Source organism: Arvicanthis niloticus, chromosome 1, assembly GCF_011762505.2.
Source record: "Arvicanthis niloticus isolate mArvNil1 chromosome 1, mArvNil1.pat.X, whole genome shotgun sequence".
Taxonomy (NCBI): domain Eukaryota; kingdom Metazoa; phylum Chordata; class Mammalia; order Rodentia; family Muridae; genus Arvicanthis; species Arvicanthis niloticus.
The window spans coordinates 7179383-7291291 of NC_047658.1; the positions used below are offsets into that span (position 1 = coordinate 7179383).

The 111909-nt window shown below is 49.8% G+C and overlaps 8 protein-coding genes and 1 long non-coding RNA gene across 18 annotated transcripts; 6 read left to right on the forward strand and 3 right to left on the reverse strand.

The window, feature by feature from the left end:
* The first annotated feature begins 4114 nt into the window (after nucleotides 1-4114).
* Fbxo27 (F-box protein 27) lies at nucleotides 4115-10765 on the forward strand. Of its 3 annotated transcripts, none has more exons than XM_076930761.1 (6): nucleotides 4115-4308; nucleotides 5140-5520; nucleotides 6753-6864; nucleotides 6972-7067; nucleotides 8066-8201; nucleotides 9783-10765. In XM_076930761.1, exons 2-6 carry the CDS (start codon nucleotides 5166-5168, stop codon nucleotides 9924-9926), a joined length of 843 nt encoding a protein of 280 aa, XP_076786876.1. In that variant the 5' UTR covers nucleotides 4115-4308; nucleotides 5140-5165; the 3' UTR covers nucleotides 9927-10765. The 3 variants fall into 3 exon arrangements, with proteins under 3 accessions (XP_076786876.1, XP_076786875.1, XP_034345029.1); XM_076930760.1 differs by lacking the exon at nucleotides 4115-4308 and adding an exon at nucleotides 4677-4825; XM_034489138.2 differs by lacking the exon at nucleotides 4115-4308 and adding an exon at nucleotides 4822-4955.
* Nucleotides 10766-35206: 24441 nt separating this feature from the next.
* Nucleotides 35207-36629, reverse strand: LOC143441695 (uncharacterized). The gene is made up of 2 exons (XR_013109312.1): nucleotides 36490-36629; nucleotides 35207-35412 (listed from the first exon to the last, which is right to left on the reverse strand). It is a non-coding gene; the product is annotated as an uncharacterized LOC143441695 (long non-coding RNA).
* On the forward strand, nucleotides 36512-41986 carry Fbxo17 (F-box protein 17). The gene is made up of 5 exons (XM_034485838.2): nucleotides 36512-36860; nucleotides 37412-37523; nucleotides 38354-38449; nucleotides 39158-39293; nucleotides 40252-41986. The coding sequence occupies exons 1-5, from the start codon at nucleotides 36512-36514 to the stop codon at nucleotides 40393-40395; spliced, it is 837 nt and encodes a 278-aa protein (XP_034341729.1). The 3' UTR covers nucleotides 40396-41986.
* Nucleotides 41987-43466: 1480 nt separating this feature from the next.
* Nucleotides 43467-46087, reverse strand: Mrps12 (mitochondrial ribosomal protein S12). 2 transcript variants are annotated; one of them, XM_034486111.2, is made up of 3 exons: nucleotides 45971-46087; nucleotides 45705-45772; nucleotides 43467-44071 (listed from the first exon to the last, which is right to left on the reverse strand). In XM_034486111.2, exons 2-3 carry the CDS (start codon nucleotides 45751-45753, stop codon nucleotides 43701-43703), a joined length of 420 nt encoding a protein of 139 aa, XP_034342002.1. In that variant the 5' UTR covers nucleotides 45754-45772; nucleotides 45971-46087; the 3' UTR covers nucleotides 43467-43700. The 2 variants fall into 2 exon arrangements, with proteins under 2 accessions (XP_034342002.1, XP_034342008.1); XM_034486117.2 differs by having other exon boundaries at nucleotides 45885-45978.
* Nucleotides 46088-46129: 42 nt separating this feature from the next.
* On the forward strand, nucleotides 46130-57173 carry Sars2 (seryl-tRNA synthetase 2, mitochondrial). Its single transcript, XM_034486099.2, has 16 exons — nucleotides 46130-46488; nucleotides 48207-48305; nucleotides 50585-50614; nucleotides 51224-51364; nucleotides 51442-51496; nucleotides 51957-52020; nucleotides 52296-52401; nucleotides 53421-53468; nucleotides 53658-53766; nucleotides 54025-54070; nucleotides 54149-54236; nucleotides 54322-54431; nucleotides 55782-55875; nucleotides 55966-56058; nucleotides 56147-56212; nucleotides 56748-57173. The coding sequence occupies exons 1-16, from the start codon at nucleotides 46222-46224 to the stop codon at nucleotides 56889-56891; spliced, it is 1560 nt and encodes a 519-aa protein (XP_034341990.1). The 5' UTR covers nucleotides 46130-46221; the 3' UTR covers nucleotides 56892-57173.
* Nucleotides 57174-57287: 114 nt separating this feature from the next.
* On the forward strand, nucleotides 57288-62336 carry Ccer2 (coiled-coil glutamate rich protein 2). 2 transcript variants are annotated; one of them, XM_076930810.1, is made up of 5 exons: nucleotides 57288-59735; nucleotides 59931-59980; nucleotides 60133-60220; nucleotides 60524-61044; nucleotides 62010-62336. In XM_076930810.1, exons 1-5 carry the CDS (start codon nucleotides 59657-59659, stop codon nucleotides 62097-62099), a joined length of 828 nt encoding a protein of 275 aa, XP_076786925.1. In that variant the 5' UTR covers nucleotides 57288-59656; the 3' UTR covers nucleotides 62100-62336. The 2 variants fall into 2 exon arrangements, with proteins under 2 accessions (XP_076786925.1, XP_076786923.1); XM_076930808.1 differs by having other exon boundaries at nucleotides 57288-59406.
* A 55-nt stretch (nucleotides 62337-62391) lies between these two features.
* Nfkbib (NFKB inhibitor beta) lies at nucleotides 62392-69947 on the reverse strand. The gene is made up of 6 exons (XM_034485437.2): nucleotides 69622-69947; nucleotides 65419-65524; nucleotides 64996-65335; nucleotides 63557-63645; nucleotides 63204-63476; nucleotides 62392-62553 (listed from the first exon to the last, which is right to left on the reverse strand). The coding sequence occupies exons 1-6, from the start codon at nucleotides 69798-69800 to the stop codon at nucleotides 62452-62454; spliced, it is 1089 nt and encodes a 362-aa protein (XP_034341328.1). The 5' UTR covers nucleotides 69801-69947; the 3' UTR covers nucleotides 62392-62451.
* A 156-nt stretch (nucleotides 69948-70103) lies between these two features.
* Sirt2 (sirtuin 2) lies at nucleotides 70104-92658 on the forward strand. 2 transcript variants are annotated; one of them, XM_034485161.2, is made up of 16 exons: nucleotides 70107-70242; nucleotides 71013-71059; nucleotides 75123-75171; nucleotides 75411-75524; nucleotides 80144-80185; nucleotides 80284-80390; nucleotides 80479-80535; nucleotides 82027-82095; nucleotides 86899-87028; nucleotides 89455-89514; nucleotides 89759-89814; nucleotides 89900-89976; nucleotides 90059-90110; nucleotides 91636-91706; nucleotides 91808-91874; nucleotides 91966-92658. In XM_034485161.2, the coding sequence occupies exons 1-16, from the start codon at nucleotides 70107-70109 to the stop codon at nucleotides 92119-92121; spliced, it is 1290 nt and encodes a 429-aa protein (XP_034341052.1). In that variant the 3' UTR covers nucleotides 92122-92658. The 2 variants fall into 2 exon arrangements, with proteins under 2 accessions (XP_034341135.1, XP_034341052.1); XM_034485244.2 differs by lacking the exon at nucleotides 71013-71059 and having other exon boundaries at nucleotides 70104-70242.
* Nucleotides 92659-92752: 94 nt separating this feature from the next.
* Rinl (Ras and Rab interactor like) lies at nucleotides 92753-103577 on the forward strand. 5 transcript variants are annotated; one of them, XM_034524579.2, is made up of 12 exons: nucleotides 92753-94260; nucleotides 94351-94436; nucleotides 94599-94758; nucleotides 97322-97424; nucleotides 98921-98993; nucleotides 99079-99143; nucleotides 100082-100228; nucleotides 100314-100790; nucleotides 101109-101396; nucleotides 101553-101684; nucleotides 101824-101987; nucleotides 102070-103577. In XM_034524579.2, exons 2-12 carry the CDS (start codon nucleotides 94384-94386, stop codon nucleotides 102112-102114), a joined length of 1707 nt encoding a protein of 568 aa, XP_034380470.1. In that variant the 5' UTR covers nucleotides 92753-94260; nucleotides 94351-94383; the 3' UTR covers nucleotides 102115-103577. The 5 variants fall into 5 exon arrangements, with proteins under 5 accessions (XP_034380470.1, XP_076786888.1, XP_076786893.1 ...); XM_076930773.1 differs by having other exon boundaries at nucleotides 92754-93024; nucleotides 94002-94436; XM_076930778.1 differs by having other exon boundaries at nucleotides 92754-93024; nucleotides 94314-94436.
* Nucleotides 103578-111909: the final 8332 nt, after the last annotated feature.

Here is a 111909-nt window from a genome sequence, read left to right on the forward strand (position 1 = left end):
CAAGGATATATGAACTCTCCTGCCCTGTGTTGTAACTTAGTTAGGATCTTGGTTGTCTGTCTCTTCCACAAAATATCACACCGGTGCACTATACTGCTGACATTATACTGATTGGACCACGTAAGCAGCAGGTAGCAACCAGTTTGGACTCATTTGTAACACATATGCATATCCAAGGATGGGAAATAAATCCAACCAAAATTCAAGGACCATCTACCTCAACGAAATACTTAGGAGTCCAGTGGTGTAGGGCATGCAGAAATATTCCTTCAAAGGTGAAAGGTAAGTTACTGCACCTGCCCCCTCCCACCACAAAGAAAGAAGCACAAGGTTTAGTGTGTCTATTTGGATTCTACAGACAGCACATTCCTCACTTGGGTGTGTTACTCAGGCCCATTTACCAAGAGACTCGGAAAGCTGCTAGCTTTCTATGGGGCCTGGAACAGGAGAAGGCTCTTCACAGGCCAGGCTGCTTTACCACTAGGACCATATCAAATGAAAGTGGTATAGACGTGATTGACCCGAGCACGTCCTGAAGGCACAAGCAAGTTACACAAAGAAGTTGCCCAAATGCCTATAGCTTCTACTCCTGTTACAATGCCATCTACTGCCAAGCATGCACCTATAGCCCCATGTCTGGAGAAGACTAGGACCTGTTTTCCTGGTGGTTCTGCACGTTATGCAGGCACCACCTGGAAGTAGACAGCTGTGGTAGCATTACAATCCCTGTCTGAGACAACCCTGAAAGATACAGGTGAAGGAAAATCTTCACAACGGGCAGAACATCGGGCAGTACACTTGGTATTGCAGTTTGTTTGGAAGAAGAAATGGTCAGATGCACAATTGTTCACTGACTCCTGGGCTGTAGCCAATGGATTGGCTGGATGGTCGGGGACTTGGAAAGATCATGGTTGGAAAATTGGTGAGAAAGATATCTGGGGAAGAAGTATGTTTGTAGATCTCTACAAATAAGTAAAGGATGTGAGGATTTGGGTCCCATGTAAATGCTCATCAAAAGGTGACTTCAGCTGAGGAGGCGTTCAGTAATCAAGTGGCTAAGATGACCTGTTCTGTGGACAGTCAACTTCTGTCCCCATCCATCCCTGTCATTGCCCAATGGGTACATGAACGAAGTGACATGGTGGCCAAGAAGGGGGTTATGCTTGAGGTCAACAACATGGACTTCCTGGTTACAGCTGCTGGTGAGTGCCAGATCTGCCAACAGCAGAGACCAACACTGAGCCCCAGATATGGCACCATTCCTCAAGGTGACCAGCCAGCAACCTGGTAGCAGGTTGACTACATTGGACCACTTTCTCTGTGGAAATGACAATGTTTTGTTCCTACAGGAATAGATACTTATCTGATTATGGATTTGCCTTTCCTTCACGTAATGCTTCTACCAAACAATTTGTCTTAGGGCTTTACTACTGAGAACAGAAGCCATGACTAAGGTCAACATTTAATTGGAGCTGGCTTACAGGCTCAGAGGTTCAGTCCATTATCATCAAGGTGGGAACATGGCAGCATCCAGGCAGGCATGGTGCAGGAGGAGCTGAGAGTTCTGCATCTTCATGTGAAGGTTGCTAGCAAAATACTGGCTTCCAGGCAGCTAGGATGAGGGTCTTAAAGCCCCATGTCCACAAAGATAAGCCTACTCCAACAAGACCACACCTATTCCAACAAGGCCACACCTCCAAATAGTGCCACTCTCTGGGCCAAGCATATCCAAACCATCGAAACCACCATCTGTGGACTTACAGAATGCCTTATCCATCGTCATGGTGTTCCACACCGTATTGTTTCTGATCAAGGAACTCATTTCACAGCCAGAGAAATTCGACAGTGGGCCCATGATCATAATCTACTGGTCTTTTCACATTCCCCACCATCCTAAAGCAGCTGGTCTGACAGAAAGATGGGATGGCCTTTTGAAGATGCAGTTACAGTGCCAATTACATGGCAGCAGTGTGGAGGGCTGGGGCAGGGTTCTTCGGAGGGCAGTATATGCTTTGAATCAGAAACTGATATATAGTACAGTTTCTCCCATAGCCAGGATCCATAGGTCCAGGAATCAAGGGGTGGGACAGAATAGTTCCACTCACTATCACTCCTAAAGACCCTCTAGGAAGATTTTTGTTTCCTAACCCTAAGTTCTGCTGGCCTAGAAGTTTTGGTTCCATAAGGGGGAGTGCTCCTGCCAGAAAACACAGCAAACATTCCATTGAACTGGAAGCTCAGACTTCCCCCTGGTCATTGTGGGCTTCTAATGCCTTTAAACCGACAGGCTAAGAAATGAATAACAGTGTTAGGAGGGTGATAGATCTAGATTACCATGGGGAAACTGGATTGCCTCTCCACAGTCAAGGTAAGCAGGATTATGTCTGGAGTGCAGGAGATCCCTTAGGGTGTCTCTTAGTACTGCCATGTCCTGTGACTAAAGTCAATGGGAAACTACAACAGCTTGATCCAAACAGGATGACAAAGGTCACAGACCCATAAGGAATGAAGGTATGGGTCACTCCTCCAGGAAAAGAGCCAAGACCTGCTGAGGTGCTTGCAGAGGGTGGAGGAAATACAGAACATGTAGTAGAGAAAGGTAGCTACAAATACCATCTAAGGCCACGTGACAAATTGCAGAAACAAGGATTATAAAGTAATATGAATGTTCTTGTTTTATTTTAAGAACACATTTGTAAGCCGGGCAGTGGTGGCGCACGCCTTTAATCCCAGCACTTGGGAGGCAGAGGCAAGTGGATTTCTGAGTTCGAGGCCAGCCTGGTCTACTGAGTAAGTTCCAGGACAGCTAGGGCTATATAGAGAAACACTGTCTCGAAAACAAAAACAAAACAAAACAAGAAAAAAACAACAAAAAAACCACATTTGTATAGATATTTGTGCTTTCTTCCAATTTCTTTAACATCAATTGAGGGCTATCAATCAATATTTAAGTTGAGATACTAAAAGAATGTTCCCAAGGGGCATTGGCCTATTCTAAATTTACAATGTGTTTTCAATTGTGCGAGGGACAGTTATATCATGTTAGGTGTATTTATGACAGTTATATCATGTTAGGTATAGTTATGACAGTTATATCATGTTAGGTATAGTTATGACAGTTATATCATGTTAGGCATATTTATGACAGTTATATCATGTTAGGCGTATTTATGACCTGGTTATTGTTTCATTTGGACATGAGATATAATTTGTGTCAACTTGACAAGGGGTGGATTGTGATGGCTATTCCTGGTTGTCAACTTGACTACATCCAGAATGAACTACAATCCAGAATTGAAAGCTACACCTGTGATCCAGATCTTAAGGCTAGAAGACAGGTTTCAGACCTGGATCTTGGCATGGAGATCTTAAGGCATAGTGGCCCTGAAAAGCTTAGGCCCAGGCAAGGTAGTACACACCTTTAATCCCAGGAGACTAAGGCAGGAAGATCTGAATTCAAGGTCAGCCTGGGACAAAGCAAGTCCCAGATCCAGTGGTCCACACCTTTAATCTGGACCACACCTTCTGCTAGGGGCCTACACAAGGACATTGGAAGAAGGAAGATTCACTCTTCATCACTGACTTGCATTTGTCAACACATCTGTTAGAACACGCTTCTACAGAAGACCAGCCTCATGACACTGAGCAACTACTAGATTCTTGGAATTCCATGGGTTCAGACTACAGACTCAGTCATTACAGTAACTTTCCTTAATGTATATACAGACATTCCATAAGTTCTTTGACTCTAGAGAACCCTTAGACAGTGTGTAAATGCTCTTTCACTAAATTATCCCACGTCACTCTTTTCCATATTTACAGAGGGTTGGTGGTTACTAGGAGCTCTTTCTCTCTCTCTCTCTCTCTCTCTCTCTCTCTCTCTCTCTCTCTCTCTCCCCCTTCTTCTTCGTTTTCTCTTTGATGGGGGCGGTGTGATTTTGAGACAGGGTTTCTCTGTGTAGCCCTGGCTGCCCTGGAACTTATTCTGTAGACCAGGCTGGCCTCGAACTCAAGAAATCCACCTGCCAAGTGCTGGGTTTAAAGGCGTGTGCTACCACTGCTTCTTTCTTATTAAGACAGTATGATGGTTTGTATGTTTGACCCAGGGAGTGGCACTATTAGAAGGTGTAGTCTTGTTGGAATAGGTGTGCCACTGTAGTGGGGAATACTTTAGTCCTAGCTGTCTGGAAATCAGTCTCCTGTTGCAGCCTTCGGAACAAGAGGTGGAACTCTCAGCTCCTCCAGCCCCATCTGCCTGGATGCTGCCATGCTCCTGCCTTGATGATAATGGACTGAACCCCTGAACTTGTAAGTCAGCCCCAATTAAATGTCCTTATAAGAGTTGCCTTGGTCACAGTTTCTGTTCACAGTAGTAAAACCCAAACTAAGACAGACAAGGTCTCACTATATAGCCCTCTCCTTCTAGCTGTGCAGTCGCTTAGGGAGGTCACGGCCTCCGTTCCTTTTCTGTGTTGTGAAGACAGATGTGCTGACTTGGGGAAGATGGAAACAGTAAGCTTTAGCTGATGTTTTCGCTTAGTGGGGTCATTTTTGTCCTCCAGAGTCTGCTTTTTCCTGTAAACCGCGGATGACTGTGTCTGGGATTAAAGGTGACAGGACTGTTTGAGGCGTTTAGGGGTGGAGCCTTTCACTTGGATTCCTACCCGAAATAATTGTGGTTATCAGATGCCAGGCATCCACTGCAGATTTAGGGTCATTTCACGTGTTGGGTTGTTGCGGAACCGCTAGGACTGCCAGAGCTCTGGCCTAGTCTGTGTCTCCTGGTGGATTCCTAAGCTGTCCACTTGTCCTAAATCGGAAGGAGGTGGGGTCTGGAACCAAAAGGCTGGACATTTAGCGAATCTCAGAGAGGTTTCGCCTGGGAACGAGAGCATTAGACAGAACTAAGACTATGCGGTCCTCCAGGCCGCGGAGGGGAGCTGGCAGGGGTGCCGGTGAGCACCGGCGGGCTGGGAGGAAGGGAGGCTTTGGGGACAGCGAGGGGGCGAGGGACGTGGGAGGCAGCGGATGGCTTCGGGGCTGTTAGTCTCGGGGTGGATGGCTATAAAGCCGGGCAGCAGAGGCTGCGCGTCGCTGAGGCTGCTGACAACTTAACATCTGACTCCTCCTCTCCTGCAGTCCCAGCCAAGCAGAAAGCGAGGACCATGGGTGCCTGGACATCCAGGACGCGGGTCCCCACGCCGGAGCCCGACCCCCAGGAGACCCTGGACCTGAGCCGTCTGCCTCCGGAGCTGCTCCTGCTGGTACTGAGCCACGTGCCCCCGCGCACGCTGTTGGTGCGCTGCCGCCGGGTGTGCCGCGCCTGGCGCGCCCTGGTGGATGGCCAGGCTCTATGGCTGCTGCTGCTCGCTCGAGACCACAGCGCAGAGGGCCGCGCCCTGTTGACACTAGCTCGCCGCTGCCTGCCTCCCACCCGCGACGACGCGCCCTGCCCGCTGGGCCAATTCTGCGTACTAAGACCGGTAGGACGCAACCTCCTTAGCAACCCCTGTGGCCAAGGTGAGGCGCTGTGAGGGCGGGGCCTAGAGGAAGTCGAGGGGCGGGACCTAGAAAGAACCGTAGCCCAAGGGGCGGGACCCCAAGAATGCTAATGATCAGGGCCTGGAAGGAAGCGACCGGAAATGATTCAGGGCGGGATCACGAGATAATTGGTGGGAGGGGTGGTCCGCCAAAAAGAACCTATGGAAGAAGATAGGGGGCGGAGTCACAAGATAATCAATGGTGGAGTAAAGGCGTGGCCATGAAGGAACCAATGAGAAGGGAAGGAGAAGGCACACGAGAACGGATGGAAGGTGCGGTGGGCTGGGAGACCTGAGGAACCAGTGAGCGGGAGGATAGGGCGGAGTCACAAGATGTAATGGGCGGGACCTGGAGGTAAACCGAGAGGCAGAGCTACAGATGAAGCAGAGGGAGGGGCTAGAAGTGGGGTCACACTTGACCCAGTTAGAGTGGCTGGAAGCACCTGACCCACATAAGAGCTTTGGAGCGGACCAAGCTGTAACTGGGAGACAGGATGCACAGAGAGACACCAATGAGCAATTAAAATTTGATTGGCTTTTACATTTTAACAATTTATTTTCATTCATGTATATGTGTGCTTGTTGGAGGTCAAAACAGATTCTCTGGGACTGGAGTTTCAGGAGGCTGAGCCTCGTAGCTTGGAAGCTGGTAACTGACCTCTGGTCCTCTAAAAGAGCAGCTCCAAGCTTTTCCTTTTCTTAGTATCATTTTTGTTGTTTAGTTTTGTTTTTTGTTTTTGCGGGCTGGAAAGATAGCTCAGCGGCTGAGAGCACTGGCTGCTCTTCCAAAGGAACTGAGCTCAGTTCCAAACACTCAGGTGGAGACTCACAACCATCTGTAACTCCAGTCTCGAGGAGACCACCCTTTCTTAGGGCCTCTGAAGGTACCAGGCATAAACAGGGTACACAGACATAAACTTTTAATTTTTAAAATTACTTGTGTGTGTGTTAAGAGGCTCAAGCCTCATGGTGCAGGTGGTGGGTGGTCAGCGGCCAACAACCTTGTATCATCAATTCCTTCCTTGTATTTTTACATGAAGTCTGAAGGTTAGATTATAAAGTTTTCTCACTGAGCTGGCCTGTCTGCTCCGGTTTCTAATTCTTTTCAAACTTGGGGTTTGGGGGGAGGTGCGGTGCGGCTTGACTTCGGCAGCAATGCTAAACCCTGTGCATCCCTGGTACTGCAATTACCGCCAAAGTTTTTCTCTACAGAAGGCCTGCGCAAGTGGATGGTGCGGCACGGTGGCGATGGCTGGGTGGTGGAGAAGAACAGGAAACCTGTACCTGGGGCCCCCTCACAGACCTGCTTCGTGACTTCCTTCAGGTGAAAGCCCTCCCCAACCCCACCCCCCAACTCCCTCCCCAAGGGCCAGAGCCCTTGAAGAAAGACCTGCCGGTTCTCAAGAACCAACCGCTGTCTCATCTTTCTAGCTGGTGTCGCAAGAAGCAGGTCGTGGACCTGGAGGAAAGGGGTCTGTGGCCAGAGCTGCTGGACAGTGGTGGTGTGGAGATTGCTGTCTCTGACTGGTGAGTCTGGGAACAGGAAAAGCCCGTTAGTAAGCACTGAGGCCCATGGCCCACACTGGTAATCCCAGGATGGCATAAGTGAGCTCAAAGCTCCATCGGCTCCACAGAGTCAAGTGTTACCAACCTGATGTCAGGTGTATCCAGATGCCTGTAAGCGTGTCAGCTCTTTGTACAGAGTTTTTATTGGAGCTTCCTGGATTGACTGGCCAATCAGCTGCTTACCTCTGTGGTTAACCGCAGTCTCCAGGCCAACTGACTTTAACTCACAGCCCTAAATTGCACTATGGCTCTTTCTAAAGTGGTCACATTTGGCCTATGCCTATCTGTGGCCATGGCCAGCCCTCGTCCTCAATATGGTAGACTGTTTGGTATGACTCGGATTTCCAAAAAAGACACTCCTGGCAAGCATGGCTTTGCAAGCAGCAGAGATCATTTGAGTGTGTTTTACTGAGGCAGAGGCAGGTACAGGAACTAAGGCTGGAACCCAGGGCCTCATGCATGCTAGGAAAAGCCTCCACCATTAGACCTCATACTCCAGGTCTCTTTTTACTTTTATTTTGAGGCAGAGTCTTACCAAGTTGCCCAGGCTGGCCTTGAACTTGAGATATTAGCTTCTGAAACAATTGGAATTATGTGCCTGGGCACCTGGCTCTGCATGCCCAGTGCTCGGGTTGGAAGCATGAGCATGTATCACTATCTCTGGCTTTCAGATTTTTTTTTTTTTTTTAAACCTGGAACTATCTGCAGGCCAGGTTGGCCTCGAACTCACAGAGATCCACTTGTCTCTGCCACCACACTCAGCAACACACAGCTCCTTCCATGAGTTCTGGGGTTCAAACTCAGGCTATCATTCTCGTGTGGCAAGCCCTTCACTGTCTTAGCCATCTTGCTACCCTCTCAAAACCCTTGTGATGAACTTAATTTGTACCCACAGGGAGGCTAGGTCACTCCCCACCCCCAAGAGGTAGGTGACACATTGAGACCTCCCCTTCCCACAGGTGGGGAGCTCGACACGACAGTGGCTGTAAGTACCGTCTCTTTGTCACACTTCTCGATGCTCACCAGAACGTCATTGATAAGTTCTCAGCTGTGCCAGACCCCATTGAACAATGGAACAACAATATCTACCTTCAGGTAAGCCTCTGACCAAAGGTGAGCTTCTCACTGGGTGGGGATTGGTTGGTGGGGACTTTGATGGTCTTATTACCCTCAACATATGGTCAACAGCAGTCATTTTTTATTATCTCTCTGTCTTTGTGGGGTTTATTTATTTATATGGGTGTTTTGACTGCATGTATGAACACTAGAAGAGGCATCAGATCCCATGGGACTACTGTTACAGATGGTTGTGAGCCACCATGTGGTTGCTGGGAATTGAACTCAGGACCTCTGAAAGAGAAGCCAATGCTTTTAACTGCTGAGCCATCTCTCCAGCCTATCCATCTTTAGATTTGGTTTTTAATGGTGTGTGTGTGTCTGTGTGTGTGTGTTGCATATGTATATGGGGCTGTGCCCGTTCATGTGCATGTGTGTGTGAAAGGCAGAGAGATCAATGTCATGTCTTTCTCCTTCACTCTCTGTTTTTGAGACCGTCTCTCACTGAACAGGCAGCTCATCAGTTGGCTAGACTGACTGGCCAGTGAGTTGTGAGGATCCACCTTGTCTGCCCCAGCACTAGAGTTACAGATATACACATCACCACAGCCAGTTTGTACACAGGTGCTGGGGATCTTAACTTAGGTCCCTTATACTTGTATGCCAGGCACTTTATCAACTGAGCTGTTTCCCTGGCCCCGCCCTCTTCTTCTGAGTCAGTATGTGGAGAAAGCTGGGCTAGGCAGTTCTGGCTGAAGTCTTTACTGTTCAAACAATAACACTCAGACCATGCTGAAGGGCACGATGGTTGTGGTGGGTGAGTATGACAGCTGGCTGAGGTGCCAATCACTGATGATTTGGTTTCAAAGCTCCTGCATGAGCTCTCTGGGCCAGCCTACACTGAGATTCCTCACATGGCCACCAAAGGACAGACAGACTTCCATAGTGGCTAGAGCTAAGGGAGCCAAGAGAAAGAAGCTTCCAGCTACTTGATATGACCTGACCTTGCTGGGGAAGTCATGTGACAAGACCTATACAGGCTCACTCACTTCTGCCACTTTTTTTGAGACAAGGTCTCATGTAGCCCAGGCTGGTCTCAAACAAAGCACTGTGTAGCTGAGGCTAGCCTTGAGCTCCTGGTTTTCACTTCCGTCTCCCAAATGCTGGGGATAATTGCGCATGTGGACAGCCCCACCCAGAATTTTTGCCACATTCTTGGTGATAAAACCTCTTATTCTAATTGGTTTTTTTTTTGGGGGGGGGGTCAAGACAAGGTTTCTCTGTATAGTCCTGGCTGTCCTGTAACTCACACTGTAGACCAGGCTGGCCTCGAATGATGGGGGTTTTTTTGTTGTTGTTGTTTGTCCCTTTCTTTTTGAGACAATTTCTTATTATATAGCCCAACTGTTAAGGACTCTGTAGCCTGAGCCTCTGACTTTCCTTCCTCCCGCCTCAGTCCCCCATCCCTGTGATGGCAGGAGCTTGTCACCACACCTAGACTCAGATTCCACCTGCTAATGAGAGCATGGCAAGATTTCAGAAAGGCCATCGTCTGGGAAATCCCAGACTGGCTGACGGAAGGACTGTGATATAAAACTGACTGGCTCCTTCTACCCCCAGGTCACCCATGTGTTCTCCAACATCAGGAGGGGCGTACGTTTTGTGTCTTTTGAACACTGGGGCCAGGACACACAGTTCTGGGCTGGCCACTATGGGGCCAGAGTGACGAACTCCAGCGTGATCGTACGAGTCTGCCAGTCCTAGTCAAAAGGCCACCATTTTGGCAAGACAATCTCGACTGTGCCTTCCCGGAGCTGTCTGCTGGAATCCCTCATGAGTCAAGCACTGTCCGTCCCTGGCACATGAAACTCTGGGTTCCAGTGAAGGGTCCTGCTTGATCTTGTTTTCAGAGTCTGGAACACTGCAGTTCTCCATCAGATCTATGGCTGCTGCTTTAGAGCATGGGTGCCCGGGTGCCCAGGTGCCTGGGTGCCCGGGTGCATGCTGATCTCAGGTCACAAGCTGCCTCTATTTCAGTACAGTCGCCCTCTTTGCCCTGTCCTCAATATTGATCCCCTCCCCCTTTTTGAGCAGGGTGTCCCAGCTGGCTACAACCCTCCTGCCTTTGACACTCATGTGCTGGGACTACAGGCACACACCAATACCACTTAGTTTTGTGCAGTGCTGGGGATGAGCCCAGAGTTTTGTGCATGCCAGGCAAACCTACTACCTGAGCAGCACCCCCAGCATCCCCTCTGGTTACATCCTGTTTATGCCTCAGGGACTTTCTCTGTCCCCTCACTGAAGCCGTCTACTTATGGCGGAGCATAGGATTTATAGCTCGCAAATTCCAGCTCTCTTGGCTAAGGACCCAAAGCGCTCTTGGCTACAGCCAGGCCTCGTTGAAGGGTGTCTTGGGGTATATCTGCCCACAGATTTTCTCCAAACAATTAGGAAGTGCCTAGAGCCCAGGCCCTGTTCATCAAAGATGTCTATAGTTGTGTAATATTTAAAGTTATTTTTCAGTTTCTCAAGCAATGAGAGAATAATATACTGGCAATATCTGCCAATTGCACTGTAATAAATTGATTATTTTGCCTAAACTGGTTCATATCTTTTTCTTTGTTTTGGTCATTTTTAATACTTGGTAATGATGTGTCAGAGTGAGCTCAGTAACAGCACTAAATGCAGCATCCTGGTGAGGTGCATCGATAATGAGGACAGTTCAGTAACTGGTGTGGTCAGATGGGAGCTCAGCACAGATCTGACCCACTCTAAAACAATGCATTCAGTGATGGACATGGGGTGTGGTCAGTGGCAGAGCCCCTGCCTAGATCCCCCAGTGAGGGGCTGGGGGCATGGTTCAGTGGTAGAGCCCCTGCCTAGAATCCCCCAGTGAGGGGCTGGGGTGTGGCTCAGTAGTTGAGGCTCTGCCTGGAATCTTCCAGTGATGGACTTGGGGTGTGGTCAGTGGTAGAGCCTTGCTTAAGTACCTGCTGAAGTACCTGCTGATAAAGCATGTGGCAGACCCAACATTTTATTTTCAGCATAGAAGGATAAAAGAAAAATGTTGAGCTGGGGAATTCAGACTGTAAACTCTGGCAGCAGATATTGTTAAATGATCTGTCCCATCACCAACCATTCCCATTCCCAAGGGACCCTCTAAGATGTCCATCATGATCTCCACTTTTAGCCTGGGGAGGGGAAAAGCCAGGCAGAGTGCTTTTGAGCCACACCCACACCATCAGGACATTTCTGTGTGTGTGGGAGGTGGGGAGGGAAGGGCTTTGGCCAGGCAGGATCACAGACAGAGCACAGAGAACTGGTTAGTAGTCACACCAACCCGTGCCAATGGGGGCTGCCCAAGCAGCACCCAACAGGAATCACTGGTTGGAAAAATGAGTTAGTATCACTCCAGAACCTGAGATGTAGGCCTGTCTGTCCCATGAGACCAGGTGTTGGGATGACTGCAGATAAAGGCCCAGGAGGGTTTGCTTATAACTGGTGTCAGATCCTCACCCTCAGACGCATAGCCAAGATGGCTAACTCCCATTCAACCCCGTGTGTGAAAGTGTGTGTGTGTGTGTGTGTGTGTGTGTGTGTGTGTGTCCGTGGTCTGTCCTTGAGAGAGTCTTGCCATATAGCCCAGGCTGGCCAGCCTTCGAAATTTTTCTTGTTCCCAAGTGCTGTGCTCACAGATGCTCACCTCATGCCCAGCTGTGACACTCTTTCCTGCGAGTCTTTTATTTTGGGAGGATAAAGGTCTCTTGTTAGCCAAATTGACTTTGAATTGGCTATGCAGTTTAGAATGACCCCGACCTTCTGATCCCCCTGCCTCTACCTTCTGAATGCTCAGATTACAGGCATAGACCACCACTTTGGGGTTTTGCCAGGGCTTCAATTCACGAATGCTGGGAAGGCACTCTGCCAACTGAACTACATTCCAGCCCTTTAACATGTGACTTCATAAGCATCTCTTCACGATAAGGAAAGCTTGTCATGGACATAAGAATGGGGGGGGGCCCTTCTTAGAAGACACTTCTATATAATTATCTAAGAATCACTAGGCAGGACCAGTCAGAGGGTTCCAAGGGTTAAGCCACTTGCCACCAAGACCTGAGATCGACTCCCAGAATCCGTATGATACAAGGAGAGAACAGACTCCTTAAAAATTGTCTTCTGACCACCCACACATCCTATAGCATGCACATGTGTACATGTGCACACATACATACATACACACATAAATAAATAAATAAATAAATAAATAAATAAATTTCAAAATACTTGAAAAAAAAAAAATAACTGGAGCCAGGCAGGGGAGCATGTGCCTTTGACCTTAGGACTCAGAAGATGAAGGCAAGGGGATTTCAAGCATGTAGCCAACCTAATCTACATAAGGAAAGGGAATAAAAGGTCAGAAAAAGCAAAACAAAACAAGAAAACTAAGCACTGTAGTACACATCTTTAATTGCAGAACAGGAAGCAAAGGCAAGAAGATTTCTCTGAGTTCCAGGCCAGCCAGAGCTGAACTGTTACACCCTGTATAAAAAAAAGAAAAGAAAGAAGAGAGACAGAGATAGACAGAAAACCACATCATAGTCAAATCCTCAGATGCATAAAACAACTCATTACATTACGGAGTGTTCAGCCCCAGAAGATACAATTACAACACATCCCACACCTAAGACTGGGGATGCATCCTGAAGAGGAAGCAGAAAGACTAAGAGTGAAAGGACCAGGAAGTCGGCTGTGACACTGTTTCTTCTCGCTGTGACAGAAAAGCTACACCCAGGATACCTGAACAGCATAGCTGCCTAAACAAGACCTGAACCGTTCTACAGTAGATGTGGAAAATCTCACAAACACCCAGATAAAGAGCTACAGGTAATTAAGGATTGGGGAGAAAGAATTAGTTTTCCCTTGGTGGGGGAGGGATCCTCCTGACTGGTTATCCAATTGCAATGGTCAGTCCTGGATGCATATGCATACAGCAGCTTTGATTGGACTCAGCAGGTTGGATTTACATGTTGATTCATTTGTATGGTTATGTAAGGGCAATGGTGAAAGAACAGAGGGACCTTGAACTAGGGCAAGAGAAGGGGAAAGGACTCATGGGAGAAGAGGGGAATTATGTAATTATATTTTAATTGAATTTTGAGGGGTGGAGGAGAATGGAGGGAAGAGGAGAAGGAAATGAACCATGAGGGGATAATTTAGCTGGCATTTAATACTTGTTTATTAAGACTTTTTTTTTTTTTTTTTTTTTTTTTTTTTTGAGGCAGAGTCTCACTCTATAGCCCTAGCTAGCCCAGACAGAACTCATTGTGTAGACCAGGTTGACCTGGAACTCACAGAGATCCACTTGCCTCTGTCTCCTAAGTGCTGAGAGTAAAGTCATGTACCACCACACCCAGCTATTTTCATCAGTGTGTGTGTGTGTGTGTGTGTGTGTGTGTACCATGTGTGGCCCCTTGGGGGCTAGAAGAGGGCGTCTCCCTGAGCTGGGTTACAGGCAGTTGTGAGCCACCAGATGTGGGCGCTGGGAACTGAACTTAGGTCCCCAGCAAGAGCAGCAAATACTGTCAGCTGCTGAGCCATCTCCCCAGCCCTCGTCTGATTTCTTTTAATGTTGAAAGAATGTTGTAGTATTTAAACGGTGTGACAAATGTGTCCAACCTAAATTATGTCACTGAGTAATGTGTTGTTTCAGACCTGAGATTTGTCACTGAACTACAGGGCATGAGGGAGTATTTGCTCCTGAGTCTGTGGTACTGGGTGCTTAAAGAACTCGACGTATTTAATCTATCACAAGTGCTAAGTGCTGCTCCTGCTTCTTCCTTCTATTGAGCTTCTGAAGAAAATCGAATGGTTTAAATTTGTAAAAGCAGAATATTTAGAGGATTTAATTAACTTCCATTCTAAGTGGGCTGTGGAGTTGTTGAAACTGGATTTGGCAGAATATTAATCAAACAAACCTTGAAAGTGGATGTTACAATTTCCTAGGCTTATAGATAGAATTAATACTTGTATGTAGAACTCTGGTAGCTAAGAAAGACACTGTTTCCTTTTCTTTCTTTTCATTCCTTAAACTCTGGGCCTTCTAGCTTCTGGGAAAGAACACCTGCACCCAAATGCACCTGCACATATATGTGGGCCGTGAAAAGTAGCCTGGTTCTTGGTTGAGCTAAGGCTAGAAACCCCGGAAACTCTGAAGGATAGGGTGGGTATTTTGCCTGTTCCTGGGTTCCAGGCCCCTGTCACTAGCCACAGCTCCCCCCCCCCATAGATTTGTGGCCATCAGTCACATATGGGCAATGCCCCAAGATCCTCCACAGGTAGAGGACGTGACCTGTGGTCACCTAGGCTCAAGACAGATCTCCACTTTAATGAGGTACCTAAAGGCCTGGAGGGCTTAGCCAATAAGCTTTCCTTCACAGACATTCCTCCCTGCAAAAGGAATTTAACCTCAGGCCCACTCTGAGAAGTGGGGTACGGTTTTATTCATCCACTTTCCGCCATGACAATAAATGCCTGAAAACCATGGACGGCCTCTTCTCATCGGGGTCCACCATGGGGAGCCATGGAGAAGGCCTTTGCCTACAGAGCCAACATCTAATCTCCCGTAGAAGGCCTCTCTGTGCTCCCGGCCATGGCCACCACCAAGCCAAGCTCAAGCCAACTGCTGACAAGCCAAGGACTCTCCCTGCAGGACCAGCCGGAGCTCCCCTTTTCTTCTCTCAACTCTGGGCTAGATCCAGCCCGCGGGTCCCCACTCCATTCTCAGTTCTTACGAGGCTTCCAGAGGTGCCTGGGTGTCCAAGAGCCTGAGAACCAGACGACCCCAGCCTGTTTTCAGGCCTGGGAACCCCCGAGCCAGCTCTGGCTGTCCTGTGCCTTAGACTGCATTTCCCCACCCCTGGAGTGGTGTCCCCAGGCTTCCCTACAGCCCAACACCCCCAATGATGGTGTGGGGTAGGGCAGATGCAGAACCCCCACTAACCCTACACATGTATACTTATAAATTCTTTCAAAATTATTTTAGATTATTTTATGTGTAATGGGTGTCTTGCCTGTATGTATGTGCACAATGTGCATGCAGTGCCCACAATGGCCAGAAGAGGGTGTAAGATCTCTGAAACTGGAGTGCAGGCAAGGATGTTAGCAGCCTTGTGGATGTTGGTAACCCATCCTCTGGAAAAACAACCAGTGTCATTAACTGCTGAGCTATCTCTCCAGCCCCAGCATGCATATATATTCAAAAGAAAAAGGGACAAGGGGACGGGTGGCAAGGGGTAATCTCCTTTTACTTCCTCAATACAAAGCTATGGGCGGCATCCCCAGCACCCCAAAGTAACAATAGGAGAATGAATGAAATCCAACAGAAAACAAACATTGTGTTTCATAACTTCTTCCTAGTGTATTGTTGGTACAGAGGAAAGGCTGCTTAAAGAGCTGCAAATGGCAGCTTGGGCACCCTCACACTACCGATAGGGGGCACCCTCACACCACAGATGGGGGGCACCTTTATACCACTGATGGGGGAGCCTGTGGGGCCGTGAAAGGGTGTCTTGGTTTTTGGTGTGGCATAGGCCTCAAACCCCGACCCCAATGGGGCAACAACAGGTGTCTGGCCACGCCCCCAGAACCCAGGGTCCTGACACAGGGTCTAAGACCTCCATTTGACCTGCACCTTGCAGTCTAGTAGGACAATCACCCTCCACAGGTAGAGAGCGTTAATGAGTTACCTAAAGGCCAGAGGGCGTAGCTAATTAAGTGACCCTCCTCCCCCTCTCCCTCCCTATTTAAGTCAGGCCCTCCCTGGCTTAAGTGGGGGGGTGCATATCCAGACCATCTATCATCTGCCATGTCAATAAAGCTCTTGGAACCCCGGACTTTCTCGTGTCATTGCGGCCTGCCGTCATGCTGCCATCGTGGAGGACTTCTCTGCGTTCCAGCTGGAACAGCCAAGAGAGTAGAACAAGCAAGCACTTCCCGGGGGCGCCACCAGAGCCCTCTCTTTCCCCCCTCATCTCTCCGTGTGCCTACGTACCCACAGTCTCCGTTCTGCTACGCCCCACCACCACCACCAAGTGGCGTCTGGGGGCCTGAATAGAGACACTGATCTCAAGACCCATTCGAGCCCTACACCTACACCGACCACGGAATCAGGCTGAATTCACTCCCCGCCCGGGGGCGCCTGGTGTCCTCTCTCAGCCCAGGAAGTCCCTTGGTGTGGCATGGAACAGACTCAGTCAAGGTTCCGGGCTCCAGTCTCATCCGAGCAGTGGGAATCACCAACCACCCAACAAGATTCAGAAACCCACACCCGCGACCACTCACGAGCTATCATTTCCCTACAGAGGCACCCCTCACACCACCGATAGAGGGGGGCTCCTCATCACAGGCACTACATCCAAGTTACAAGATCCTTCACCAAGCATTTGAGGAAGTCCTGAAAGTAAATCACGAATGCAACAAGTCTTGGCTCACCCAGAGATACTGGCTAACATCTCCCTGATCCCTAGGAATGAGCCTCAGGGACACTGAGACATGGGTATGCCGGGGAGATCTCTGAGAATTTCACCTTGCTGGGCTCCTTGGGATCTTAAGTGTTCCTGAGTGTTATGGGTCCTGTAACCAGTCTGAGGCACCCTGTTTCAACAGAGAAAGGAAGAGGAGGAAGAGGGGAAGAAAGAAAAGAGCCACTGAGAAAAAAGCAAAGATAACCACAGGCTAACCCATAGGGAAGAAGGTGGAGGAACCAGGGCTTTGTTGACACCATCAAAAGAAGGCCAATTCTGGGCCACCAAGATGGCTCAGTAGGTAAAGATGCTTGCTGACAAGGCTGAAGAACCAAATTTGATCCCCAACATCGACTCAGTGAAAGGAGAGAACCGACCCCAAGTTGTCTTCTGATCTCCCTGCTAGAACTGTGGTGTGTGCCTGCCCCCAGATAAAACTGTTTAAAATAATTTAAGTGGCTCTGATTCCTGACTGTGTCTATTTTTAGACCCCTTTTTATAGTTTTCTTTCTTTAATTCTTTCTGATCGACTCTAAATCTTGATTTCTGACCAAAGGAATGGGCTAGGGGGCTGGAGAGATGTCTCAGCAATCAAGAGCACCTGCTGCTCTTGCAGAGAACAAGAATTTGTTCCCAGTGCCTGCCCGCCTGTAAATGCAGCTCCCGATGGTCTGACTGACTTCCTTTTCCAGCCTCTGTGGACACACACAGAGCGTGTGCATGAACACACACTACAGAGACATAAATAAAAATAAAATAAGTCTTTTTTTAAAAGGAGAATGGGATAGTAATTTTGTCTCTGGAATTATTGTTTACCTGCCTTTGAGAGTTCATCTGGCTATTAGAGGTTCATGGTCCATACTGCCTCCAACTGTTGTGGGCAAGGACGCTTTCTTTTTGTTGTTGTTGGTGGGTTTCTTTGTTTTGTTTTTTCGAGACAGGGTTTCTCTGTGTAGCCCAGGCTGTCCTGGAACTCACTCTGTAGACCAGGCTGGCCTCAAACTCAGAAATCCACCTGCCTCTGCCTCCCAAGTGCTGGGATTAAAGGTGTGTACCACCACCGCCCGGCAGGACGCTTTCTTTACAGTGGTATCCGTGGCAGCAGACTCAAAACTGAGAATGAGAAACACTGAAGCCTACTGTAACAACCTCTCCCTACCTTCCCCCCCACCCCCCAAAGACACAGTCCAGACAAGAAGCTATTGAGAAGAGCTCTTAAAAATCATGATAAAAGATTGAGGGACCCAGAGGGATTAGGGACTCCACAAGAAGACCAACAGAGTCAACTAACTTGGACCCTTGGGGACTCCCAGAGACTAAACCAACAAGCAAAGAGCATGCACGGGCTGGACCCAGGCCCCGCACGTACGTAACAGATGTGCAGCTGCGTCTGCATGTGGGTCCCCCAGCAACTGAAGTGGAGGCACACCCCGACTGTGCTCCCCTAACTGGGCTATCTTGTCTGGTACCAATGGCAGAAGATGTACTTGAGATGCCAGGGTGGATTGATTTCCAGGGAAAGACCACCCCCTTCTCAGAGGTGAAGGGGGAGGGTAAAAAGAAGGGGCCATGAGGGGGGATGAGGGGAGGGGGGGCTGTGATCAGGATGTAAAGTGAATAAATAAATTAATTAATGAAAAATTGTGATAAAGATGCTGAAGAGTAGTTCTTCACAGTTGATGGCTTTTGGTGGGCCAGGCCGGGCTGGGCTGGGCTGGGCTGGGCTGGGCTGGGCTGGGCTGGGCTGGGCTGGGCTGGGCCGGGCTGGTTAGGGTGGGGAAGGATTCAGTTTTCTTAAGGGACTAGCCGTTGGGAGTTTGACCGTGCTCCAATGAATATATGAGCAACATATATTCATTGTTATACACATATGGTGTATGTGGGGGGAGGGGACACAAGGGTGGAAGGGTGAACTGGGAGGAATGGGAAGTGAGTGTGGTCAGGTGTACTGTATGAGATCCCTAAATAATTTATTAAAATATTATTACCTTGGGCATTCATCTAAATGAGAAGGGTGTGGTAGTAAAAACCTTTGATCCAAGTACTAGGGAGGCCGTGGATCTCTGTGAGTTCAAAGCCAGCCTGGTTTACACAGGGAGTTCCAGGCCAGTCAGGGGTACACAGTGAGACCCTGTCTCAAAACAAGTTCATCCAAATGGGGCCAACCCCTGGTGGTGGCAGTAAATAAATAAATAAATAAATAAAGGCCACCTGAGGATGCAGGTTGGCATTTGTCTTTCTGGCCACTCTCAACAACAGGAGTGTCTCCTTTGCAATAGTCTCTGGTCATCGTCTGCCATCACCCTGGAGACAGCTTCTTGTTAGACTGAGGAGGCCAAAAGGTGCAGCCATGGTAACTTTCCCACCCTTCCAAATGTGCCGCATGCCTGCCCTCTCAGTCTTTTTCTTGTCTCCGTTTCAACCCTTTTTTCTCAGAGCCCAGATGTCTTCCCTAAGGCTCACTTCTGCTTCCCCCCACTTCACTCTGCAGATTAGTGTCCATGTAGCTGAGCCCTCTTGCTGGAATCTGTACAAACCACCCTTGGTCAAAAGGGTTTCGCTTCTGCGTTGTTTATGATAACATTACACACTTTGCTCCACAGACAAAAGGCCTGGAGGGGGAAAAGTCCCTGTTTCTCTTCCATTACAGACACCATTCAGCCTGGCCCTCACTAGTGCTTGGGGCTATAGCACTCACAGGCATACTGGGTTAGTGCAGGGCTGGGGACTGAACCCTGTGCCTTGTGCATGCTAGTCAAGCACCAGATTGACAAGACAAGGTTTCACATAACACAGGCTGGCCTGAAACTCAGTGTGTAGCCCCAGCTAGCCTTCAAATTTGCCATCCTTCTGCCTCCACTTTCACAGTGGTGGAATCGCAGGCATTCAGCACCACCCCAGATGCTTTAGCCTATTTATAACTTCCATGCCGTAAGTGTGGAGCACCACCCCCATGATGCTGGGAACACTTCCTAACTTACACTGGGCTATATTCCTCTTCTCCCTCACCCTAGCTACAGCGGGTTTCTAGCGCTTGCAGGCAAATGAATTTTAACCCACTTAATCCGTCAAAAACTCTCCTCTGAATAATAGCTGTGACTTTCTTCCTTAAAGCTTCCCACCCCGACCTCCATGGGCATCCTTAGAAACACACTCACAAACTCAGCATGGCAGCAGAAGCCTGAAATCACAATGCCCTGAAGACAGAGGCAGGAGGATGGTGAGTTCAAGGCTAGCCTGGGCTACGGAGAATGAAAAGTGTTTCAAAATAAAATAAATAAGAGGCTAAGCCGGTAGCTCAGTTGGTAGTAACTGTGCTTGGCTCCCCAGCACCCATGTAGAAAGCTAAGTGTGGCCCATATCAGTAACACAGTCCCAACAGGGTGAAAGACAGAAAAAGGATCCCTGGGGCTTCCAGATTGAGAGACCCTGTCCCAGGAAAATAAAATGTAGGCCTAGCAAGATGGCTCAGTGTATGAGAGCTTGTTGCAAGCCGGCTTGACACCCGAGTTCAACCCTTGGAACCCACCACTAAAGGAAAGAACCAACTTTTGAAAGTTGACCTCTGACTTCCACACGTGCAACAACACTCATGCATGCATGTGTTGCACCCACACACAATAAAAAAACGTAAGAAAGAAAGTGATTGGCAAAGATACCGGAAAAGACTGGAGAGATGGCTCAGTGGTTAAGAGCACTGACTGCTCTTCCAGAGAACCTGGGTATGGTTCCCCCAATCGCTCACAGCCATGTATAATTCCAGGGCTCACAGCACCCCTAACAGCCTCTGTGGATACTACATGCATGTGGTTCACATTCGCACAGGGAGGCAAACACTCAAACACATTGTGTTGGCTAGGGTTTCTACTACTATGATGAAACACCATGACCAAAAAGCAAGGTGGGGAGGAAAGGGTTTATTTGGCTCATGCTTCCATATTACTGTTCATTATTGAAAGAAGTCAGGACTCAGACAGGGCCGGAGCTGATGCAGAGGCCATGGAGGGCTGCTGCTTACTGGCTTGTTCCTCATGGCCTGCTCAGCCTGCTTTCTTATAGAACCCAGGACCACCAGCCCAGGGACCGCACTGCCCACCGTGGGCTGGGCCCTCCCTCTTCAATCACTGATTGAGAAAATGCCCTACAGCTGGACCTTGTGGAGGCATTTTCTCTTTTTTTTTTTTTTTATTGTTTGTTTGTTTGTTTGTTTTGTTGTTGTTTTTTTCGAGACAGGGTTTCTCTGTGTAGTCCTGGCTGTCCTGGAACTCACTCTGTAGACCAGGCTGGCCTCGAACTCAGAAATCCGCCTGCCTCTGCCTCCCAAGTGCAGGGATTAAAGGCGTGCGCCACCACCGCCGGGATTGAAGGCATTTTCTCAACGGAGGATCCCTTCCTCCCCATGACTCTAAGTTGTGTCAAGTTAACACACAAAACCAGACAGTACACACATAAAATGAAAATAAATAATAAATCTAAAATAATAACAATAGCTGAGAGGTACCGGTGTCTGCGTTGGGGCCTTTTACTCAAGAGGCAGAGGCAGGTGGATCTCTGTGAGTTCCAGACCAGCCTGAATATGCGTAAGTAAATAATTAAAGGAAGCACAGTCACGGGGGTCGTCGTAGACTAGAAGGATGCTGATCTTCCCGGAGGAGAGGGGTTCGCTAAAGCTGAACAGCTGAATGGCGATTGCTGCGGAGCCCGGGTGTTCAACGGTTCTGCTAAAGACGGACTCTGCTTCCGATTCTGTCTCTGCTTTCATCCTCCGATTTCAAATCCCGCGAAGGTCAGAGCCACAGCTGAGCTGATGGCTGGAGACTGGAGAACTTTCCCTGGTGACGTTGTTAGGAAAGGCTGCCTGGGGCGGAAGAGTGGCGGGGCGGGTCTCGGGATGAAGGCAGGGGAGGTGCACGGGTGGGGGGGGTGCACCAGGGGGGTGGCAGCCACGTTGGGGACAGGCGGCCTAGCTCCTCGGCCCTGGGCCGGATCCACTCAGGCTGGGACATTGCCCGATGCCCCCGGGGTCCTGAGCATAGGAGAAGGCGGTCCACTAGGATCCCACATCACGGCGCTGCCCAGACCCGGGGTTACTCTTCGACGGCCTCCAGGCGCCGGGGACAGGAATTGGATCTTTCCTGCTGCCTCAGAGCAGGCCGCCCGGTGAGCTCCGGGACAGGTACGGACCCGGGATGGGACTCGAAGGTCGCGTCCATACCAGCAGCTGTAGCAATCCGGAGAATGGCGGCGTCTCTCCGCTGGCCCCGCGCCCCGCCCCCACCCCGCCCCCACCCCCACCCCGCCCCCACCCCCAGTCTCCAGGATTCCCTACATCTTTTCCCAGACTCTTCCGGTATGCAGTGATCTCTTACACTGAGCTAGCTGTACACGCGCAAGTTGCAAAGCTACAAGTCCACTGAAAAGACCTTACTTTTCGTGTGTGTGTGTGTGTGTGTGTGTGTGTGTGTGTGTGTGTGTGTGTAGTTTTTCTTTTCTTTTGTAGCTCTGACTGGCTTTGCTGTGTAAACCGATCTGGCCTTGAACTCAGAGATCTTTCTGTCTCTTCTTCAGGGCTCACCACACTCTACTATTTTTATTAATTAATTTTTAAGATAGCATTGAAAGTAATGGGTATCATTTCCCACGTTCCATAAATACTTCGTTTTTATGGAACCTGGTGGCCAAGCAGGCAAAAGTGCCTGCTGCCAAGCCTCATGGTGATTCTCAGACTCGGAGTTAAAGGCGAGAACGGACTCCCACGTGTTGTCCTCTGACCTCCACACGCTAACACACGCACACATCAAACACATGTGCAATAACATCTAATTTTTATTTAAACTCAAATTAAAAAAAAAAAAAAAGAAACGGTTCTTCCAACACCTACTCTCTCAGCTTTACCCATGCCACCCCAAAATAGCCAACCAAAAAGGAAAAACAAAATAGCCCGCGCAGACCAACATGTGTTCTCACAGTAGGCCCGGAGGCCGCGGCTGGATCACTCCGGCTGGCAGTCCCTTTGCCGAGTGTCAGGCTGCTTCCTGATTTAGCTACATTGATGCCTTTCAGCGGTGTTTACTCCTCTCAGAGTAGCATTCATGCTTACGAGGTTAGGCCTTTCATTGCTTTTATTGCACTCCCTGCCCTGGAAATATAAATAACACAAATCTGATTTTAGTGTTTTGTTTTTCCCCAGTAGCCCTGGCGATCCTGTAACTAGCTCGAACTCAGAGATCCGCCTGCCTCTGCACAAATCTGATGTTAACCAGTGACCGTGTGCTGATTAGTTTTACGTCAAATTGACACAAGCTAAAGTCACCTGGGAAGAGGATCCACATCTGAACAGATGCCCCCATCAGTTTGGCTGGTAGTACATTTTCTTAATTAGTGACATGAGAGAGCCTAGTCCTTTCTTTTGGGTGGGGCCACCCTTGGCAAACAGGGACTTGAATTCAGGTCCCCAGCACCCACAGAAAAAGCTGGAGCAAGATGAAAGTGCTGGTAAACCCAGCACTGGGAAGGCTGAGAGAGGAAGGGGGCTGGATGTCTCTGGAGCTTACTAACTATCTAGGTCAGCCTGATCCGTGAGCTCCAACAGAAAACAGCTGGAGAGCATGAGGAAATGCATGAGTTCCAGGACAGCCAGGGCTACACGGATGTGGCAGGAGAGCAGTGGGGGGGTGGGGGGGTGGGTCCGGAGAGTGGGCTGGGGTGATTTATTTTATTTGTATGTATGTATGTATGTATGTATGCATGCATGTATGTATGTATGTTAGGGGTGCACTCCCATGCAGGTGCTCATGGAAACCTAAAGTGTGTACTGGGTCTCCTGAAGCTGGAGTTGCAGGCAGTTGTGAGCTGCTGAATGTGGGAGCTGGGAACTGAACTCCCGTCCTCAATGGGAGCAGCAAGAGTGCTTAAGCACGGAGCCTACTCCCCAGCTCCACTTCCAGATCTTTTAAACAAATTCTTACATTGTTATCGCTCAACTCTTAGACAGTGTAAGCACAGAACCCTTGGATGGAACAGGAAACAGCTGTCTCAGCCCCACAGTTTCTACCCTTTCCTATAGGCAGAACATCACTCCTAACTTCTTTCTGGCTACTATACTAATTTTTAAAAATTGTATTTCTGAACTGGAGGAGTGGCTCAGTGGTAGAGCCCCTGCCTAGAATCCCCAGTGAGGGGCTGGGGGCGTGGCTCAGTGGTAGAGCCCCTGCCTAGAATCCCCCAGTGAGGGGCTGGGGGCGTGGCTCAGTGGTAGAGCCCCTGCCTAGAATCCCCCAGTGAGGGGCTGGGGGCGTGGCTCAGTGGTAGAGTTAGTCTAGAATTGGGGAGAACCTAGGTTCAAACCTCAACATAGCAAAAATCAATAAAACAGATAGAGGGGGTCACTTTTACTAGAACAGTGTGTCACCACACTCAGCTCAACTTTTCTAAATGAGTATATTTTAAAGCTTTGGAAAAGGGTTGGGTAGTAGGTCAGTGGATACTGATATGTGCATGTACTGGGCACTCGAGCACGCGCTCACACACACACACACCAATGTATTTTTTTAAGTGGAAAAATCAAAGCACAATAAGATAGAAATTAAGCAGTATAGAATGGGTCCAGTGGTCCAAACTCTGGAGACCTGTGCACTAGATTTCATATCCTAGCTATTGAATGACGTAGTGGGAGGCCTCTGCTCAAACCATATCAAAGTGCAGTCACTGGTGCCAGACACCACATAAGCAGTCGGGAAGGCCAGTAAATCACAAATCCCTGAAAGAGGTCCACCTGAGTCAGCGGTATAGAAAATCCTTTCTATTTCCTGCAGAAGGAAACCAGACGCAACCAGATTTTAGCTGGTCAGCTTTTCGCCCCAGTCTGTGTTGACCCCTTACAAAGCCTGCCAAACACATGTTGCCTTGTTTTTTGAATCCTCCATCAAAACCCATCAGATCTGAGACCAGGTATGGTGGTGCACGCCTCTGATCCTAGCATTCTGGAAGTTAGGGCAGGAGGGTCATGAGTTCAAGGTCAGCCTCAGTACACAATAAGATCTTGTCTCAAAATGAAAATGGAACCAGGCTTGACAATACACACCTTTAATCCCAGCACTGGAGAGGCAGAGGCAGGTGCGTCTCTGAGAGTTCAAGACCAGCCTGATTATACACAGTGAGTTCTAGTACAACCAGGGCTTCGCAGAGAAACGCTGTCTCATGCCCACCCATGCCCACAAAATACTACCCATTCAATCTGTGAGTTTCCCATGATTCTGTGCTCTACCCTTGCTTTACAGGTTACTTGCTTGAGGGAGGTGAGCATATCTTCTGTCCTTCCAAACCTCAGTTTCCCTTGATGAAAAACAGCATCTACATCATGGGGTTGTCCGGCTCCGTGAGAATTTCCAAACACTTCCCAGAAACCTGGGGCAAAGTCCATGTGCAGTCAGCACACCTGGTAAAGGACACTCACTGTGTTCTCTGGACATAGTGCCAAAATGTGTGTGTGCGCGCGCGCGCGTGTGCGTGTGTGTGTGTGTGTGTGTGTGTGTGTGTGTGTGTGTGTGTGTGTGTGTTACATGGCTCTTCTATTCTCCTAGTAAAGACATTTTCTTAACTACAGCAGCCTCTTCCACTCTGAAGACTGTTAACTATTCTTGGGTCCTCTCTCATATCTCTCTTTATTTTTTCTTTCTCCCTTCCTTCCTTCTTCCCTCCTCCCTCTCTTCTTCCCTCCCCCTCCTTTCCTGCCTCCCTCCCCTTCCTTCCTTCCTTTCCTCTTTCCTTCCTTCCCTTTTGGCCATATTGCAGGTTACCTAGGGCCTGGGAGGCAAACACTGTCCTGCACTCCAGGCCCAGCACCCACTCCTGGTTTTTGGTGCCGTTGTTATTTAAGACTTGGTTCAGCAGCCCAGGCAGCCTCTCATTTGCTTTGTAGCCAAGGACGTCTTTGAACTTCTGCCCCTTCTAGCTCTGAGTGCTGGGGTCACAGGTGTGCTCTTCCATGGTTTATGCAGTGCTGGGGACCAATCCCAGAGCTCTGTGAGTGCTGGACACGTGTCCATCAACTCCACAGCCCAGCTTTTTTTTTTTTTTTCATAGTTGCTTTCTTCCTATGTATCTTTTTTTTTTTTTCTGCCACAGTCTCACTTGGTCATGTGGTAACCTAGATTTTTTTTTTTTTTTTTTGAACTGAGATTATTCTCCATCTTTTTTTAATTCAGCCAAAGCCCCACTGGGGTTGTAAGATAGGCCCTCTGTGTCAGCTCTGTTCCCCACACAGGTCTCCACCCACACTCCTCCTGTCCTGCATCCAGGCTGCCATATGGAGCCCACATTCTGGCACTCAGCATAATCATAGTAAGGCCTTCACAACTGCAGGGAGCCATTTGCCAAGGGCCCTGAACGCATTTGCCTCCACAGCTGTCACGGTAGCAGTTATTAGACACCACAGACTCCAGCACACCGCCTGGAGCCAGAAGCTTTAGGAGTCCAGACATTTTTTATTTTTAAAGTGTATATATTTATTATGAGACAGGCTGGCTTCTACCTCTAACCAAAAATGGCCTTGAGTGCATGATCCCTCCTGCCTTTACCTTAGATCAGAGGTTCTCAACCTGTACGTTGCCACCCCCTTGGGAGTCACATATCACATAGTTACATTATGATTCATAACAGTAGCAAAATTATACTTATGAATTAGCAATGAAATAATGTTATGGTTGGGGGGCCCCCACAACCTAAGGTACTGGGCTGTGGTAAAGGGTCGCGGCATTTGGAAGGTTAAGAACCACTGCTCTAGAGTGTTGGGATTGCAGGTGTGAGTGAGCTTCCACAGCCAGCTAATAATCACAGCTAACAATCTAAATCCATCATTTTCTTTTGTTTTGTTTTTTTCGAGACAGGGTTTCCCTGTATAGCCCCTGGCTGTCCTGGAACTCACTCTGTAGACCAGGCTGGCCTTGAACTCAGAAATCCACCTGCCTCTGCCTCCCAAGTGCTGGGATTAAAGGCGTGTGCCACCACTGCCCGGCTAAATTCATCTTTTTAAATGGCTTTTTTTTTCTTTTGCATTTATTTACTTATTGTGGAGGTGTATTAGTTGCTTTTCAATTATGATAAGCAACTGAAGGAAGAAAGGGTTCGTTTTAGTGCAGGGCGCCAGAGGGAAGCAGAGAGAACAGGAAGTGAGAAAAAACTATAAAACCTCAAAGCCCACCCACTGTGAGGCACTTCTTCCAGCAAGACTGCACCTTCTAAAGGTTCCTTGGGGCCGGAGAATTAGCCAAGCTGTTTAGAGCACTGGTGGCTCCACAGCTACTACATGCTACTACATGCTACCACATGGTAGCGCACAATTATGATTCCAGTCCTGGGATTACATTGCCCTCTTCTGGCCTCCATGGGTACTGCATATTCATGGTACACAGATATACATGCAGGGACATCCATATACCTAAAGCAAAATTGAAAAATTCATGTCGTTTCCAGCCAGGTGGTGGTGGCGGCTCATGCCTTTAATTCCCAACATGCAGAGGCAGAAGTAGGCGGATCTCTGAAGTGGAGGCCAGCCTGGTCTACACAGTGAGTTCCAGGACAATCAGGGCTACACAGATACACAGAGAAACCCTGTCTTGAAAAAAAAAAAAAAAAAAAAAAGTAAAATAAAGTTATTCCAATGATCTCAGCACTATTTTTTAGAAAATGTAATCTTTGCTCAGTAATGGCCCCTGTGAGAATGCCTAATACTGCCAAGATGGAGGACTCCATGTTTTGTTTTGGCTCTGTTTCTGCGGGAACCAAAACTCGCCTTATTCCTTTCTCTTGTAGTTTATGAAACAAACAAACAAAAAACCCGCTTTTATGGTTTTGATTTTCTTAGTTCAATCAAAATTCCTGTGGCTGTGGGTGTGGCTGTGGCTATGGGTGTGGCTATGGGTGTGACTATGGGTGTGGCTAGAGACCTTGGTCTAGCTTTCCTAGCAGGTAAAGGTCCCAGGCTGGATCTCCAGCACAGCAAAGCACATAGAAACTTCCAAGGTGGAGGGCTGTGGTAATGTACCTGCTTGTTGAGTTGTTGGGGATGTTAGACAGGGCAGGACTGATCCAGCCGGGCACCGGTTTCATAGCTACCAGCTGCAAGGCCAAGCGGAAACACACACACACACACACACACACACACACACACACACACACACACACACACATTTCTATAGTCACCATATGGGGAAGGAAAACCTTCCCTGGATATAAACAGGCAGACAATGGTGAATGGAAAGTTTAGGGTGGGAGAACCATCCTAGGAAGTCCTAGGTTGTTACTGGGTTGGCTGGGGCTCTAAGCAAGATGACGCAGTGCTCAGAGTTTGAAACAAAGTTTCCAGATACATTATAGAGCCCCGAGTGCTGAGTTGCATCTTAAATACCCAGTTCCCAGCCTATGCAGAGCTCCAGGCCAGCCAGGGATATGAAAACATTAAAGAATGCAGAATTGGCCAGGCTTGGTGGCTCATGCCTTTAATCCCAGCACTTGGGAGGCAGAGGCAAGTTCTAGGCCAGCCTGGTCTACAAATCAAATTTAGGACAGCCAGGACTGTTACACAGAGAAACCCTGTCTGGGAAAAAAAATGCAGAATGGAACCAGAGAGAGGGCTTATCAGGTAACGAACCCGTGTGCTGGAGACATCAGACTCCCCCAGTTGTCATGTGACCTCCACACCTGCATACTATGGCATGCACAGTAAATTTTTTTTTTTTTTTTTAATACAGAACGCTTTTCTGTTAGTTTGGCCTGCAACTGTTAACTGATTAAATTCACTTATTTCTCTTCCCCTTCATTTTGTGGCCCTTGTAAATAAACTTACAGCCATCTTAAGCTTCCTTTTATACTAATAGATTTAATTTCTCTTCATTTCCTATGCTGCCGTGCATGAATCACGGTTATGGGCATGCTGGGCTAATGTTCTACCTCTGAGCCATGCCCTAGCCCCTCACTGGTGGGCACACACAATTTATTTTTTTAACTAAGTTTTATGTAAGTGTAATTAATTTTAAGTGTAAATGTGTTTAGCTTGCATGTATATCTGTGCACCACATGAGTACAGTACCTGTATAGGCCAGAAGAAGGCATCAGATCCCCTGGAAATGGAGTTACAGGTGGTTGTGAATTATCATGTGGGTGCTGGGAATTGAACCCAGATCCTCTGGGAGAGCAGCCACTGAGTCATCTCTCAGACCCTCTTGAGTGTTTTGTTGTACAGTGAAACACATACTTACCGTATGACCCAATAATTCCATTCCTAGGTATCTGTTCAAGAGAATGCAACCTATGCTCACATAGACCTTCATACGTGAACACTCACAGCAGCTTCATTCATGACAGCTCCGAATGGGAAACAGCTCAAGTGTCCATCAAGGTGAGTGGATAAAACAGATTGTGGTTTGTCTGGTTACTGGCATACGACTCAGCAATAAAAAAGGGAGTAGAGCTGATGGCTCCGCCCAACAGTGTGGATGAGCTGCTGTCAGCTGTTTGTTTTGAAGGAGGAAGCCAGATGCAGGGACTGTGTGGTATGTGTCAATCAGAGACCAATCAGGAGCCTGGAATCACGTAGTCATTGGAACCACGATTGTTGATGTCTCAGAGCTATGAAGAGTAACAGGAGCCAGGCAATGGTGGAGCACACCTTTGGTCCCAGCACTTGGGAGACAGAGGCTGGTGGATCTCTTAAATTCAAGGCCCATATCTGTGATCTCTGCACTTGGGAGGCTCAGGCCGTAAAACCAATATAGCAAGACTCTGTCTCAGGAAAACCAATACAAAACAAAGAAAACAAACAGGCCGGCAAGATGTTTCAGTGTAGCCAGTCATTGGCTACTTGGTGGGTTTCTTTCTTCCACTCTTCTGGACCTTTCAACCCCCTAATACTGAACAGGAGAGGGAAAGGATAGAAAGGGGATGGCTTAGAGTTAAACTACTTCTGCTGATTAGGGACATTGAGTTCCTGAGGCAAACTTGACCTTCACTGTCAGGATATCTAGTTTCTTCTTGTTTTCTTTGCTCACAACTACTTACCAAACAACAACCATCAGCAAACAACAACAAACAACCTACCCCTCGTCTCAGGACCCTAGCTTTCATACCCTCTGAAAAGTCCCCAGAATTCCAAATGTCACACAGTCACAAAAACTATCTGCTGCTAGCAAAATCACACCCCTACTAGAGCTCGAGGCAAATCACAGTCAGCTGCTGTGGACAGTCAGAAGCAGCCCCACATCCCACACCTGGGAGTAAAAGGAAAACATATTCCCATAATGTTTTTGTGTTTCCCAAAGAAACCAAAACCCTCATTAAATTTCAGCATGTAAAGATACTTACCACCAAGACTGACAGCCTGAGTTTTATCCCCAGAGCCCATGATGCAGGAGAGAACCAGCTCCTGCAAGCTGTCCTCTGACCCCTATATGTGCATGCATATGCTTACACACACACACACACAATTAAAACATCATTTTATATTTACTTTATTTTATATGTATGAGTATGTGCTTAAGTGCTTGTCGTATGCTTTGCTACCTGGGAGACTGAGTCAAAAAGGTAATTTAAGCCCAGTAGTTCAAGGCCAGCCTGAGCAACATAGGGAGATCATTACTAAGAAATGGAAGGAAGGGAGGGAGGGAGGGAGGGAGGGAAGGAGGGAGGGAGGGGAGAGGAAATTAGGGAGGGAGAGAAAAGTTAGCACATACAGAGTTGAATGAGGTGCCATGCAGACAGAAGAATAAGAAGTTCAAGGCCAGCCTTGGCTGCCTAGAACCAGTTTCAAAAACACCAAGAAGGGCCACTGAGATAGCTCAGGGGGACGGCACTTGCCAGCAAACTGGGCAACCTGAGTTCATCCTCAGAAACTACCTGGTAGAAGGAACGAACTGACACCGACAAACTTTCCTGATTGCCACACGTGTGCTGTAGCATAAGTGCATCCACCTGTACACAACACGCAGTATATGAACAAGTGTTATCTAGACAAACAGAAAAACAAATCAAAAGGAAGAACAATTTTAAAAAAGACAACAGCCCCAGGCTGGAATTAGATTTACCGGAAGTGCATATTCAGTAGGATGCCAGACAAAACTGCATACAGGGAAGTGTCTGGAGCGAGCCGGTGTTGTCAGCCACATGTGGCAGGAGCCAGGCGCTGGAGAATCCTGGTGATGCCATAGATGCACCAGGGCCTGCAGGTGCATGCCACAGAGAAGCCCAAAAGCTGCCAATACAGCCCAGCAGCCTGCCACGCTCCTCTAGCGCCCCCTGCTGGAAACACATAACATCGTGGCACCCATCAGAGGGAAAAAAAAGACTTTTAAAAAAAGGGCCCAACTTCAGTTCAGTAAATGGTTTGTTGACACGTTCTACAGTAGTTCGGTGCTGTGATCCTAGAATGCCTAAGGCTAAGGCATATTCTAATCCGACTTGCACTAGACTGAGACCCCACTTAACAACATCAACAAAAATAAAAACTACCTTCGAATTCTAGAATAATTGAGGGCTGGTGACAAGGCTCAGTGGGTAAAGGTGACCTGAGTTGGATCCCCAAGGAAAGAAGAAAATTGAAATTGATGTAATTATAAAAAAAAAAAAAAAAAAAAAAAAAAAAAAAAAAAACCTTTTAAAAAGCCAAGTGTGGTGCCACGAGCCTTTTTAATCCCAGCACTCCCAGGGCAGAAGCAGGTGAATGTCTGTGAGATCAAACACAGCCTTGTTTAGCAAGTTCCATAGCAGCCAGAGCTACATAGTAACACACACACACACACACACCTTAAAAAAGAGAAAACAGTCTTGGATTTGGAGTGGGAGAGCAAAGATAGATGGTTGCATAAATAATGATGTTTTCTTTCAGTGCTCTGGGAATCAGGGCTCAGCTCACTGGCCCACACTCAGGGGTCTCATATGTCATTGCTATAAGATGAAAGATGAGGCTGGGTCACCTGATGATGGCTTCTACATTGGTACGCATGTTGGGAATGCTAAAACAACTGGCCCATCCCTGCTGTCTTCAGCACGCTGCCCTCAAGTGGCCAGCTGAAATGTCAGCCGCTGACACTGGCAGGGATGTGCTGGGGCCTGCTTGCACAGGCTCAAGCTGATAGACTGCTGCATCAATTTCCAACCTCGAAGCTCCGAAGCTCCGGGACCTCAGCTGGGCAGGGTGGTTGTGTGATTCACACCTCAGGCAGCAACCCAGGCTATAAACATTAGTCTTCCCTCCCCAACCCCCACATAGCCAGTTGTTAACTACTTAACAACGCTCTGGGACTCCTGAGAGGGATCGTGACTCTACGGGGAGACAGAGACATTTTTAGACTGCCACCTGGAAAATCCCTTGGCAGTGCCACTTCTCCAATGACAGAGGTCTTGTGACTCACAGTTTATGGAGTTATGTGACAGATAGGAAGCACCGTCATAGTCCTTTTTGGAATGTACAGTCATAAGTCCTTGCAGATGGAATGTTAGCAGCATCCCTGGTTACCATACCAACCAAAGATAACCAACCAACAAACATGCAGGCTCAGACTTTCTTACCAGTGGCTGAGTAACAAGCAGGCAGTATCTGATTTCCCCCACCCAAACTGGTCTCAGCCAGTGATTGACATTTAGCCTCCAGACTGTGGGCTTGAGGTACAATGGGCATCCCCACAGAGAGATCTGGAGTTCCTACATGCAGCAGACAGGTTTCAAGCTTGGCTTACCTCAGCTTTGTGTCACCACCCCCGACCCCTTCTTCTTCCTCTTCCTCCTCCTTCTCTTCCTCCTTTTCTTCTTCTTCTTCTTCTTCTTCTTCTTCTTCTTCTTCTTCTTCTTCTTCTTCTTCTTCTTCTTCCTCCTCCTCCTCCTCCTCCTCCTCCTCCTCCTCCTCCTCCTTTCCATCTCCCTTTCTTAAGGATCCAACGAGGGCATCATGAAAATGAGGAAAAAGCTTTTTCACCTCGGTCCAGTCCCTCAGGGACCCAGCCCAACAGGTGACTTCAACTCTTCATTTTTTTTTTTTACCTACTTGTAAAAAAAAAAAAAAAAAAAAAAAAAAAAAAAAAAAAAAAAAGCTTTATTTATCTTATGTGTGGGGGTGTTGGCTTATGTAACACATGCCTGGTGCCCACAGAAGCTAGGAGGGTGTCAGATTCCCCTGAACTGGGGTCAGAGCACTTGTGACCTACCATGTAGGTCCTGGAGAATTAAACCAGTCCTCTACTGGGAAGCAAGTGCCCTTGACCACTGGTCATTGGTCCAGCCCCATTTGTCTGTCTTTCCTCTTCCTCCTCTCTTCTTGAGACCGGCTCTCACTGTGTGACCCTGGCTGGTCTGGAACCCACTGTGTAGACCAGGATGACGCAAACTCACAGAGATCTTCCTGCCTCTGCCTGAGAAACACCAAGATCAACAGTGTGGGCCACTTGGCAAGTAAAAGATATATATATATTTTTTTTTTTAGAGAAAAGTTTAAGAAAAGGGGGAGTAGTTTGGTGATGAGGCCTAAAAATAAGGAGGCAGTCAGGGAAGGTTTCAGAGACACATGGCCACCTTTAAGCAAATAACCTGAGGGCATACAGAAGTGTGCATCATCCCCGACAGAGGGACAGACAGCCAAACCTAAGGCCCTGAGGTGTGGGAGCCTGTGTGTCTGAGTCTGGGTGAGGGAGAGGAGAATAGAGAGACAGTGGGCAGATAGTGTGGAGCCTTATGACTCCCCAGAGAGGATTCTGCCTTTGGCTTGAGAATGGGGAGTTGTGGAGGGTTCTGAGCTACACAGGACAGCACCTGACCCACGTGTTTCCCCTACCTGATTGCTTACAAGGAAGGAAGCACATAGCCAGGAGCTAGGAGTGGTGCAGGTGAGAGCCAGTGAGAACTAAGGTCCAAAGGTCATCCCTGACAGGCCATCAGAGCAGCCACCAAACGAGGAACCCCGGTAGAAGCCTAGAATGGGGAGACGGTTCCTAGGAGCTAGGTGACAACAGTGAAATGTGGCTGATGGCTGCAGCGGAGTAGAAACTGCTAGCTTTGCATCACGGCAGTCACCTTGACGTTACAGCTTAGAAAAGGTTCACCACCTGGGCATGGTGATGACACCTGTAACAGCAGCACATGGGAGGTGAAGGCTAGTGGAGTTCAAGGTCAGCCTTGGCTATTTAGCAAGTTTGAGAATACCTGGGCTACATGAAATCCTGTCTTGGGAGGAAAAAGGGAAGGAAGGAAATGGAAAGATTCAAGAGATACTGAGGGCAGAAACGCAGATGTAGGTGTTTATGGGCTTTTTGTTCTTGGATCTTGCTTTTAGAGACTTTCACTGGGCTGATCTAGAACTTAGAATGTTCTGGAATCATGGGTACATGTGCTACTGTGCACAGTAAGTGGGATGAGGGGCAAATTTCACTATAAAAAGGTGGAAAGAGCCAGGTGTGGCCTGGCTCAACTGTAGAGCTGCTCCCTAGAATTCAGTAGTGCAGGTCTGAGACGCAGCTCGATGGTAGAATAATTGGCTAGCACACAAGGCCCAGAATTACACCCTCAGCACATGGGATTGGGGGTGTAGAGAAAGATGGAAAGGAGTGGGGAAGAATAGCAAGACATGAAGCAGACTGAGAGTGAGAGGAACCCGGCAGGGCTGTGTCTCTAGTTGCAGCATCTGTGTAAAGGAAGGCTACATTTAAGGAAAGGCCATTGGAGGGGAGTCTCTAATTCAAGAAACCAGGGAGCTCCAAGTCCACTTACAGGCTGGAGTAGCTAAAGGTTAGAAAACAGGAAAGGGGACTAAAAGATTTCCCTTTTGGCCTGCAGTTAACCATTGCTAGGGGTAACCAGTGAGTAGTTGGTTAAAAAGAATCGGGTGATCCAAAGAATCATCTCGTGGCCAGTCATTACGAATGGAGTAGGATGCCAGTGGGGAAGTCAGGAATCTAGAAAAAACGTCTGGGCATGGTGGCTCGCACCTTGAATCCCAAGGCAGAGGCAGGTGGATTCCTGAGTTCAAGGCCAATCTGTTCTACATAGGGTGTTCCAGGTCAGCTAGGGCTATATAATGAGACCCTGTCACAAAAACAAAACAGAAACCACAAGACAAACAAAAATGGTTCTAGGGACCATATTACTTCAGTTTGGGGAATTGTTGTTTAACCAAGATGGAGGAGACTTACAAAAATGATATGGCTGTGGCTAACACTTGGGAGGCAGAAGGGGGCCCTGGGTTTGAGGACAGCAGCCTAGGGAAGAGAAAGGGAGAAGGGGAAGGAGGAGGGAGGGAAGAGCAAGAAAGGGGGGGGGGATGGAGGGAGGAGGAAGCACAGAGGGAAGAGAGAAAGAGGAAAGAGTAAATATAAGAATTTGATTCCCAGGTAGTACTGAAGAGAGTGATGGGGGTGGTTATAGGCTTATATTTTTCAAAACCACTTTGATAAGTGCACTTAAATGTTTTAACCTCCCTTCTTGCCCACCACCCACAGAGGTAGTGGGAAGGAAAGGTTAATAGGGCACAGTAGGATGAGGACCTGTTTAGACATAGTTCTTTGGGGTGATTCCAGTCTTCATTGTCAGGATATCAGCAGTTCAGTTCACAGGAATCAGCAGCAGTAGCTCAACCCATTAGAAAACACCGTCCACAAATCAGCAACAGCAGTTCTATCGGGCTCAAATCCAAGGAATCGACAAGAAGCCGCCAGATCACCACCACAAGTTCTTCAGTGCGTTTCTCTCTGTGAAGTCATGACAAATGGTAACCAGCAGAGTGGCAAGGTGAACCAATGCCACACAGCATCACCCACTGTCTGTTGGGTTATATTTATACCCTTTCCAGACATCATATGTTCTCTCGAGGGTCTGCTCTAGCAAAATATCTCATGCCCTTTTCCCAGGCAGCTTCCAGAAGAACATGTCTGTTCTCAGCCAAACATCCTCCCACATGTCTGCTTCAGCAAACACATTGTCTCATAAGAGTTTCCAGAAAAATATCTCCCACTGAATCTCCAAAGAAACCAGAACTTTCCACTTCAGGGGCTTACTTCACAGAGATGTGAGGCTGCCAAGTAAGACTGGATTGTTCCTGCGGGTATAGGCACAGGGAACTCAGAGTTGGAGTTCAAACAACACTAGGTGTGAGGAGAAGATACAGGGTCGAGAGTGCATGCAAGACTTAATAGTCAGCCATGGGCTTTAAGCTAGGTATGGAAAGGGTGAGGGGCGGCGGAAAGGGTGTAGGAACGTAAGATTGGAGACCAAAGTGAACTGGAAGGGTTGTGGGTGTCCAAGACACTGGAGAAAGTGAAGGAGAAAGAGGAAATGATGGGCCCTGGGTCAGAATATGGTGGGTGGTGGACTCACTGCCCCCGTGACTGAGATCTTCAGATGAGGGCCTGGTGGAGGGTAGACGGAATGGTCTGGATGCAGCTCAGAGGAGCAAGGACACTACTGGTTTGGACGGTGCTTAAGCAGAGACTTGGACTCTAGATAAATTCAGGAAGAAAGCAACAAGATACATAGTAAATTCTAAAGCCCAAGTGGATGGCACAAGTCTGGGCAGAAATGGTTTTCCTCTCATTGACCTTTGTTGTTTGTAAAAGGTTTCACTATGTGGGACAGGCTAGAGTCAAATTCACAGCAATCCTCCTGCCTCTGCCTCCATAGTGCTATCATTACAGGCAGGCATGCGCTCTACCACACCCTGCTGGGATTGGATTAGACTTGGAGAGCGTCTTTGGCGCCAGAGTCTATATCCTTGTCTACTGCCAGGCATCCTGACCCGGTCCATGACCTTGGAAGGCTGACCCACTAACCAGAGGACGCTGGCAGCAGGACATGGGAGCCCAGCCCTCGCGATGGCAGGTGACCGAAGCTCCGCACGTGGCTCTGGCCGAGCTGCCCCCTGAGCTGCTGGTGCAGGTGCTGAGCCACGTGCCTCCTCGCGCGTTAGTGACCCGCTGCCGACTGGTGTGCCGCACCTGGCGCGACCTGGTAGATGGCCCAAGCGTATGGCTGCTGCAACTGGCCCGCGACCGCAGCGCGGAGGGCAGGGCCCTCTACACCTTGGCCCAGCACTGCCCCACCGACGGCGACCGCCACGATGAGTTCCCACTCTGCGCTCTGGCCCGCTTCTGCCTGCGAGCGCCGCTCGGCCGCAACCTCATCTACAATTCCTGCGGAGAACGTGGGTACCGGGGGCAGGGCCTGCCGGCTGGTGGGAGGGGCCTGACACTTGGAGAATGGACTGTGTGGTCCGTGAGCCCAGCCTACCCATAGAGAGCGGAGTCTAATGCCTAGAAGGCGGGACCTAAAGCCTGGGAGACCCAGACAGGGGTTGGGGCTTAGGGACAGTGAGGAAAAGCAAAGCCTGCTCAGAAGGCATGGCCTACGACGGGACTAAAACGTAGGGGATTGGGCAAGAGTGGAAGGCACATATCACTGCATAAAATATCAAGTGCGCCACCTGAGCGGGTGGACGGGGCAAGGCAGAAGGATGAAGGATAGAAAGGTGGGACCAAGGGGGTCTTAGGAGTCTGCGTCTGACAAAGCTGGAAGCAGAAACAATTTGGGTGATAGGGTCGGTGAGGCCAGGAATACAGGTTCTTGGAAGATAGGATCAGTGAGAAGCCACCAGTTTGAAATGTACTGGGGAGGAACTGATGGGCAAACTAGGAGGCCTCTGCCCCTGGAGCTGGTGGGTGAATGCTGTATACTTAGCCCCGTTGTATTCTACAGAGGGCTTCAGAGGTTGGGAAGTAGAGCACGGTGGGAACGGCTGGGCAGTGGAAAAGAATTTGACGCTGGTGCCAGGGGCTCCTTCCCAGACCTGCTTCGTGACTTCTTTTGAGTGAGTGGCCCCTGATGCCTATGGGGTGGGTGGGTCCAAAGATGGGGAGGGTACTACTTCAGGTTGCTAGTCCTACTCTTCTCTCCCTTTCCCTCTCCCTCTATCATTCTTCAATCAACAAATATTTTAAATTATCTTTTTAAATTATATGTATGTGTGCAGAGGTGAGCTTTGCTTGTGAGTGCAGTTGCTGAAAGAGACCAGAAGTCATTAGACCCCCTGGGGCTGGCACTCTGGGCTTTTCATGTGACTATTGGGGATGGAATTCAGGTCTTCTTGCAAGGCAAGCATTTACTTACTGGGCCATCTCCCTAACTCCTGACCTCCAGCATGCTGGGATTCAGGTATGTACTACCACATCACGCCTGACGCTGGTCAGTGTTTATCTGGTGCTGGTGCAGACTGGCCTTGAACTCCTGATCCTCCTGCCTCCACTTCCCAACGTCCGAAAGTACAGGCCCGTGCTGACATGTCCATTTCCTCCAGCATTTATGAAGTTCCCGTGCATACTTAGGTTTGTCCTGACACAGCTCACTTCCACCGACAAACATCTATGTTGTCTTTTGGAACCCCAGAATCTTAAGAGGCCCTAGAATTCCCTGCTCAGCTGCCTAGTGTGGGGGGCCCACCAACGTGGAGACTAGCATGAAGATCAGCCTCCTGCAGACAGAGCAAGGTGAAAATGGGAATGGATGTAAGCGATGCACCGTCCACCATCCACCTTCTTAGCCTGAAAAGCAAGCTGAGCGGTTACTTTAAGCACAGTGATCATGAGAGGCTTCCGGAGGTAGTTTTAGGACTGTGTCTCAGCCCCAGCCTCTCTCTCCCAGGTGGTGCTTCAAGAGGCAGCTTGTAGACCTGGTAAAGGAAGGAATGTGGCAGGAGCTGCTGGATAGTGCCCAGATTGAGATCTGCATAGCTGACTGGTGAGTGAAGACCAACCAGGCCGCCCGTAGCCACAGCGATGGTAGCTAGAGTGGGCTACAAGGACAGCTCAGTCTCGCCCCCATTGGCTCCTTTGGGTTGGGCTCCCCTTTCTCAGGAGGTACTTACAGCAGCAGAACTAGGGGAGGGGAGGAACCCTGTTTCGTCCCGAGAGCCCCTTCCAGTATTCTCCCCCTACCTCTTCCCACGCAGGCAGGCATCATGCACACAAGCCCACTGACGGGCTCCATGCGACCCTTCCACTCAGAGCCAACCCTAAAGTCTTGGATTGTCAAGGCTTCTGACGAGTTGGCAACACTGGCCCAAGAACTGACGCTCACAGAGGGTGATGAAGCTGAAGCCTGGCTAGAGGCACCAGAGCCTCCTGCAAAGCATTCGCTCTCTTCTCTTGGGCTCTGGTTCCTTCTTCAGGTTAACATGTTCCTGCCTAGGCGTGGCTCCTTTCTAGAATACCATATTTCCACTTGCCATAATAACAAAGTCTTCCAGGCCCTTTCCTCAGGCTTGACTCCTTTCCTCAGGCTTGACTCCATCCTCAAGATTTAGCTCCGCCCAGCACTCAGCCTAGATGCTCCCAAGTGGATAGTCCTTGGTTCAGGTGCTGGAAAGCGCAACCCTGGGCCTCCCTCCTCCCAACCCAGACAGCTGGCTGGGTGGCAGGGACCTGAAGACGCACCACCGCCTTACAGGTGGGGCGCCCGTGAGAACTGCGGCTGCATTTACCGGCTTCGGGTCCGCCTACTAGATGAATATCAAAACGAAGTGGTCAAGTTCTCTGCCTCACCCAACCCAGTCCTTCAGTGGACTGAGAGGAGCTGCCGACAAGTGAGTCCTGACTGGCCGGCTACTCAACCCTGGCCCACTCCATGGTGCCTGCACACAACAGTCACCCTGCTGATTTCTGGTTTAACTGACAGGATCTGTGCCCTTACATTACCTCTAGACTCTGCTCCAAGATGGTTAATGATTAACCAATCCATTTTATTAGAGCAACGGCCCAGTCATGCAGTATTTATTAACACCTATGTTCAAGGAACCCTTAAAAGTGCTGTAATGTATGAACTTGGCCTGTTACTATCCTAGAGTTGAGCAGTTGAGGTACAGAAAGCCCAAGTGGCCTTAAATCTCACAAAAGCATGCAGGAGCCAGGCCTAATTGTGCACATTTCAGATCACAGCACTTAGGAGACTGAGGTGGGAGGATCAGGAGTTCAAGGCCAGCCTGAACTACCTGAAACCCTGTTTCAATAAGTCATGGTTCAGGCCTTTAATTCCAGCACTTGAGAGGCAGAGGCAGGTGGATCTTTGTGAGTCTGAGGCCAGCCTGGGCTACATAGAACCTCTCTCAATCAACAGTAACAAATGAATGAAGATAAAATCGGGGAAGGGTGCCAAGGTTTTGGCTCATCGTGTTCCCTAAAGCCCCACGTTGTCTCATTACCTACCGGAGCCACTCCTCCCTCAGGGCCTTTGCACTAACTGTTTATCATCTGCAAGGCTTTCTCCAGAGCCCCACATGGCTCCCAGGCCTTCTGATCCAATATCACCCCCGTGAGGTGTTTTCTTGCTCATTCTCACACTTACCTGCCTCCCTCCTGGAGAATGCCCACTGCCCTCGCACACCCCAGGTCTCCAGCACCAAGCCCCTCCTTTCGCTGCTGACCTCACTGCTGTGCCCCAGCACCTAGAGTACGCCAAGTAGACCATCTGGGTGCTCAGGGAGTTTGCTAGGATGGAGGAAGAGGGGTCAACCAGCCTTGCTCTGTCCCTCTCGTGTCCCACAGGTCTCTCACGTCTTCACTGACTTTGGCAAGGGTATCCGGTATGTGTCTTTTGAGCAGTATGGAAGAGACACTCGTTCCTGGGTGGGACACTATGGTGCCCTTGTGACCCACTCCAGTGTGCGGGTCAGGATCCGTCTGTCCTAGCTGACCAGCCTGATTGGGACTTCCAGGACACATTGCCTTCTCCTGGATGGTGTTAAAAACCACAAGTGGCTTTGCAGTCCCCAGCTGATGGGTATCTGGGGAAAAGAGGAGATCCTGTATGGCCCTCCTGCTGTGACAAACCAGGGACTACCAGCTTGTTCATAGCTTCTGTCTCTCAAGCAGGGACTACCATAATGTGACACAGACATCTCTAGGTGGCTAAGCCGGAGAACCACTTCATGTATGTTTGTTTGTTTGTTTTTGTTGTTGTTTTGTTTTTCGAGACAGGGTTTCTCTGCGTAGCCCTGGCTGTCCTGGACTCTCTGTAGACCAGGCTGGCCTCGAACTCAGAAATCCGCCTGCCTCTGCCTCCCAAGTGCTGGGACTAAAGGCGTGTGCCACCACCGCCCGGCTACCACTTCATGTATGGATCCCAGTGGGTAAACTGTCAAAAAAAAGCAAACCAAGTTGGACCTGAGAGCACTCACTTCTAGTCCCAGCATCTAGGTAAATGCAGGATTGGGAGTTCAAAGTCATCCTCAGCTGTATACTGACTTCAAGGCCAGCCTGAGCTACATGAGACCTTGTCAAAAAAAAATACAATAGACCAAGTTCAGAATTATAACAAAAGGAGAAAGCTACTTATAAGAAGACAGTGAGACCCAGGTAGCCAACGGCCTATGAGCAGCATGCTAAGTTTTACTCTGACTACTGTGATACATATCTTACCCACGATTCTCCATCTGTGAGGAAGACACGCTGCAGTGGTCAGAAACACATAGAGAACGTGAAAGACTATTACCAGAAATGGATGGAAGAGCAGGCCCAGAGCCTGACTGACAAAACAACGGCTGCATTTCAACAAGGAAAGATCCCTCTGGCTCTGTTCTCTGCTCCTCTGTCTGCAGGGGCCATGATCCTACCTCCCCTGTCTCCTGGTTTTTCCTCCAGCTGGCATGATGCCTGCACCCCACATGGGAGCCCCTCCCATGATGCCAATGATGGGCCCTCCTCTTCCTGGGATGATGCCTGTGGAACCAGCTCCTGGGATGAGACCACTCATGGGAGGCCACATGCCCATGATGCCTGGGCCTCCAATGATGAGACCTCCCGCCCGCCCTATGATGGTGTCCACATGGCCCAGGCAGACAGATAAGAGCAGAAACACTCTTTATCGTTTTGTATTTCTTGTTCTGTTTCACCAGGAGGTCTTGGTGCTGAACTACTGGGGGCCGACTTTTAGCAGAAAGCGGCTATCAGCTTTGCAGCCATCTTGAGCCATATACCCTGACATGAGACTTAGATTACAATAGCCTGCAACAGCTGAGCACACTCTGATAATCTTGGTTTAGATACCTTGGGTGCATGAGATTAAAGGTGTGTAACTTAAGAGTATGACTTAGAAGTATAGAGATCAGATTTAGAGACAAGACCTAAAGGCATGATTATAGGTGTGACCAAAAGGCATGGCTTAGAAGTGAGACATATAAAAGGCAGAGGCAGACGGTAGAGAATCAGACACTTATAGGAGACACTTTAAGGAGACACTTAGAGGAAGAGAGACTGAAGAATAAACGGGATTGAAACACTCTGTCTGGTCTCCATTCTTCGACTCCGTCCTCACTCTCTCTTGCTGAACCTCGACCCACGGACCCGAGCGGCAGCTTGGACCGGGATACAGTGGCCACCAAACGCGGGGCAGCCCGGGCCTCAACATTTTTGGCACCCAAACGTGGGGCTAGTTCGGACCTCAACACTGAGCCTGAGTGTTTACTAGATTCATGGCAAGGAACTTTTGGGAGAATACTTTTGGAGGGAGAAGTGATACAAAAGGGGCCGTTTTCACTTATATTGTGAAACGTGAAAATAAAATGGTCAGCTGTTAAAAAAAAAAAAAACCAGTAATTTAAAAAAAATTTTTGTGTGTCTGTGTGTATTTTAGTGCAGGAGTCCGAGGAGAGAGCTGAAATTACAGGTGGCTGTGAGCCATCTGACACGAGTGCTGGGAACTGAACTTGGATCCTCTTTAAGGGCAGCACTCACCATGACTTTTAGTTTGTGTAGACCAGAGGCTCTCAACCTTCCTAACGCTGCGACCCTTTAATACAGGCTCTCATGTTGTGATGACCCCAACCATAAAAGTATTTTCATTGCTACTTCATAACTGTAATTTTGCTAGTTTTGAATTATATTTTAAATATGTTTTCCAATGGTCTTAGGCAACACCTGTGAAAGGGTCCTTCAACTCCCAAAGGGCTTGAGACTCACAGGTTAAGAACCATGGGTGTAGACAAACACGTCCCAGCACTTATGGGTGTCAGAGCACAACTTGCAGGTTTTCTTTTTCGATGTGGAACCAGGGGATCAAATTCAGGTCACCAGGCTTTTCATCAGCCATCCTTACTCAGTGAGCCAGACAAGCCCTGGAGAGTGACTCTCATCTGCATATTTTGGGGATGGCTTGATTGTTAGTAGGGAACAGTGGTCACTGGGACATTTGCATTTCAGATCCAGCTGTGGGTCCCTGTCTACCTGGGGGACAGGACTGTCTGTCTGTCCTCCCTGCAGCACCTCACCTTTGCCTAGCTTGGAGCACGTCTCATCAGTTCCTCGGAGGCCCCTTGCCTCCTGCCAGGTAACATCCTTTCTCCTGCGCTCTCCCCACCTGTAGAGCTGCCTGGCACTGGACATGCTGTGGGGAGGCCGCCCTGATGCCTACTCTAAATCCTCCCGATCTACCCAATAAATCGGTGCTAACGGGGGTGGCAGATGGCTCAGAGATTAGGAACACAAACTGCTCTTCTAGAGGAGCCGAGTTTGGTTTCCAGTAGCCACATCAGGCGGTTCACAACTGAATCCTGGGTCTCCAAGGCCGCCTGCACTCACATGTAGACACCAACCTCCCAAACAGAAGAACCCCCATCACCTCCGCACACACAAATATGCACTGAGGACGTGGAGCACACAGGTAACAACGTCCAGCACCTAGAACAGTTCTATCAGGAAGAGGGAACTGTGGCACACAGATTGGCATTTGCCAACTCACCTGGGGACCAACACCGCACACTGGGTGACATCACAACCTGAAGATATGTTTATTACAACCCCCATCCATGAGGTCAACCTGCAGACACTAAACATGGAAGCCGAGAGCGGGCACAGGAGTACTTCCTTCCAATTCACCTCCAGAACAGGTTACTAGCAGTCAGTCTTGCTGAGTCAGGTAAGATTTGAACCTGACTAGCTGCCTCTGGAGCAAGACATGCCAGTTTCCAAGGATCCAGCACCAGACCGCTGTGAATTAGTCATTTCTTCTTTTGCACGTGGCCACAGTCATACTTGCCCCTCACAACTTTGAGTTTAACCCCAGGCAGGTCCTGTGTGCGACCACCCTCCACGAGGACCACGTGGTGCTCCTGCAGGGTGTGGCCCTCCCCCGGGATGAAGCAGACAGCTTCTTTGCCGGTGCTGAGGCGCACGCGGCAGCACTTGCGGTTGGCGGAGTTGGGCTTCTTGGGCTTCCTGATGAATGTGCGCAACACCACACCCTTCAGCTGGGGCCGGCCCTCTGTGGGGCCCAGACGCTTAGGGGGTTCCTTTGGGCGGCCTAAGCGGTGCATCTGGTTCAGGGTGGCCATGGAACGGGTGGCCCAGAGCTGGGGAGCTAGGGCTAGGCCTGGAGAGACACAAGAGGGTCTACTAGGTTTCCATATTCTAGAGAGCGATCCAAGCCCTTTACAAGGTCATGTCCGCTTATGTCTAAAGGTATTCAGTGGGATGGACAGATGGCTCAGTGGTTAGAAGCACTTGTTGCTCTTGCAAAGGATGACCGTTTGATTCCCATCACCCACAGTGGTGGTTCACAACTCTAGTTCCAGAGGATCTGACACATGCATGAGTTGCACTAACATACCCACTGACATTCATACGGAGGCTGAAAAGATGCCTCAGTGGTTAAGAGTAGTGGTTGCTCTTACAGAGGACCCAGGTTCAATTCTCAGCACCACACGGTGGCTGGCAACAATCTTTAACTACAGTTCTAGGGACCTGATGCCTCTTCTGGCCTCCAAAGGCACTGTAGAAAGTTGGTGCACATATTCATGCAGGCAAGACACTCATGTATTATTTAGGAATAATACAACAGCTAACCTTTATTATTATACCCATAATTATAATGTTCTTACAGATTTTAAACATTTTATATAAACTGAGCATGCAAGGCCGAGCCTTCTTGAAGACCCCACCCCCTACCCAACCTGCCATTGCTCCCCATCCCCCACTGATTCCTTGTTCAGACTGCTGTGGCCTAGGTACCTTCAAAACAAACTAGCAAACAGCAAGGACCCGAGTGGCTGCAGTATAACATAAGGAAAGGCAGGCGCGAACCCTGGAGGGCATGTTTTCAAGGCAGTCCTTAATTTGTGGAGCTGCAGAGGTGGCTCCATGGTTAAGAGCACTGGGTGTTCTTACAGAGGACCCACGTGACAGCTCACAATCATCTGGAGTCCCAGTTCCCAGGGATCAGAAGCCGTACACAAGTGTGATGCACAGACATATACAGGCAAAACACTTATATATGCAAAACTGATTTTTTTTAACAGGGTCTCACTATGTAGCTCTGCCTGTCCTGAAACTCTCAGTGTAGAGCAGGTTGGCTAGTAAAATATCCATGTGAATGAAATCCCCAACACCTCCCTCAGGACACCGTGCACAGACCTGATATCTGGGCAATGTCTAAGAACACAGTAGGTCGGACGGCTTGGAATTAGAAACACAGAACTTGAATGAATGACTAAACTTCCTAGCTTGGATTTCTCACCCGTAGGAGGTCATCAATAAATACTTGCTGAAGGAATAAACACAACTGAGAGACACCTAACCAGGAAGACACGCCGAGAAACGAACACTTGTTGGTATGGTTGTTACAAGAACACAGAGTGTGTACTTACACAAACTAAGACAGACTATCACTAGGCAGTACAATCTCAGGGATTGTCTATTCAGGTGAGCCATGACAATGACTGACAAACTCCGGACACAGGAGCTTTCCACATCTTGCCCCTGGAGGGAGGGAGCGTGGTGGTAGAAAAAGCCTGTAACACCAGAACTTGGGAGACTGAAGCTGTAGTCAGGAGTTCAAGGCCACCCTGTCTAAAAAGTGATTTGGAAGCGAGCCTGAACTACAGTGAAAACCTGTCTCCAAAACAAAACAAAAAAACCGGCACCGTGCTTAAAGCTGACACCATCCGAAATCTGGGAAAAGCAGTGCCAGTGAGTTGTCCTCGTCCCTGTGGCTCATGCTCACTTACCACGACTGAGGGACGTGGTGAGGCCATGGAGAAGGCCGGGCCAGGACATCTCGCCGCCTGCTGCGCCCCTGTATTTGGCGATAAGACATTTCAGAAACCAGGCTGGGACCAGAATCCCACTCTCAGAGCCTCCTAGAATCTCCTCTAAAACAGAAAGTCCCCTCGCAAATGCAGTCTCACTCTGAGTAGGTCCCCAAGAACCCAATCGCCCTCGCCCGGATACTGGAAGGGGAAACTGAAGACAGATCACCGGTAATTGCTCTCACCTCTCCAGCCTAGCGGGGTCGTACACACGCCAACTCCTATCTCCAGCCCCTTCCGGGGTTTCTCTTTAGTGGTTGGCTGCATCTTTCCTACGTCACTGAAGGGGCGGGATAAGGATGACGATTGGACAATGACAGAGCCTAGATGCATTCAATTTTCCTCATTGGAAGGGTTTCTGAAGCCTGGGCGGGAAATCTCCTTGCGCCTCTGATTGGCTGGTCCACAGTGAGTGACTTCTTGTTTCCAGTCCAAGATGGCTGCGTCCATGGCACGGCTCTTGTGGCCTTTCCTGGCTCGCCAGGGGCTCCGGTCCGCAGGACGCTGCGTATGCAACCAGAACCCAAGGAGGAGTTTCGCTACAGAAAAACGAGTTCGAAACCTCCTGTACGAACACGCACGTGAGGGCTACAGCGAGCTTCCTTACTTGGACATGGAGTCGGTGTGCGCATGCCCAGAAAAAGCCGCGCGCTCCCTGGAGCTCCGCAAGGGGGAGCTGCGGCCGGCCGACCTGCCTGCAATTGTGAGTGAGTGCGCTTGCGCCCTGCGGGAGCGGGCTACTTTATAGAACTGGGTTTGCCAGATGCATTCCATTTTGTGGGAAAAACTACTCAACAGGAATTTGCGTTCCTCCCCAAGTTGGCAATGTCTTGTGCATGACACCCACTTATGTGCCAGTGACTAGGGAGAACTAAGGCCCTATTGAACGCTGTGGATGCCTTCTGTGACCTGCATGCCCTTTTGCATGCATTTCATAATTGGACAGTTGGTATCTACTGTACTCCCGAAACTTAAATACCATTGTCTTCTGTACTCGAACTTCATGCCAGGTTCACCCTAAGGCCACAAAGAAAAATGAGGAGGGAGGTGTGAATCAGAAGAACTCTTGGAGATAGAGCTTTGCATCCTGCCATAAACAGCAAGCTGTTTAGATAGAGCTGAATGGAGAAATGCCTGCTAAGCAGATATTTAAAATATATCTGTTTATGTACTTCTGATTCAGATGTTGAGACTATGTGCCATGATTCTACCTTACAGGGAACTAAAATTGGGGGTCGCCATGTCGGTAGTGAGTTCTGAATATAATGGATGGATCTCCCAACTCTGCCTTGAACCCTTCCGTATAGTTATTTTTCTGTTGCTGTGATAAAACACCATGATCAAACCAACTTACAGAAGACTTTCTTTGGGGCTTGTCGGGGACAGAATGGCAGAGCAGTAAGCTGACAGCTCACATCTTTAACCACAAGCATGAAGCACAGAGAGCAAAATAGATGTGGGCCGAGGTTCTGAGCCCTCGAAGCCTACCTCCGGGAACATATTTCCTCCAGCAAGACCACACCTCCTAGGCCTCCCGAACATCCGCCAGCCACTGACCACGTGTTGAAATGTCAGGGTAGGGGGACATTACTTATTCAGATGACTGCAGACTCACACCAGTCCTTGTAAACCACTTCAGCCTCATTTTAAGTTTTTGTCATGTTGAGTTTTTCACCAGCAAGCACTGGTGGCCCAACCAATAGGGGCACTTCTGCCAAACCTGACAACCTGAATTCAATTCCCCAGTGGTAGGAGAAAACCAACTCCTGAGAGAATTGTCTTCTGACCCCTCATTCGAGAGCAAACACAGGAAATTCATGTACGTGCTTAATAATAATAATAATAGAAAAATCTGCCTGGGTGTGGTATTTTAAAGGAGGCAGAGGCAGGCAGATCTGAGGAGACCTTGCATTTAAAGAAGACGAGCCAGGGGAGATGGCACAGCAGGTAAAGGTCCTTACTGCTGAGCCGATGGCCTGAGTTCAATCCCTGGGATCAACATAGTGAAAGAGAACTGACTCCTGTATGCTGTCTTCTGACTTCCATGCTGCAGCCACTCACAAAGAAAGTTTATAATCACCTTTAAAGAGGTGACTTAGCCGGGTGTGTGCTGGGGCCTCTGTGGAGAAGGACAGGATAGTTACAAGTTCAAGGCCACCCTGGGCTATAAATACACAGTCTCACAAAAACAAAGAGTCACACTTCCATGACTGTACATTGGTTGGTCGTGATCATACAGAAGCGGCTGCAGAGTAAACTGGGAAATGCATTAATTCAGGGCACTTGCATGCCCACCTGAGCTTTTGGGCATCTATGCTAATGGAGGAGGGCGTGCCCCTCACCCACTGTCATCAGGTGCCTGGTAGAGAAGACTTCAGAGCAGTGGCCATTTCACTGTGATGCGACACTCTCCCACTGCAGATTTCCACATGGCAGGAGCTGAGGCAGCTGCGGGAGCAGATCCAGAGCCTGGAGGCAGAGAAGGAGGCTGTGGCAGAGGCAGTGCGGACCCTGTTGTTGGTGAGCATGGGGGAATGGGAGTCCTGCGTGGGCCAGGGCAGGCCAAGGCAGCAAGGATGTCCCTCTGTCTGGGAGTAACAGAAAACCCAATTAAAAGGGCTTGAATCATGTAGACAGTTGTTACCTAATGAAACAAGCCACCCAGCCAGGCGGTGATGGCGCACACCTTTAATCCCAGCACTTGGGAGGCAGAGACAGGTGGATTTCTGAGTTCGAGGCCAGCCTGGTCTACAGAGTGAGTCCAGGACAGCCAGGGCTACACAGAGAAACCCTGTCTCGAAAAACCAAAAAAAAAAAAAAAAAAAAAAAAAAAAAAAGAAACAAGCCACCCAGGCCTGATGTTCCAAGGGCTGATGAATTAGCTCTCTTCATCATCCCCAGCCAGATTCTTTTCCTCTGTGTGCCCAACTTCAATGCATAGATTAGACCCCGTCACAGTTCCAAGATGGCTGCCACCAGTCAGAGACAACGTCTACTTCATGGTCTTTTCCAAGAGCAAGGAGGCCATTCCCTAAGTAGAATCCTCTTGCTTCCAGAGCTCAGACACCCATCCTCACAGCAGTCATCCGCAGGATGGTTAAAGTCACAGTTGCTAGTTTAGGGCCAGTGTCCATAGTCCTGAACTGAAGGGACAAACTGAATCAGGTCTGTGGGGAGGAGAGAAGAGAGTGCCTGGCTTAGACCTGAGTTCTTAACCTTTCCCCACCCACCAGCCCCTTTTTACCAGAAACACCTCATCTTTCTTACGTGTTTGGTTTGTAACTAGTTTACATCATTGTACATACAAAACCCCTTAATGTTGCCGATTTTTTTGCAACCCCAACATTTAGTGACAGCGCCCCATATAGAGTCACAATCCAACATTTATAAAGCTCGACGACCTGTAGCATTCACAGAGATGGCTTAGTAGATGTCCTAAGGGTGTTGGTGGCACACAGCTGTAATCCCAGCATCTGCCAGGTAGAGGTCAGAGGATCAAGAATTCAATATCCTCCTTAGCTACTGTCTTAGTCACTGTTCTGTTGCTGTGAGGAGATCCCATAACCAAGGTATGTGTTTAACTGGGGACTTGCTTATAGTTTTGGAGGGCTCATCCATTATCATCGTGGCAGGAAGCTGATAGGCATGGAAGGCTGGAGCAGTAGCTGAGACCTTTATATTCTAATCCTTATCCAGCAGGCAGAGAGCAGACACTAGGTCTTAAAGCCCAAGCCCAGTGACATATCTTTCTGCCAAGTCTGTACCTACTCTAACAAAGCCATGCTTCGTAATTCTTCCAGATAGTCCATCACCTGGGGACTAAACGTGAAAGCATGAGAGCCTGTTGGGTCCATTCTCATTAAAATAGTCACAGCTACATATCAGGTTCCAGGCCAGGCTGCCCTATGTGATTCCCCAAAAAAGTCATTTAAAAAACAGACAGGGCCTGGAGAGATGGCTCAGCAGTTAAGAGCACTGGCTACTTTTCCAGAGGTCGTGAGTTCAATTCCCTGCAACCACATGGTGGCTCACAACCCTCTGTAATGGGATCTGATGTTCCCCTCTTCTGGCACATGCAGATAGAGCACTCACATACATAAATAAATCTTTCAAAATAAAACAAGCTGAAAACCTATTTGGGAAGTGGTGGCGCACACCTTTAATCCCAATGCTCAGGAGGCAGAGGCAGGCAGATCTCTGAATTTGAAGCCAGCCTGATCTACAGAGCAAGCCCCAGGACAGCCAGGGCTACACAGAGAAACCCTGTCTCAAACAGAAAACAAAACCAAAAAAACCCGAAAAAGAGAGATGATCTAGCGGTTCTTACAGACCTGAGTTTGCCAGGTGCTCACACCCACCTGTAACTCCAACTCCAGAAGCTCTGACACCCTCTTCTGGCCTCCAGGTGCATCCACACTCACAGTGCGCACATGTGCGCACACACACCAGTAGGGCCAGGAATGTAGCTGGGTGGCACAATGTTATCTATCATGCACAAAGCCCAAGGTTTAAACCCAAATGCACAAAGTAAGTAACAATATAAAATAAAGAGGTACACTCCCAAGAACCCCCATCTTGCCCTCACAGAGCCCAGGAGGAGGGAGCAGTTCATTCAGAGCACTGGGTGTCATTACTGTTACATCATGTTGCTGTCTCGTGGCTCTATCAGCAGAGAACCTGAGGCAGAGTGGGAGATTCAGATGTCATGCTCCTCTTTGAACTTTGACCTCTTCTGTCTCTACTCTGAACCCCCAAGCTCATTACCTAATCACCTTCTCCCCTTTCCTCTTCTCCACCAGGCAAACCAAGACAGTGACCAAGTGAAGAAGGTACTGGGGCCCTGACATCTACACCCTCAATGGGGAGGGCAGGGAGGGTACCATGTTGGTCACAGTTTTAATTCAGGCAGGGTTAGAAGGTAAGATAAGAAGAGCAGCTTCCGCTGGGGCCAGAGAGATGGCTCAGTGGTCACAAGTGTGTACTGCTCTTGCAGAGGGCCCACATTTGCTCACACACACACACACACACACACACACACACACACACACACACGTATACTTATGTAAAATATATGTATTAAAAATAAAGACAGTCTGTCAATTTGTGAAAATACAGCTGGTGTCAGGTGCACTAGAGCCAGCTCCTGGCTCCGAAACTAGGTTTTTCTGAACCCAGCTTTTTCCCTTTCCGACAGAGGAAGACAGAGTCGAGTGCACCTTGTGGATAGTTCCCTCTTGGGTAGTTCAGCTTGGCTCTTGTCTCCTCACAGCCAAAGCAAGAGAAAGTTCCAGTTAGCTAGACCTGAACATTGTTTGCATGATCTTGCCAAGTTGAGAGGAAACTCGGGTGTCTGCATGGGGTTCTGCCAGCAAAGCTGAGTCATGCTCGTGGAGGTATCCCTGACTCTCCCCAAGAGTAACCCTCTTTGCCCTGTCTAGGACCCCCAATATCAGGGCCTGCGGGCCCGTGGCCGGGAAATCCGGAAGCAACTCACAACCTTGTACCCCAGAGAGACCCAGCTGGAGGAACAGTTCTACCGGCAGGCACTGAGGCTGCCCAACCAGACCCACCCAGACACGGTAAAGGCCATTCAAGCTGCAAGGGAGACAGGGCATCCAGGCTGTCTCCTTCCCTCTGACACACTCCTCTTCTGCAGCCTGTTGGGGATGAGAGCCAGGCCAGAGTGCTCCGTGTGGTGGGCGACAAGCCGGGTAAGTCACACCCCAGTGCTCAGTGTCCCTCAGGTCTCAGGCTGGGACATGGCAGGCCTTGGGTCAGGGTGGGGCTTGAGGGCACAGTTGGAACATCCCAGCAGACTTGAGCTGAGGCTGCGTCTCCGTGCCCTTCCTTCACTGGGCAGCCCACGCTGGCATGGGTACTGCATGTCTGGCTGCCTCTCTCTTTTCTTCCTTGCTTTGCTTTGGTTCCCACTCTCAGGGGCTTCTCTTCCTAGCCCTGTATGTCTCTCCACTCTCTGTGTGATCTCCTTCCCTTTACTCATCCATCTTCTTCTCTTTCTTCTTCTCCATTTCCCTCACTTCCCTCTCCTCCGTCCTTTCTCTCTGTTTCTCTTACCCCTCTTCCCTTCCCCCATGACCCTCTCCCTCTCCCCTCCCTGCTTTCTGATTCATCTTTCTTCCTTTCTTACCATTGCATTCCACCTACAACCAGCTTTCTCCTTCCGACCCCGAGGCCACCTGGAAATTGGCGAGAAACTGGACATCATCCGGCAGAAGTAAACCCCCACCACCCCCATCCTCCTCTGGGTCTCACCCCCCCCAACCCATCATCCCCACACTAACAGCTGGCAGCCCTAACAGCTGGCAGCTAGCTTCTCTCCTGCAGCCTTAGGGTACAGGGTGGACTACCAGGGCTGGGCCCACTTAGCATGAATATTTGATGCCAGGCCCGCCTGTCATCTGGGCCTCTCTGCCCCCTGGGTACACGAGTCCTTTCCCCACCCAGCCTGACCCACAGGCACTGCTGGTTTGTCTGCCTGTCTGTCTCTAGGCGCCTGTCCCACGTGTCTGGCCACCGGTCCTATTATCTGCGCGGGGCTGGAGCCCTCTTACAGCACGGCCTGGTCAGCTTCACCCTCAGCAAGCTTGTCAGCAGGGTATGGCCTGCCTGAGGACCTGCTTGGACAGGGTGACACCAGTACCAAGTTTAGACGGATTGAGGTTGCTCAGGGGGCTGGGAATGTAGCTCAGTTAACTGGTAAAGCACTTGCCTGGCATGCATTAGGCCCTGGTCCCATCCCCTGGAACATACCCCTACACAGAGAGAGAGCAGCAGAGAAGCTGAAGCAGGAGGATCAAAACTTCAAGGCTGACCTGGGCAACATAGTGAAACTCTGTCTCAAAAAAACAAAAAAAAATTAAAAAATTTAAAAACCAAGAGGCCAGTGTGCCGCAGCTGTCAGCATCGGCGTTGATTCCTAGGTCATCTGCGCTCTGTGGATGCTATTATTATGCCCCCTTTTGAGATGGGAAAATGAGGCTTGAATGGAGCTCAGGGCTTGGCCTAGAGCCTGCACTTGTAATCACTACCCCTCACTTCCTGCTGCAGGGTTGGGGCGCCTGGGGAGCAGTGTCCACTGAGGCAAGGGGTTTGTGCCATCAAGGCTGATGAGTTGCTGGCCATGGTGGGGGCGTCACAGGCTTGCAGGTTTTCTTTCTGTTATTCTTTTTTGTTGTTGTTGTTTGTTTGTTTTGTTTTTTTTTTGTTTTTTTTGTTTTGTTTTGTTTTGTTTTCTTGAGACAGGGTCTGACTTTGTAACCTTAGCCCTTAGCTGGTAGTCTGGAGCTCCCTATGTAGACCAGGCTGGCCTCAAACTCAGAGATCTGCCTGCCTCTGCCTCCTAAGTTCTGGGATTAAAGGCATTGGCCAAACAGATTTTCTGAGGGCACTAGGGAGGCTTCAGGTGGGGAGGGGACACGTTAGCGCTGTGCTCAGTGGCGCCTCCAGCTGCCCTCTGCAGAACTGCAGGGAAAGCACGGTGCTCCCAGCAGGAGCACCCCAATGACAGGGTCCCAGGGCTCAGGCCTCCGTAGTGTCCTCAGCTGAGGGTTGGACTGTAGAATGGCAGGACAGCCACTGTCTCCTCCTCAGGCTGATCCCCTCCTCTCTCTGCAGGGCTTCACCCCCATGACGGTTCCAGACCTTCTGAGAGGAGCTGTATTTGTGAGTGAGACCGGAGTGACAGGCCCTCTCTCCCTTAGGAGACCACCCTGGGCTGGGTCATGGAAGTCAGTCACAGTGCGGGAGAGAAAAGCAATTCCAGATGCTTTCTAAAGGAACAGCTGGGGTGGTGACTTCAGAATGAGGGAGGCCAGGTTACCCATACCTGACTCCCCACAACCTTCCCCCCAGGAAGGCTGTGGAATGACACCAAATGCCAACCCATCCCAGATTTACAATATTGACCCCTCCCGCTTCGAAGACCTCAACCTGGCTGGGACAGCAGAGGTGGGGCTGGCAGGTAAGCAGCTGCCTGGGTGATGGGGGAAGAACAGCTCCCCACAGGGAACAGATAACAACCCTAGAGCTAACACATACAGTTGTGTAGGCTGTTAACTGCTCAAAATCACAGGGACTCCACGATCATGTCCTCTGATATAGGCTTCTACTCTAAATCTCATGTGACTTCCTGTGGGCAATGGCACCCCTCCCTAACCCCATCTTGTGACTTCCTGTGGGCAATGGCAACCCTGGCTAACATGCCTCTCTCTCCTCCCAGGGTATTTCATGGACCACTCTGTAGCACTCAGGGACCTTCCAGTCAGGTGATGCTCATTTCCTTTCCTGCTAGACCCATTGGTAACATCTACCCTCCCTGACCCAATCTCCCATCTTCCTACTAGGATGGTCTGTGCCAGTACCTGCTACCGGGCAGAGACAGACACTGGGAAGGAGCCTTGGGGGCTGTACCGAGTCCATCACTTCACTAAGGTGAGTGGCACAGGCCTGGATGGCGTACACAGGTCCCCTCCACCACCCAGGACCTCTTTGACCCAGTGTCCCTGCCCTGCCCCAGGTGGAGATGTTTGGGGTGACAGGCCCTGGGCTGGAGCAGAGCTCACAGCTGCTGGATGAGTTCCTGTCTCTGCAGGTGGAGATCTTGACGGAGCTGGGCTTGCATTTCCGGTGCGGAGATGGTGCTGGGTGGGACTGGTGGGGGTTGAGGGAGGGAGTGGGGTCCACGGGCAGGCCTACCACCTGCTGCTTTCCCCTAGGTGAGGCCTCTGTACTGTATAGTTTCTGTCTGTGCATTATTTTGTTTTATAAGAGCATGGGAATTAAGCTGCTCCCCGCCCCTCAGAGCGCCCCATCTCTAGAGTTTGGTTCAAGAAACCTCATTGTCCTCCAGGGTGAAGTGGGGGAGCAGAAGGGAGGCACCAGCTGTCACAAGACCCACTTGTTCTCTAGGACACACAGATTTACTGAGGGCCGAGGAAGGCTAACTTGTACCCAGGCAACTCTACAACAGACACATAAACAAAAACAAAAAACAAATAAAGAAATGGAGAGTATGCAACCAGGTGACAGGTTTCACACCTGTAGCGTCAACACTTTTAGAGGCCATGGCAGGATTTCCATGAGTTCAAAACCAACCTGAGCTATAGAGGGGAACCCTGTCTCAAAATAAAATAGAAACAAGACAGAAAAGGTTTGATGTCGGCTCACACTTAGAATCCAAGCACTGGGGAGGCTGAGGCAGAAGGATTGCTGTGTGTTTGCGGGCAGCTTGGACTACATGAGTGAGACCTTATTTCAAAGGAAACAAAACAAGCTCAGAAAAGTTCCCACTGTGTAAGCAGGAGGACCTCAGCTCTGACCCAGCACCCACACAGGAGCTGGGGGTGATGGTGAGCATATCTGTCCCCTAGTGCTGGAGAGACAGAAATGGCGCCCTAGCGCTCACTGCACAGCCTGTCTAGTGGAATCAGCGGGCACACAAACACAGGGCCCAGAGATGCACACCTACAACTTGTGATCTACAACCCTAGCACTTGTGATCTGGACCCTGTTCAAAGCCATCCTCAGCTACATAGTGAAGTCTAGGCCAGCCTGGGCTATATGAGACCCTATCCCCACCCCCACCCCACCCTGAAAGAAAAAGGGGGAAAAAGACAGACAGAAAAGGCCAGTTAGAACTCCAAAACTGGAGGTGCTGGTCTAGACCATAAGAACGGTAGGGTGAGTGCCCACAGACAGCCCGAGGCTTTCCTACTCACCTCGGCCTTCTCTTCTGTCTCCTGTGGATACCGCCTCCCCAGCTACTGGTGCTTCGCTTCCACTGTGTTCTTATCCCTTTCCCTCCTTTGTGGTTGCCGCTGCCACTGCCACTGCCGCCGCCGCCTCTGCCGCCTCCTCCCATATCTCTTCCTCCTCCTCTTCCTTCTCTTCTTCCTCTTCTTCCTCTTCTTCCTCCTCCTTCATTCACCTCCTTTACATTCTTCTCCTTTATCCAATGACTTTTGCCCTTGGCCTCAGGGTGCTGGACATGCCCACCCAGGAACTGGGCCTTCCTGCTTATCGCAAGTTCGACATTGAGGCCTGGATGCCTGGCCGAGGCCGCTATGGAGAGGTGAGAGGCCTGGCCTAGTGGGCACGGTTGGTACAGCACTGGAGGATGGGCCTGTTCCCCAAGACAGCCTCTCAATCACTCCTGTTCCAGGTCACCAGCGCCTCCAACTGCACAGACTTCCAGAGCCGCCGTCTGTATATCATGTTTAAGACAGAGACCGGGGAGTTGCAGTTTGCACACACGGTGAGGCCCCCACTGTATTTTCACCTTCCCGTCCCAGGGCCAGGATGAAGTCCGAGCCTGCCCCTGAGCATGCATGCACTTCTTCCAGGTAAATGCCACGGCTTGTGCTGTTCCCCGTGTCCTCATTGCCCTCTTGGAGAGCAATCAGCAAAAGGTGAGCAATCCCCCAAGTCTGGAATCTCAGATTTGAACGGGAGGACTACAGGTTCAAGGCCTGCCTGGGCAACTTAAATAAAAACATATCTCAAGTTAAAAAGTAAAAGAGGGCCAGGGTGTGGCTAAGTGGTAAAAACACCTGCCTAGAACCCCCCAGGGAGGGGCTGGGGGCGTGGCTCAGTGGTAGAGCCCCTGCCTAGAATCCCCCAGTGAGGGGCTGGGGGTGTGGCTCAGTGGTAGAGCCCCTGCCTAGAATCCCCCAGTGAGGGGCTGGGGGTGTGGCTCAGTGGTAGAGCCCCTGCCTAGAATCCCCCAGTGAGGGGCTGGGGGCGTGGCTCAGTGGTAGAGCCCCTGCCTAGAATCCCCCAGTGAAGAGTTGGGGACTTTGCTCCGTGGTTAAGAGTTTGCCTGGCATAGAGAACACTCTGGGCTCAAAAAGAGAAGGGAAACAGTATGAGGGTTTGAGACTTCTACCAGCAGCTGAGGGGAGAGCTGGAGGAAGGGTAGCATCCTAATAACTGCTCTGTCACCAGGATGGTTCAGTCCTGGTGCCCACCGTTCTCCAGCCCTACCTAGGCACTGACCGGATCACGGCCCCCACCCACGTGCCTCTCCAGTACATCGGCCCCAATCAACCTCAGAAGCCCAGGCTCCCCGGCCAGTCTGCCGCCAGATGACAGCTGTCTGCTCCAGAGCCTGGCATTCTAGAGACCCCTGATACTTAGAGCCTTCCCCTGCAGCTGGTCTTGATATCTATGTACTTGTCTTTCCTTCCTGGACCCCTGAGTCTACCTCTTTCCCTTCCCTGGTGGTGAATTATTGTCAGTGACTCCTGCTATCACTGGGGTTGTCAGCCAGAGGCATGTCTCAGCCTGTGACAAGAAGAAGGCCATCCCAGCTTCCTCTTCCTACCTCAGTGCTGAGCAGAATGCCTACAATAAATGGTCATGAGAACAGAATCTTCTGCATCTGTAAGCACAGGAAGTGCTGGTGACTGCTTTCATTGCCAAAGCTTCAGAGTCTGTGACATGCTGGGTGGCTTCAGGCTCCCCTAGGGAGCTGAAAGGATGCCAAGACCTCTCCCTTCCTCTGGGATAAGGCCATCACCCTCTGATGGCTCCCTCAAACTGAGCCAACTTTATTCTTATCCTTGGCCCATGGTCCCCAACTCTGGTGCTGTCCAAAGTGTCCCATTCATGGCAGCTGACCCCAGACCCCATTGCCTACTTCACAGACACTCCAGCCTCTTTGCCTACACTAGCTCCTCTCCTAGTGGGTTGTGCTCAGCACCTCAAGCAGCTCCAGCCACCCTTCACACTATCGGTGGCTTTCCACCTCCAGTGGGTTAGCAAACCTGAGGCTTTACCTTCAGAATGTTCTAGGATCTGCCAGTTGCCCTCTCCTTCCTCAGCCCTGTTCTTTATCTAGTCACTTTTCCCCACCCAAATAGTCAGAAGAGACTCTCCAGAATTCTAAACATCACACAATCACAGAAACTATCTAGAGCTGGCAAAATCACGCCCCTGCTAGAGCATGAGGCAAATCACAGCTGCTGCAGACAATCCGAAGCAGCTCATATCCCACACCTGGGATTAAAACAAACATGTTCCTCTTTCTCTCTCTCTCTTTTTTTAAAATTTATTTGTTTATTTTATGTATATGACTACACTGTCACTGTCTTCAGACACACCAGAAGAGGGCATCAGATCCCATTACAGATGGTTGTGAATCACCATGTGGTTGCTTGGAATTGAACTCAGGACCTCTTGAAGAGCAGTCAGTGCTCTTAACCACTGAGCCATCTCTCCAGCCCCTCTATCTCTGTTTTGTTTGTTTGTTTGTTGTCTTTAAAGAAACCAAAATTGTCACTAGAGTAGAGTGCTTGGCTAGTATGCACAAGACCCTGTTTGGTTTCCTAGTACAGAGTTAACTGGGCATTTCAGTGTCTATAATCCCAGCACTTCAGAGGCAGAGGCAGGTGGATATCTGTGAGACAAACCTGGTATACATCAGGTCCTTTCTCAGAAATATAGGTTCCTGGAGTCTGGTATGCCACACATCTGTGGTCCCAGCATGGGGGAAACAGAGGCAAGAAGATCAAGGGTCAAAGGTTTGCCAAGAGTGCACACCTTTAATGTCAGCACTTGGGAGGAAGACAGGTAGATCTTCTGAATTTGAGGGTAACCTGGTCTCCATAGCAAGTTCCAGGCTAGCCAGGGTTGTACAGAGAGACCCTGTCTAAACATAAGGGGCTGGAGAGATGGCTCAGTAGTTGAGAACACCCACCCTCTGCTCTTTCAAAGGACTTAAGTTCAGTTCCCAATAGCCACGCCTGGTTGCCCACAACAGCCTCTAACTCCAGCTCCAGCTGCTCAGAGGCTCTCTGGACTCCATGTCACCTGCACTCACATGTGTACATAGCCACCACCACACACACAGAATGTTTTTAAAAAGGAGGTTGCAGCTAGCCAAGGCTGTCTCTAGCAAGACCCTGTCTCAAAGAAACAAACACATTACTGGATATTATCTGTGGTGGCTCACAGTTTGTATTCCCAGCATTTAGAAGCTAAGGCAAGAGGATTGCCATAAAATTGGAGGCCAGCCTGGGCTATGTAGCAAGACCTTGTCTTTTAGGGGGGGGGAAAAGAAGAAGCAAAGGCAGGGGAAAAAGTTACTCGGGACTTGGTTGGTGGCTGTGCTAGCATGACCGTAGTTCAGATCCTTGGAATCCGAGTAAAAGCTGTGTGTCTTGTAACCCAAGACTAAGTGAACAGTTGGTTGGATCCCAGGAGCTTCCTAGTTAACTGTTCTATCCCAAAAGTCTAGCTCCAAGTTCAATGAGAGACCCTGTTTCAAAACATAAAGTGGAGAGCAACACAAGAAGACACTTGCCATTGGCTTCTGGTCTCCACACATGCATACACCACACCACACATGTATGTGGTACTGGGGTGCCATGCAGCCCTGTGAAGTTCCCAATGCCCCTCATATTTCATCCTCACCCAAAAACTCTGGAGTGGGTTGTCACCAAAATATAAGAAAGTGTCTTAAGCAACTGTCCCAGCACTGAGCAGCTGGTGATGATGGAGCAGGGACTTGGGCTAGAAGGAACTGTCACCTCTGAGGAAGTAGATTTAGAAGGATCCACTTTCCAGATGAGGAGGGAGCCGAGAAGAGTTGCCCAGTTCCCACGTGAGTCTCTGGGGAAACCCTCCCCAACCCGAGCTTCTGAGCCAGAAGCCCAAAGGGGTGCATGCTTGAGTGTGGGTTCCTATGAATAATTGAGTTTCCTAGAGTGCCCCACAGCTGTCCCCTCTCCCTGAGCCGGGGAGGGGGCGGTGGTGACGTCATTTCCTCCCCTGCGGGCCACTACACCTGGGTTATAAGGCACTGGCACTGGCTGTCTGCCCAGCAGAGAGGTCCCGGGTCTGGACTCCCCACCATGCCGCTCCGTGCACCCACCTCTGCAGCGCTGCTGCTGCTGCCTCTGCCCCCGTTGCTGGCACTGCTGCTGGGGGCTGGTGAGTCCACGGCCCACAGAGGGATTGGGTGACAAGGAAGTACACCTTAGATCGGGTTATAGGTGGGCAGCTGAGCTTGCACAAGGGAACAGCACACCTGGCAGATGCTGGGCTGTCGACCGGGTGCCGGTGGTGGGGGACGACGGGGGAGTTAGGATCAGTACCATGAACAGCACCCGTTTTCTTGCTCCACAGCCTCCTCAGCCTCCTCAGCTCCCCTGATGCCCAGACCCTCCAAGGAGGAGGTGAGCAGAGCCCTTCCTTGCCCTCCACATCCCGTTGGCTCCCTTCTGTCTAACTTCTCCCTGTATCCCCAGCTCTTTTGATCCTGTAGCCACTCTGTTTTCCCAAATCCCTTGCCCTTGACCTCCCTCTAACTGTTCATCCTTGCTCCCAGCTAACCCGGTGTCTAGCAGAGGTGGTCATGGAGGTGCTGACACTGGGCCAGGCCCAGAGAGGCCCCTGCACAGATCTGCTCCACAAAGGTAGGGATGCTCCAGTTCCCCTCAGAATCCCAAGTTTCGTTTCCTACCTCCCCACTAGCCCACAGTGCATGGTGGAAGAGTTCTCTGGTCTGGGTTAGTGTGGTACTGCTTACAGCCCCAACTGAAGGAACCTGGCTACCTTAAAGCTCCCTGCAGGATGGGGACTGGGCAGGGAACATCTGCAGCCCGTGACTCCCCCTTCAGTGCTAAGCAGTTCCCTTCATGATATCCGGAAGGACTCAACTCTTTGGGGACTGTTTCTTAGTTGATTGCCAAAGGAGCATCCTATCTTTTCCCTGCCAGAGATATTCGAGACAGAGCCCCATGGCTGTGTGCACCCTGAGGAGAAGAGGTTGCTGGGTGGGGACTTCAACAAGCAGGAGTCTGGAAAGATGAGGTCCAGCCAGGAGATAAGGGAGGAGGAAGAAGAGGAAGAAGCAGAGAGGACCCACAAGTCTGAGGTTCGGGAACAGGCGGTCCACACAGAGCTCCACAGCCAGCTTCACCAGGAGGAGGAGAAAGAGGAGGAAAAGGAGGAGGAGGAGAAGAGTGAGCCAGGGAAGACCTCTGAGCATATGTGGAAGCCATATCTAGAGGGTGCTGGAAACCTCCGGAAGCGGGTGGCTGAGAAAGCCAGCGATGAGGAGGCAGCCCAGTTTCAGGCAGAGGAGAAAGGCATGCAGCTACTGGGCGGAGGCCGAAATCTGTGGCAGGGGCCCAAGAGGGTCGGAGGAGAGAGGCTCGAAGAGTCCTCGAACCATCATCACCACCTGGAGCAGCCAAGCACCAAGGCCAAGCAGGAGGAAGAGGCTTTAGAGCAGGAGGTGAGTGGAGGGTTGCTCCAAGACTGCAAAGGAGTCTCCTAGGGCTGGGTCACACAGTGTGAAGTCTACCATGATGTGGGTCTGAGTGACCAAGTGTGCACCAGATCTAGGTAGCAATGCCCAAGCAGGGACAGTGACCAGAAGACACCGCTAATTACCCAGAAGCACCAGAGTTAGCCATCATTATCTGTACCAAGTAAGTCAGTTCCCTCTGAAGCTAGCAGCTGTCCTCTGGTTCACAACGCTAGTGACAGAGGCCACTGACTAGGCCATGCCAAGCTGAATGTCCCAGCAAGATGGCTCAGTGGGTACAGACACTTGCTGCCAAGTCTTGCAACCTGAGTTCAATTCCTAGATCCCACATGGTGGATGGAGAGGACTGACTCCCACAGGTGTCCTCTGAGCTCTCCACACACTCTGTGGTGCACATGTGCACACATACACACATAATAAATAAATGTATAAACTTTTTTTGTTTTTGTAATTATGGGCTGGAGAGATGGTTTGACAGTTTAACAGTCTCTTCCAGAAGACCCAGCTTCAATACCCAGGATACATGGTGACTCTGTAACTCCCATTTCCAGGGGATCATATGCCCTCTTCTGGCCTCCCTGGGCATTAGGCAGACATGTGATGTACAGGCATGTGATATAAAGGCAGGCAAACACCAAGTTTTAAAAATTAATTAAGTATCACCTCAGATGGGAGCAGCAATCAAAATGGCCACCACGTTACCTAGGGCTAGAGATAGAGGTTCGTGGTGGCATGCATGACTAGCATGCACAGGCTCTGGATTCACTGCCCAGCAATGCTACATAAGCCAGCTGTGACAACATCTGTAGTCCCAGCACTCACAAAGGATGCAGAGATCGACGGTGGCGGGCTGTGTGGACCGCCATGTGGCTCTGGTGGGCAAGCAGAGCTTTCGGGTTTGTAGGTGGTGACCATACTTCTGATCTCCCCAGGAACACGATGTGGAGCGGCTGGAGCACATGCAGGAGCAGTTAAAGAAGGCGACCGCCATGTTAGGGGAGGCTCTTGGGAGGGAGGGCTGAACCCACTGTCCTCCTTCCCCACGCTCCCTAAGGCTCAGGACTGTTGACCTCAGAGCCCCCCTTCACCAGACATCCTGCTCCACTTCCAACAGGCAGGGACTGGAACGCAAGGATGTGCCTGAGAACCAAGCCCGAGAGAAGTCTGAATGGACAGGGCTGGGTTCAGGCTGATCCCACCCCCAACTCCTCCATCCCCCTGAGTGAATAAAGCACAAAGCAAAGCACCCTGGCTCACACTTGGCTTTGGAGGGATGGGACCTGAGATAAGCAGGAAGGCAGTGTCAGTCTGGGCTCTGGTTGTCAGGTCTGAAATTTTATTAAACTGGAAACTATATTAATATTAGAACTTAAGTCAGGCAGGGTTGGGGTCATCAGGAAGAGGTTTGGACGCCAGGGAAGGAGGTAGCTGGTTTTGGCTCCTGCCACTGTGAACCACGATGTCATCATATTCATCCTGAGAACAAAGAGGGATAGCACAGGGGTCAGGCAGCTGCCACCTTGCCCACTGCCCAGGTCACAGCACCCAAAGAATGGGGTGTCACTGTGAATCCTGTGTTCTCACACTCAGCAAGTGACACTGGAGACCACGGCTCTGGGCCACTTTCTCTACTACGTGGCTCTTCTCCCGGTGCTCCTGCCTCACCCACCTTCAGCCCTTTTCATGCTACACCAACCCCTACCTGGGGTGTGCTGTCGCCTGGGATCTTCAGTAATGCTCCTCTCACCACTGGCTGAGGTCTTTCCCTACCATCAGTGTTCTAGACAGTCTGACCAAGGTCACCACCAACCTATACCACAAGCTCTGCATCTCCTGCTCCCAAAGTCACTCCCTATACAGGGTCTCACCATGCAGCCCCTGCTGGCCTCAAACTCACATCCACCTGCCTCTGCCTCCTGAATACTGGGATCCTAGGCTAAAAGTGTATGCCACATGACAGACAGCCTTAACTGTCCAGCTGCCACTGCCACCATTGCCCAAGTCTATGACCGTTTCCCACATCTCCTCATGTGCCCCTCCTCTGGATTCTCTGACAGTATCCGGCCAGGTTTTCTTGTTGCTGGTTTACCCTGACCCCCAAGCTGGAATTCCCATTCCTGACTCACGCCCTCATCTCTGTTGTCACTGTCACTGTCACTGCCACTGCTGCTGCTGCAAGGGCTAAGCTTATCGTCCTCATCCTCAGGTTCAGGAGCCCCATGTGCACGAAGGAGGCGGGCAAGAATGGGGTTGGGTCGGAGCAGGGCACTGCCAAGTGGGGTGCGGCCCCCATACATTCGGGCAGTGGGGTCAGCACCAGCTTTCAGGAGAAGCTCCAGCACGCTGGCTGCTTGGGCTTCTACTGCCAGATGCAGAGGGGTCCGGCCACATGTGGGCTCCTGTGGGACGTGACAGAGAGGTCAGTGAGACTGAAGAGGGGACAGTGCCTTCCCTACATTGGCCCACCACAGTGTCTTACCGGTTTATTGAGGTCTGCTCCAGCATCCCTGAGCAGCCGGACCATCTCTGCATCTTTTTGGATGACAGCGACATGGAGTGGGGTGTGGCCTGGGGACAGAGCAATTGGTGTCAGATGATGAGGTAAGGAGCCTCAGCTCTGTCTTCATCCTAGGGAAGGGCCATGTGAGCTGAGGATGCCAAGTCCAAGGGCTGGCTTCTGAAGTCCTTCCTAGGTATGCATACAGGCTCCTAAACTCCAGATGCCTAAGTCTAGCAGCCGGCGTGTGCAAGCCTGAGTCTGCCACATCTGGGATCTATGGGGATGAGGCCGGGACTTTGAATGAAAGCACATAATCTGTGGACCAAGATACTAAGTCTTTGATCTTCCTTCACAAAGAACAGAGGCTTGACTAGCATGTACAGTCCTTGATTCTAGCCCTAGCACCATAAATAAAACAAAAGATACAGTGACAATAACAATAAAAGTCTTCCCAAAAATCTGGGGCTCAGGACTCTGGCTACCAGATGACCTCAGTCTATTCATGAGGCCTGGCTGAGAGGGTAACCCCTGTGTCCTCTGTCCGTGGCCCATGGCTGGGAACATGGGATGGATCCTCTCATCATGGGTAAGCTGGGCTGGTGGCTTATACTTGGGGACAATTCTGGAGGGAAGGCACCTTGCAGGTGGGTAGCACAGGTTTAACCACTGTATCCTGGCATCTCTGGATCTGTGGGTGACAGGTCTGGGTCATAAGTGGTTTGATGACTAGATCTGTGGGAGAGGGGCCCTATATGTCCAATTCTTTTTTTTTTTTTTTTTTTGATTTTCGAGACAGGGTTTCTCTGTGTAGCCCTGGCTATCCTGGAACTCACTCTGTAGACCAGGCTGGCCTCGAACTCAGAAATCCTCCTGCCTCTGCCTCCCAAGTGCTGGGATTAAAGGCGTGCGCCACCACCGCCCGGCTATATGTCCAATTCTTAGTACTCCTGAGACTGTGTGGAGGTCCTTAGTCCAGATGCTAGGATTTGTGGAGCCTAGGGATGACTTCCCAAGGAGGTAGCTTTGCTTTGGGGTTTTTTGAGACAGCGGTTCACTAAGTAGCATAGGCTGAATTTGATCTCATGATTTTTCTACCACCCAAGTGCTAGGACTAAGTGTTTGTTTGAGACAGGATCTCCTGTAACCTAGATTGGCCTCAAACTAGCTAGATAGCACCAAGGATGACCTTGACTTCCTGAGCCTCTAGCTTCCAAGAACTGGTGTTATAGGCGTACACCAGCGTGCTGCTTATGCTGGGCATGGAACCTAGGGCTTTAAGTATGCCAGATGAGCACTCCCCCGACTGAGGTATGTCCCAGGCCATCAGCTGTGTCTCAGGTTGGGTGAGGAGAGCCGGGAGCCTGGTGCCCTGGGTCTGGCCAGGAGCTCACATTCTCCCCAGGGCCCAGGGCACTCACCATCATAGTTTTCAGCTTCTAACTGCAGCCTCCAATCTTCATCACGTGACTCCTCCTCCTCTTCATTCTCTGGGTTGGATTGGGGGTCCATGGTAACAGGGGCGTGGCTGGTGTCTGGGGTATGGTTCTGACTCTGAGTGAGGTAGGTATCTGAGGCATCTCTTGGGTGGCTGGGACGGGGCTGGAGCAGTACGCATGCACACGTGTGTGCCCTCATCCGGCAGGCCAAGTGCAATGCCGTGTGGCCCCCTCTCTCAGCCACCAGCACTCCTGCGCCAGCTGCATACAACTTCTCTACTGTAGACGCCTCCCCAAGGATGGCTGCTAGGTGCAGGGCTGTCTACAGGGATGGAGAGAAGGGGTTAGGGCCACACTGACAATCCTGAACCCGGTTCCCTACAGCAACCACCCCCAGTGGCTCACTTGGCCTAGGTCATTCTGCAGGTCCAGGTACTCAGTGCCTGCAGAGAAGCCCAGGAGGAAATCCAGGAAGGGCTCATGCTGATGTATCACGGCCAAGTGCAGGGCTCTGGGGACAAAAGGCAGAGGTCAGTAACAGAATGTCTACTGTGTGCTACAAACTGTGGCCACAGTTGGAAACATTTCAGTGATTGAAATCAGGAGAAAAGTTAATCCAGCCACTTTGTCTGGCTGGCTGGTGTTCTGAGATGAGACAGAGTTTTCATAAGTTGCCCACAGTGACCTTGGGTTCAAGTCCCTCCCGCCTCAGCCTCCTGAGTAGTTCCGCCCCCAAGCCTGTGCCAGTAGGACCAGCCACCAACGTTGTTTCACCTGTGCTTACTAAGTAATATAATCAAGCGTAGTAGCTCTGACTCCAGCACCTGGGAAAGCTGAGGCAGGAAGATCGTTAGTTTGAGGCCAGACTGGGCTACATAGTGAGTTCTAGACCAGCAGGGTTAAATACTAAATAATGAGATTCTATCACATACACACACAAAAAATGCTAGGCATGATGGCACGTGTGAGAGGCAAAAGCTGTGATGTCTGAGAACCTGGTCTGCATGGAGTTCCTGGTCAGCTAGAGCTACATTGTGAGAACTTGCTTCAAATAATAATAAAGTGATGTACAATTGAGGTAGATAGCCAATACGGAGCTCTGGCCTCCACACACAAACATGCATGTACATAGGGACAAGCTGGGTGTGATGGCTCTGCACCACACACACACACACACACACACACACACACACACACCAGTGTAGCTCTAATAACAGACCTTCTAATTATGTGAAGCAAAAGCTAACAAAGAGAAGACACAGCAGACAAATCCATAGATGTGGTGATTTCAACAGGTCTGTCACCAACTGTTCCAACAAATAGAAAGTCAGGAGCACACAGCCTGTCACTTGAACAGCAGGGGTTCCTCGGTGGCTGTTGCCTTGATTTTGCAGTCATGGGGATGGAACCTAAGGCAGTGTGCATGCAGGGAAGCTCTCTGCCACTGACTTACCTCCTACTGGTTCTCTTTATTTTGAAACAGGGCCATCCTATGAATGTCCCCAGGCTGGACTTGAATTCACTGTATTCCTAAGCAGGCCCTGACCTTGAAATCCTCCTGCCTCAGTCTTCTTTGTGGCTGGAATTACACACCCAGCTTTGAGCAACACTGCTAACCAACACTACCTCTAAGTCACACATTATCAAAATGAATTCTGTGGGGACACAGTTCCTGAGAGCACTTGCCTAGCACTCAGAAGGCCCTGGGTCTGATGGCCAACACTGCAAGAGAAAAACCAGAGACTGCAAATCAAACAAAACATGTTCTCTGCCCACAGCGAAATCAAATTTAAAGCTGGTAACAGAAAAAGATCTCAAAATTCCTCCAAGTATGGAAAATGAACATACTTCATAACCTACTGGCCAAAGAAGAAGTCAAAAGAAAAATTAGAAAATATACTCAATTATGTGAAAACAAAACACAATATATCAGAAGTTCTCCAGAGGAGATATTTACAGCATTCCAAGCACATTAAAAAGAAGAAAGCTTGCCAGGCAGTGGTGGCTCAGCCTTTAATCCCAGCACTTGGGAGGCAGAGGCAGGTGGATTTCTGAGTGCAAGGCCAGCCTGGTCTACAGAGTGAGCTCCAGGACAGGCAGGGCTATACAGAGAAACCCTGTTTCGAAAAAACAAAACAAAACAAACAAACAAACAAACAAAAAAACACTTGTTGCTCTCGCAGAAGACCCAGGTTGATTCCAGCACCTACACTGTGGCTCACAGCCATCCCTAACTCCAGTTCCAGGGGATCCAACAAGCACAAACACATTCACACACACAGGTAAAATATTCATACACATAAAGTAAAACTATTCAGAAGGTAGTGGCAGACGTATCTCTGAGTTCGAGGCCAGCCTGGTCTACATAGAGAATTCCAGAACAGCCAAGGCTACACTGAGAAACCCTATCTCAAAAAACCAAAAATAAATAAAATAAACCAAAGAAAAATTTCATAGTGTGTAGACAAAATCTCTTACAAACATCACCTGTCAATAAAATGGCCAATGGCCAATGAGCTGAGGCAGGAAATAGGAGGTGAGACACTGGCAGGAAGAGAGAGGATTCTGGGAAATGGTGAGAGAATAAAAGGAGACACAGGGAGAGACTCTGGAGGAGTCACTGAGGGAGACACTGAGAAAGACCACGCTAAGGAAGAAGCAGGCCTGAGAATGAAGGTAACTAACTACGTGGAAGACATAGAATAATTCAAATGGGTTAAATAAGTTATGAGTTAGCCAGGGAATGAGCCAAAGCCTGTAGCCAAGTCATTTATTAATTAATTAGTCCCAGAGTGCTTATTGTTGGGAACTAAGTGGCCAGAAGAAAAAACAGATTAATTTCTTTTACAGTAGTGTTCAAGGCTATTCTGAGCTACATAGTGAGACACTGACTAAAAAAAAAAAGGGGGGGGAGAGGAGGCAGCTGGGAAAATATTTTGATAAGTAAAGCACAGTGACCTTAGTTTAGAACCCACATAAGAAAAAGCTGGGTGGGGCTGGAGAGATGGGTCAGCAGTTAAGAGCACTCACTGCTCTTCCACAGGTCCTGAGTTCAATTCCCAGCAAGCACATGGTGGCTCACAACCATCCGTAATGGGATCCAATGCCCTCTTCTGGTGTGTCTGAAGACAGTGACAGTGGATTCACATACATAAATTAAAAGAAAAAAAAAGTCTTTAAAAAAGAAAAGAAAAGAAAAAGCTGGGGTGTGGTTGTAAGTATTTATAACCCCAACACCAGGGAGAAGGAGGCACCAAATCCCTGGGGTGGAACACAGAGGTGCACACCTTTGATCCCAGCACTCAGGAGGCAGAAGCAGATGGATCTCTATGAATTTGAGGCCAGTTTGGTCTACAGAGTGAGTTCCAGGCCAGCCAGAGGAGGAGGAGGGTGGGGAGCAAGAGATGATCCCTGAGGCTCTCTGGCTAGCTAGTCTAGCCTATGTGGTCAGTGCTAGGCTAGTAAAAGACTCTGTCTCAAAACATCAGCCCAAGGTTGTCCTACACACAAACACAAAGCCATCCTCAGCTACAAAGTAACCTCAAGGCTAGCTCGGGCTACATGAGACTGTCAGAAACACACAAACAACAAAAACAACAACAAAAAAAGGAGGAGGAGGACAAAGAAATTACAATAGCCAGACCCAAAGTAGCCAGAGGAGAATAATAAAGGAACAAGAACCAATAAAGTAGAAAGTGAAAAATAAGAAAATTAAGGAAACTACTCCTGGCTCTTTAAGATGAGTGTTTGTTGGGTTCCCCTCGTAGGTCAGGCACTGAGTCACTGAACATACGCAATAAGCACAAAGGACAAGAAACTCCCGGGTACAATCCCTTACATACGCCATCACCACAGCCATCCCTTCTCCCCAGCTTATCTGCTAACCAACATCTCCTGCTTTTTAATTTTCCTTTCAGTCTCCCTCTCCTCCTTTTCTTCTTCCCTCCTTTTTGATACCGGGTTCTCCCAGGCTATCCTCAGACTAGTGATCCTTCTGCCTCAGCCCCTTGAGTGTTGGGATGACAAGTGTGTACCATCACACTCAGCCAGGGATTGGAAGGTGGTAGTTTGGGAGAAACATCTGGCTAACAGATGAATCCTATCCTCATAGAATCGAGTTTCTAAAGTGTATGTAGCTCTGGCTGGCCGGGAACTCAATCAGGTGGCCTCAAATTCAGAGAGATCCACCTGCCTTTGCCTCCCAAGCGCTTAAGTGCAGGGTCAATGCTGAACGTGCCAGTGTCGTAGACTCAGGGCCAAGAACTAATTTTGGAAATCAAAATCTGGCTTATACAAGAATAGCCAAAGACCAAAGGCCACATCTGGAAGCAAGAGGTCAAAAGGTGTGGGAACTAGAGTGGTCGGAAAGGTTCAAATCCGATTTGGGGATCAGGAGCTCAAATTCAGAGTTCAAAAAAGGTGAGACACTTGACTGTGAGTGAAAGCCGACTAGTCTCACAATTTTAGTTTGGGGGTTATGGGTCAGGAAGTCCAGCATCGGAAATCAGAGTTAGGAAGGAGAAGATAAGAAGCCACAGGAATGATATGGGCTAATGGGGACTCAGGTAAGATCCTAGGGCTCAGTTTGGTAATTTAAGGTTTACTCACGTGTCCCCATCCTCAGTGACGTAGCCAAAGACTAAGGGCGCCCAAGACAGCTCTGGGCCAAGCTCCGCGCCCAGACCTGGCCCTCCGGGAGCCGCTGCGTCAGGACCTAGAGAGCCCAGGCCGCTGTCACACCATTCATCGGCGTCCGCAGTTTTTCCCAAGCACGCGACCCCGGCCATGGCCCCTGCCACCTCGGGTGGCCCCCTGTGGTCACCTGCTCGTAGCTGGGCTCTGCCGTGAGCTCCAGCGCTTCCGCCCTGTCGGGAATTCCCCAACACGCCCCCTCATATACCCAATCAAAATGTGTTAAATAGCTACACCCCGCCCCTGTACTGCACCAGAACCAATCAGAATAATGAGGTAGACATTCGCTCGCTGAGTTTCCCCACATTTTCCAGACGCCCTTTATCAATATGGCAGCCGGCGCCTGGCCTTTTGGGATTTGTAGTTTGACAACGTGAGAGGAGCACTGTACCAAAGTGGTTATGGGACCGCGTTGCCTGCCGGGAGTTGTAGTTCTCTATCAAATCTTGGCCCCCTTGTTTCCGCTGCCGTCACGGGACAGAGCAGTCGGTGACAGTCCCGACGGCCCCCACCCCGCTCCCATGGCCGAGCCGGACCGTGAGTTAGGGTCCCTGGTGGGAGGGTGGGAGGCTCGGGCCGCGCCGGGGCCTGGCTTTGAGCTGCAGGCCCCGGGGCCCGAGGGCAGCAGGCTCGGTGGGGCGAGGGACAGGATCTGCTTGAAGGGAGTGGGATTCGGAGGGCTATTGCTAAGTGGTCGGTATTGCTAGGTTGGTGGGTTTCTGGATTGTGAAATTTCAGGGTCCGATTGCCAAGTTCTTAATGATCGCATTTCTCGCACTTTTGTTGCTGAGGACCCTTGTTGCTAAGGACCAAAGTTACCACGATCCCGGTTGCTAAGGTTGTCTGTTGTTAAGGGCAACTGTAGGATGTTCAGGGACCCCTGCGGCCCCTTTCTATCTCATTCCTTCAGTTCTTGTGCCTCTCCTAAACCTCCCACCTCCACTGCACCTCCTTTCCCACACTCAACTCTCAGTAGAAGTATCCCTACTTACGTCTCTTGAAAAACTTAGCCCTCCCTCATTCTCCCGCCTTGCACACGCTACCATATCCTGCCTAACTCTGAAACCTTCCTTCAGTCCCGTTTTGCCTGCTTTTTCCTCCTAAACACTCTCCTCCTCAGCCTTTTCACGTCACACGTTCCTCCACTCTAAAATATGCCTTTTCCCATCTCCGATAGTCTTACTACCGTCCCTGACTCCAGGATAATTAGGTTGGTGGGTCCTCTTGTCCCCTCCACCATTGTGAGCCCTTCATCTGTTTAACTATTTCCCCCCACTGTAACCACGTCTGCTCCCCCTCCTCCCCAGCCTCTGACCCTCTGGAGACCCAGGCAGGGAAGGTGCAGGAGGCTCAGGTGAGATGGGGGAAAGGGTGGAGGGAAGGAGAGAGATGGATTTGGTTCCACGTGCACACTGGGGGGAGGTGGCAAGGGAAGGCTTTTACCCAAGGGCCCTGGGCTTATGTCCCTGATTCCTAAGTCCCTCTGGGGATTAGCACAGCCTCCTGGGAGAATGGTGGCTTCTGGGGACTGTCAAGAAAATTGTATAGCCTCAACCCCTGGTTCCCTTCCATATTGTTCTCCTTTCCTACTGTTGCCCATCCCATCCTCAATCCCCTCTGAAACTCATTTTGCTGGACCTGGAAGAGACAGTTTTCCAGTTCAAACCCTAAACTCTGATCCTATGGGGTGGAGGAAAGGACCTATAGGGCTTCTTATGAAAGTATCGAAGCAGGGTGTGGTGCCAGCCACCTGTAATCCCAGCACATCTCGGGGGTGGGGGGAAAGCTGAGGTAGGAGAATGGAGAGACAACTTGGGCTCAACTCTCAAAGTTGAAACCTGGTCTCAAAAAAGGAGGGAGAGAGGGAGAGAGCATCCCCCTGGAATGCAGGGCAAACTTTGTGTGTCAGAGATCATAGAAGATTTTAGCCAAAATTTTCCTTGGTGGAACCCACAAGCTGATCTAGGTACAAGACCAAGATATAGTCACAGTATCGTAAGTGAAGTGATATGGGAGTTCCTTAGATGAGATCGGAGACGGTGTTGCATGCCGGGTATGCAGACCTGAGAGCCAGAAGGAGTAGTAACTGTCTCGGTAGTTGGTTTGCTGGGGTGGTCGTTTACTAATACTCTGCTTATATGTTAATGTACATGGCCTCATTTAATCTTTTCAGCGTCTCAGTGACAGGAAGGCCTTTCGTGGCCACGTTACAGATGAGGAACTTAATTGGTGAAGACTGTTAATTCCTGTGTCCTTTGGGTAGAGAGAAAGGAAAGGGCTTGAAATTTATGGAAAAGTAGGCTCCAAAGATGCTGTAGGTTCAGTGAAGAGGTAGATGAGCCGTCTCAAAGATGTTTGGAGACGTCTACCAATGCCTCCAGTTCTCCCGGAGGCCAAGTCACCCTAATGTACTGGAGGAATGGTCCTCCACTTTCCTAATGCTGCAGCCCTTTAATACAGCTCCTCACGGTGCAGTGACCGCCAACCATAAGGTTATTTTTGTTGCTACTTCATAACTGTGATTTTGCTACCGTTACAGACTATAATGTGAATGTCTGATATGCAGGATATCTGATATGGGACACTGGAAAGGGTCATTTGATCCCCAAAGGGATTGTGTCCCACAGGTTGTAGACCGTGCCTACAACCACTGAATGCCAGCACACTCATCCTATGAGATCACGCTTTGAAGGGAGGCAGGTGCAGAAGCTATGGTCAACAATACCTCCCATAAGTACGCAGCAGAGCTGTGACAGCCTGCTGTGGGTCTCTGCTATCTTACTTGTCTGGCTCCCAAAGGAAGGCTTAATGCCAGACCAAAAAAGGTTTCACAGTCAAAGGGGTTCTCAGTGGCCAAGAAATGTGCGGTGTCAATTGCAGTATTATCTAGATGGGGCAACACGAGCAGCAGCCTCAGTGGCCATCGGGAGAGGGAGTCAATGAACCACGTTCATCATACAATGTGTTACTGTGGAGCTACAATAAAGAATGAGGTGGGGGGCTGGAGAGCTGGCTCAGTGGTTAAGAATGTATACCACTATTCCACAGGACCTGAGTTCCATGTACCAGGCAGCTCACACGTGACTGTAACTCCAGTTCCAGGGAACCTGACTTTATGGGCACTTGCACACACATGCACAGACATACACATATACACATAATTAAAATAAAACTTAAAAAATGACATGCATCTGTAAAACATTGGGTAATATCATACTCTGGCAAGACCCATTTCTAAAACAATGAGCAAATGAACAAAAACTCATGCAGAGAAAACTCATGCGTAGAGTTTTCTCTGTCTAACTGTTGATTGATCTTACTTTGGTGTTTCGTTATCCAGAGGCTCAGGAGGCTGAAAAAGGGTTATGAGTTGGAAGCCAGGTTGGGTGAAACAGACTTGTATAAGCTCTTTTTAAGGTTTTTAATCTTTTTTAAAAATTTCATGTGCATTGGCATTTTGCCTGCGTGTAATTCTTTGTGCAGGTGTCAGATCCCCTAGAACTGGAGTTACAGACAGCTGTGTTCTGCTGTGTGGGTGCTGGGAATTGAAACAGCCAGTGTTCTTAACCAAGGAGCCATCTCTCCAGCCCTTCTTTTTAAATTTTTAAACCTTGTTTGTTTTGTTGTGTGTGGGGGTAGGATGCACACGCCACAGTACATGTGGTGATCTGAGGACAGCTGTTCTCTCCTCCCACCGACAAACTCAGGTTGTCAGCTTAGCCGCAAGCACCTTTCCCTAGTGAACCATCTTGCCAGCTTATGTAATTTTTAATATCAGTGAAGAATCGTTTTAGAGTCAGGCATGGTGGTGACACAACTCTGTAATCCCAACACCTAAAAAAATAAAAACAGATGGATCAGGAATTCAAGGTCACCCTCAGATACTTAGCAAATTGAAACCAGCCTGGGATATGTAGGACCTTGTCTCAAAACAATAAAAACAGAAGAACAACAGAAGAAAGGAGATTTGGAAACAGAGTAGGGAAGGGACGGTCTGGGGACCTTTGAGCCCCAGGGAGTTAACTGTGCTGCTCAGACTATTTGTGGCATCTGCTGCAAGGCCAGCCCTGGGCTGGCCTCAGTCAGCATTTGTTCAGTGGCAGATGGTTCTGGAAGTCCTGTTATCTAGGCTGGACATTAAGTGGTATACACAGGTCAAGTCCCTGCCCTTGTGTGGCTGATATTGTGGCACTCGGTAGATGTTTGTGATTTAGGGGAGACAGAGGGGTTAAAGAAGAGGTAGACTGCCCTAAGCAGGCCATCATCTGATCTAAGACAGAAACCGAGTCAAGGAAGCCATGGCAGGACCCCAGGAGAGAACAGGTTGAACCAGGTGGAGCTCAAGGATTGGGGGAGGGAGTCAGTGAAGGATGTTGGGAGGCTGACATCCTGGTGGGTCCACTGCGAATTGCCATGAGGGTGGTGGGGTAGGAAAGCCAACTAGGGGACAGTAAGACCACTTAGTATGGGGATTGGGAGCAGGAGCTAGTTTCAGAGTGATGCCAAGGCCACTCTGGAACATGGTTGGAGCAGGGTGGGGTCGCCTTGAGAGGCTCCTGTGTGGTGACAGAGAATTGGCATCACCAATGACTAGGGTGTGGCGTAGTAGCTGTGGCAGGTGGCCCAGGGAAGTGGAGTAGGTCAGCCGAAAGGCCCAGGGATTTGCTGCTCAACTTCACAGCAACCTCTGAGCTACATGTACAAGCTGAGACCCATGGGCTTGGAGGTCTAGCTCTAGTGGTGGTAGTCACCTAGCATGCATGAAGCCCTGGCTTCAGTCCCTAGCGTCCTGTCAGGGGGTGATGGTCGACTGGTTAGAGAGTTGGATGTGCTCCCCAACATCATGCCCGTAACCCCAGCTTTGGAGGGGTGGAGACAGGAAGATCAGAAGTTCAAGGTCACAAAGACTTCATAGCAAGTTTGAGGACAACCTGGGCTATATAAAATCCTAACTCGAAAAGCAAGTTAGGCACGTGCCTTTAATCCAACAGTCAGAGAGAGGCACGTAGTAATCTAGTGTACATAGTGAGTTCTAGGCCAACTAGGGATGTATAAAGTGACACTCTGCCAGAAGGAAAAAGGCGGGGCAAGCATGCTGGTGTATGCTTTTAGACCCAGGCCACACCGACAGATGGATCTTCAGGAGTTCCTGGTCAGCCTGGTCTGTATAGTGAGTTCTAGGCCAGCCAGAGAGACCCCATCTCGAAAGATAAGACCTAGAGGAAATCCAGGTCCCTTCTCTACAGGCAACTTTCCCAGAGCCCTCACACTGGCCCTGACTTCTTCAGGCCACCTCTCAGTCAGCGAGAGCCCTTCTCTATTGGAACCAGGTTGCCACCCATCCCTTTCCTTCCCTTCCCTTCCCCTCCCCGCTAACACCACTTCTTGGGCTTGGCCATCCCACCCGCCCCTTCCAGGATTCAGACTCGGACACTGAGGGAGGAGCCACTGGCGGAGAGGCAGAGAGTAAGTGTCCTCCTGGAGGAGGGCAGGGAGGTGATCTGGGGTCTGGGATTATAGGGTGGGGTTCTGTGGAGACTCCCTCAAAGGTACCAGGAGTGATAGCCAAAGCGTGTAACAATGGTTTGGGTCGGAGGCTGCTGGCTGTGGGAGACATTGGGAGCTCAGGTGTGGGGAGATAGTGAATCCCATGCTTGGGCCTGGCTCAATGCCCACCTGGCACTGCCTCTCTTGTTGTTGGTCAGTGGACTTCCTGCGGAATTTATTCACCCAGACCCTGGGCCTGGGTTCCCAGAAGGAGCGTCTGCTGGACGAGCTGACCCTTGAAGGAGTGACACGCTACATGCAGAGCGAGCGCTGTGAGTCCCGGACTGCTTGGCCACTTCTCCCATTCCTGACCCCAAGTGACTCCATATTTTGGGGGGTAGGAGTAGTAAGAAAGCCTGCTGTACACACCTGTAATCCCAAACTCTGAGCAGATCAGAAAAGGATCAGCATTTCAGGTTAGCCTCAGCTATACTGTGTGTTTGAAGCTAATCTGAGCTACATGGGAGTTTTCCTTAAAAAAAAAAAAAAAAAAAAAAAAAAAAAAAAAAAAAAAAAAAAAAAAAAAAAAAAAAAGGGGAGGAAACCCAGCTCTTGGGATGGAGTTTAGTAGTTAAGAGAACTGGCTGTTTTTCCAAAAGACCTGGGTTGGATTCCCAGGACTTACATGATGGCTCACAACTCTCTGTAACTCCAGTTCCAGGGGATCCTACTTATGGTCACCATGGGCATCAAGCATGCATGTAACACACAAACATTCACCAAGGCAAAATACCTATACACTTAAAAAAAACTCAGCTTGCTGGGTGGTGGTCATACATATCTTTAATCCCAGCACTTGGGAAGCAGAGGCAGGCAGATGTCTCTAGTTTGAGTCCAGCCTGGTCTACAGAGTAAATTCCAGGACAGCCAGGGCTACACAGAGAAACATTGTTTAGGGGGGAAAAAAAGGAAAGAAGAAAGAAGCTCAGCTCTAGGAAATTGAAGCCAGAGGGCCATGCCTTTGAGGGTAGCCTGTGCTACATGAGATTGTTGACTCAGAGAGAAAAGAGAGACAGGAAACTGGGACTCTAGTCAAAAGAGGAGGGTTGCAGACTCTAAGCATTGAACGTGATGGAGCTGGGCTCGAGGACGTGGTTCTCAGGCCTCATAAGTCTGTCTGCGAGGGTGAAGGAAAGTCGGGCAGCTCCTGCTCCGGCAGGGTGCCTTTGCACTTAAGAACCAGGCCACACTGGCCCAGACTGGGTCACTTGACTGTCCTGAGCCAGCTCTGAGATCCCTGTCTCTAATTGCCCCAAAACCTGAGTCACTGCTTTCTTTCTTTTTTTTCTTCTTCCTTCCTTTTGGAGTGGACAAGTAGGTGCTCAGGATGGCCCCCAGCCCCTCTGCACTCACACAGCGGGATGAGCCCCCAGCCCCTCTGCGCTCACACAGCGGGATGAGCCCCCAGCCCCTCTGCGCTCACACAGCGGGATGAGCCCCCAGCCCCTCTGCGCTCACACAGCGGGATGAGCACGGTGTCACTGAGCTGTAGCCTTAGCTCTTTCTTACTGGTCGATTGTGAATGGCTGTGAGTTAGTCACTGAAGGTCGAGCTGGGAGTACAGGCTAGCACCACTAGACCTGACTCTGGGTCCTATAAGACTCACCACAGGTATACATGCACTCAGCTTGCTGGGCTCCTGCAGTCCCAGGCTCTGCAAGCTGAGGCTAAACGTCCAGTTCCAAGGCAGCCTAGACTACATAAAAGAGGGAAATGGAATGACTGGTGGTGCACCCCTTAAATCCCAGCTCTCGGGAGGCAGAGGCAGGTGGATCTCTGAGTTCGAGGCCAGCCTGGTCTACAGAGTGTGTTCCAGGACAGCCAGGGCTACCCAGAAAAACCCTGTCTCAAAGAGAGAGAGAGAGAGAGAGAGAGAGAGAGAGAGAGAGAGAGAGAGAGAGAGAGACTGAGAGAGACTGAGAGACTGAGAGAGAGACTTAGGAGTTATCTCAGCTCCCACACAAGAAGCCCAGCGCTTGTAATTCCAGGGCTGGGAGGCAGAAGCAGGAGGCGCCAAGCCTAGATCCCATGAGAGACGATGGGGATATGCAGGATGGCTGCTCCACAGGCCAAGCCTGTCACCTCAGCTGGATCCCTTGGACCCCTACTGTAGCAGGAGAAAAGTGGCTCTCACCAGTTGTCCTCTCACTTCCTCCCCCATGTTTGCTATGAAATGCACACACAACAAACTGTGTAAAACACCAAAAAAAAAACCAAACAAAAACCCGAAAACCAGGTGGATGGCCCCGGAGAAATATCACACACACACACACACACACACACACACACACACACACACACACACACACTGAAGAGATAAATGATTAAAACAGGACCCAATCTCTTGAGAGATATAGAAGTGTTTGCTATGGTGTTATTACAGGAAGCTTGTCTCAGATGTGCTGTTTAGAAGCCAGCTAGCTGGGTCACTGTGAAATTTATATTTCTTGTTGAGGTCAAGTCACCAAAGTCTGAGAAACCAGGCCCTCACAGTCCTCGTTGGGAACAATGCAGCTTTGAGGGTCCTGAACAGCCCTTTGTTGAGGCCGTCTTCTCCAGTTTCCCCTTTGCCCAGCTGTTCATCACTCCTTGGCAGCCAGGATGGCAGCTGAACCTCCCTCTTCTGCGACAGGCTGGGCAGCCACCTGCAGAGAAAGCCCACACGGTGGCCAGGAGGTGCTGGTCCTTTCTCTTACACTCCAATCTTAGACCCCAGCCTATAGGTGCTGGTGAAGGACGTGACATAAATGTTGATTAAGCAGACCCTTGCTGCTTGCCAGACTCTGGGCTAAGTGTCTTACAAAGCATTCTTGTACCTAATTACCACAGAATAGCTGTGAGGTCTTTCTAGAAGTAAGCTGAACAGAAGAGGAAACTGAGTCACAGAGAGATTGTGACTGTGAACATATGGCAAGGGGCACAATCAGGGCCCTTGAAGACCGGTCTGGCTCTGTAGCTGTGGCAAGCTTTGAACTGAAGGTTATCTTGCCTCAGTCTCTCAGTATTACAGTTCTACCACACCCAGTCTCAATGCCCACGATCTCCAGTCAGACATGGGCCACTAACATCCTAAAGAAGCTGGGTGCATAGGCTGTAGCAGACTTTTGTTGTTGTCATTTGTTGTTTTGTTTTTGTTTTTCCTGTGTAAGAGACCTCGCTGGTGTGAAATTTACTTTGTAGACCACACTGTCCTCAAACTCACAGGATCTGCCTCTGCCTCCCAAGTGCTAGGAATAAACACGCGTGCCACTATGCCTGGTTTAAACATTATTTTTGAGTGTGTGTGGTGTGGGCATTACTGTAGGTGCATGTGTGATATTGACTGTTTGCCACGGGACAGCTTCCAGGAGTTATTTTTTCCTTCTACCATGTAGTTTCCAGAAATCAGGCTTGGCAGCAAGTGATTTACCCACTGAGCCATCTCACCAGCCCTGTGGCAGGCTGACCTTTGTTCATACTTGCTGTCCCTTAAACAGAACACCCCAGGGGTGCCCAATTCATGGGACACCACACTTGTGTCTGTCCATCAGCTGACAGACAGATGCCGGGGCTCTGTGTGGCTGGGCTGCTGGCCAGGCAGCAGCTGGGGCCGCTACAGAGCTATTCCTTCCCAGCTCTGTCTTGTGAATGGATTCACCCATACCATCCTCTAATAGTTCTTTTCTAAGAACTATTAAAAACCAAGAGCAGAGCCCTCATGAGAATACGAACCATGGATCTGAAGAAGCTAAATACAATTGAGGAGCTGGAGGTGAGGCTCAGTTGACAGAGTGCCTGCTTAGCACACACAGGCGCCTGGGTTCAATCCCCGGCACCACACACAACAGTGGGCGTGGCTTGGCTCAGCTCAGTGGCGTTCTTTCCTCCCAACCCTCCTAAGGTAGAGGTGTGTAGGTCACTGTGAGTTTTCCTCCTGAGACCCTGTCTCAAAGAAAGAAAAGAACAGCTGGACACAGTAGCCATGCTGGCACTTAAAGATGGAAGCAGGAGGATCAGGAGTTCAAGGCCATCCTTGGCTGGCTGCACAGTGAATTTAATGCTTGCCTGACCTCCATGAGGCCCTGTCCAAAAAATAAAGGAGCAGACTTCAGGTGGCCTTTGTGTGAACAAAGCAATGTGCTGAACGGATGCGTACCCCACTCTAGAAACAGGTCACAGCCAGCCATCCCAGCACCTGGGAGGCTGAGGTGGGAGCTGCAGGATTCCAGGCCAGCCCAGGGTACAGAGGGAGGCACTTTCTCAAACCCAGAGAAAACAGAAAATAGCAGGCATGTTGGTGCTCACCATAACACCAGCACCCAAGAGGTAGAGCCAGGAGGGTCAGAAATTCAAGGTCATCCTTAACTACACAGAAGGCTCAAAGTCAGCCTTGGCTGCATGAAACCTTGTCTCAAATTTCCTTTTTTAAAATACATTATTTCTGTTTATGTGCGTGCGTGCGTGCATGCGTGCGTGCGTGCGTGCGTGCGTGCGTGCGTGCGTGTGTGTGTGTGTGTGTGTGTGTGTGTGTGTTTTGAAACAGGGTTTCTCTGTATCTCTTTGGCTGTCTAGAAACTTACTCTATAGACCAGACTGGCCTCAAACCCACAGAAACCTGCCTGCCTTTGCCACACCACCACCTCTTGACCCAAAAGTAATTTTTTAAAGTCATACAATATTGTACCTAGAAGATAAGTTGTCAGAATTTGGTTTGGGTTGATTTTCAAGGTTCTAGAGATGGACTCAAGGCCTCAAACCAGCCATCTCTGTACTGCTGACTAGGCCATCTGCTGTCCCTTCTGGTTGGCTGTTTCCTCACCTGTAATGTGAGCTTGCCAATACCATCCTCCCCACCACCAACAATATGTGTAGGAGGGAAACCTTCGCACATGACATCAATTCTCTGCTCCAGGTCGCAGGGTCATCTGTTTGGTGGGAGCCGGAATCTCCACGTGTAAGTGTCCCTTCCTTCAAGCCACTCCTGGTGTTGGGGGTGCCTGGAAGAGTTCCTGCACTTAGGGCTCAAACCTCTGACTGAGCGTGCCTTCCTAGCCGCAGGCATCCCTGACTTCCGGTCCCCAACCACTGGTCTCTATGCTAACCTGGAGAAGTACCACCTTCCTTACCCAGAGGCCATCTTTGAGATCAGCTACTTCAAGGTAGACTGCTGAGAAGAGGGGAGGTGGGTCCCAACTCCAGTCCTCATCTTACCTGGGACATGTGGCCCTCTGGTTCTCTCTCCCACAGAAACATCCGGAACCCTTCTTTGCCCTTGCCAAGGAGCTCTATCCCGGGCAGTTCAAGGTGAGGTCTTTTTCTGCAGGGGAGATTGGGAAGAGTAGGCATGGGAAGCAGGCTCTTTTTGGGCCCTTCAGACAAGCCTAACATGATTAAGAACCTAGCCTCTGGGGCCAGCAAGATGGTTCCATGGGTAAAGGTGCTTGCTACCAAACCTGATGACCTGAGTTCAGTCCCTGGAACCCTCCTGATTGAAGGAGAGAACTGACTCTATTGTGTTCTCTGACCTCCACATATGCACTGTGGCAAGTGCACACCCCAGATGGATAGATGGATAGATGGATGGATAGATACCCTAGATAGATAGATAGATAGATAGATAGATAGATAGATAGATAGATAGATAGAGTGTTGTTAAAGAAAAAAGAAAAGAATGATGTAAGTTCTGGCCAGATGTGACAGTTCACTCCCATTAAGTGTGGCATTTGGGAGGCAGAGACAGGAAACTTTCAAATGCAAGGTGAGCCAAAACTGCAGAGACCCTGTATCAAAAGTAAAAAAGAAAAGAAAAGAAAAGAAAAGAAAAGACAAGTGTAAAGGTGGAGGAGGTGGAGATATGGCTCTGTGTTAAAGAGCAGATGGTATTCTTGTAGAGGACCAGGGTTCAATTCCTAGCACCCACATCAGGAGGTTCACAACCCCTGTAACTCCAGCTCCAGGGAGCCTGACCCTTCTGGCCTCTGTAGCACTGGAACTCACCTCCGTATACCAACACAGACCCACACACATAAGAAAGGAATGCCTGGTGTGGTGGTGCACACCTTTAATTCCAGCACTTGGTGGGGCTGGAACGATAGCTTAGCAATTCAGTGTATTGGCTGCTCTTCCAGAGGACCTGGGTTCAGTTCCAATACACACATGGCAGCCTACCACTATCTATAACTCCAGTGCCAGGGGATCTGACACCCTCATACAGACACACATGCAGACAAAACACCAGTCAATGCACATAAAATAAAAATAAACAGATCATTTAAAAAATTCCAGCTCTTGGGAGGCAGAGGCAGGAGGATTTCTGTGAGTTTGAGGCCAGCCTGGTTTACACAGCAAATTCCAGGCCTACCTAGAGAGACTCTGTCTCAAAAATCAAATAAATAAATAAATAAATAAATAGCAAAATAAACAATTTTAGGAAAGTAAAAGAAAGGAGGAGTAGGTGTTGGCCTGGACGGCCTGGCCTCCTTGCTGGTCCCTTATCTCTTTACCCTGTAGCTCTGGGCCTCTCAGTTTAGCCAACTGTAAGAAAGCTGCTGAGATTATCAGGAAGGGCTGAGACCGAAGCCTGGCTGTGAGCCTGACTCTGCAGTTTACCGATTGGTGATGCCAACAAGCCACCACCATGCCCTTGCCTGGGTCTCCTCATCTGTGGTATGAGAGAAGGCATGCTCATCCTCGCTGGGCCACTGTGTTGGGGCCATGGGGCAGAATGGACCAACGGCATGGCCTGGGATGGCGTGGCCTGGGACATTCCCATCAGCACTGTTACTCTTCTCTCAGCCAACCATCTGCCACTACTTCATCCGCCTGCTGAAGGAAAAGGGGATGCTGCTGCGCTGCTACACTCAGGTAGGCGGGGGCCGTGGGCAGCACTGCAGTAGCCTGAATGGGTCTTGGAACGCTTAGTCAGAGCTGGAGCAACACAGGCAGGCACAGGACCAGCAACCAGGGCTCAGCTAATTGTAGTGAGTGACTACAATAGGCCACTTCCTCTTGGCCTCAGTTTCCCCTTTATAAAATAGGGGATAGAAACAGGATAGATTGGTACTCATGGGAATTAGAAGGAAGGAATTCAAGGCTGCTGGATGGTAGTGGCACATGGCTTTAATTCCAGTACTCGGTAGGCAGATGCAGGCAGATCTCTGTGAGTTTGAGGCCAGCCTGGTCTGCATAGCAAGTTCTAGAAGAGGCAGGACTACCTCTTCTACCCTGTCTTGAAAGACCAAAACAAAGACCAGCCTTCAGGATGTAAGACTGTATCTCTAAATTAATTGGTTAGTCGGTTAATTAAAATATAAACTTAACAAATATAAGAACTTTTAAATATAAAAGAAGTCAGAACAGCTTCAGGCCCTCTCAAGTCTGTTGTGAGGTGACAGGCCACAGGACATCCCACGCTTACTGCGAAAGGCCTCTGGCTCTGAGGGAACACCATCCATACCACAGCCACACCACATCAGGAAACTGGGACCATCTTCTGAGAGATGACACAGTATCGTAAGGGAGGTGGGCTTCTTCTTTGTCCACTTCTGAGCCTGCCCATGAATACAGTGGCTGATGGGACACTGGCCACACTGGGGTCAGGGTGCTCAAGCTGCTGGCTTGTAGATCAGCAACTAGAAAAAAAGTTTGTGTCTCTATGCATTTCATCGATGTGTGGAAGTTCAGGCTGCTCTGTGGCAGCATACATGTGTGCTAAAAACGACGTCTCAGAACACAAATTGGCCAAGCAAAGTAGCATACACTTGTAATCTCAGTACTTGGGAGGCTGAGAAAGGGGCTGATCATGAGTTCAAGGCCAACCTGGGCTACATAGAGAATTTAAGGTCATACTGGCTCTATAGCCAACCCTAACCCCTCCCGACCCCCCCCCCCCCAAAAAAAAGGGAAAAAGGGAAAAAATCTCTCAAAATTGTAAAGAAAAGTTCATGCTTGCATACAGGTAAGTTTCTTCAGGCCTGATTAAGTTCTTGCAATGTCAGACACGGCCACCAGGGGGAGGATGAGTTCAAACTTTTGGGGCCAGATGGCTGGAGGCCCTAGCTGGGGAAGAGACAGCTTACTCCTTCCAGGTACTGCTCAAGCTCAGGACACTCGTAACTCAGAGAATCAGCCTCATTCACAGAACAGGGCTCAGACCTGATACTAACACCAGCTCCCTTGAAGCCCCATACTTCCTGCATGTGCTTTCATGTCCCTCTGGCACCCTTGTTTGCTAGCCTCTATGACAACAGATGTCCACCCAAGTATGAGGCCCTACCAGTGAGCTGAGCAGACACCCCTGCCCTCCTGGTGCTAATCGTCTCATATGTGTGACAAGAACAAGAGGGATGATGAGTCATAGACCTAGGATGTCAGATGGTACCGAGACTGAACACTTCCACAGGAGGCAGGTCCGGGGGGTTGTATGAGTGGGGTGCTGGTGCGCACACACAGGCAGGGAAGCCTGGCCAGAAGGTGACATTAAGACAAACACCTGAGAGCTGGAGGGGAAGGAACCTTCAGGCAGAGGCTCACTATGGCTGGATGGGGACAGGGGAAGGGAGTCACAGAAAGCAGGCAGGAAACTGCTGTGCTGGTCCAGCCAAGGCAGATGGAAGATGGACCTTCAGGGAGGGCCACTGTTGCAGAAAAACATGGCTAGGCATCTCCTGGATGGTGGCAGTTTCTCAGCTGAGCACCTTCTGTGCTTTCCTGAGACCGGGAGAAGGGCAGATGTCAAGAGATGCTGTTGAACCTTGAAACCCTGGAGATAGCCACATAGAGGTTGGGGGGCAGCTGGACGTGGAGCCTGGGCTGAGCAGAAAGGCAGTGAGTGGCCAGAGAGGCAGCAGACAGTGGAGAAATTGAGGCCTCAGACAAAGCCACCACAGGCATGCTCAGTGTGGAATATGCAGCTAGCTACCAACTGTCTGCAGTGTTGTTTTAACTTGAGTATAGTTGGTGTGTGTGTGTGTGTGTATGTGTGTGTGTGTGTGTGTTTCCAAGTATACACAGACATGTGCAGGCATGCCACATCAAAGGTTTGGAGGTCAAAAAAAAAAAAAAAAAAAAAAAAAAAAAAAAAAAAAAAAACCCAAAGCTACGCATGTAGTGCATGACTTTAAAACCAGCACACAGGAGGCAGAGGCAGGCAGATCTCTGTGAGTTCTGGACCAGCCTGAAGTTTGGAAGTCAGAGGACAACTTGCAGGAGTCAGTTCTTTCCTTCTGTCATGTGGGTCTTGAGGATGGAACTCAGGTCATCAGGCTTGGTGGCAAGCACCTTCATCTGAGCCAGCTCACTGGCTCCACACATATACTTTAAAAGGAGATCTATTTTTATTTCATGTTTATGGATGTTCTGTCCGCATGTATGTCCAGGATCCATGTGTGTGCAGTACCCACAGTGGCCAAGAGAGGGCGTTAACAGGCGTGTGCTACCATGTGGGCACTGGGAACCAAACTGGGGGCTTCTGGGAGAACAACCAGCACTCTTAACTGCTGGGCCATCCCTCCAGCCCCACACATACATTTTTGTAAAATATCTAAAGGTGGAAAAAAATGTTCCACTTGCCCCCTTTGTGGTCAGTGTTTTTCCTTCTAAGCCTCAGTCACCATTTGAGTCACTGACCCACTTTCTGGAGCACAGCAACTCCGCCTCTGAGTTGTGCCGACACAGCATCTTTGAAGGTGTGCAGTGCTGTTTTTAGCCCAGGGCACAGGAACCCATTCTCACATTCAGTCACTGTGATCATTCAAGCCCCTGGGGTCCCCACAGAAGAATGGCTCCAGATCCTTCAAGTTATGTATATGAAGTTCATCCTCCAGAAAGTTCTCTACATGCCCCCCAGCCAGCGTCTTGTCTGGGGACCCCCTCTGTACCCATAGAGTAGCAACATACGTTTTAAAAGCTGAAGATTAGTCTTTTTCTTTTTTTTCTTTCTTTCTTTTTTTTTTTTTTTGGTTTTGGTTTTGGTTTTGGTTTTCAAGACAGGGTTTCTCTGTATAGCCTTGGCTGTCCTGGAACTCACTCGGTAGACCAGGCTGGCCTCGAACTCAGAAATCCGCCTGCCTCTGCCTCCCAAGTGCTGTAGTCTTTTTCTTTTTTCCCTTTTACTTTGGGTGTGTATCTGCTGTGTTATATAGGCCACAGGGCTTCCGGCATGCTGGTGAAATGCAGTGAGCCACACGCCCAGCCCAGGCACGACCTGAGCTTGTGATCTGCCTCACCTCCCTGTAGCTGAGATTACAGGCTTGCTCTGCTAACCCAGCTCAACTGTGCAGATATTGGGTAGAGGCAGCAGTCTACCACATCATCATGAGGGGAAACTGCAAACCAACCCAGGCCCCCATGATGCACATCACTGATGTGCAGTGGATCGATGTCAGAGGCACGCACAACTCAATGTATATTCAACTCACAGTGGGCTTATCAGGACAGAGCCCCATCACAAGGGAAGGAGCATCTCTGTGGATACATGGATACAGGCCAACATGACCTGAGATTTCAGGCATCTCCCTAGACCCTAAACCATGTTTCCATGGATACAGAGGCTGCCTGAGGTAGTTCTGTGAGCCCTTAGCTGTTTGCATGTGTGCTGCTTACTCCCCAGTGAAGGACCTGGTAGCCTGAGCCAACAACAAAGCAGATGCAGGATCTGTGAGTGCAAGGTATGGCGGTGCTCTCCTGTAATCCTGGTACTCTGGAGTGTGGCGGTGCTCCCCTGTAATCTCTAGAGGGAGGTTCTCAAGTTTGAGGCGGTCTCAAAAAACCATACCATCCCCCAAGAGACAAAGAAGTCATTCTGTTGTTTTATTTTTCATTTATTAGTTTGTATTACATTTATTTAGTGTGTATGTTGAGTTCAGCGGACAAGTGAAGGAAGGTGTTTGCTTCTACCATGAGGTTTCCAGGGCTCAAAGCCAGGTTGTTATGTTGGTGGCAAGGGCCGTTGCCTGCTGAGCTGTCTTGTCAGCCCTTACTGTGGCTTTTCAAGACAGGTGCCAGTCTTGAAAATTCCTCACCGTGTTCCTCAGAACACTAGCTCACATTTATAGCAATCTAGAATTATAGAATTATGGCCACCATGCCTGGCTTTATTTATTTATTGCTTGTTTATGTCACTGTTTTGAGGCAGGTCTTCCTATGTAGCCCCGGCTGGCCCGACACTAACTGTGTAGCCTCAGCTGACTTTAAACTTAAAGCAGTCCTCCTGCCTCAGCCTCCAATTGCAGGGTTTACAGGCAGCCACCACCACTGCTGACCTGATTCACTTTATTTGTGGTAATGCTTGGCCAGAGCTGTCGCATATAAACTGTTCAGGTGGGGTCCCCACAAGGAAGCCACATCTGAGGGGACACTGAAGATAGGTACATTTATTTCAATAAATTTGTGGCAAATGGAGGGAATGTGTGTGGCTTTCTAACAAAAGAACTCATCTGAAAAATAGAGGCAGTGACCCAAGTTTACAGAAGAATATCACATGGGGCCCACGATGGCAGTGGGGCTGCCTTAGACACCTGTGCCTGGGATCCTTTAGCAGCCTTTGGTGGTCCCACCGGGAAAGTGGGCATTTTCCACATATCCTTACTCTGCCCCTGATCCCCCTGCAATGCCACTTCTCAGAGCCACCAGGGTTGGCTGTCTTCCTGACCTCCCCTCTTCCTCTAGAACATAGACACGCTGGAACGAGTGGCAGGGCTGGCGCCCCAGGACCTGGTGGAGGCCCACGGCACCTTCTACACATCGCACTGCATCAACACCTCCTGCAGAAAAGAGTACACGTTGAGCTGGATGAAAGGTGAGGCTGGTCTTCACGGGCAGGCGGGTCATGCTTCCCACCGCTTGCCATGCCATAGCCAGGCTCCAAGGGGCTGGGCGCCAGTGTCGTCTGCTTCGTTCTTTGGCTCTTGCCACTCAGTGAGTTGGTGGGTTTCTTTTGAAGCTAGGCTCCCCTGTGTCGCCCAGGCTGACTTGGAGCTTGGAGCTTGCACTTTCGACTCAGTCTCACTATTACTGAGATTGCCGGCATGAGCTGTGGCACGTGGCTGCCTTGTTTTTTATGGTAGCTGTAGAAGCCCAAGGATTCAAGGTGGCGGCAGGTCTTTGCTCCGTGCCACCCCTCTGCTGGGCTGTCATACATATGAACCACAGAGCACGGCCAACCACGTGGGGACTCAGTGTAGACTCACATCCTCAGCGGTCACACAGACTCTGTGTCTCTGGGGTATTTACTATCTTACATAAAAGTTCTTGCATCAGGGCAAACAAAGCTACATTCTGAGGAAGGCATTGCACAGTAGAACCTTGTGAAGCGAGGACGCCTGTGTCTACGTCCCACATGACGCCACTGGCTCCATGTGTCCACTGAGCACCAGGATGGGCCTCTTGAACCAAAGAATCTGTTCTCTGCTTCCAGCATGCGGGGCCCGGGAGCTGAACTCAGGCTGTCAGGCTTGAAGATGGAGCTTTTTACCATCTGATCCACCTTGCTGGCCCAGAACAGTTTAATTTTTCTTATTTTGTTAAAAAGATGGGGTCTCTAGTTTCATTAAATTTTTGTTAATTTAAATTGTAGAAGTCACACAGGAGCCATAGTGTATGCCTATTAGCCAATTGCTTAGGAGATGGAGGTAGGAGGATCAGGAGTTCAGGGCTAGCCTTGGCTACATAACCAAGTTCCAGGCCAGGCTGGGCTACATGACAAAAATGAAAATAAAAGGTAATAAATTTTACATAGGTCTCACGTGGCTCAGACTTCCATATTGGACAGGGCAGGAGGAGCTTGTGGAGAGGGAAGCTGGATGCTGTACTGTAAGACAAGTGCTGGAAGCACACATGACAGGGCTCACTGCTGTCACTGCTGTCACGGCCCCCAGGCCTGACGGCCAGCACCAGCCTCTTTCTGGCAGCCATTGTGCTGAGCCTGAAGCTGCTGTGTCACTCTGGGAATCCATTTCTATATTCTCTATGCTGACCTCACAAAGCCTCTGGTGTCCCCTTGAGATCAGAACAGCTGTGGCCTTTGTAGCAGGACCCTGGGAGGTGGCTTTTCTGACAGAATGCCAGCCAGCTGCCCCCAGACTGAGGGTTCCTGAGCAGCTCAAGTGTGCACAGCTGGGGGTGACAGACAATGGACATCACCCCTTTATGTCCTGTGGAATCGCGTCTACCACCCACAGAATAGCATGTTTGTGCAGAAATCCCCTCAGTGGCTGCCTTGAAAGCTTCGCCCTGTGAATGATGGATGAGTGGCCGAGCGAGTGCGCTCCAGTCCTATGGGCTGCAGGTGACAGATGTGAGTTCAGATCCCTGACCCAAAAGTAAGGAGGAGTCAGGGTCTGCCACAGAGTCCGAGGGTGGGAAACAGATGGCCTTGAGGTTTGACTCAACCCAAGACTATCTGTATGTCCTGCCCTGACCCAGGGGCAGATAGGACTGTCCCCAGGACCCATTGGGACGGCTGACTCCCATTTCTCAGAGGTCTGGTGGAGTCCAGGGGCAACTGTCTGGGGCAGATGGGTTTGCCCCTGTATATGCCCTCTCATTCACTAGCTGTGGTGCTGCCAGCCACCCCTGGATGCCTGGAGATGAAGGACAGCTCTCTAAGAAGCAAGCTCTTCTCTGGGAAGCAGGAAGGCCAGACCAGGAAATGCCCTAGTAGTAGGCTGTGCTGCATGTTCTGTGGTGCTGGGGATCAGACTAGGGCACTTAGGTCAGATGCTCTACCACTGGCCACACCCACAGCCGCCACGCTGGGCGACTCAAGGCAGGCATCTACTGATGAGCCATCTTGGGGCTTGTGGTTAAATATTAATATTTATTCGTGTGTATGTAAGTGTGTGTGTGTAGGTTTGCACATGGCATAGCATGCCTGTGATGTCAGAGGACAATCTGCAGTTGTTTCTCTCCTTTTAAATGTGGGTTCTGGGGACGGAACTCAGGTCGCCAGGCTTGGCAGCACATCCCTGTACACACTGAGCCACTTTGCTGCCCAGCTCTTGGTTTTTTGAGATGTTGTCTTATTGTGTAGCCAAGGCTGGCCAGGAACTCACAATTCTCCTGTTTAATTCTTCCCCAAGAAGGCTCGTGGTGTGCGTCACCGCCACTGCCTGGGATGCATTTCTGTGACAGTAGGGAGGGGCAGAAGAGGGCTGCTCCAGCATTTGCAGCAGCCCTTGGGGAGCCTCACACCTCGATGGCTCTTTCTCCCTCTTTCCCACCCAGAGAAGATCTTCTCAGAAGCAACTCCCAAGTGTGAGAAATGTCAGAGCGTGGTAAAGCCTGGTGAGCCTCAGGGCCGGGGGGCTCGGGGCGTGGGACTGGAGCTGGGGCCCCTTTCCTCCACTGGCCCTCACATACCCCAAATCTGACCACTCTGCTACCTGGCCCATCCCCTACTGTTCTGCAGAGGGTGGGTATCTGTCTGTTCCCCCCCCCCACCTCAGTTGGGCCCTGACTCCTGACTGTTCTCGATCTGTCTCCCATGTCTCCTCCTGTCCCTGTGTCCCTCTGTCTCTTTCCACCTCAGATATCGTGTTTTTCGGTGAGAACCTCCCATCGCGCTTCTTCTCCTGCATGCAGTCAGTAAGTGTCCACTCGAGGCTTGGCCCATGTGAGGGGACAAAGCCAGAGCAGTGGGGTCCAAGTCCTTCCTGGTTACTCCCCACAGGACTTCTCAAAGGTGGACCTCCTCATCATCATGGGCACGTCCCTGCAGGTGCAGCCCTTCGCATCCCTCATCAGCAAGTAGGTTGAGGAGGATGGGACTGGGGGTCAGCTGGGGACAGGGCACCAGGGCATATCCTCAATCTCAGCTCCCCTTTCCCAGGGCACCACTAGCCACCCCACGGCTGCTCATTAACAAGGAGAAGACAGGCCAGGTAAGTCTCCCTCAGCTTCCCTCTCCCTCCACTTACTTTGTCCCTTCCTCATTTCACTGCCTCCTCAGGAGGACAGGACAGGTCTCTGTGTCCTGCCTGGAGAGCATCAGTGCCTTAGACTTGCCAGTTCTGGCAGGAGAACATGGGAGTTGTGCTGTGCCCTGGGCCAACCTGATGCTTTGGGCCTCTGTGTCATTCTGGATTCCTTTGAGCAAATGACAAAACTGTGCCTTGAACCTGCTAAAGCCCAAGTGCTTCCCAGGACCCAGGAGACAGTCCAGGCATTATCATTCTAGAACCCTCTCACATAGCAAAATCTGGGGCCTCTCAAGTCCCTCATATGAAGAAGCAGAATGTTTGTCTGGACAGTCTCCTGAAGATGCTAAGCTGTGTCTACAGGATGTGGAGCGGTGTGAACTCAGGAGATAGGCTCCCAAGCAGCCCTGTCCTCTCAAACACATGGTGTAATTGAAGGTGACCTCGAACTCCTAATCTTCCTGCCACTGCCTTCCACTTTCTGGCGTGCCAAGCCTGCGCCCCACACCTGGCTGTGCTGTTTGGTTTGCAGTAGTTGAAGTTGCTTGCCATGTGCATGAGATCCCGAGTTTAACCGCCAGCAGCCACATAAAACTCCAGGCACGGTGTGTGCAGTCCCACACTGGAGAGGCAAAGATGAGTGGGTCCCTGGGGCTCACTGGACAGCCAGTCTCACATAGTCATGAATTCCAGGCCAGTTGAGAAATGTCTAAAAAAGAATGTGTTTGGGCTGAGGAGATAACTCGGTGGCAGTGTTTGCCTGGCATATACAAGGCCCTGAGTTCAATCCTTAGCACTGCCAAAAAAAAAAAAAAAAAAAAGTATATATGCATAATGTATATGTATCTAATTTTTGGAGTGGAGAGATGGCTCAGTGGTTTAGAGCACTTTGTGTTCTTCCAGAGTTCAGTTCCCAACACCCATGTCAGGTGGCTCACAACTGCCTTCAACCGCAGCTCCTGGGGATCTGATGGATGCCCTCTTCTGGCCTTTTTGAGCACCCAACATAAAGGGCATACATACAGTTAGATAAAAATAAGCCAAGTGGTGGTGGTGCACACTTTAATCCCAGCACTTGGTAGACAGAGGCAGGTGAATCTCTGAGACCAGCTTGGTCTACTTAGTGAATTCCATATCAGCCAGGAATCAATCAATCAATAATTAGATAACTCCTAAGAAACTGTACACACAGTTGGCCTCTTGGTTGACCTCTGGCCTGACCTCCAGGTCCACATGTATACACGCATAGACACATACCACATAAACACACACACACACACACACACATTAGTAAATAGAAAAATAAGGCTAGATGTGGTGGGGCACACCTTTAATCCCAGCGCAGAGGAAAGATGGATCTTTGTGAGTTCAAGGCTAGCCTGGTCTACAGAGTGAGCTCCAGGACAGCCAGTGAGACCCTGTCTTGGAAATAAGCATAAGGCAGGTCTGGTGGCTCAGGGCTGTGCCCTTAGCTGTCCTCTCTCCACAGACGGATCCCTTCCTGGGCATGATGATGGGCTTGGGAGGTGGCATGGATTTTGACTCCAAGAAGGCTTACAGGTGAGGCTGGGCTGGGTACAGCGGCTTGAGAGGGGTGGGTTGAGGAGAGACAGAAGGCTGGCCAGGCCCAGCCTGCTCTCTCACTCCTGCTCACACTGCAGGGACGTGGCCTGGCTGGGTGACTGTGACCAAGGCTGCCTGGCTCTCGCTGACCTCCTCGGATGGAAGGTGAGGAGCTGGGGACCCCCAGCCTACCCCCAGCCCAGTCCCATGGGGATGTACAGTAACCTCTGACTTCGATCAACTTTGCCCCCTACAGAAGGAGCTGGAAGACCTTGTCCGGAGGGAGCATGCCAACATAGATGCCCAGTCAGGGTCACAGGCCCCCAACCCCAGCACCACCATCTCTCCTAGAAAGTCCCCACCTCCTGCCAAGGAAGCGGCCAGGACCAAAGAGAAAGAGGAACACCAGTAACCACTACCTCCCACGCAGGACAGCGGAGTCCCAGCCAGCACTGGTCCCCCTAACATGTAGCTTGTGTGAGCTCAGAGACCCTTCGTTCTCTTAACCACTTTCTTGAAACCAGGGTCCCCAACTCAATCCCAGAAAAGTCTAATATACCTAAGGGCTGAGGCCTGTGCTAACCGCAGCCCACAGCCTCTAACCGCCCAGGGCAAGAAGCAGCCTCCCCTAACTTCTAATTATTCCCAGAGAGCAGGTTACCCCAAAACTCCTAACAGTGCCAGAATAAGGCATTTCTCTGTGGTTTTCAGAGGGTCCTATGGTTAAATCAAATTAACCTACCCCAATAGGGTCTGGACCCTCCAAATATAACTTCACTCAAGGGGGTAGGGCCTTGTGGGATCTCTGAGCCTGAAGGCCTGCTAACTCTCTGCCTCCAACAAAGTGGGTACTGGGCTCCATTTCCTGGGGACCCACTTGCCAGCTGTTGGTAGATGAACAGGAGACCTTGCTTATTAGAAACATTAAAAAACAAAGCAAAGCAACTAACCATGAGCTGTGTGGCCTCTGCTTCTTTTAGTGGGTACTGAGGCAGCTGGGGGAGGGAGAGGGCTGGGCCATGAAGACTCCAGACCATCTATGGCTCCAGGATCTTAAGAGTAATGGCGGCTGGGGCCAAGAGATGCCCCTGGAGAGGGTAGCTAGTGACTTTTCACCCTGGCTCTCAGCCTGCCAGAGGCCCACTCCTCCAGAGTGGATCCCTTAATACCAACACCCCACTCCCTACCCCCCCACCCCCGGAAAGAGAGAGGAAGGTGATTTCAGATGCCCCAGCCCCGCCTCTTCCCCTGCCTCCCTGGCTTCCTCTCTAGAGAACACTTTCACTTCCTGCTGCTCTGGCTCCCCTCGGAACAGGTAGGCCCCCAGGGACCAAACATCTGGTCTCACTTGCTCCCACAGCTGCCCCCATCCAACCCTGCCCAGTACTACCCATGTCTAGATCTCCTCCCAAGGGTTCTGCAGGAGAGGAACACTGCCTCCCCCTCTTCACCCTTCTTCCCTGCTTGCCCTGAGCTGTGCTCCCCACCCCAACACCTGAAGTTGCCAGTTGGCAGCTCAGTAATTTGTATAGCTGATAACTATCTGGCTTGCATACAATACCCTAAGAGAAATGGAGCCTTCAGAATAGCCTGCTTATCAGCCCTCCTTCCAAGGCCAGTCAGTCACCTAGTGCTGGGCCAGTAATTCAGGCAGAGATGGGGGTGAGAGAGGGGAGGACAGATGATGGAAAACAGCCGAATGGCCTCTCCAGTCCCACATGCCTTACTCCTGAGACTGCAGTGGGGAAAATACCCGAAAAGGTTCACTCGGAGTTGATAAGCCCCTCTTGGTGAACACTTGGGGTGTAGTGTGGGCATGTCGGTGCGTTCCTGTGATGCCAGAACATGGGGGGTGGAGGCAAGAAGAAGAGTAAGAATCTAACCTCAGCTATAATACACAGCAATATGAGGCAAGCCTGGGCTATATGAGGCCCTGTCTCAAAAAGAAAAGGTAATGTTTGATAGATAAATGGAACCCGTGCAGTGGCGGCACATGCCTTTAATCCCAGCACTTGGAAGAAAGAAGCAGGCAGGTCTCTGTCAGTTCCAGGCCAGCCTGGTCTACATAAAGAGTTCCAGGACAGCCAGATCGACATAGTGAGACTCTGTCTCCAAAAAAGAAAACAATGTTTTAATCAAATGTGGGAGAGTGTGTTAGTCTGAGTCTGGGAAGGGAGGAGGTGGGTGTCACGTTGTATCTGGGCAACGGATGGAGTGATCCAGGAACTTTTCCAGAACTTAACCACTTCTGCTCGGTAAGTTCCTGTTGGGAACACTCTCCCCCACCCCAAGATGTATGGGCCTTTCTCCTGGCGTCCCCAGAGTTGTCTGCCACTCAACAACTAAAGAATGTCACGGCTACCCCAGTGCGGCATGGTGGCTCAGCCTATTATCTCAGCGCTTGAGAGCTTGAAGCAGGAGGATTGCCATGAGTTTGGGGCCAGTCTTGACTACAAAGCAGTCCAAGCTTTCTCAAAAGAACAAAGCAAAACAAAAACAAATAAACCAGTCCTTGGCATAGCTGAGGGCCTCTGAGGTCCATTCTGATCAGGTAAGATCTCTGAGTCACATGTAATAGAATTAAAATATTAGCTCTTGCCCTAGCTGGAGTAGCCTTGAGTCTTGTCTTCATCCATGTCAGAGGCCAGAGCATGGCTCACTGGTGCCTGGCAGCATGAGGCTAGCCCAGCCGGACATGGTATCTGCAGCCCCTACTGAAGTGGACAGGTGAGGCTACAGAGTTGGCTCTGGACCAAAGTCCCCCTACCCAACACCCTCCCCAGCTCCATCTTTGACCTTTTGTTCCTGGGCTATCCCTGCCCCTTAGACCCCACTTCAGTGGCCAGCTTCCACTATGACCCTTGACCTCCTGGAACCTGTACATTCCAGACTGGTTTGGCCACTAGTAGATGGAGCAGACAAGAGTCCACTAGAGGTCCTCAGCACAACAAAGCCACTTCTACGACTGCAGAGGACACAGAAAGTGTGGCAGGTCCCAGAGCTGGATGCTCAGCACGCCAAGGCCTTTCTGGAGCTGTGGCCACTGGGGGTGAGTACTCAAAGCTGGGCACCACTTCTGACCTTCCCTGGGTCAACTTGGATCAGGTGGGTACCAACATAACACAAACTGGGCTAACCCAAACACTTAGGAATTTGTTTTAGGAAAGGCTTTATATACCCCAGGCTGGTCCCCAACAACTCACTGTGTAGCAGAGGCTGACCTCAAATTTCTGATCCTCTTGCCTTTATGTCCCCTGAGTATAAAGATTACAGGGGTGTGTGTGTGTGTGTGTGTGTGTGTGTGTGTGTGTGTGTGTGTGAGAGAGAGAGAGAGAGAGAGAGAGAGAGAGAGCCCACACCCAGCATGTGCAGTACTAGGGATTCTTGAACCCAGTGTTCCATGCATTCAAGGCAGGCACTGACCTAAATCTCCAGGCCTGTTCTGTAGGGACATCAACAAACATATTGTCTTTTCAACCTGGCAGCTGGAGTTGAGCTTTCCTTTATTTTACTTGGGGTGTGGCCCTGGTCTATGATATGCGTATCCCAGGCAGGAAGAAAGGAGGTGCCAGGTGTCTTTGTGCCTTTGACCTGAGGAAGAACACATGGCAAGTGCAAGAGAGCCAAGCTTTAAAAGCTCACCAGAGCCGTGGTGGCGCACGCCTTTAATCCCAACACTTGGGAGGCAGAGGCAGGCGGATTTCTGAGTTCGAGGCCAGCCTGGTCTACAGAGTGAGTTCCAGGACAGCCAGGGCTACACCCTGTCTCAAAAAAAAAAAAACAAAAACACACCAAAAAAAACAAAAACAAAAAACAAAAAACAAAAACAAAACAAAACTCACTGGCGAGGTGGGGGGTGTCCTGAAGAGATGGCTCAGTGGTTAAGAGCAATGTCCACTCTTCCAGAGGTCCTGAGTTCAATTCCCAGCAACCACATGGTTGCTCACAACCATCTATATCTCTACTGGGATCAGATGCCCTCTTCTGGCATGGAGGTGTACATTCAGATAGAGCTCTCATGCATAAAACAAACAAACAAACCTCACTTGGAGCTGGGCCCTAGTGACACACACTTTAACCCTAGCACTTGGGAGACAGAGGCAGGCCTCTGAGTTTGAGGCCAGCCTGGTCTACAGAATGAGTTCCAGGACAGCTAAGGCTACACAGAGATACCCTGTCTCAAAAAAATCAAACAAATAAAGCTCACTTGTGAGTTGCACAGTATAACCAAGCCAGCACTGAGTACCTTTACCTGAGTCAATATCACTGTGTAATCAGGCCGTTCTTGAACCCATCATCCTCCTGACCCAGCTTCCAGAGTGCTGGAATCACAGCTGTGTACCACCAAGTCCAGATGTCAATCATTATTTCCTATAGCTCAGCATACTAATGCCTTGAACAGGACATTCCTCAGAGGCGGGCCTGGTGGTGTGCAAGGAGTCCGAGGTCGGAGGGTCAGGAGTACAAAGTCGGTTTGGGTTACTTAGTTCAAAGCTAGCCTGTGCTACATTGAGACCTGGTCAAAATATAGATAGGTAGGTAGGTGGGTGGGTGGGTGGAATGATGGATGGATGGATAGACAGACAGACAGACAGACAGAGTCTTCAGGGAATATAGGATAAATTTGGAAAGGACAGCTGGCAGACCACAGCTGTCCCCTGGAGAGGGCATTACCCTTTGGTGGTAAAGATGATTGTCAGTAGTGTGTCCCACCCACTTAACAGTGGCAGGCAGCACTTCTTACACAGTGAGCAAAAGTCCCTGGGTTTAAACCTCCACCCAAGAGGAGGCTAGTTTTTTCCAAAGAATTCTCTCAAGCTAGATATATGGGATATACCTATAATTCCAGCATTTGGGAATCTTCTGAAGGATTATGTGTTTGAGGCTAACCTGGGCTATATAATAAGACCCTATTTTGGGGTGGAGGGGTGAGAGAAAATTTTAAAAAGAAGCAAACAGTACTGGGGATGTAGCTCAGGGGTATAGCACTATTATGTGAAAAGACCCTAGACTCAGTCCTCAGCAACATTGGGGGAGAGGTGGCGGGGGCAGGAAGCCCACAAACAACAAAAATCAAAGATCCCCAGCAAAACCCCCATGGCAGACATTCATAAATTAGGTAGGCTCAGGCAACTGCCCATCCCTGAACCAACCAGCGATCATGCAGCAGCATTGGCAGGGTCTAGTCCTGGCCCCACCCACTAGGGTCCCATTCACAGGAACTGAGGGAGGGTTTCCTCGATGTCACTGGGCTGCTAAACTCCTGCTGCCAGGTGCCTTGCTGTTGAAAAGACAAATTGTTGATGTCCCTACAGAACAGGTCTGGAGGTTTAGCTCAGCTGGGAGAGTGCCCACCTTGAATGCATGGAACACTGGGTTCAAGCATCCCTAGAGGTGCTCAACCCGTGGCTCACAAGCAACCCCTTTGGGGGTTTGAACGCCCCTTTCACAGGGGTCACATATCGGTATCCTGAGTATCAGAGATTTCCATTACGATTCATAACAGTAGCAAAATTAGAGTTATGAAGCAGCAACGAAAATAATTTTATGGTTGGGGGTCACCACACATGCCCTGCATCGAGCTGACTTTTGTCCTCGCTCCTCCTCTCCAGAGCTTCCTGGTCATCGGACATGACCCTGGCCAGGTCCTGATGTTGAAGACAGGACCTCTGTCAGGAGATATCAACACCTATCAAATTCAGAAGTTTCCTGGAGGTGAGGAACCTGTCCTAGGTTTTCAGTCCACACAGCAAATGGCTTGGGAGCTAATCTGCCTTGATCCCCAAACGTCTCTTGAATCTCCCCGGTCCCAGATGCCTCCACCACTGAGTCTGAACTTGCCCATCACTTACTTAGACCCTTGCAGTAGCCTCCTCCTTACAATCCGTGCTGAGCACAACAAATAGGTATGTTCACACATGGGGTCCAACCCCACCCCAACCCCTGCAGGTGTTTGGTAACATCCTCGGATTACGAAGTTAGGCGGCTATCATGGGCTTTGGTGCTGTTTGATTCGGCTCGTTTCTCTCCCTCATTTGCTTCTGGCCTAAACTCACTGCTCAATGTCGCTGCTCTGGTCTCTGTTCCTGCTAACCCAGCTGCAAGACTGTCCTTCCTGCAACTGTCCTTCCTGCCAGAGCATTCTTCCTTGAGTGGTTGACTTAGTCTCCAGCCTTGAGAACCTCCATAAAAAGGTGACCTGTGTTGATTCAAGAATTCAAGGGCTGAACCTGGAGTAATAGCTTCATGATTAAGAACCCTATCAATATTCCTGAGTTCTCAGCAGTCCTGTCAGATGGCTCAAACCCACTCCAGTCCCAGGGAATCTAGTGCCCTCTTCTGTCCTCTGCGGGCAAAACAACCATACACATAAATAAAAAAATTTTAATATAACAAAAAATTTAGTAGCCTGGGCTACATATACAAAAACAAAAGACAGCCTGGCATGGTGGCTCAGGACTGTATTCTCAGGCAGAAAGATGGCCACATGTTTTGAGGCCAATCTGGGCCACATAGTGAGTTCCAGGCCAGCAGATCTCAGAGGGTCTGAGGAATGTCCCAGGTATGCAATGGGTACCATCACCTTTAGGACCCAGAGATAATTTCTTATTTATTTTATGTATATGATGAGTACACTGTAGCTGTCTTCAGACACACCAGAAGAGAGCACCAGATTCCATTACAGATGGTTGCTGGGAATCGAACTCAGGACCCATGGAAGAGCAGACAGTGCGCTTAACATCTGAGCCATTTCAAGCCCCACAGAGATGATCTTATACCCTCCCACCACCAGCTGCCTCCTCTTCCTTTCTCCTCCTCCTCTTCCTCCTCCTCTTCCTCTTCCTCATCCTCCTCTTCCTCCTCCTCTTCTTCCTCTTTATGGCTTTTTAAGACAGGGTTTTTCTGTGTAGCCCCAGATATCCTGGAACTCACTCTGTAGACCAGGCTAGCCTACCAGAAACAGTGAGACCCCATTTCAACAAAACTGAAAACATTTTTGATGAGTCTTATTTGGTGTCAGAACTGGGTGTCAAAACATGAAGAGAGAAAATTATGTCAACTCCCAGCGATGGAAACTCCCTGTCTCTGAGGGAGGAGTATAGAGATGGGGGGGGGGGCAGAAGTAGGGGTGTGGGGAGGCTGGATCACAGGAATAGGGTGGAGGTAGCCAGTGGCCACCCTGCAACTTCCCTTTCTCTTCCCCTCACCAGGCGTGTCCCTGGAATCCTCCAACCTCTGCATGCCCGACTTCCCCCATCTCCTGGCCTTTCTGTCATCCAGCAGGTACAGGTCATCTGGCAGAGGGCCAGTGGGGACCTTTCCCTGAGATACCCCATCCATACCAAGATTTCCTTTTATCTTAACTCAGGGACGTTTTGCCAAGGACTCTGCTCTTGCCCACGCCTACTGTGGGGCCTGGAGATAAGCACTCAGGTGAGGTCTACCACTCTGGGAGGGAGAGCTCAACCTGCTGCTCTTTTTGGTCCAGACAGACTGGATCTAAAGGACCAGATAGATAACTAACTGGGTTTGAAAGAGGCTGGGAGTGGACAAGTAGGTCCAGTGGTGGCGCACGCCTTTAATCCCAGCACTTGGGAGGCAGAGGCAGGCGGATTTCTGAGTTGGAGGCCAGCCTGGTCTACAGAGTGAATTCCAGGTCAGCCAGGGCTACACAGAGAAACCCTGTCTTGAAAAACAAACAAACGAACAAACAAACATCAAAAAAACCAAGAAGAGGAGGAAAAGGAGGAGGGGGAGAGAAAGGAGAGGAGGAGGAGGCTGCTACAGCTGTGATGGGATGGGATAAGATTGCCCTTGGGTTCTAACAGGACAGAACTGGAGGGTCTGGGAGCTGGGGGCGGGAGTGGGACTGCATTCTTGGTCCTGAGTGAGGTCCTGGTGCCCCCTATACACCTGGTGATGTGTTTAGAAAAAGATAAAGAGAGAAGGGTTATGTTCTATGGAGGTGTGGTGATGTGTGGGGGAAGGGAATGTCTCAGCGGGCCCATATCAAGGCATCCCTTCCCTCTGAGGGACCAGTCACACAATGGTATAGTATAGAACAGAATTTATTCAGGGCATGGGGAGGGGAGTTAACAGGGTAGTTGGAGGCTGAGAAAGGCAGAGATAAAGTAGAGAAGTAGAGGCCGGCCATGAGCACGTGGAAGGGGAGAAGGGAATGGGGAAGGGGCGAGGGGACAGAGAGGGGCGAGAAGGCAAGAGAGGAACAAGAGATCAAGAGAGGAAGGAGGGGGCAAGCAGCCCCATTTATAGTGGGTTAGGCCTGCCTGGCTGTTGCCAGGTAACTGTGGGGTAGAGCTTAGACAGAATGCTAACACCTGGGACACCTTGTCTCTTCTGCTGACCCTCAGATCCTTGTCAACTTGGCTGCATCCAGGTGGACACCTCAGGGAGAGTTCTGTCTGTAGTGAACCAGCTCTACCTGGAGACTCATGGAGGCTGGGGACCAGAGACTCCACAGCAAAGAGAGCCAGAGACTGGCCAGAAATACAGTCTAGGTTAGCTGGGTGGGGCCTGGGTAATTTAAGAGATGAGGGAATGGATGCACTGTGATAAGAGACCCAACCTGCTTCTCACATCCAGCCCCCAGGAAGCCCACCCCACACCGGGTCTCCTGGGTGGAAGACCCTCTGAAACCGGAAGCTCACCATACTGGACAGGAAGTGCATCATCCAGAAAGACAAGTGCATTATCCTGGACCAGAAGCTCACTCACTTGGGCCGGAAGTGCACTTTCCTAGTCCTGCTCTAGAAGAGAAGGAGGAAGTGAACAATGACAGCTACAAAGATGAAGAGGAAGGCTGCGAGGATATGCTCACTGCCCACATCCGTGCTCTGGCCAGGACCCGGAGCAACTATGTGGCCAGGCAGTACCGATGCCTTCAGGCACGCCTCATCTCAGATTCTGGAAATCCCTCCAGCCCAGGGGACCCTGCCACAGAGCTACTTCAGGATGTGCGCCAGCTTCTCACTGACCTCCAGAATTACCTGGCAAAAGACCCCGACATCAGAGCTGTCTTTGGGAACAGGGGACCTAGCATCCCTCGGGACAAAGATCTCGGTATTGGGAATTGGAAGGAAACTCCCCAAGGGTTTAGGGGTGCCATGAGTTGGTCCTGTATGTGTTCACATCTAATCTCTGAGTCCACAAGGTCAAGCACACTCTTTCTTGCATATAGCTATTGCTTCATAGCTTCACCTAACACATGCATTGCCTGCTAGACCCCCTCCCCCCCCATCCTTGAGAGTTCATACATTCCCCTCAGCCCCCTAATCCGGCCTACACTTCGTAGGTGGCCTGGAGAAGGAGACAGGGGTGACTAGGGATTAGGGTGGGTAACCTCGATGGCATTGTCCTCACATGCCACACGCTTTGCAGGCCCCGCTGTGGAGGTGGCCCTGTGTCGAGCGGTTCTAGAGCCCCTGAAGCCTGCCCTGTGGACCAAACTCCGAACTCTCAGAGCCCAGGAACTGCGGCGACTGCGTCGGCGCCAAATTGCCTTAAGGGTAGGAGCGGGGCCCGAGGGACAGAGCCCGGCCTTGCGGAACCGTATCCACGCGCGCCTTGCTCACCTGCACGCAGCGTGCGCCCCGCGCCACAAGGTGGCGCTGCTGCTGGCGGTGTGCAGCGACGTCTATGCAGGTCTGGCCAGCGATGAGAATAAAGGTAAAAGACCTCTGGAGTGGTTTAATGGTGGTTACCAACGTCCAGAGGAAGGGTAGCCCCCTCTGGTGGCAGGCACCTATTCAGGCCTGGGAACCTGAAGGAAGGTGTCTCTGTGCACCCCTGCCAAATTTATGACCTGTCCTCTGGCTTCCTTAGAGCCCTTGGGGGCTGACGACTTTTTACCTGCCCTGACTGAGGAGCTGATCTGGAGTCCACACATTGGAGAAACACAGCTGGATGTAGAGTTTCTTATGGAGCTCTTGGATCCAGGGGAGTTGCAAGGAGAAGGTGAGCTCCCACTTCCGGGATGCCCAGACACTGAGAAGGAGGTGCCGTTAATGAGCCCCAACCTCTTGTGCTTCAAAAAGGGAGGTGGGCTTTCAGAGAACTCCAGAGGGCCATGATGACGTCACTTTCTCTCCCCCAGCTGGCTATTATATTACCACGTGGTTTGGGGCTCTCTACCACATAGCTCACTACCAGCCGGACACAGACCGTGCACCCCAGGGGCTCAGCTCCGAGGCCCGGGCCTCCCTGCGCCAGTGGCACCGAAGACGAACACTGCACCAGCAAGCCCAGCCCATAGCCCAGGTAATCACCTATGCAGGATCCAGGTGGAAGGGAGGGTGGAATCTGTTGCCCCTTTGACACAGCCTTCCATCTCTCCCCACAGGCCAACCAGCCCTTTGAGGAGCCATGGGCAATAGGGGGCCTATGATGATTAGAGTTCTGAAACCCCAGTCACGTCTGAACCTTTGGACCCACTCCCTCTGCTAAGCAAGACTCTGTTGGCATCTGGGTCAGCACAGAGGGTGGGACAAGAAAAGAGGCGTGCCTTTTGCACTAGCTGTTCCTACTTCCTCCCATCCTTCCCCTCCTTCTGGTCTGTCCAGATGTTACCTCAGTGAGGCTCTCCCCAGCAAACACAACTCATGCCCAAAGAGTACTCCAGCTACAACCCTCTCACCTGAATCTCTTTGGGGCAGGTAGAATAAAGGCACAGTCCCCAAAAGGTGTCTACATCCTCATCCTATCTGTGACTATGACACTTAACCTGGTCAAGTGATCTTTACGAAAAATGACCACGTGTCTGGACCTGAGATGGTAGCTTATTCTGGATTCTTCTGCACCTTACGTACTTAAGAGGGTGGCACAGGTATGGGGAGCATCATGAGCTTATGCCCCCAGCTTTGCAGCAGAATGAGGTGGAAAAATTACCTGAAGCCAGGACCATGAGGACACTATGGGACTGAAATATAGTAGGTATTCAGGACAGTGGCACTGAAACATAGTAGGTGTTTAGGAATATCTATCCACCTTGAAAACATATCACTGCAGTAATCTCTGTAACCTTATTTGGCAAAAGTGTTTGTGCAGTCATTATTATTGTTATTGTTGTTTTGTTTTCTTTTTTTTTTGACAGGGCTCCTCTGTGTAGCCCTGGCTGTCCTGGAACTTGCTGTGTAGACCAGGCTGGCCTCAAACTCAGAGATCTGCCTGCCTCTGCCTCCAGAGAGCTGGGAATAAAGCTGTGTGCCACCACTGCCCAGCTTATGCAGCCATTATTGATGATAAAATGAGGGACAGTGCCCCGGGGATTGTGTCTGTGGCTCCAGGAGCTCCCACACAATGCAGGAGAGATGGGAACAAGAGAAAGAGATGGGGAGATCAGAAAGAAATGAAAAGATGCTGCCTTGAAGTCAGAGGAATGAGACAAGCCACAGGATGCAGAAGCTACCAGACACTGAGCAACTCCAGGAAAGGCTTCTCCCCTAGGGCTACAAAATCATGGGGCCCTGCTGATACCTTGGTTTCTGAGAGATCAGTGATGTCAGAACTCTGACCTCCAGAACTGTGAGCAAATAAATTCCTGCTGTCCTAAGATACCAAGGCAATAATAATAATAATAATAATAATAATAATAATAATAATAATAATAACAACACTGCCTGGGAATGCTGGTACAGACCTGTAATCCCAGCACTTGTGGTAGAAGTCGGAGGGCAGGAGACTGAGGCCCGCTGGGATGCCTGAGGCCCTGCCTGACTCAGTAATGAAACTCTTTACCTAAAATTCCCCAGTGAAGGGCAGAGGGCACGGCTCAGCAGAACAGTGCTTGCCTTGAGGCCAGCATAAAGGAGCTGAGAGAGCATGGCCTGCTAGTAAAGTGTTTGCCTTGCATGCTTGAGGCTGTAGTTTTTATTACCATCACCACACACACACACACACACACATACACACAGTGTACGTCAGTGCTGGAGAGCTGTTTCAGCAGTTAACAGCACTGACTGTTCATTCAGAGAACCGGGATTCAATTCCCAGCACCCACATGGCAGTCCAAAACTATCTGTAACTTCAGTTCTAGGGCACCTAAAACCCTCTTCTGGCCTCCAATAGTAGCAGACACACATGTGATACAAAGACATACATGCAGGCGAGACACCCATACACAGGAACATTTTACATTTCTTTAAAGTAGAAATGAAACCGTCCTAGATTGGCAAGTGTGTGTATTAATTTGATAAAGGTGTCTGAGTGGTTCTGAGTGTGTGACCCATCCTGAGAAATTAACCAAGTCCACACGCTGCCCTTAGGACCAGGGAGCCCACTGGCCAGATCCACAGTTTATTACCTGAAACTCCAGACTCGCCCTGAAGCAGCAGAAGTTGGGCACATCCTGTAGCCCCAAGCTTGTTCATTATGGGGGGGGGGGGGATCTGAGGCTATCTCCAGATAGTGTCAGGATTGGGTTAAATTACAGGACACCCATCTTTATTGGCCGTGGAATTTCTTGATGTATGTGTGGGAAACCTCCACACACATCTGGTGTCTAAAAGTGTGTGAATTGTGTGGGAGTGGGAATTTTTTTTTTTTTTTTTAAGATAGATACAGCCCTGGCTGTCCTGGAATCCACCCTTAGACTAGGCTGACATTGAACTCAGGGATGTGACTGCTGCTTCTGCCTCCCAAGTGCTGAGATTAAAAACACATGCTCCCCTCCTCGGCCCCCACCGCCACCTCTTTTGTTTTATAAGAAAATGAGGGAATCTTCATGCACATGGGTCAGACAATGATGCATGACATATAGCAGAGGAAGAGGCAGTCAAAGAAGAATTATGTGGGCCACATCTGTGTGCATGGCTTGTGCTGTGATAATACCATGACCAAAAGCAACCTGAGAAGGAAAGAGTTTGTTTTGGTTTAAGGTTCTAGAAGACTCCCCAGTAGTAGGGGAGGTATGGCATGGGGCAGCCAGAGCAGGAAGCTGAGAGATCACATCTTCAGCTACCACAGAGAGCACAGAGCTGGAGGGAGGGGTCAGGTTGAGAAGCCTTGAATCTTTTCCTCAATGACAAACTTCTCCCAATAAGACTCTGCCTCCTAAAGGCCCTGTAACCTCCCCAAACATGGCCACCAAACAGGGGCCAAGTATCCAAATACCTGAGCCTGTGGGGGACATTTCTCATTCAAACCATCACAACATCAAAATTTAAAACTTCTAAACATGCATGCCTGTCATCCGCCACAGCATTTAGGAAGCAGAGGCAGGAGGATTCCCTCTAGTTCTAAGCCAGACTGAGCTATGTAGTAAGACCCTATCTTCAAAACCAAAGTAGACTCAGGAGACAGCCCAGTGGGCTAAGTGCCTACTGTACAATCGTGAGGACCTGAGCTCAGATCCTTGCTGTGGCAACAGGTGCCTATAACCCCTGCCTGAGCTGAGGTAGAGACAAGCTGATGAGGGGACACTGGCTCACTGGCCCGCCAGTCTAGCAAAAGCAGCAAGCTTTAGGTTCAGCAAGAGACTCTGTCTCCAAAAAGTAAATAAAAAAATAAAGTAGAGCTGGAGGGATGGGACAGTGGTTAAGAGTACTCCACTGTTCTCGCAGAGGATCCAGGTTCGATTCCCAGCAGCCACATGGCAGCTCACAACCTTCTGTAAGTCCCGTTCCAGGGGACCCAACACCCTCTGCTGACCTCCATGGGCACCAGGCACACACATGCAAGCAAAACACTCACATAAAATGATTAAATGTGGTGCTGGGGAAAAAAAAAGAGTAAATGGTTCTGCTGTCAAGGCGGACAGACAACTTGAGTTTGAGGAAGACAGAATCAACTCCTGGTCTCTGACCTGTGCCGTCAGACATGTGAATACAAACACACACAAATATAAATAAAATAATGTAATAATGTTTCTAGGAGATGGTGCTACATGCCTTTAATCTCAGCACTCAGGAGGCAGAATCAGGAGATCTCTGTGAGTTCGAGGCCAGCCTGGTCTACAGGGTGAGTTCCAAGATAGGGCTACACAGAGAAACTCTCAAAAAACAAAACAAAAACAAGCAAAAAGTAAAGAAAGTATTGAAGAATATACCAGTGTCAACCTGCAAAGCACATCCATGAGTATACACACATATACCAGAGACAGAGAGAGACGTGACAGTATAAAGGGACGTGGTAGTATAATTGCAGATCTAGAGAAGCTGAGGCAAGAAGCCATTTTAGGGCTACATAGTAAAACCCTGACTCATCAAACAAACAAAAGAATGTGTGTGTGTTTAGGCTTTCCACAATTCCTGAGTCATGACCCTGACCTGCTTCCTGGGGTAGTAGGTCACAATGACACAGGAGAAAGAGTAAGTGATGTTACATTTGCTCTGGATTCACCAATCACCTTGCTTAGGAAGTACTGCGCTGCACAAGGCAGGGTTTAGCTAAATCGGTGCTGGCCCTAAATGACTGAGAGATAAGTAGCGAACTACCCAGGCTCGTTAGGGACTGCAGGAAAATTTTGTACCCTGACGTAATCGCAGTTTGGGCTTGCTGAGAATATATTCCTGTTAAGATTTGTTCACTAAGATCAGCACCAGTTAGGCTCCATCCCTGTCTCAAAGCCTCTACCTGGCTTGTTCAAAGGGGATGGCACTGGCTAGCAGCCACCATTAAGTTCTAGTCCGCCATGAAGTCCTGGTTCTGTTGTCAGGAAGAGAGGACTCAAAGCGAACAATACTGGTATACTTCCAAAGTAACTGTGACAATTTGGGCTGTAAATCTCCCAACTGTCTAAAACGGCCAGACCTGCTGGCTCTTGTCTCTGTTTAGTTGCTGAGTGTAACTTGCGGCCCGGGACCTTAAAGAGAAGTACAGATGACAGTGTATGAGACATTCTAAAGACCGAATCCTATGCAATTTGTTACAAAGGTCCGTTTGTGGCTGCTTTTGCACTATTAAAGAATTTTTTTTTTCTTATTCCCTCGAGTGTTTGAAGTAAATTCAGGGGAACTGAACCTGATGCTTCAACAAGACTCTGCATACAGATCCTACTACTCTCTGACCCAGAGAAAGGAATGCTGCAAGGGAGGCCAGAAGAATCTGAACCAACAGGGTTTTCTGGGTCTCCCCATTCAGTCTGTTAGAAATCCTGCCTGGGCAAGCTTCATAAAGCCTCAAAAAGGATTGGGCTGGGAGAGCTTCCAAACAGCAGAGCTTCCAAACAGAACGAGGCTCAGCAGTAGTCTGCTTGCCTAGCAAGTACCTACCTTGTACTAGGCTCAACTATTAGAGGAACACACACACACACACACACACACACACAAACCCGAAACAGCCAAATATACTACAGAGTGTGGAAGCTACACCATTCCTTGTACACAGCTTGTCCTGTGCCCCATCAGTTGTCTAGCAAATTTAACAACCATGGACGGCGGTAGTGGTATGCTGGATTGCTTTAACTGTCAATTTGACACAGCCCAGAGTTACCCAAGAAGGTAGTCGCAACTGAAAAATTGCCCAGATTAGATCAGCCTGTGGGCTTGTCTGTGGGGCAGAAGGGGTAGGGTTGGGGGTTGGGGGGTGAGAGGACAACATTCCTTAGGCAGGTAGTCTAGGGCCATATAAGGAAACAACCCCAGCATGAGCCCAACCGTGCCAGTTACAGTACTCTTCCACCTTTCTGCTTGAGTTCCTGCCCCGCCCTTCCTCACAGGGACTATGCTCCTGAAAGTGAAACCCTTTCTTCCCACTGTCTGCTGTATCTGAGTGTTTTCTGGTAGCAACAGAGAGGAAAAGAGAACAGATGGGACCCCTGGTTTCTACACTGTACTCCTATTTTTGAATAACTGTAGCCAAAATATCCAACAGTTGCAGTTTAAAGAAAGAAAGACTGATTCCAGCTCAGCATTTCATCATGGCCAGAAGGTATAGAGGAGCCACTCGGTTCATGGAGGTGCAAGTGTGTATCAGAGGTTGTTCACATCATGGGCCAGTGAGCAAGACAGGAATCAGTGACAAAATCTAACTGCTCTGCCACCAATGACCTAGTGACCCACTTCCCTCAGGTAGGCCTCAGCTTCTAAAGCTTCCCCAAGTGGCATCCACCAGCCAGGAAACAAAGGCTCCACGACAGGAACCAACAAGGGACGTTGCAGATTGAAACAATAACATAGGCGGTCCACCAGAAACACAGAAGCATGTGTGTGGCTTGTCACTGATGGCCGTGCAAATAGGGAAGCAGTCTTGGGATTGAGCTCTTAATCTATGTGTCCTGACACTATACCCAAGTTGACAGTATCAGAATAGTGTCAGAACTGAATCCAGTTAGAAGAACACTAGTCGGTGTCTGAGGTGGGATTACTTGCTTGATGGTGAGAGATATGGTGTGAGTGAGTCTCTCTCTCTCTCTCTCTCTCTCTCTCTCTCTCTCTCTCTCTCTCTCTCTCTGTGTGTGTGTGTGTGTGTGTGTACGTATGCAACCACCATGGCCAGCAGAGTAACAATGCAAGAGGGGCAAAAAGGTAATTCATTTCAACACAATGAAGTAAGCAGCCAGTATTGGTTCAAACTTTGAGAGTCTGACCCCAATAATTTATTTTAGGCATATTTAAGCACAGTACCATTTGATGAGAACTTTCCTGGTAATAATTAACCCAGTCCCATGTGCACAGTAAAGTTTAAGATGTGACTTTTTTTTGAAACTCTTTGTGAAGTACATGTGACATCTTCCATAGTGACAGGGTCTATAGATAGATCACGTGTGACACCTTCTATGAAAATGGGTTCTACAGACTGACAAGATCATGATAAGGGTCTGGGGGTGGGGGGAGGATCTGGTGTGGTCTCGGCCACACAGAGAGTGCAAAGGTCACCAGGCTATTCTCCGTTTCCCAGAGAGGTTATACATCTCTGTCTTTGAAGAGACAATGTGTATTTAAGATTCCTGATTAACCTGCTGACTCTCTGTGAGCACAAGGACCTCCATGCCTCCCACACAATGCACACACATATATGTATATTTAACACTTACATTTTATTTATTTATTTATTTATTTATTTATTTTGGTTTTTCGAGACAGGGTTTCTCTGTGTAGTCCTGGCTGTCCTGGAACTCACTCTGTAGAGCAGGCTGGCCTCGAACTCAGAAATCCGCCTGCCTCTGCCTCCCAAGTGCTGGGATTAAAGGCGTGCGCCACCACCGCCCGGCAACACTTACATTTTAAATAAAAATATTATTTTATATGGATGGGTGCTTTACCTGCATGTATGTCAGGGTATCATTTGTGTGTGTAATGCCTACAGAGGCCAGAAGAGTGTTGGGTCTCTTGAGACTGGAGTTACGGATGGTTGTGAGTCCTAGGAATTGAACCCAGGTCGTCTGCAAGAGCAGCCAATCTTCCCAGCCTTTAATTTTTTTTTCAGACCAGGTCTCACTATATAGCCCAGGGTGACCTTGGTCTCATGATTCTCCTGCCTCAGGCTGCCCACTCCGGGAGTTACAGGCGTACACCACCACAGCCACCTATCTTTTCCTCGTGATTTAGTTTGATTCTGTAGGTTGTTCAGGGTTTGGCCAGTAGAAGTGACTTTTAGGTATGTTCTTACGCTGATCAGATGTTTTGTACAGAGATCATCTTATGTCTGTAAGGATGTGGCACCTATCAATAATAAATCTGATGGCCTATGGCTTAGGCAGGAAATAAGTGGTGAGACATCTGGGAGAAGAAAGGATTCTGGAATGGAGCCAGGTGGGAGATTCACTCCAGGGAATATATGACGAAAAGGAGCACAGGTAACCAGCCATGTGGCAGAGTGTAGGTCAGAATAAATGGGTTATATTAAATTATGATCTAGTCAGAGAAGAGCCTAGCTACACAGCCAGGGTATTTGTAAATATATTTTGAGTCTGAGTCTTATTTCTGGGATCATGGGGCTGGGAGGAAGAACAACCTAATTTCTACTGTGTTTTCTGAGCAGTCTCTCTTCCAGGCCCACTCAGAGGCTCACCTGATCTAGGTAGGTAAAGAGCCAGCCTGCTTCCATCTTAGGCTTAAAAGCCATCATAGTAAAGATAAACTAGGTTAATTCCTGTTATGGGGCCACGCCCCACCTGTAACCTTAACTACGAGTGATTCTGTACTGCCTGTTCCAAGAATGGCAACTATGGCTTTGTTTCAAAGAGTTGCTAACAACCATCTTACAAACCTACCTTTGTTTCAAAGGGTCATATGACCACCTATGAATACTTTGTTATGACTACCTGTTGTTATAATGACCCGTTATGCCCATTTTGCAACCATGTCTTTGTTTCAGGTCCTTAGATCTAACTTGATCTTCTGCTCCTATTAAGCAGGACAGATCCCCCATTTGGAAACCCCCCACCCCAGTAAAGACCTTGTTTTCCTTATATGCAATGCTGACCTCTCAAAACCTGACTTATAGGGAAGCAGCCATGGACAGGAATAAAAAAGCTTGTGTTAATTTATTGCTTGCTTTAATTAATTTGGCCATGATGATTTGAGTTGGTAGTAGTCTTTCTCCACCTATCATTCAGAGTCCCTCAAGAAGACCGGGAAGTTTGTTTCCCGGAGATTCTAGATCCAGTGAAGTTGACTATATTAACCATCACAGGAGGTGAGCAAGGAACAGTACCGGCCTCCTGTTAGCTGTGTGTGGAGGGGCATGGCTTACATAGAGCCAAACTGCATTAACTATGGGTTTTAATCCCATACTGGGGTTGCATAGTTGAATGTGAGGTTGACACACTGAATGTGGGAAAAGTTGGCAAAATTAATGTTTCTGAACATGCAGTGACTACAACTGCCTCCTGCCCTTTTGATTTTTTTTGAGACAGGATCTCTCTATATATCCCAGGCTGACTTGGAATTCACTATACAGACCAGGACCTTGAACAGACACCAACCTACCTCTGTGCCCTGAGGGCTGGGCTTAAGGGTGTGTACCAACACACTTGTTATGGACACATACTTTATATACCTGTTTATTTGGATACACACACACATACATACACACACACACACACACACTTCTAGGGAAGCTGGACACAGAGGCTAGTGCCTGTATCTCAGCAATGGAAGAGGCAGGGTCAGGAGGATTGCCATGAGGTCAGGCCAAGCAGGGCTCTACAGCGAGATCTTGTTACAAGCGCCTATAACTCTGGTTCCAGGTACTCAACACCTTCTGCTGGGCTCTGAGGGCAGGTGCACAAAGGTGCTGTACATAAACCATGTGGGTACATACACATAGAACATATGAATGAATAAATAAATAATACCAAAAAAAAAAAAAAGGAAAAATTTTGGTGTAAAAAAGAATCACAAGAAGCCCTGGCCTAAAGCACACTAATTGGAGTTTTATCCAAAGGCATTGTGGAAATAAGGTTTATGAAAATTAGCAGGGAAGCCAGGCATGGTAGCCTTTCATCCCGACACTCGGGAGGCAGAGACAGAGGCAGAGAGGCAGAGAGGCAGAGAGGCAGAGAGAGGCAGAGAGAGGCAGAGAGAGAGGCAGAGAGAGAGGCAGAGAGAGAGGCAGAGAGAGGCAGAGAGAGAGAGACAGAGAGAGGCAGAGAGGCAGAGAGAGGCAGAGAGAGAGGCAGAGAGAGAGGCAGAGAGAGGCAGAGAGGCAGAGAGAGAGAGGCAGAGAGGCAGAGAGAGAGAGGTAGAGAGAGAGAGGCAGAGAGAGGCAGAGAGAGAGGCAGAGAGAGGCAGAGAGTGAGGCAGAGAGAGGCAGAGAGAGAGGCAGAGAGGCAGAGAGAGGCAGAGAGAGTGAGGCAGAGTGAGGGAGAGAGAGGCAGAGAGGCAGAGAGAGAGGCAGAGAGGCAGAGAGAGAGAGAGGCAGAGAGGCAGAGAGAGAGGCAGAGAGAGAGGCAGAGAGGCAGAGAGGCAGAGAGAGGCAGAGAGGCAGAGAGAGAGGCAGAGAGAGAGGCAGAGAGAGAGGCAGAGAGAGGCAGAGAGAGAGAGGCAGAGAGGCAGAGAGAGTGAGGCAGAGAGAGGCAGAGAGAGTGAGGCAGAGAGAGGCAGAGAGAGTGAGGCAGAGTGAGGCAGAGAGAGGCAGAGAGGCAGAGAGAGAGGCAGAGAGGCAGAGAGAGAGGCAGAGAGAGGCAGAGAGGCAGAGAGAGGCAGAGAGGCAGAGAGAGGCAGAGAGAGAGGCAGAGAGAGGCAGAGAGGCAGAGAGAGGCAGAGAGAGGCAGAGAGAGGCAGAGAGAGGCAGAGAGGCA

Bases quoted from the DNA above. Each gene is read 5' to 3' on its own strand.
- Nfkbib (XM_034485437.2), bottom strand. From the start codon at position 69,800: ATGGCCGGGGTCGCGTGCTTGGGAAAAACTGCGGACGCCGATGAATGG. The intron at 65,336-65,418 runs GTGAGCCACTGG...CCATCCCTGTAG, and splicing joins TGCAGAATGACCTAGGCCAA to ACAGCCCTGCACCTAGCAGC. The intron at 63,477-63,556 runs GTAAGACACTGT...CACGTCCCACAG, and splicing joins GAGCAGACCTCAATAAACCG to GAGCCCACATGTGGCCGGAC.
- Ccer2 (XM_076930808.1), top strand. From the start codon at position 59,295: ATGATGGAGCAGGGACTTGGGCTAGAAGGAACTGTCACCTCTGAGGAA. The intron at 59,981-60,132 runs GTGAGCAGAGCC...CCTTGCTCCCAG, and splicing joins CCAGACCCTCCAAGGAGGAG to CTAACCCGGTGTCTAGCAGA. The intron at 60,221-60,523 runs GTAGGGATGCTC...TTTCCCTGCCAG, and splicing joins CACAGATCTGCTCCACAAAG to AGATATTCGAGACAGAGCCC.
- Rinl (XM_034524579.2), top strand. From the start codon at position 94,384: ATGAGGCTAGCCCAGCCGGACATGGTATCTGCAGCCCCTACTGAAGTG. The intron at 100,229-100,313 runs GTTAGCTGGGTG...TCTCACATCCAG, and splicing joins TGGCCAGAAATACAGTCTAG to CCCCCAGGAAGCCCACCCCA. The intron at 100,791-101,108 runs GTATTGGGAATT...CACGCTTTGCAG, and splicing joins CCCTCGGGACAAAGATCTCG to GCCCCGCTGTGGAGGTGGCC.
- Fbxo27 (XM_034489138.2), top strand. From the start codon at position 4,913: ATGCGGTCCTCCAGGCCGCGGAGGGGAGCTGGCAGGGGTGCCG. The intron at 5,521-6,752 runs GTGAGGCGCTGT...TTTTCTCTACAG, and splicing joins TAGCAACCCCTGTGGCCAAG to AAGGCCTGCGCAAGTGGATG. The intron at 8,202-9,782 runs GTAAGCCTCTGA...TTCTACCCCCAG, and splicing joins ACAACAATATCTACCTTCAG to GTCACCCATGTGTTCTCCAA.
- Fbxo17 (XM_034485838.2), top strand. From the start codon at position 36,512: ATGGGAGCCCAGCCCTCGCGATGGCAGGTGACCGAAGCTCCGCACGTG. The intron at 37,524-38,353 runs GTGAGTGGCCCC...TCTCTCTCCCAG, and splicing joins TGCTTCGTGACTTCTTTTGA to GTGGTGCTTCAAGAGGCAGC. The intron at 39,294-40,251 runs GTGAGTCCTGAC...CGTGTCCCACAG, and splicing joins CTGAGAGGAGCTGCCGACAA to GTCTCTCACGTCTTCACTGA.
- Sirt2 (XM_034485161.2), top strand. From the start codon at position 70,107: ATGGGACCGCGTTGCCTGCCGGGAGTTGTAGTTCTCTATCAAATCTTG. The intron at 75,525-80,143 runs GTGAGTCCCGGA...TCTCTGCTCCAG, and splicing joins CTACATGCAGAGCGAGCGCT to GTCGCAGGGTCATCTGTTTG. The intron at 91,707-91,807 runs GTGAGGCTGGGC...CTCACACTGCAG, and splicing joins GACTCCAAGAAGGCTTACAG to GGACGTGGCCTGGCTGGGTG.
- Mrps12 (XM_034486111.2), bottom strand. From the start codon at position 45,753: ATGTCCTGGCCCGGCCTTCTCCATGGCCTCACCACGTCCCTCAGTCGT. The intron at 44,072-45,704 runs GTAAGTGAGCAT...GTGTCTCTCCAG, and splicing joins CACCACGTCCCTCAGTCGTG to GCCTAGCCCTAGCTCCCCAG.
- Sars2 (XM_034486099.2), top strand. From the start codon at position 46,222: ATGGCTGCGTCCATGGCACGGCTCTTGTGGCCTTTCCTGGCTCGCCAG. The intron at 50,615-51,223 runs GTACTGGGGCCC...TGCCCTGTCTAG, and splicing joins ACAGTGACCAAGTGAAGAAG to GACCCCCAATATCAGGGCCT. The intron at 56,059-56,146 runs GTGAGGCCCCCA...CACTTCTTCCAG, and splicing joins AGTTGCAGTTTGCACACACG to GTAAATGCCACGGCTTGTGC.